This window comes from Hordeum vulgare, chromosome 1H, assembly GCF_904849725.1.
Source record: "Hordeum vulgare subsp. vulgare chromosome 1H, MorexV3_pseudomolecules_assembly, whole genome shotgun sequence".
Classification (NCBI taxonomy): domain Eukaryota; kingdom Viridiplantae; phylum Streptophyta; class Magnoliopsida; order Poales; family Poaceae; genus Hordeum; species Hordeum vulgare.
The window spans coordinates 352,026,873-352,171,051 of NC_058518.1; the positions used below are offsets into that span (position 1 = coordinate 352,026,873).

A 144,179-nucleotide genomic window follows, 5' to 3' on the forward strand; every position below is an offset into this window, starting at 1 on the left:
CCACACTGAAGAAGTCTGAGAACGGAGGGAGCAAACCTCCGAAGGTGTAGAGGAAGTAGAATGGGAACATCATCGTCGATAACTCCCTAGTCGGCATTGAGCAAGGCCACATCTTGGTGGCCCCATGCTCATTGTGAGCACTGGTCGTGAGAGGTGTGAGCTTGTGCAACCCTTCTCTATTCTTGATGGTGGAGGACAGTTGTGCCGGCTCCACCTGCGCCCCGATGGTGGCGGTGCCTCTCTTCAGTGCCATCGCGGTGGAGAAGCAGTGCGGAGGCGAAGTAGGAGGCGAAGAAGGAGAGCAGCGAGCGGCATGTTTGTAAGGAACGAGAAGCAGCGCACAAGGAGGCCTCTCTAGGAAGGCAAGCAATGATGGTCTTGCCTGAAACACACGACAGTATTAAGGCGGATGAGCAGTTAACGAGGCGACGTGGGAGAAGTGGGTACATCCCGTCCCATCGCGATTGAAACGCATCTCCTGGCCCAGCAGTTCGTCGGGACTCGCAGCACTTCGACCCGCACCATTTCGTTCTCCACTTATGGAACGTGCGTGCCACGGGCCCGGTTGCTACTGTCGGTCGAGTGGAGCCAAGGTAACATGGCTCATATACTGTCAGCCCAGCCACCCATGCGAAGAAGGCCTACTGGGGCATCTAGCCCACTCGAAGACTCTGGAGGCCATCACGCGAGCTTGCGTCTCTAGGTGGATGTTTCTCTTAGAGGGACCCACCATACGCTCATCCATCGGCAGCAACAGGCCTCGCGAGATCTTCCCCTGTGAGGCTGCTTCCCACAAGGCCCTCTTCTTGAAGGGGGTGTTCAACACTAACCACACAACAGTCCGCCTGCTATGTGGGTGATGTGTAGAGCCAGCAGAGAGGGCAAGGACGACGCCAGCGGGCGCCACAAAATAATCTTTCCCCTTTGTGATAAATGGAGAGCAGACAGTTGTCCTTCCGGAAGGCGTGTCCCAAGACTTCCCGGAATTGCGCAAAGATACCAAGGTGAAACCGATCGCCAAGATGGACGCCACTGACGATCCCACAAGCGTGTCATGTATGGCATCTTTGGCAGGACAAATACCACCTTTGCTAGGGGAGACTGCGCATTTGTCCCCCTTTGAATTGCCGCACTGTGGTCACCCTTTTCCCACCAGAGTTTTGGGAAGAGAGGCCCATGGCAAGGATAAGAGGGGCAAGCGACCATTGTAGAGGAAGAGAGACCAGATCCCCCATTCTCCTCGGGAGATCCTTTTTTCCTCCTTGTAGCTTGTAACACTTGTGCAACCCAAGATAGAAGAACACAAAGTAGGAGTAGGGTTCTACACTGCAAGGTGGCCCGAACCTAGGTAAAATCCGACATCACTCTCGTGTGCAGCATGTACGGCTCCGTCATAGTTGAAAGACGAGATTGTAGGTGCATCCAGCTCCCAAGTGTTCAAACCGGGTTCTTGAGAGATTTTCCCGTAGGCACAAAATCCATCTCCAACACTCGCAATAGGAGTGCTACACTAAGTCCACTAGGTTCTTTCGTGCCTTCCAAATTTGGAAGCCCCCATCTTGTATATGGAGTCTAGAAAATTGGGTCGTGTCTCCACTGGTCGGGTCCTTCCGGGCTGAATCTTGCTCATGCGAGCTCTTCCCAGACATGGTCCTTCCATGCCTTGTTCTTCCTGTGGCGGGGTTCCCTCTAGATTCACCAGCCCATCGGGACATAGCCCAGGTAGCTCCCAAGACAACCCGGTCTTGGGCCCTGTGGCCTTGGCAGGTTGTGTCTTGGGCACCCGGGCCTATTTCGTGGGTAACTCCCCCAACATTAGCCCCCGAGATTAGCTTGGATACATGTTTGGTGTGCTTTCTATTTTATCTTTAAAATTGCATATCATATTCACATGAAAACAACCAATCTGATCATCCATGCTAAGATCCTCAAAATAACAATAAACAAATATGTTAATGACCAAAGTCCGACTCCCCATGCCAAATCGATACATGTTTGGTCTTGATATTCTACTGGATTCTTCTCAAAGTCTCGCTTACATAGCAAGGTTGAGAGCATGTTTTCCCATACTTAGGATTTATTTTGTGTATCACACACGATTCTCCGCATGTGACACGTGTCAAGATCTCACATATCTCATCGCGCAATTTGACTAGGTCAACAAATTATCATGACATATTCTCATGGGCCATTTCACATAACTGTTGTGACGTTATGGTTTCTATCTCAGCCTATAAATAGTGCGATGTGGGAGCCTAGTGCTCATTTCTACACCGCACGCATGTGCTTCATCTTCTTCCTCTAGCGACGCTTTGATCCAAGCCAAGCTTCGTGTGCGCCGCCATCGCTCTTGGGGTCTATTAGACCCACATGTTCTCCTTCTTGTAGCGTCGCCCAAATTCAAGCTCTTTCACTTGCGTCACTGCCGCTAGGGTTCGTCCGCCACTCTTTCTTTTCCCTCTTTCCAATGCAGCTCAACTCCAAGCTTATTCGCTTGCGCCGCTGCCGCTAGGGTTCCTCCCCAGCAATTGTTCTTCCATCACATGTCTTACAGGACGATGGCCTCAAAACCAAAAGGCAGAGGGAAGAAGGTGGATTCAGCATTTGTTCCAGATCCGACTGTCACCAAGCCCCTAGTCAATGCGAATTGCGCTAAGTCTCAGATCTCTAAGCTCCAGTTGTGGAGGTCGAAGCTGACATGTTGCTCCCACCCAAGGAGGAGATAAATTGTCGCACACTCGGAGAGGAGACCCAGCCAAGACCTAAGCAAGGTGAAGTAATCATCTTCGATAACCACATATCAAGGGGATTTAGACTACTCGACTCTAGGTTTTTTGCAATGTCCTTGCATACTACAACCTGCGGCATCAAGATCTCGCGCCAACTCCATTCACAATATTAGTAACATCCAAGTGTTCTATGAAGATTATTTTCACATGGAGCCGGCTTTAGTTTGTTCTTTGAATTCGCCTATTGCAATAGACAAACTAAACCCAGTGGTGGCCCTTTCTTGGAGTGTGGTGGCATAACAATCCAAAATTAGTGTTCGAATTGCATCTATCCCCATATAAACCTGGCATGTCACCCAAAGGGTGCGAAAACTTTCTTCTACTGCAAAGATACCTCACCTGCCAATGAAAATCCTTGGTCACGTTATAGTGCCAACCAGCTCGTGTGGGATGAAAACATTAACTCGTTTGCACCCACCGAGGACGAATGAAGTTAGATCCCATCTTCATGAAGAACAAGGACATGCTGGCTCAAGGCCTCAAGGCTACAGATCTGACCCGTGTTGGGTTGGATGGCACATACAACCAAACAACGTGCGTGCTCATCTATTTTGTCAGTACGAATACCAAGGAAAATTGCATTTTATTTAGAAACTTCAGACTGCAATAGATGTTTCTGTTGGGGAACGTTGCGTGGGAAACAAAAAAATTCCTATGCACACGTGACCTATCATCGTGATGTCCATCTATGAGGGGAGATTTGGGTGTACGTACCCTTGTAGATCGCACAGTAGGAAGCATTAAGAAACATGGTTGATGTAGTGTAACATCTTCATGTCCCTCGATCCACCCCACGAACCGTCCCACGAATCGTCCCACGATCCGTTCCGATCTAGTGCCGAACGGACGGCACCTCCGCCTTCAGCACACGTACAGCTCGATGATGATCTCAGCCTTCTTGATCCAGCAAGCAAGACGGAGAAGTAGATGAGTTCTCCGAGAGCGTGCTACGGCAACAAAAGTCCTTCCTTGGCGCTTAGGAATTCTTCTTGTTACTTCTCTGGTTTGCGTCGGTTTTTCCCTTAAAGAGGAAATGGTGATGCAGCACAGGAGCAGTAAGTATTTCCCTTAGTTTGAGAACCAAGGTATCGATCCAGAAGGAGGGTCTCATCAAGTCCAGAGTACCTGCACAAACACAAACAAGCTTGCACCCAACGCTTCAAAGCGGTTGTCAATCCCTTCAAGATTGTTTGCAAAGTGAGATCTGAAGGCGGAAAGTGCAACGAAGTAAAAAGTGTAAGGCTGAAAATGTGTTGTGGAGTAGACGCTGGGGGCCATAGTGTTCGCTAGAGGCTTCTCTCAAAATAGCAAATACCACGGTGGGTGAACAAATTACTGTCGAGCAATTGATAGAACCGCGCAAAGTCATGACGATATCTAAGGCAATGATCATACATATAGGCATCACGTCCGAGACAAGTAGACCGATACTTTCTGCATCTACTACTATTACTCCACACATCGACCGCTATCCAACATGCATCTAGTGTATTGAGTTCATGACAAACAGAGTAACGCTTTAAGCAAGATGACATGCTGTAGAGGGATAATCTCAAACCAATGATGAAAACCCCACCTTTTACCCTTGATGGCAACAACATGATGCGTGCCTCGCTACCCCTTCTGTCACTGGGTGAGGTAACCGCACGGTATGAACCCAAAACCAAGCACTTCTCCCTTTGCAAGAATCATAGATCTAGTTGGCCAGACAAAACCCACAACTCGAAGATAATTACAAGGATATGAAATCATGCATAAGAGAGATCAGAAGAAACTCAAGTAAGATTCATAGAGAATCTGATCATAAATCCACAATTCATCGGATCTCGACAAACACACCGCAAAAGAAGATTGCATCGGATAGATGTCCATGAAGATCATGGAGAACTTTGTATTGAAGATCCAAGAGAGAGAAGAAGCCATCTAGTTACTAGCTATGGACCCATAGGTCTATGGTGAACTACTCACGCATCATCGGAGAGGTCATGGTGTTGATGAAGAAGCCCTACGTATCCGAATCCCCCCTCCGACAGGGCACCAGAACGTGCCCCAGATGGGATCTTGCGGAGAGAGAAGCTTGCGACGGCGAAAAAGTACTTTCGATGATCTCCTAATTTTTTGTGATTTTTAGGGAATATATAGGCGCAACCCCTAGGTCAGGGGGCCCACAAGCCTCGACGGCGCGGCCACCCCCCTGGACGCGAGGTGGGGGCTTGTGGGGCCCCTCAGGCTCCCCTGCCTTGGCTCCCAAGCTTCCCGATCTTCTTCGGCTCCAGAAAAAATCTTTTCGGGGATTTTCTTCCGTTTGGACTCCGTTTCAAAATCTCCTCTGAAAGGGTCAAAAACATGGAAAAAATAGGAACTGGCACTTGGCACTGAGTTAATAAGTTAGTCCCAAAAAATATACGAAAGGCATACAAAGCATCCAAAGTTTGACAAGATAATAGCATGAAACCATCAAAAATTATAGATACGTTGGAGACGTATCAAGCATCCCCAAGCTTAACTCCTGCTCGTCCTCGAGTAGGGAAGTGATAAAGAATGAATTTTTGATGTGGAATTCTATGTAGCATAGTTGTCCTTTGCAACTTCTTTCACGTGGCATGAATGTTCAGATCCGTAAGATTCGAAACAATAGTTTGCTATTGACATGAAAACAGTAATACTTCAAGCAAACTAGCAAAGTAATCATGAACTTTCAAAATTACAAGGCCAAAGAAAGTTATCCCTACAAAATCATATAGTCTGGCTATGCTCCATCATCCTCACACAACTAATGTAAATCATGCACAACCCCGGTATTGGCCAAGTAATTGTTTTCGCACTCTTACTTTCTCAAACTTTTTATAACTATCACGCAATACATGAGCGCGAGCCATGGATATAGCACTATAGGTGGAATAGAGTGTGGTGGTGGTTGTGAGACAAAAAGGAGAAGATGGTCACATTGACTCGACGTATCAAAAGGCTATGGAGATGCCTATTAATAGATATCAATGTGAATGAGTAGGGATTTCCATACAAGAGATGCACTAGATCTATAAGTATGTGAAAGCTCAAAAGTAGAACTAGTGGGTGTGCATCCAACTTGCTTGCTCACGAAGACCTAGGGCAATTTTGAGGAAGCCCATCATTGGAATGTACAAGCCAAGTTATACAATGAAGATTCCCACTAGCATGTGGTAGTGACAAAGCAAGAAGCTCTCAATCATGAAGAACATGGTGCTATCATGAAGCACAAGTGTGGAAAAGATAGTAGCATTGTCCCTTCTCTCTTTTTCTCTCTTTTTTTATTTGGGCTCTTAGACCTCTTTTTTTATTTTCTTTTCTTTTCTCTTTTTTGTTTGTTATTTGGGCTCTTTGGCCTCTTTTTTTTTATTTCCTCACATGGGACAATGCTCTAATAATGATGATCATCACACTTTTATTTACTCACAGCTCAAAATGATGATGACTCTTTGGGAAATGCCTCCGGCAGTGTACCGGGATGTGCAACGATCTAGCATGGCGTATGACATTGAAACATCTCGCTAGCTATCTTACGATCATGCAATGGCAATATGAGAGTGACGGCACAACTCATGAGATGGAACGATGGGAGTTGCATGGCAATATATCTCGGAATGGCTATGAAAATGCCATAGTAGGTAGGTATGGTGGATGTTTTGAGGAAGGCATATGGTGGGTTTGTGCACCGGCAAGAATTGTGAGGCACTAGAGAGGCTAGCAATGGTGGAAGGTGAAAGTGCATCTATACCATGGACTCACATTAGTCATGAAGAACTCACATACTTATTGCGAAAGTTTTTATTAGTAATCGAAACAAAGTGCTAAACGCATACTCCGAGGGGAAGGGTTGATAGGTGTTAACCATCGCGCGATCCCGACCTCACCACAAAGGATGACCATCAATAGATCAATTAAGCTCCGATTTCCTAACATAGCGGTTCACAATACGTGCATGCTACGGGAATCACTAACTTCAACACAAGTATTTCTAGATTCACAACACCCTACTAACATAGCTCTTAATATTACCAAATCCACGTCTCAAAACTAACTGAGAGGAATCAAAACTTCTATTTCTACTCAATGCACATGAAGATGGAGGTTTTTGCATCCTCTTTGGGTACCTATCACATTTGGGACTACTTTCATAGCATAAGCCAACTACCAAACCACGCACCGCCGTCCTCTAAAGATATAAGTGAAGCACTAGAGCAAAAGTATCTAGCTCAAAAGATATAAGTGAAGCACTATGAGCATTCTAGCAAAATCACGATGAGTGCATGTGTCTCTCTCTCAAAAAGGTGTGCAGCAAGGATGATTGTGACACAACAAAAAGAAAAGACTGCTAAGATACAAGACGCTCCAAGCAAAACACATATCATGCGGTGAATAAAAATATAGCTCCAAGTAATGTTACCGATGGATTGAAGACGAAAGAGGGGATGCCTTCCCGGGGCATCCCCAAGCTTAGGCTTTTTGGTGTCCTTGAATTTGGCTTGGGATGCCTTGTGCATCCCCAAGCTTGACCTCTTTCCACTCCTTATCTCATCGTCCATGAGAACATCACCCAAAACTTGAAAACTTCACAACACAAAACTTAAACAGAAACTCGTGATAACATTAGCACAAGAAAACAAACAACTACTTCTTTTGGTACTGTAGCAAACTTTAATTCTATCTATATTGATGATGGGCTACTGTATTATCATTTTTCCATGGCTAGTACCCCCCGATACTAACCATAGTTTCATCAAAACAAGCAACCAACTCAATGAAAATAGAATCTGTCAAAAGCAGACCAGTCTGTACCAATCTGTATACTTCGTATACTTATATTACCTCAAAAAATCTGAAACATTACGACGGCCTGGTAAAAAAGCATATAAATCAGCATCAAAAAGAATCAACTCAAAATATCTTTCTGAATAAAAATGAAAAATCATCTCGTGAGCGAAAAGTTTCTGTCTTTGTCCAGCAACATCAAACAACCATTACCAAGACTAGTCATAAAGGCTTTGCTTGGATCAAACACAAAAAGAAACAAAAAAACACAATCACAACAGAATTATGAAAGTGTGGAGGCAACAAAACAGAAAGAAAGAGATAAATTCATTGGGTTGCCTCCCAACAAGCGCTATTGTTTAACGCCCTTAGCTAGGCATTGATAATTCAATGATGCTCACACAAAAGACAAGAATTGAAGCACAAAGAGAGCATCATAAAGCATCTGAAAATCACATCTAAGTCTAACATACTTCCTATGCATAGGAATTTTATAGGAAAACAGATTGTCAAGACAACCAATAGTTACCAAATGCAAGGAAGAAGAAAGAGACAATAGCAATCTCAACATAACGAGAGGTAATTTGGTAACATGAAAGTTTCTACCAAAATATTTTGCTCTCTCATAGCAATTACATGTGGGATCATAATCAAATTCAACAATATAGCTATCACAAAGGATATTCTTTTCATGATCCACATGCATGCAAAGTTGACGCTCATAAAAAATAGTGGGATTATCATCAACTAAAGCACGACTTCTCCAAACCCACTTTCAATAATATTGCAAATATCATATTCACCATGAGGCTTAAACAATTTTTCAAGATCATAAGAAAAATCATCGCCCCATTCATGATCATTGCAACAAGTAGTGGACATAGCAAAACTAGCATCCCCAAGCTTAGGGTTTTGCATATTTTTAGCATGATTGTCACTAATAGAATTTATAGTGAAACCATTGCAATCATGCTTTTCATCCAAGGAGCCCTCGTGAATCACTTCATAAATTTCTTCCTCACAATTTTCAGATTCACGCATCTCAAGCAAAACTCCGTAAAGATAGTCAAGTGCACTCAACTCACTAGCAATTGGATCAACATAATTGGATCTCTTAAAGAGATTAGCAAGTGGATGAGGATCCATATCACTAGATTTTCAGCAAGCGAAGATGCAAGCATATTGAAGGCACATGGCACACAAGCGAAGAATAAGCAAGCGAGAGAAAAGGGCGAACGAAAAAGGCAAACGAAAAAAGGTAAACGAAAAAGGCAAATTGGTGAAGTGGGGGAGAGGAAAACGAGAGGCAACTGACAAACAAAGTAAATGCAAGAGATGAGTTTGCGACACCTACTTGGATGAGTTCTTGACTTGATCTTCCTTCCCTCGCAACGGTGCTAGAAATTCTTCTGCTATGGCAACAAAATTTCTTCCTTGGCGCTTAGGAATTCTTCTTGTTACTTCTCTGGTTTGCATCGGTTTTTCCCTTGAAGAGGAAAGGGTGATGCAGCACAGGAGCAGTAAGTATTTCCCTCAGTTTGAGAACCAAGGTATTGATCCACAAGGAGGGTCTCATCAAGTCCAGAGTACCTGCGCAAACACAAACAAGATTGCACCAACGCTTCAAAGGGGTTGTCAATCCCTTCAAGATTGTTTGCAAAGTGAGATCTGAAGGCGGAAAGTGCAACGAAGTAAAAAGTGTAAGGCTGAAAATATGGTGTGGAGTAGACCCTAGGGGCCATAGTGTTCACTAGAGGCTTCTCTCAAAATAGCAGATATCACGGTGGGTGAACAAATTACTGTCGAGCAATTGATAGAACCGCGCAAAGTCATGACGATATCTAAGGCAATGATCATACATATAGGCATCACGTCCGAGACAAGTAGACCGATATTTTCTGCATCTACTACTATTACTCCACACATCAACCGCTATCTAGCATGCATCTAGTGTATTGAATTCATGACGAACAGAGTAACGCTTTAAGCAAGATGACATGATGTAGAGGGATAATCTCAAACCAATGATGAAAACCCCATCTTTTTACCCTTGATGGCAACAACATGATGCGTGCCTCGCTACCCTTCTGTCACTGGGTGAGGTCACCACACGGTATAAACCCAAAACCAAGCACTTCTCCCATTGCAAGAATCATAGATCTAGTTGGCGAGACAAAACCCACAACTCGAAGAGAATTACAAGGATATGAAATCATGCATAAGGGAGATCAGAAGAAACTCAAATAAGATTCATAGATAATCTGATCATAAATCCACAATTCATCGGATCTCGACAAACACACCGCAAAACAAGATTACATCGGATAGATCTCCATGAAGATCATGTTGAACTTTGTATTGAAGATCCAAGAGAGAGAAGAAGCTATCTAGTTACTAGCTATCCGTAGGTATATGGTGAACTACTCACGCATCATCGGAGAGGTCATGGTGTTGATGAAGAAGCCCTCCGTATCCGAATCCCCCTCCGGCAGGGCACCAGAACGTGCCCCATATGGGATCTTGCGGAGACAGAAGCTTGCGGTGGCAGAAAAGTACTTTCGATGATCTCCTGATTTTTTCGGGATTTTTAGGGAATATATAGGTGCAACCCCTAGGTCAGGGGGCGCTCAGGGGGCCCGCAAGCCTGGATGGCGCGGCCTCCCTCCTGGTCGCGGGGTGGGGGCTTGTGGGGCCCCTGAGGCTCCCCTGCTTTGGCTCCCAAGCTTCCCGATCTTCTTCCGTTCCAGAAAAAATATTTTCAGGGTTTTTCGTTCGTTTGGACTCTGTTTCAAAATCTCCACTGAAAGGGGTCAAAAACATGGAAAAACAGAACTGGCACTTGGCACTCAGTTAATAAGTTAGTCCCAAAAAATATATAAATGGCATACAAAACATCCAAAGTTTGACAAGATAATAGCATGAAACCATCAAAAATTATAGATACGTTGGAGACGTATCAGAGCGTGACGGTGCTCCGGTGGTAGTGATGATCTACTCCTGCAGGGCTCCGCCCGAGCTCTGCAGAAATCCGATCTAGAGGTGGAACTATGTGGTTTAGGGTTGAGTTGCACGTGGCAAAAGTTGTCTCAAATCAGCCCTAAAAGACCACTATATATAGGAGCGAGGGGGAGGAGGCTTGCCTTGAGGGCCAAGCCCTCAAGGGGTGCGTCGGACAAGGGGGAGGTGGACTCCCACCCCAATTCGGTTTGGGGGAAGGAGTCTACTCCTTCCTTCCCACCTCCCCTTTTTCGTTTTTCCTTTCCTTTTCTTTGTTATTTTCTTATGTGGCGCCATGGGCCCCTTGGGCTGACTCCACCATCCCACTAGGGATTGTGGCGCCACCCTATGGCCCTGGGCTCAATCCCGGGTAGGTGGGCCCCTCCCGGCGAACTCCCGAAACCCATTCGTCACTCCCGGTACACTACCGGAATTGCCCGAAACTTTCCGGTAACCAAATGAAACCATCCTATATATCAATCTTCGTTTCCGAACCATTCCGGAAACCCTCGTGACGTATGTGATCTCATATGGGACTCCGAACAACATTCAGTAACCACATATATAACTCAACTATACTAAAACATCATCGAACCTTAAGTGTGCAGACCCTGCGGGTTCGAGAACTATGTAGACATGCCCCGAGGTACTCCTCGGTCAATATCCAATAGCAGGACCTGGATGCCCATATTGGATCCTACATATTCTCCAAAGATTTTAGCGATTGAACCTCAGTGTCAAGGATTCATATAATCCAATATGTCATTCCCTTTGTCCTTCGATATGTTACTTGCCCGAGATTTGATCGTCGGTATCCGCATACCTATTTCAATCTCATTACCGACAAGTCTCTTTAGTCGATCCATAATACAAGATCCTGTGACTTACACTTAGTCACATTGCTTGCAAGGCTTGTGTGTGATGTTGTATTACCGAGTGGACCCCGAGATACCTCTCCGTCACACGGAGTGACAAATCCCAGTCTTGATCCATACTAACTCAAAGGACACCATCGGAGATACCTGTAGAGCACCTTATAGTCACCCAGTTACGTTGTGATGTTTGATGCACAGAAGGTATTCCTCTGGTGCCAGTGAGTTATATGATCTCATGGTCATGGGAACAAATACTTGACACGCAGAAAACAATAGCAATAAAACGACACGATCAATATGCTACGTTCATAGTTTGGGTCTAGTCCATCACATGATTCTCCTAATGATGTGATCCAGTTATCCTAATGATGTGACAACACTTGCACATAGCCAGAAAACCTTGACTATCCTTGATCAACTGGCTAGCCAACTAGAGGCTTGCTGGGGACATTGTTTTGTCTATGTATCCACACATGTATCTATGTTTTCATTCAATACAATTATAGCATGGATAATAAACGATTATCTTTAAATAGGAAATATAATAATAACTATTTATCATTGCCTCTAGGGCATATTTCCAACAGTCTCCCACTTTCACTAGAGTCAATAATCTAGTCCTCACATCGCCATGCGATTTACATTGTAATAAATCGAACACCCATACAGTTCTCGTGTTGATCATGTTTTGCCCGTCCAAGAGGTTTAGTCAGCGGGTCTGGTACATTCAGATCCGTGTGCACTTTGCAAATATTCACGTCATTTCCTTCGACATAGTCGCGGATGAGGTTGAAGCGTCGTTTGATGTGTTTGGTCTTCTTGTGAAACCTTGGTTCCTTTGCTAAGGCAACGACACTAGTGTTGTCACATAACAGAGTTAATGGATCTAGTGCGCTCGGCACAACTCCAAGATCTGTCATGAACCGCTTCATCCAGACGCCCTCTTTTGTTGCCTCCGAGGCAGCCATGTACTCCGTTTCAAATGTAGAATATGCTACGACGCTCTGCTTGGAACTGCACCAGCTTACTGCACCCCCATTAAGAATAAATATGTATCCGGTTTGCGACTTAGAGTCAGCCGGATCGGTGTCAAAACTTGCGTCGACGTAATCTTTTACGACGAGCTTTTGGTCACCTCCGTAAACGAGAAACATTTCCTTAGTCCTTTTCAGGTACTTCAAAATATTCTTGACTGTCGTCCAGTGATCCATTCCTGGATTACTCTGAAACCTGCCTGCCATACTTATGGCCAAGCTGACGTCTGTTCTAGTGCACAACATGGCATACATAATAGAACCTACGGCTGAAGCTTAGGGGACGGAACTCATTTGTTCTCTATCTTCCGCAGTTGTTGGGCACTGAGTCTTACTCAATTTTATACCTTGTAATACTGACAAGAACCCTTTCTTGGACTGATCCATTTTGAACTTCTTCAAATCTTTATCCAGGCATGTGCTTTGTGAAAGTCCTATCAGGCGTCTCGATCTATCCCTATAGATCTTAATGCCTAGAATGTAAGCAGCTTCTCCTAGGTCCTTCATAGAGAAACTTTTATTCAAGTAATCCTTTATGCTCTCCAAAAGCTCCACATTGTCTCCAATCAGCAATATGTCATCCACATATAATATTAGAAATGCCACAGAGCTCCCACTAACTTTCTTGTAAATACAAGATTTCCAACCACTTGTATAAACCCAAATGCTTTGATCACCTCATCAAAGCGCTTATTCCAACTCCGAGATGCTTGCACCAGTCCATAAATGGATCGCAGGAGCTTGCATACTTTGTTAGCATTCTTCGAATCGACAAAACCTTCGGGTTGCATCACATACAACTCTTCCATAAGAAAACCGTTAAGGAACGCCGTTTTGACATCCATCTGCCAGATTTCATAATCGTAAAAGGCAGCTATTGCTAACATGATTCGGGCGGACTTAAGCATCTCTACCGGTGAGAATGTCTCATCGTAGTCAACTCCTTGAATTTGTGAAAAACCCTTTGCCACAAGTCGAGCTTTATAAACCGTCACATTACCGTCTGCGTATGTCTTCTTCTTAAAGATCCATTTGTTCTGAATAGCCTTGCGGCCTTCAGATCGTACTTCCAAAGTCCACACTTTGTTCTCGTACATGGATCCTATCTCGGACTTCATGGCCTCCAGCCATTTGTTGGAATCCGAGCCCACCATTGCTTCTTCATAATTTGCAGGTTCATTGTTGTCCAACAACATAATTGATAAGACATGATTACCGTACCACTCAGGAGCAGTACGTGATCTTGTCGACCTGCAAGGTCCGATAGGAACTTGATCCGAAGTTTCATGATCATCATCATTAACTTCATCCTCAACCGGCGTCGCAACGACAGGTGTTTCCCCTTGCCTTGCGCAACCATCTAGAGGGATTAGAGGTTCGACAACCTCATCAAGTTCTATCTTCCTCCCACTCAATTCTTTTGAGAGAAACTCCTTCTCAAGAAAAGCTCCGTTTTTAGCAACAAACACTTTGCCCTCGGATTTGAGATATAAGGTACACCCAACTGTCTCTTTTGGGTAACCTATGAAGATGCACTTTTCCGCTTTGGGTTACAGCTTTTCAGGCTGAAGATTTTTCACATAAGCATCATATCCCCAAACTTTAAGAAATGACAATTTTGGTCTTTTGCCATACCACAGTTCGTATGGTGTCGGCTCAACAGATTTTGATGGTGCCCTATTTAAAGTGAATGCACCTGCCTCTAATGCATAACCCCAAAACGATAACGACAAATCGGTAAGAGACATCATAGATCGCACCATCTCTAATAAAGTACGATTACGACGTTCGGACACACCATTACGCTGTGGTGTTCCAGGCGGTGTCAACTGAGAAACAATTCCACATTGCCTTAAGTGAGCACCAAACTCGAAACACAAACATTGACCCCCAAGATCAGACCGTAGGAATTTCATCTTCTTGTTACGATGATTTTCAACTTCACTCTGAAATTGCTTGACCTTCTCAAATGTTTCAGACTTGTGCTTCATCAAATAGACATAGCCATATCTACTCAAATCGTTAGTGAATGTGAGAAAATAACGATATCCGCCGCGTGCCTCCATACTCATCGGACCGCATACATCGGTATGTATGATTTCCAACAAGTCACTTGCACGCTCCATTGTTCCGGAGAACGGAATCTTAGTCATCTTGCCCATGAGGCATGGTTCGCACGTGTCAAGTTAATCAAAATCAAGTGACTCCAAAAGTCCATCGGAATGGAGTTTCTTCATGCGCTTTACACCAATATGACATAAGCAGCAGTGCCACAAAAACATGGCGCTATCATTGTTAATTCTAACTCTTTTGGTCTCAATGTTATGTATATGTGTATCATCGCTATCAAGATTCAATATGAACAACCCTCTCACATTGTGTGCATGACCATAAAAGATATTAATCATATAAATATAACAACCATTATTCTCCGACTTAAACGAGTAACCGTCTCGCAATAAACAAGATACAGATATAATGTTCATGCTTAACGCAGGCACTAAATAACAATTATTTAAGTTCTGAACTAATTCTGGTGATAACTGAAGTGAAACTGTGTCGACGGCGGTTGCATCAACCTTGGAACCATTTCCCACGCGCATCATCACTTCATCCTTCGCCAGCCTTCCCTTATTCCGTAGTTCTTGTTTCGAGTTGAAAATATGAGCAACAGAACCGGTACCGAATACCCAGGCACTACTAAAAGAGCTGGTTAAGTACACATCAATAACATGTATATCAAATATACCTGATTTTTCCTTGGCCACCTTCTTATCAGCCAAATACTTGGGGCAGTTGCGCTTCGAGTGACCCATACCCCTTGCAATAATAACACTCTGTTTCAGGCTTAGGTCTAGCTTTGGTTTTCTTCGTCGGATTGGCAACAGGCTTGCCGCTCTTCTTGGAATTACTCTTCTTTCCTTTGCCATTCTCTTGAAACTAGTGGTCTTATTCACCATCAACACTTGATGTTCTTTACGGAGTTCTGACTCTGCGACTTTCAGCATCGCGAATAACTCGCCGGGTGACTTGTTCAACCCTTGCATGTTATAGTTCAACACAAAGCTCTTTTAGCTTGGTGGCAGTGATTGAAGAATTCTGTCAGTGATAGCCTCTCGCGGGAGTTCAATCCCCAGCTCAGCTAGACGGTTTGAGTACCCACACATTTTGAGCACATGTTCACTGACAGACGAATTCTCCTCCATCTTGCAAGCATAGAATTTATCGGAGGTCTCATACCTCTCGATCCGGGCGTTCTTCTGAAAGATAAACTTCAACTCCTGGAACATCTTAAATGCTCCATGATGCTCAAAGTGACGTTGAAGTCCCGGCTCTAAGCCATACAAGACTGCACATTGAACTACTGAATAGTCCTCCTTACGTGTTAACCAAGCGTTCTTAACATCTTGGTCAGCCGTAGTGGGTGGTTCATCTCCTAGCGCAGCATTAAGGACATAATCCTTCTTCCGAGCTTGCAGGAGCAACTTAAGATTACGAGCCCAGTCTACAAAGTTGATTTCATCATCTTTCGACTTAGCTTTCTCTAGGAACGTATTAAAATTCAGGGTGACTGTTGCGTGAGCCATTGATCTACAACACAAATATTTCAAAGTGGACTTAGACTATGTTCAAGATAATTAGAGTTTAACTAATCAAATTACTTGCTAAACTCCCACTCAAAATGTACATCTCTCTAGTCATTTGAGTGGTACATGATCCAAATTCACTAACTCAAGTCCGATCATCACGTGAGTTGAGAATAGTTTCAGTGGTAAACATCTCTATGCTAATCATATCAACTATACGATTCATGCTCGACCTTTCGGTCTCATGTGTTCCGAGGCCATGTCTGCACATGCTAGGCTCGTCAAGCTTAACCCGAGTGTTCCGCGTGTGCAACTGTTTTGCACCCGTTGTATGTGAACGTTGAGTCTATCACACCCGATCATCACGTGGTGTCTCGAAACGCGAACTGTAGCAACGGTGCACAGTTGGGGAGAACACAATTTTATCTTGAAATTTTAGTGAGAGATCACCTCATAATGCTACCGTCGTTCTAAGCAAAATAAGGTGCACAAAAGGATTAACATTAGAGGCAATTCATAAGTGACATGATATGGCCATCATCATGTGATACTTGATCTCCATCACCAAAGCACTGGCACGATCTTCTTGTCACCGGTGCCACACCATGATCTCCATCATCATGATCTCCATCAACGTGTCGCCATCGAGGTTGTCGTGCTACTTATGCTATTACTACCAAAGCTACATCCTAGCAATATAGTAAACACATCTGCAAACACAAACGTTAGTTTAAAGACAACCCTATGGCTCCTACCGGTTGCCGTACCATCGACGTGCAAGTCGATATTAACTATTACAACATGATCATCTCATACATCCAATATATCACATCATGTCATTGGCCATATCATATCACAAGCATACCGTGCAAAAAACAAGTTAGACGTCCTCTAATTTGTTGTTGCATGTTTTACGTGGCTGCTATGGGTATCCAGTATGATCGCATCTTACTTACGCAAAAACCACAACGGAGATGTGCAAATTGCTATCTAACCTCTCCAAGGACCGCCTCGGTCAAAACCAATTCAACTAAAGTTGAAGAAACCGACACCCGCCAGTCATCTTTATGCAACGAGGTTGCAAGTCAATCGATGAAACTAGTCTTCCGTAAGTGTACGAATAATGTCAGTCCGAGCCGCTTCAATCCAAAAATACCGCCGAATCGATAAAAGACTAAGGAGGGCAGCAAATCGAACATCACCGTCCACAAAACCCTTTGTGTTCTACTCGAGATAACATCTACGCATGAACCTAGCTCATGATGCCACTGTTGGGGAATGTTGCATGGGAAACAAAAGTTTTCCTACGCACACGAAGACCTGTCATGGTGATGTCCATCTACGAGAGGACATTTCGATCTATGTACCCTGGTAGATCGCACATCAGGAAGCGTTAAGAAACGCGGTTGATGTAGTGGAACGTCTTCATGTCCCTCGATCTGCCCCACGAACCGCCCCGCGATCCGTTCCGATCTAGTGCCGAACGGACGACACCTCCGCGTTCAGCACACGTACAGCTCGACGATGATCTCGGCCTTCTTGATCCAGCAAGCAAGACGGAGAAGTAGGTGAGTTCTCCGGTTGCGTGACGGCCCTCCGGTGGTGGTGATGATCTACTCCTGCAGGGCTCCGCCCGAGCTTCGCAGAATACCGATCTAGAGGTGGAACTATGTGGTTTAGGGTTCCTATGACCATGAGATCATATAACTCACTCACACCGGAGGAATGCTTTGTGTGTATCAAACGTCGCAACGTAACTGGGTGACTATAAAGATGCTCTACAGGTATCTCCGAAGGTGTTAGTTGAGTTAGTATGGATCGAGACTGGGATTTGTCACTCCGTGTGACGGAGAGGTATCTCGGGGCCCACTCGGTAATACAACATCACACACAAGCCTTGCAAGCAATGTGACTTAGTGTAAGTTGCGGGATCTTGTATTACAGAACGAGTAAAGAGACTTGCCGGTAAACGAGATTGAAATAAGTATGCGGATACTGACGATCGAATCTCGGGCAAGTAACATACCGAAGGACAAAGGGAATGACATACGGGATTATATCAATCCTTGGCACTGAGGTTCAAACGATAAGATATTCGTAGAATATGTAGGATCCAATATGGGCATCCAGGTCCCGCTATTGGATATTGACCGAGGAGTCTCCCGGGTCATGTCTACATAGTTCTCGAACCCGCAGGGTCTGCACACTTAAGGTTCGACGTTGTTTTATGCGTATTTGAGTTATATGGTTGGTTACCGAATGTTGTTCGGAGTCCCGGATGAGATCACGGACGTCACGAGGGTTTTCGGAATGGTCCGGAAACGAAGATTGATATATAGGATGACCTCATTTGATTACGGGAAGGTTTTCGGAGTTACCGGGAATGACGAATGGGTTCCGGGAGTTCATCGGGGGGGCAACCCACCCCAGGGAAGCCCATAGGCCTTGGGGTGGTGCACCAGCCCAAGAAGGCCCTATGCGCCATAGGAAGAAAATCAAAGTGAAAGGAAAAAAAAGGAGGAGGTGGGAAAAGGAAGAAGGACTCCACCCACCAAACCAAGTTGGACTCAGTTTGAGGGGGAGACCTTCCCCCCTTGGCTCGGCCGACCGCCTTGGGGCTCCTTGAGCCCCAAGGCAAGGCTCCCCCTCTTCCCCCTATATATATGGAGGTTTTAGGGCTGATTTGACATAACTTTGCCACGGCAGCCCGACCACATACCTCCACGGTTTTACCTCTAGATCGCGTTTCTGCGGAGCTCGGGCGGAGCCCTGCTGAGACGAGATCATCACCAACCTCCGGAGCGCCATCACGCTTACGGAGAACTCTTCTACCTCTCCGTCTCTCTTGCTGGATCAAGAAGGCCGAGATCATCGTCGAGCTGTACGTGTGCTGAAAGCGGAGGTGCCGTCCGTTCGGCACTAGATCGTGGGACTGATCGCGGGACGGTTCGCGGGGCGGATCGAGGGACGTGAGGACGTTCCACTACATCAACCGCCTTCACTAACGCTTCTGCTGTGCGGTCTACAAGGGTACATAGATCGAACATCCCCTCTCGTAGATGGACATCACCATGATAGGTCTTCGTGCGCGTAGGAAAATTTTTGTTTCCCATGCGACGTTCCCCAACAGTGGTATCAGAGCTAGGTTCATGCGTAGATGTCTTCTCGAGTAGAACACAAAAGTTTTTGTGGGTGGTGATGTGCGTATTGCTGCCCTCCTTAGTCTTTTCTTGATTCCGCGGTATTGTTGGATTGAAGCGGCTTGGACCGACATTACTCGTACGCTTACGAGAGACTGGTTTCATCGCTACGAGTAACCCCGTTGCACAAAGATGACTGGCAAGTGTCAGTTTCAACAACTTTAGTTGAATCGGATTTGACCGAGGAGGTCCTTGGATGAGGTTAAATAGCAACTCATATATCTCCGTTGTGGTGTTTGCGTAAGTAAGATGCGATCCTACTAGATACCCATGGTCACCACGTAAAACATGCAACAACAAAATTAGAGGACGTTTAACTTGTTTTTGCAGGGTATGCTTGTGATGTGATATGGACAACGATGTGATGTGATATATTGGATGTATGAGATGATCATTTTGTAATAGATAATATCGACTTGCACATCGATGGTACGGCAACCGGCAGGAGCCATAGGGTTGTCTTTATACTAACGTTTGTGCTTGCAGATGCGTTTACTATTTTGCTAGGATGTAGCTTTAGTAGTAATAGCATGAGTAGCACCACAACCCCGATGGTGACACGTTGATGGAGATCATGGTGCGGCGCCGGTGACAAGAAGATCGTGCCGGTGCTTTGGTGATGGAGATCAAGGAGCACGTAATGATGGCCATATCATGTCACTTATGATTTGCATGTGATGTTAATCCTTTTATGCACCTTATTTTGCTTAGAACGACGGTAGCATTATGAGGTGATCTCTCACTAAAATTTCAAGACGAAATTGTGTTCTCCCCGACTATGCACCGTTGCTACAGTTCGTCGTTTCGAGACACCACGTGATGATCGGGTGTGATAGACTCAACGTTCACATACAACGGGTGCAAAACAGTTGCACGCGTGGAACACTCGGGTTATGCTTGACGAGCCTAGCATGTGCAGACATGGCCTCGGAACACATGAGACCGAAAGGTCGAGCATGAATCGTATAGTTGATATGATTAGCATAGAGATGCTTACCACTGAAACTATTCTCGACTCACGTGATGATCAGACTTGAGATAGTGGATTTGGATCATGTACCACTCAAATGACTAGAGAGATGTACTTTTTGAGTGGGAGTTCTTAAGTAATATGATTAATTGAACTAATTGTCATGAACATAGTCTAATGGTCTTTGCCAATTACGATGTAGCTTGCGCTATCGCTCTACTGTTTTTATATGTTCCTAGAGAAAATTTAGTTGAAAGTTGATAGTAGCAAACTTTGAAGAGGATTGTCCTCGTTGCTGCGCAGAAGGCTTATGTCCTTAATGCACCACTCGGTGTGCTGCACCTCGAGCGTCGTCTGTGGATGCTGTGAACATCCGACATACACGTTTCTGATGACTACACGATAGTTCAGTGCAAAATACTTAATGGCTTAGAAGCAAGGCACCGAAGACGTTTTGAAACGTCACGGAACATAAGTGATGTTCTAAAGAGATGAAATTGTGATTTCATGCTCGTGCCCTTGTTGAGAGTTACGAGACCTCTGACAAGATTCTTTGTCCACAAAGTAAATGAGAAAAGCTCAATCGTTGAGCGTATGCTCAGATTGTCTGAGTACGACAATCACTTGAATCAAATGGGAGTTAATCTTCCAGATGAGATAGTGATGGTTCTCCAAAATCACTGCCACCAAGCTGTGCGAGCTTCGTGATGAACTATAACATATCAAGGATAGATACAATGATCCTTGAGTGATTCGCGATGTTTGACACTACGAAAGTAGAAATCAAGAAGGAGCATCAATAGTTGATGGTTTGTAAAACCACTAAGTTTCAAGAAAGGCAAGGGCTAGAAGGGATACTTCGTGAAACAGCAAAACAGTTGCTGCACTAATGAAGAGACCCAAGATTAAACCCAAACCCGAGACTAAGTGCTTCTGTAATGAGGGGAACAGTCACTGAGGCGGAGCAACTCTAGATACTTGGTAGATAAGAAGGCTGGCAAAAGTCGAAAGAAGTATATTTGATATACATGATGTTGATGTGTACTTTACTAGTACTCCTAGTAGCATGAGGGTATTGGATACCGGTTCGGTTGCTAAGTGATTAGTAACACGAAATGAAAGCTACGGCATAAACGGAGACTAGCTAAAGGCGAGGTGACGATATGTGTTGGAAGTGTTTCCAAGGTTGATATGATCAAACGTCGCACGCTCCCTCTACCATTGGGATTGGTGTTAAACCTAAATAATTGTTATTTGGTGCTTGCGTTAAGCATGAACATGATTGGATCGTGTTTATTGCAATACGATTATTCATTTAAAGAGAATAATGGTTACTCTATTTTCTTGAATAATCACCTTCAATGGTTTATTGAATCTCGATCGTAGTGTTACACATGTTCATGATATTGGTGCCAAAAGATACGAGGTAATGATGGTAGTATCACTTACTTGTGGCACTGCCGCTTGAGTCATGTTGGTATAAATTGCATGAAGAGGCTCCATGCTGATGGATCTTTATACTCACTTGATTTTGAATCACTAGTGACATGCAAATCATACCACATGAGCAAGGCCTTGTTTTCATTGAGATGAAATAAGATAGTAACTTGTTGGAAGTGATACATTTTGATGTATGTAGTCCAATGGGTGCTGAGGCATGCAGTGGATATCATTATGTTCTTACTTCAATGACGATTTGAGTAGATACTAGAGTATTTGCTTAATGAATCACAAGTCTGAAATATTGAAAAGTTCAATTCTGTTTCGGAGTGAAGTTCGTCGTAACAAGAGGATAAACTGTCTACGATATGATCATAGAAATGAATATCCGAGTTACGAGTTTTGGTACGCAGTTAAGACACTGTGGAAATTGTTTCGCGGTTCATGCCACCTAGAACATCATAGTGTGATGATGTGTCTGAACGTCATAGCCACACACTATTTGGTATGGTGCATGCTATGATGTCTCTTATCGAATTACCACTATCATCTATGGGTTAAGCATTAGAGACAACCGCATTCACTTTAAATAGGGCACCACGTATTTCTGTTGAGATGACATAGTATAGACTGAGGTTTAGAGAAATCTAAACTGTCGTTTCTTGAAAGTTTGGGGTTTCGACACTTATGTGAAAAAGTTTCAGTCTGATAAGCTCGAACCCAAAGCGGATAAATGCATCTTCATAGGATATCCAAAACAGTTGGGTACATCTCCTATCTCAGATCCGAAAGCAAAGTGTTTGTTTCTAAAACGGATCCTTTCTCGAGGAAAGGTTTCTCTCGAAAGAATTGAGTGGGAGGATGGTAGAACTTGATGAGGTTATTGAACCATCACTTCAACCAGTGTGTAGCAGGGCGTACGAAGTTGTTCCTGTGGCGCCTACACCAATTGAAGTGAAAGCTGATGATGGTGATCATCGAGCATCGGATCAAGTTACTACAAGCCTCGTAGGTTGACAAGGTCGCGTACTACTACAGAGTGGTACGGTAACCCTGTCTTGGAGGTCATGTTGTTGAGCAACAGTGAACCTACGAGTTATGGAGAAAGCGATGGTGGGCCTACATTCCGACAAATGGCTGGAAGCCATGAAATCCGAGAGAGGATCCATGTATGAAAACAAAGTGTAGACTTTGAAAGAACTACTTGATGGTCATAAGACTATTGAGTAAAGATGGATCTTTAAAAGAAGACAGACGATGATGGTGATAAGTCACTATTAAGAAAAGCTCGACTTGTCGCAAAGATGTTTTCGACAAGATCAAACAGTTGACTATGATGAGACTTTCTCACTCGTAGCGATGCTAAAGGTCTGTTAGAATTATGATAGTTGTTGATGCATTATTTATGAAATATTGCACGTAGGATGTCAAAACATTGTTTTCTCGACGGTTTCCTTGAGCAAACATTGTATGTGATACAACCAGAAGGTTTTGTCGATCCTAAAGATACTAGCAAGTATGCAAGCTCCAGTGATCCTTCAATGGACTGGTGCAAGCATCTCGGAGTTGGAATATACACTTTGATGAGATGATCAAAGATTTTGGGTTTGTACAAGGTTTATGAGAAACTTGTATTTCCAAAGAAGTGAGTGGGAGCACTATAGAATTTCTAATAAGTATATGTGGTTGACATATTGTGGATCAGAAGTAATGTAGAATTTTTGTAAAGCATACAAGGTTGTTTGAAAGGAGTTTTCAAAGGAATACCTGGATTGAGCTACTTGAACGTTGAGCATCAAAGATCTATGGAGATAGATCAAAAGCGCTTAATGGAAGTTTCAACAAGATGCATGCCTTGACAAGTTTTGAAGGAGTTCAAAATAGATCAGCAAAGAAGGATTTTTGGTTGAGTTGTAAGGTGTGAATTTGAGTAAGACTCAAAACCCGACGACGGCAGAATAAAGAGAATAGACGAAGGTCGTCTTCTATTCCTTAGCCATAGACTCTAATGTATGCCATGATGAGTACTGCACCTGATGTGTGCCTTGCAGCAAGTCTGTTGAGAGGTACAGAGAGTGATCCATGATTGAATCACTAGCAGCGGTCAAAATTTATCCTTAGTAACTGATGGACTAAGGAATTTTGCTCGATTATGGAGGTGGTTAAAGAGTTCGTCGTAAAGGGTTACGTCGATGTAAGCTTTGACACTAATCCGAATAACTATGAGTAGTGAAACGGATTCATATAGTAGAGTATATATTTGGAGTATTTCCGAATAGGTCATAGTAGCAGCATCTATAAGATGACATAAAGATTTGTAAAGAACACACGGATCAGAAAATTTCAGAACCATTGACTAAAACCTCTCTCATGAGCAAGACGTGATCAGACCCCATAACTATATGGGTGTTGGATTCGTTGGAATCACATGGTGATGTGAACTAGATTATTGACTCTAGTGCAAGTGGGAGACTGTTGGAAATATGCCCTAGAGGCAATAATAAATTAGTTATTATTATATTTCCTTGTTCATGATAATCGTTTATTATCCATGCTATAATTGTATTGAATGAAGACTTATATACATGTGTGGATACATAGACAAAACACTGTCCCTAGCAAGCCTCTAGTTGGCTAGCCAGTTGATCAAAGATAGTCAGGGTCTTCTGATTATGAACAAGGTGTTGTTTCTTGATAACTGGATCATGTCATTAGGAGAATCACGTGATGTACTAGACCCAAACTAATAGACGTAGCATGTTGATCGTGTCATTTTGTTGCTACTGTTTTCTGCGTGTCAAGTATTTGTTCCTATGACCATGAGATCATATAACTCACTGACACCAGAGGAATGCTTTGTGTGTATCAAACGTCGCAACGTAACTGGGTGACTATAAAGATGCTCTACAGGTATCTCCGAAGGTGTTAGTTGAGTTAGTATGGATCGAGACTGGGATTTGTCACTCCGTGTGACGGAGAGGTATCTCGGGGCCCACTCGGTAATACAACATCACACACAAGCCTTGCAAGCAATGTGACTTAGTGTAAGTTGCGGGATCTTGTATTACGGAACGAGTAAAGAGACTTGCCGGTAAACGAGATTGAAATAGGTATGCGGATATTGACGATCGAATCTCGGGCAAGTAACATACCGAAGGACAAAGGGAATGACATACGGGATTATATCAATCCTTGGCACTGAGGTTCAAACGATAAGATCTTCGTAGAATATGTAGGATCCAATATGGGCATCCAGGTCCCGCTATTGGATATTGACCTAGGAGTCTCTCGGGTCATGTCTACATAGTTCTCGAACCCGCAGGGTCTGCACACTTAAGGTTCGACGTTGTTTTATGCGTATTTGAGTTATATGGTTGGTTACCGAATGTTGTTCGGAGTCCCGGATGAGATCACGGACGTCACGAGGGTTTCCGGAATGGTCCGGAAACGAAGATTGATATATAGGATGACCTCATTTGATTACCAGAAGGTTTTCGGAGTTACCGGGAATGTACCGGGAATGACGAATGGGTTCTGGGAGTTCACCGGGGGGGGCAACCCACCCCGGGGAAGCCCATAGGCCTTGGGGGTGGCGCACCAGCCCTTAGTGGGCTTGTGGGACAGCCCAAGAAGGCCCTATGCGCCATAGGAAGAAAATCAAAGAGAAAAGAAAAAAAGGAGGAGGTGGGAAAGGGAAGAAGGACTCCACCCACCAAACCAAGTTGGACTCGGTTTGGGGGGGTGAGACCTTCCCCCCTTGGCTCGGCCGACCCCCTTGGGGATCCTTGAGCCCCAAGGCAAGGCTCCCCCTCTTCCCCCTATATATACGGAGGTTTTAGGGCTGATTTGACATAACTTTGCCACGGCAGCCCGACAACATACCTCCACGGTTTTACCTCTAGATCGCGTTTGTGCGGATCTCGGGCGGAGCCCTGCTGAGACGAGATCATCACCAACCTCCGGAGCGCCGTCACTCTGCCGGAGAACTCTTCTACCTCTCCGTCTCTCTTGCTGGATCAAGAAGGCCGAGATCATCGTCGAGCTGTACGTGTGTTGAACGCGGAGGTGCCGTCCGTTCGGCACTAGATCGTGGGACTGATCGCGGCACGGTTCGCGGGGCGGATCGCGGCATGGATCGAGGGACGTGAGGACATTCCACTACATCAACCGCGTTCACTAACGCTTCTGCTGTGCGGTCTACAAGGGTACGTAGATCGAACATCCCCTCTCGTAGATGGACATCACCATGATAGGTCTTCGTGCGCGTAGGAAATTTTTTGTTTCCCATGCGACGTTCCCCAACAAAAAGTTGTCTCAAATCAGCCCTAAAAGACCACTATATATAGGAGGGAGGGGGAGGAGGCTTGCCTTGAGGGTCAAGCCCTCAAGGGGTGCGCCGACCAAGGGGGAGGTGGATTCCCACCCCAATTCGGTTTGGGGGATGTTGGGGAACGTCGCATGGGAAACAAAAAATTTCCTACGCGCACGAAGACCTATCATGGTGATGTCCATCTACGAGAGGGGATGAGTGATCTACGTACCCTTGTAGATCGTACAGCAGAAGCGTTAGTGAACGCGGTTGATGTAGTGGAACGTCCTCACGTCCCTCGATCCGCCCCGCGAACAATCCCGCGATCAGTCCCACGATCTAGTACCGAACGGACGGCACCTCCGCGTTCAGCACACGTACAGCTCGACGATGATCTCGGCCTTCTTGATCCAGCAAGAGAGACGGAGAGGTAGAAGAGTTATCCGGCAGCGTGACCGCGCTCCGGAGGTTGGTGATGACCTTGTCTCAGCAGGGCTCCGCCCGAGCTCCGCAGAAACGCGATCTAGAGGAAAAACCGTGGAGGTATGTGGTCGGGCTGCCGTGGAAAAGTCGTCTCAAATCAGCCCTAAAACCCCACTATATATAGGAGGAGGAGGGGGGAGACTTGCCTTGGGGTCCAAGGACTCCCAAGGGAGTCGGCCGAGCCAAGGGGGAAGGTCTCCCCCTCCCAAACCGAAATCCACTTGGTTTGGAAGGTGGAGTCCTTCTTCCCTTTCCCACCTCCTTCTTTTTTTTCCTTTCCTCTTTGATTTTCTTTCCTATGCGCATAGGCCTCTCTTGGGCTGTCTCACCAGCCCACTAAGGGCTGGTGTGGCACCCCAAACACCCATGGGCTTCCCCGGGGTGGGTGGGCCCCCCCGGTGAACTCCCGGAACCCATTCGTCATTCCCGGTACATTCCCAGTAACTCCGAAAACCTTCCGGTAATCAAATGAGGTCATCCTATATATCAATCTTCGTTTCCGGACCATTCCGGAAACCCTCGTGACGTCGGTGATCTCATCCGGGACTCCGAACAACATCCGGTAACCAACCATATAACTCAAATACGCATAAAATAACGTCGAACCTTAAGTGTGCAGACCCTGCGGGTTCGAGAACTATGTAGACATGACCCGAGAGACTCCTCGGTCAATATCCAATAGCGGGACCTGGATGCCCATATTGGATCCTACATATTCTACGAAGATCTTATCGTTTGAACCTCAGTGCCAAGGATTCATATAATCCCGTATGTCATTCCCTTTGTCCTTCGGTATGTTACTTGCCCGAGATTCGATCGTCAGTATCCGCATACCTATTTCAATCTCGTTTACCAGCAAGTCTCTTTACTTGTTCCGTAATACAAGATCCCGCAACTTACACTAAGTCACATTGCTTGCAAGGCTTGTGTGTGATGTTGTATTACCGAGTGGGCCCCGAGATACCTCTCCGTCACACGGAGTGACAAATCTCAGTCTCGATCCATACTAACTCAACGAACACCTTCGGAGATACCTGTAGAGCATCTTTATAGTCACCCAGTTACGTTGCGACATTTGATACAAACAAAGCATTCCTCCGGTGTCCGTGAGTTATATGATCTCATGGTCATAGGAACAAATACTTGACACGCAGAAAACAGTAGCAACAAAATGACACGATCAACATGCTACGTCTATTAGTTTGGGTCTAGTCCATCACATGATTCTACTAATGATGTGATCCCGTTATCAAGTGACAACACTTGCCTATGGCCAGGAAACCTTGACCATCTTTGATCAACGAGCTAGTCAAATAGAGGCTTACTAGGGACAGTGTTTTGTCTATGTATCCACACAAGTATTGTGTTTCCAATCAATACAATTATAGCATGGATAATAAACGATTATCATGAACTAAGAAATATAATAATAACTAATTTATTATTGCCTCTAGGGCATATTTCCAACAGTCTCCCACTTGCACTAGAGTCAATAATCTAGTTCACATCACCATGTGATTCCAACGAATCCAACACCCATATAGTTATGGGGTCTGATCACGTCTTGCTCGTGAGAGAGGTTTTAGTCAATGGTTCTGAAACTTTCAGATCCGTGCGTTCTTTACAAATATTTATGTCATCTTATAGATGCTGCTACTACGTGCTATTCGGAAATGCTCCAAATATCTACTCTACTATACGAATCCGTTTCACTACTCATAGTTATTCGGATTAGTGTCAAAGCTTGCATCGACGTAACCCTTTACGATGAACTCTTTAACCACCTCCATAATCGAGAAAAATTCCTTAGTCCATTAGTTACTAAGGATAAATTTTGACCGCTGCTAGTGATTCAATTATGGATCACTCTCTGTACCTCTCAACATACTTTGAGTCAAGGCACACATCAGGTGCGGTACACAGCATGGCATACTTTAGATTCTACGGCTAAGGCATAGAAGACGACCTTCGTCTATTCTCTTTATTCTGCCGGGGTCGGGTTTTGAGTCTTACTCAAATTCACACCTCACAACGCAACCAAGAACTCCTTCTTTGCTGATCTATTTTGAACTCCTTCAAAAACTTGTCAAGGCATGCATCTTGTTGAAACTTCCATTAAGCGTTTTTGATCTATCTCCATAGATCTTTGATGCTCAACGTTCAAGTAGCTCAATCTAGGTATTCCTTTGAAAAACTCCTTTCAAACAACCTTGTATGCTTTACAGAAATTCTACATTACTTCTGATCCACAATATGTCAACCACATATATTTATCAGAAATTCTATAGTGCTCCCACTCACTTCTTTGGAAATACAAGTTTCTCATAAACCTTGTACAAACCCAAAATCCTTGATCATCTCATCAAAGTGTATATTCCAACTCCGAGATGCTTGCACCAGTCCATTGAAGGATCACTGGATCTTGCATACTTGCTAGTATCTTTAGGATCGACAAAACCTTCTGGTTGTATCACATACAATGTTTGCTCAAGGAAACCGTCGAGAAAACAATGTTTTGACATCCTACGTGCAATATTTCATAAATAATGCATCAACAACTAACATAATTCTAACAGACCTTTAGCATCGCTACGAGTGAGAAAGTCTCATCATAGTCAACTGTTTGATCTTGTCGAAACCATCTTTGCGACAACTCGAGCTTTTCTTAATAGTGACTTATCACCATCATCGTCTGTCTTCTTTTAAAGATCCATCTTTACTCAATAGTCTTATGACCATCAAGTAGTTCTTTCAAAGTCTATACTTTGTTTTCATACATGGATCCTCTCTCGGATTTCATGGCTTCCAGCCATTTGTCGGAATCTGGGCCCACCATCGCTTTCTCCATAACTCGTAGGTTCACTGTTTCTCAACAACATGACCTCCAAGACAGGGTTACCGTACCACTCTGTAGTAGTATGCGACCTTGTCAACCTACGAGGCTTGTAGTAACTTGATCCGATGCTTGATGATCACCATCATCAGCTTCCACTTCAATTGGTGTAGGCGCCACAGGAACAACTTCTTGCGCCCTGCTACACATTGGTTGAAGTGATGGTTCAATAAACTCATCAAGTTCTACTACCCTCCCATTCAATTCTTTCGAGAGAAACCTTTCCTCGAGAAAGGATCCGTTTCTAGAAACAAACACTTTGCTTTCGGATCTGAGATAGGAGATGTACCCAACTGTTTTGGATATCCTATGAAGATGCATTTATCCGCTTTGGGTTCGAGCTTATCAGACTGAAACTTTTTCACATAAGTGTCGAAGCCCCAAACTTTCAAGAAACGACAATTTAGATTTCTCTAAACCTCAGTCTATACTGTGTCATCTCAACGGAAATACGCGGTGCCCTATTTAAAGTGAGTGCGGTTGTCTCTAATGCATAACCCATAAACGATAGTGGTAATTCGATAAGAGACATCATAGTATGCACCATACCAAATAGTGCGTGGCTATGACGTTCAGACACATTCATCACACTATGATGTTCCAGGTGGAATGAACTACGAAACAATTTCCACATTGTCTTAACTGCGTACCAAAACTCGTAACTCAGATATTCATTTCCATGATCATATCGTAGACAGTTTATCCTCTTGTTACGACGAACTTCACTCTGAAACGGAATTGAACTTTTCAACATTTCAGACTTGTGATTCATTAAGTAAATACTCCTGTATCTACTCAAATCGTCAGTGAAGTAAGAACATAATGATATCCACTGTGTGCCTCAGTGCCCATTGGACTGCATACATCAAAATGTATCACTTCCAACAAGTTACTATCTTATTTCATCTCAATGAAAACAAGGCCTTGCTCATGTGGTATGGTTTGCATGTCACTAGTGATTCGAAATCAGGTGAGTACAAAGATCCATCAGCATGGAGCCTCTTCATGCAATTTATACTAACATGACTCAAGCGGCAGTGCCACAAGTAAGTGGTACTATCATCATTAACTCGTATCTTTTTGGCACCAATATTATGAACATGTGTAACACTACGATCGAGATTCAATAAACCATTGAAGGTGATTATTCAAGAAAATAGAGTAACCATTATTCTCTTTAAATGAATAATCGTATTGCAATAAACACGATCCAATCATGTTCATGCTTAACGCAAGCACCAAATAACAATTATTTAGGTTTAACACCAATCCCGATGGTAGAGGGAGCGTGCGACGTTTGATCATATCAACCTTGGAAACACTTCCAACACGTATCGTCACCTCGCCTTTAGCTAGTCTCCGTTTATGCCGTAGCTTTCATTTCGTGTTACTAATCACTTAGCAACCGAACCGGTATCCAATACCCTCATGCTACTAGGAGTACTAGTAAAGTACACATCAACATCATGTATATCTAATATACTTCTCTTGACTTTTGCCAGCCTTCTCATCTACCAAGTATCTAGAGTTGCTCCGCCTCAGTGACTGTTGCCCTCATTACAGAAGCACTTAGTCTCGGGTTTGGGTTTAATCTTGGGTCTCTTCATTAGTGCAGCAACTGTTTTGCCGTTTCACGAAGTATCCCTTCTAGCCCTTGCCTTTCTTGAAACTTAGTGGTTTTACAAACCATCAACTATTGATGCTCCTTCTTGATTTCTACTTTCGTAGTGTCAAACATCGCGAATCGCTCAAGGATCATTGTATGTATCCTTGATATGTTATAGTTCATCACGAAGCTCTCACAGCTTGGTGGCAGTGACTTTGGAGAACTATCACTATCTCATCTGGAAGATTAACTCCCACTTGATTCAAGCGATTGTCGTACTCAGACAATCTGAGCACACGCTCAACGATTGAGCCTTTCTCCTTTACTTTGTGGACAAAGAATCTTGTCGGAGGTCTCGTACCTCTTAACAAGGGCACAAGCATGAAATCACAATTTCATCTCTTTAGAACATCACTTATGTTCCGTGACGTTTTACAACGTTTTCGGCGCCTTGCTTCTAAGCCATTAAGTATTTTGCACTGAACTATCGTGTAGTCATCAGAAACGTGTATGTCGGATGTTCATAGCATCCACAGACGACGCTCGAGGTGCAGCACACCGAGTGGTGCATTAAGGACATAATCCTTCTGCGCAGCAACGAGGACAATCCTCGGTTTTACAGACCCAGTCTGCAAAGTTTTGCTACTATCAATTTTCAACTACATTTTCTCTAGGAACATATAGAAACAGTAGAGCTATAGCGCAAGCTACATCGTAATTCGCAAAGACCATTAGACTATGTTCATGACAATTAGTTCAATTAATCATATTACTTAAGAACTCCCACTCAAAAAGTACATCTCTCTAGTCATTTGAGTGGTACATGATCCAAATCCACTATCTCAAGTCCGATCATCACGTGAGTCGAGAATAGTTTCAGTGGTAAGAATCTCTATGCTAATCATATCAACTATACGATTCATGCTTCACCTTTCGGTCTCATGTGTTCCAAGGCCATGTCTGCACATGCTAGGCTCGTCAAGCTTAACCCGAGTGTTCCGCGTGCGCAACTGTTTTGCACCCGTTGTATGTGAACGTTCAGTCTATCACACGTGGTGTCTCGAAACGACGAATTGTAGCAACGGTGCACAGTCGGGGAGAACACAATTTTGTCTTGAAATTTTAGTGAGAGATCACCTCATAATGCTACCGTCGTTCTAAGCAAAATAAGGTGCAAAAAAGGATTAACATCACATGCAATTCATAAGTGACATGATATGGCCATCATCACGTGCTTCTTGATCTCCATCACCAAAGCACCGGCACGATCTTCTTGTCACCGGCGTCACACCATGATCTCCATCATCATGATCTCCATCAACGTGTCGCCATCGGGGTTGTCGTGCTACTCATGCTATTACTACTAAAGCTACGTCCTAGCAAAATAGTAAACGCATCTGCAAGCACAAACGTTAGTTATAAAGACAACCCTATGGCTCCTGCCGGTTGCCGTACCATCGACGTGCAATTAGATATTAACTATTACAACATGATCATCTCATACATCCAATATATCACATCACATCGTTGGCCATATCACATCACAAGCATACCCTGCAAAAACAAGTTAGACGTCCTCTAATTTTGTTGTTTGCATGTTTTACGTGGTGACCATGGGTATCTAGTAGGATCGCATCTTACTTACGCAAACACCACAACGGAGATATATGAATTGCTATTTAACCTCATCCAAGGACCTCCTCGGTCAATTCCGATTCAACTAAAGTTGGAGAAACTGACACCCGCCAGTCATCTTTGAGCAACGGAGTTACTCGTAGCGATGAAACCAGTCTCTCGTAAGCGTACGAGTAATGTCGGTCCGAGCCGCTTCGATCCAACAATACCGCGGAATCAAGAAAAGACTAAGGAGGGCAGCAAAACGCACATCACCGCCCACAAAAACTTTTGTGTTCTACTCGAGAAGACATCTACGCATGAACCTAGCTCTGATACAACTGTTGGGGAACGTCGCATGGGAAACAAAAATTTTCCTACGCGCACGAAGACCTATCATGGTGATGTCCATCTACGAGAGGGGATGAGTGATCTACGTACCCTTGTAGATCGTACAGCAGAAGCGTTAGTGAACGCGGTTGATGTAGTGGAACGTCCTCACGTCCCTCGATCCGCCCCGCGAACAATCCCGCGATCAGTCCCACGATCTAGTACCGAACGGACGGCACCTCCGCGTTCAGCACACGTACAGCTCGACGATGATCTCGGCCTTCTTGATCCAGCAAGAGAGACGGAGAGGTAGAAGAGTTCTCCGGCAGCGTGACCGCGCTCCGGAGGTTGGTGATGACCTTGTCTCAGCAGGGCTCCGCCCGAGCTCCGCAGAAACGCGATCTAGAGGAAAAACCGTGGAGGTATGTGGTCGGGCTGCCGTGGAAAAGTCGTCTCAAATCAGCCCTAAAACCCCACTATATATAGGAGGAGGAGGGGGGAGACTTGCCTTGGGGTCCAAGGACTCCCAAGGGAGTCGGCCGAGCCAAGGGGGAAGGTCTCCCCCTCCCAAACCGAAATCCACTTGGTTTGGAAGGTGGAGTCCTTCTTCCCTTTCCCACCTCCTTCTTTTTTTTCCTTTCCTCTTTGATTTTCTTTCCTATGCGCATAGGCCTCTCTTGGGCTGTCTCACCAGCCCACTAAGGGCTGGTGTGGCACCCCAAACACCCATGGGCTTCCCCGGGGTGGGTGGGCCCCCCCCGGTGAACTCCCGGAACCCATTCGTCATTCCCGGTACATTCCCGGTAACTCCGAAAACCTTCCGGTAATCAAATGAGGTCATCCTATATATCAATCTTCGTTTCCGGACCATTCCGGAAACCCTCGTGACGTCCGTGATCTCATCCGGGACTCCGAACAACATTCGGTAACCAACCATATAACTCAAATACGCATAAAACAACGTCGAACCTTAAGTGTGCAGACCCTGCGGGTTCGAGAACTATGTAGACATGACCCGAGAGACTCCTCGGTCAATATCCAATAGCGGGACCTGGATGCCCATATTGGATCCTACATATTCTACGAAGATCTTATCGTTTGAACCTCAGTGCCAAGGATTCATATAATCCCGTATGTCATTCCCTTTGTCCTTCGGTATGTTACTTGCCCGAGATTCGACCGTCAGTATCCGCATACCTATTTCAATCTCGTTTACCGGCAAGTCTCTTTACTCGTTCCGTAATACAAGATCCCGCAACTTACACTAAGTCACATTGCTTGCAAGGCTTGTGTGTGATGTTGTATTACCGAGTGGGCCCCGAGATACCTCTCCGTCACACGGAGTGACAAATCCCAGTCTCGATCCATACTAACTCAACGAACACCTTCGGAGATACCTGTAGAGCATCATTATAGTCACCCAGTTACGTTGCGACGTTTGATACACACAAAGCATTCCTCCGGTGTCCGTGAGTTATATGATCTCATGGTCATAGGAACAAATACTTGACACGCAGAAAACAGTAGCAACAAAATGACACGATCAACATGCTATGTCTATTAGTTTGGGTCTAGTCCATCACATGATTCTCCTAATGATGTGATCCCGTTATCAAGTGACAACACTTGCCTATGGCCAGGAAACCTTGACCATCTTTGATCAACGAGCTAGTCAAATAGAGGCTTACTAGGACAGTGTTTTGTCTATGTATCCACACAAGTACTGTGTTTCCAATCAATACAATTATAGCATGGATTATAAACGATTATCATGAACTAAGAAATATAATAATAACTAATTTATTATTGCCTCTAGGGCATATTTCCAACAGGGGAAGGAGTCCACTCCTTCCTTCCCACCTCCCCTTTTTCCTTTTTCCTTTTCTTTTCTTTGGTATTTTCTTATGTGGCGCCATGGGCCCCTTGGGCTGACTCCACCAGCCCACTAGGGACTTGTGGCGCCATCCTATGGTCTTGGGATCACTCCCGGGGTGGGTGGGCCCCTCCCGGTGAACTCCAGGAACCCATTCTCACTCCCGGTACAATACCAGAATTGCCCGAAACTTTCCGGTAACCAAATGAAACCATCCTATATATCAATATTCGTTTCCGGACCATTCCGGAAACCCTCGTGACGTCTGTGATCGATCTCATGTGGGACTCCAAACAATATTCGGCAACCACACATATAACTCAACTATACTAAAACATCGCCGAACCTTAAGTGTGCAGACCCCGCGGGTTCGAGAACTATGTAGACATGCCCCGAGGTACTCCTCGGTCAATATCCAATAGCGGGACCTGGATGCCCATATTGGATCGTACATATTCTCCGAAGATTTTATCGGTTGAACCTCGGTGTCAAGGATTCATATAATCATGTATGTCATTCCCTTTGTCCTTCGGTATGTTACCTACTCGAGATTTGATCGTCGGTATCCGCATACCAATTTTAGTCTCGTTACCGGCAAGTCTCTTTACTCGTTCCGTAATACAAGATCCCGTGACTTACACTTAGTCACATTGCTTGCAAGGCTTGTGTGTGATGTTGTATTACCGAGTGGGTCTCGAGATACCTCTCCGTCACACGGAGTGTCAAATCCCAGTCTTGATCCATACTAATTCAACGGACACCTTCGAAGATACCTGTAGAGCACCTTTATAGTCACCTAGTTACGTTGTGCAAGTGAGTTATATGATCTCATGGTCATAGGAACAAATACTTGACACGCAGAAAACAATAGCAATAAAACGACACGATCAATATGCCACGTTCATAGTTTGGGTCTAGTCCATCACATGATTCTCCTAATGATGTGATCCAGTTATCAAGTGACAACACTTGCACATAGCCAGAAAACCTTGACTATCCTTGATCAACTGGCTAGCCAACTAGAGGCTTGCTAGGGACATTGTTTTGTCTATGTATCCACACATGTATCTATGTTTTCATTCAATACAATTATAGCATGGATAATAAACAATTATCTTTAAACAGAAAATATAATAATAACTATTTATCATTGCCTCTAGGGCATATTTCCAACAGTTTCCATGTAGCTCGTTTGCAGTACTATTGATTAAGTGTGATTGTTTTCTTTTTCAAATTGTTACTCCATTTGGGTGACAACACGTGGATTCTGCTGGATTCTTCCCAAAGTCTCGCTTAGATAGCAAGGTTGAGAGCATGTTTTCTCATACTTAGGATCTATTTTGTGTATCACACACGATTCTCCGCATGTGACACGTGTCAAGATCTCGCATATCTCAACGTGCAATTTGACTAGGTCAACAAATTATCACGACATATTCTCATGGGCCATTTCACATAATTGTTGTGACGTTATGGTTTCTATCCCCGCCTATAAATAGTGCGATGGGGGAGCCTAGTGCTCATTTCTACATCGCATGCCTCTGCTTTATCTTCTTCCTCCAGCGATGCTTAGATCCAAGCCAAGATTTGTGTGCGCCGCCATCGCTCTCGGGGTCTATTAGACCCACTTGTTCTCCTTCTTGTAGTGTCGCCCAACTTCAAGCTCTTTCACTTGCGTCACTGCCGCTAGGGTTCGTCTGCCACTCTTTCTTTTCCCTCTTTCCAATGCAGCTCAGCTCCAAGCTTATTCGCTCGTGCCGCTGCCGCTAGGGTTCACCCCCCGCAATTGTTCTTCCATCGCATGTGTTACAGGACGATGGCCTCAAAACCCAAAGGTAGAGGGAAGAAGGTGGATTCATCATCTGTTCCAGATCCGACTGTCACCAAGCCCCTAGTCAATGCGAATTGCGCTAAGTCTCATATCTTTGAGCTCCAGCTCCGAAGCTCGAAGCTGACAGGTTGCTCCCACCCAAGGAGGAGATAAATTGGCGCACACTCGGAGAGGAGAACCAGCCAAGACCTAAGCAAGGTGAAGTAATCATCTTCGATAAACACATATCTAGGGGATTTAGACTGCTCGACTCTAGGTTTTTTCGCAATGTCCTTGCATACTACAACCTGCGACGTCAAGATCTCGCGCCAACACCATTCTCAACATTAGTAACTTCCAAGTGTTCTATGAGGATTATCTCCACATGGAGCCGGCTTTAGTTTGTTCTTTGAATTCGCCTATTGCAATGGACAAACTAAAACCAGCGGTGGTCCTTTTCTTGGAGTGTGGTGGCATAACCATCCAAAAGCGTTCGAATTGCATCTATCCCCATATAAACCTGGCAAATCACCCAAAGGGTGGCAAAAAAACTTTCTTCTACTGCAAAGATACCTCGCCTGCCAATGAAAATCCTTGGTCACATTATCGTGCCAACCAACTCATGTGGGATGAAAACATTAACTCGTTTGCACGCACCGAGAACGAATGAAGTTAGATCCCATCTTCATGAAGAAGGCCTTGCTGGCTCATGGCCTCAAGGCTGTAGATCTGACCCCGTGTTGGGTTGGATGGCGCATACAACCAATCAACAGTGCATTCTCGTCTATTTTGTTAGTACGCATACCAAGGAAAATTGTATTTTATTTAGAATCTTCACACTCGAGTAGATGTTTTCATGTAGCTCTTTTGGAGTACTATTGATTAAGTGTCATTGTTTTCTTTTTAAATTTTTACTCCATTTGGGTGACAACCTTAGACTGTAGTACATGTTTCCATGCATTATTTCTAAAGTTTGGATTGTAGTAGTAATGCAATTGTTTATGCCTCCTGTAGGTGTAATAGATTGATAATTTGATATAGGGAATATGTGTCTATCATCAACATTGTTGGTTGATGATGTGTATAACATTAATAAATCATGGATAATAGTTTCTTAATATCATTTTTCTCATAGATATTGACAATATTTGGATTGTTAGTCTTTCTAACACAATACAACAAAAGTTAAGTTTTGTTCTTTCTTGCTGAAAATCATTTTGCTCAAATGCATAAATGCGGTAGCAACTTCCAACATTGCTTCGGCCAACCTTCTTCTCTCAACAATCTACGATGAAGTTTAATAACGATTAAAAACATTATTTATAGCAAATAGTATCACGGAAACACGTGGGACATCATCTAGTAAATACTTCCTCCGTCTTAAAATAAGTGACTTAAAAGTGAGTCAACTTTGCACTAACTTTAGTACAAAGTTAAGTCATTTTAAGTCACTTATTTTGCTTAAAAATGAGGAAGTATAAGAGAAAAACCCTAAAATCCCAAGACAATATGAATATACCACAAACACAAAAAAACATTTTTTTTATTCCCTAGGTGAAGGGGTCGTAGACCAAGAGGGAGGGAGAGAGAGTAGAGAGAGAAAGCCCTGGTCCCAATTCCCCATCTCGGTTCAGCGTCTACTGCTAGATAGAGGAGTATTAAATGTACTAGCAGGCAGCTCACTCCCGCAAGGCTCCCCTCCATCTCACCCTGCTCCAAGCCTCTCTCTCGCACGCATCCCATCCCATCCCACCCAACCCCACCCGACCGCCCCGAGTCGAGTCCAATCGATGGAGCAGCAGCCTGTGGCGGCGGCGCCGGCGGCCGAGCCGGAGGTACCGGCGGGGCTTGGGCTGACGGCCGCGGAGTACGCGCAGCTGCTGCCCACGGTGGAGGCGTACCACCGGTACGCCGTGGGGCCAGGCCAATGCTCCTCCCTCGTCGCGCAGCGTATCGAGGCGCCGCCAGCCGCGGTCTGGGCCATCGTCCGCCGCTTCGACTGCCCCCAGGTGTACAAGCACTTCATCCGCAGCTGCGCGCTCCGCCCGGACCCCGAGGCCGGCGACGACCTCCGCCCGGGTCGCCTCCGCGAGGTCAGCGTCATCTCCGGCCTCCCCGCCAGCACCAGCACCGAGCGCCTCGACCTCCTGGACGACGCGCGCAGGGCCTTCGGCTTCACCATCACCGGCGGCGAGCATCGCCTTCGCAACTACCGCTCCGTCACCACCGTCTCCGAGCTCTCCCCTGCCGCGCCCGCCGAGATCTGCACCGTCGTCCTCGAGTCCTACGTCGTCGACGTCCCCGACGGCAACAGCGAGGAGGACACCCGCCTCTTCGCGGACACCGTCGTCAGGCTCAACCTCCAGAAGCTCAAGTCCGTCGCCGAGGCCAACGCCGCCGCCGCCGCCGCCGCGCCGCCGGCAGAATAACGACGGACGGATGCTGCCTGTGATACTCTTTGCTTTTTCTCGGGAGGGGGTTGCTTCGAATTGACGCATGCAGGGGCTTCGAATAGGTGTGATTCCTGAGGTGCTGCCTGTAATAAAACTCTTTCTATGGACTCCTCCATCCCCTTTCTTTTCCTTTCCTTGGAATTCTTTCACCTTTCTGCCGTGGTTGCAATTGGAATTCAACTTTGCATGTCCCTGATTCATAGCTCTGCTCGCTGCTACTGTACTAGATGATCAAGCCAGCTTATTACTCACTCAATCAATGTTCATTAGCTTGATTCATACTCTAGCTAGGGCCTTGTTGATCAATGATGATGATGATGAATTGAGGATGAATTACCACTTGTTGATCAATGATGATGATGGTGAAGAATTAGTACCTGCCGATCGATGATGTATAATGTTAAATGGCTGCATGATTTAGTGGAAAGTGGAAACTAGGAGCACTCTACTGTAAACTGTAGAAGCAGAGACGATATTACTGTGATCGATTGTCATGAGATGCTTGTTTAGTTGGTGTAGTTTTGTCTCTTTCTTGTCATGTTTTTCTGTTGCGTGTGCTCCGGGATGCATGCATGATTGTTTTTGTTTGGAACCGGCATGAAAACACAGTGGCTATCGACACTTGTTGCCTCTCTAGTTCCCTGGAGTAGAAAACAACACTACTAACATTTTTCCCAAGCCAGTTTGTGTCCATCACTGCAAAATTTGGTGAATTTATGTCCAACTTGTGCGTATCTGAATATGTTAGTACTACCAGCGACTGTAGCAGTCATATCATGTGAACGATCCATTTGTGTTAGCCGAGCCTTCCAGAAGCCATCGTTATCATGTGATGTGATGAATGCTATTGACATTTGTGTTTTACTCACATTTTTTACGATCAATCCATTGCTATTGCTATGTTGGTGCTTAAAGATTCAGACATGGAAGGAGAAAGCCAGTACAGTACCGCACAGCACAGTAGCAGCAAGAATGTAAGATGCTCTCATGAGGCCCGGTGATGAGCATCTTCCTTTTTTCTTTTTTCCTTTTCAATTCAATCTGTCCACCACCTCCTTTCCGGAGACAAATCAGTTTGGAACTTACCACAAGTGAAAAAACGAAAGATGCAGGCCGCCAAAGGGCTCACTAATGCAAATTAGGTGCTCCACTTGCCATTAGTGGGGTTCCCCCTCCACCAATCCCCTCGCCCCATTGTCAATTTGGCATCATCATGAGAGAGAAAAGGAACAATGACTAGATCTCCTACGCATCACCCTAATTCAGATTCTCTCTATTTCATCACGTTGACAAGGTTCTGGACAGACGCAACGCAGCACCATCGGGGGGGTCTGCTGATCGGCACAGCACCATCAGCGGAGGTTTCATTGATGGTGGTGGGCGCCCGGCGCCGGCGTCGGAGACGAGACGATCGAGACGACGACGACGACGACAGAGGCATTGAAGGCGTAGCGATGGATGGCGTTTCACATGGCGCTGTCTTTCAGACGGACATGGACCTGACACTCGCTCATCCACTTGCGCAACTTGCTTGCCCCCAATAATCAAAGCCAGAAAAGGCTCCACCTTTTATTCTCGCTTTTTTCTCTCACGCCCAGGACAACGGACTCCGACCTTATTTTAATGAAAAAACAAACGCTTTATATTTCACCCCGCCCCGCCCCGCCCCTACACGCCGATCAATGGACAAGATGCAGTAATTGGTGGAAAAGATGGCTGTTTTTGCCATTATCCGGACGCAATATATATCTGATCGGTGACTCGTAACCAGATTGGGTCAGTGTCCGATGGACGAGTAGCAACCACTGTTGACTGCTTCTGCTGCTGATTTTTGTTCCCAGACTGGTGTTTTGCTTGAGTGGAACACTGCACAGAAAGAAAGAAAGAAAGAGCCAGTGCCAACAATGCAAAAATAAATAAATTACGCAGTGAAAAGAATGGTAAACTTGGGGTGCGAGAGGCTCGAACTCTCGACCTCAGGATCGCTCACTTTAGCTATGAGACCTACGCGCTAGCCAACTGCGCCACCACCCAGCTGCGAAAAGGGCTGGTCATTGCTATATATAATCGCGAGATCTGTAAACAAGTTCTTTAGTCTCATGATGAAAAGGGGCAGGTCTGAGTTGTGCCAAAAGAAAGAGACCCAGCACCATTTATTTTTTCTGCCAACTTGGACGGAGTTGAACTGCGAGCCGGGCTTGATGCCAGCAGCACCCATCACCATCCCATTCCTTTTGAACGGGGGAAGGAATCACTAGTTCCTACTCCTACAGCATACGTACGGGTGAAGATGAACCAACCTGTCCGATACTGCTACGTAGGAGTACCATGAACCTCAACCGTGTCACCACTCACCACCCAAGACACGAGACGAGAGTCGTCGAGGCGACGCATGGTTAGGATCATTCCACATCGTGTTTCTCTTCCTGTAGGTTACCCGATGAGCCACACAAGATAAGATAAGGGAGCTAGGTAGATGTTGGCGGCGTGGGGAAGAAGAGGAAACTTCACGTGGAAGGCAGGCTGGGAAGCCCCTTTGTCGACCCAAGGGCAACCGGACGGACCATACTGTGGCAATGAACAACGAACTGATGATATATATATATATATATATATGTCTTGGCCTCTTAGGGAAGCATATTTGCATCGTGTGGTGAAAACCAACTGACGACGTGTCTTGATGTGGTCAAGCTAAGTGAGCATCTTTGCATCAGAAAGAAAGAAACACAAATAACCGTTGTCATACACAACATTTTTTCCACTCACCAAGTACACAGGTGAGAAACCCCGGGTGTGGTGTGTAGTTTGCGTCATATTGGGGTGTCTCTAACCGAATCCTTAAGAACGCTTAGCTCCTCAACAAAATTAGTTTTAAGAAGTTTAGCCGTAGCTAACCTAACCCTCAAATGTTTTAACTCCTCAAAATTTGAGGAGAAGCGTGAGTCGCTACTTAAATTTGAGGAGCCAAAGACAACTCTTAGCAAAAGATTCCCTCCTACCCACGGCCACCTCTCTCTTTTGGTCGGCCACCTTCACACCGGCGCCGCCCCAGTCGTGTTCCCTACCTTCGGTGATCACCAAGCAACTCCACCAACCTCCGGTCGTCAAATTCTGGCAAGCTCAAGCGATTTTTTTCCTTCACTTTTTCGTCTTTGTCCCCGACCACGACGATACTACTCCTCGTCATCCCCATCTATTTTGGCGCTGCTCCTTCTCGTCGTACCCGACCAAGAACAAAACTGCACCATGCGCCGACGAGCACCTTGTGGAAAAAGTAGTCGTTCGACGTTGTTGTTGATTTCAATGAACCCTTGTGTTCCGGACCACGCCATGGCGCCACTAGGAGAAGGATGAGGGAAAGAAACCATTCAAATGAAGAAGCGCCAAAGTCATGGTCTGTGGATGATGAATTTCGCCTACTTTCTCACCTACTTTGTTGCAGGCTTATGTCATCCACAATGAGCTTCTATAATATTACTTTTTGCCGAGCATCTATTCTAGGCCCTAGATAGCTCATGGACATAATCTAGTGGCAAGAAGTCATCGTTGGGAGAGCGGAAGGAAGAAGAAGAGGGAGAGACTTTCATGTGAGGACTAATTTATTTCAGCAGTTAAGTTTAGGCATACCTGCCCAAATGGTCCGGCCCGGCACGGCCCGCCAGAATCGTGCCTAGCACGGCACGGCACGCGGGGGCTCGATTAGTAAACGGACCATGTCGTGCCGGTCCGCGTGCCCGAGGTCCAGGCCCAAGCACGACACGGGGCTATACGGGCCGACCCGTCGGCACGCCAGACCTGCTCGCCTGCTAGGATTTTAATATTTTAGGCCGTTATTTGGGCCGATTTCGGTCTGTTCGGCTATTATTTGGGCCGGTTTTGACATTTTGTTTGGTTAATATTAACATATTGGGCTTTATTTTTATCTCATATATATAAAAAATAAAAAATAAAAAATAAAAACGTTAAACGGGCCGTGCCGTGCCGGCCCGCGTGCCCAGGCATGGCCCGAGGCGTGCCGCGTGTCTGGCACGGTCCGTTTAAGTCGTGCCGGGCCCGGCCCGTGTCGTGCATGGCCTGCTGGCTGTTGAGCCGGCCCGACTAGCACGACCCATTTGGCCAGATCTGAGTTTAGGGGTTCCGCTAGTTCCGCACTTTTCTTAACTCCTGAGAGCATCTACACCCGGACCATGCAAATCCGGCCCGTCAAATGCCCGCGGATCCGCGGACACTCACGGGTCATGTTTTAAATTTTCTTCTCCACATCCAACTCTCTTATGTTTCATCCCCCATATCCATACAAAAGCATGCGGAATATATCCTACGTACTAACTAGTGCACTAAACTTCTTCCTCATCGTAGATGGCCTGCACCGGAGCCTGAGCCGCGTGCGCCGCCGCCTACGCCGCCTCCTCCACGGCGTGCACCTCCTCATGCACCGCCCGCGCTTCCTTCATCCGACGCCTAAACACCGCAGCCGACTCGGAGCGGATGGAGTTGAGGATGGCCTCCTCCTTCGGCTCCTGGGGCGGTTCCTCCTCCTCCGGCTCCTGTGGCGACGCCTCCTCCTTCAGCGCCTCCTCCCCGATCTCCTCCCCCTCCTCAAAGTCCACCTCCGGTTTCAGAGATAGCCCCTCTACCCTTCGGATTCAGGCCTGCTCAAGGAGGAAGAGACGATGCTGGAACGTGTAATGCCGGCGGCGTGGCGGCATGCCTGGCGGGCTCGAAGATGGAAGTGCTCGTGTTGTGGCGCACAGAGGAAGGAGGCGGATGCGCTAGGGCTAGGGCTAGGGGGGCACCGACCGACTTAAATAGCCGGCCCCAACCCCGGAGCGACACCACGCGACATTCACACCACGCTGACGGTCAGGCGCGTGTAGGATCGTCGGGTTTCCTGGTGAGTCCACATGGGGCCAAGCCATCAGTCCGAGGTGGCGGGCATGCTCGGGATCCCTCATATCCGCCCCATATTTTGGTTGAAAATGGGGGGGGGTCGGTTAGCCCGGGCGTTTGAGGCTGGTTTGAGAGGCCCGTCTGGGTCGAACTTTTGTGACCGGGCGGTCTGTCCGGGCATTTGAGGAGGATTTGAGGGGTCCGATTGTAGATGCTCTCACACTCCTCAGATTTAAAGAGTTAAGGCTTGAGAAGGTGTTTGAGGAGTTATAGGTTGTGGGATCATTTAGAGATGCCCATAACCTTGGCTAGGGTTTAGTTTATGTGTCTGTCTAACTGGCGGCCGCGAGGCGATGGCTTCGTCCCTATTAAAATATGTTATGGAGGCGATAATAATGTTTTTATTATCTATTTTCATGCTCATAGTTCAGTTTATATTTCTGTTCTATAATTGCAGTGACTTTTGAACGTGATATTCAGAGGAAAACTTATTTGCATGTATTGGGGCCTCTGAAATTGCTCATGTATTGTTGATGTTTTTTCCCTAACCATGGGCATTGTTATTACAACAAGGATGTCAGCAATAATGAGAACACATTGGTAGGGTAGCAATGGTGTTGGATCGAACCAAGATATGTAATAAGGTGGGATCACTCGTTACTACGTTGTCGGTATTTTCCTATAATGTTTTAACGTGTACTTGCGTGCTTAGAACATGAGAATGTCGAGTCCTCCTTGTTGCTTTCTTCTCATGGACAATGATGTGATCTTCATAGAAACTGGGTTCAATTGGTTCTGATTGGTGACTCCGTGCCCGCCGCGTCAACGACATTACTTTAGATTTGAGGGTGTTTCGAAGATCTATACGCGACACCCAACTTTGCTTATGTTGCATCACCGATGAATGTAGGAAGAATACAACAACAATATGTCTTAAGACACATGTGTTACTTTCTATTTTTTGTAAGGATGAGTGACATAAATGCTATCTAAGGAACATCCGACTTTTAGACATTCCGAGCGAACTAAGTGAAAGTACAAGTTATCGACTAGAGGAGGAGGAATGGGAGATTTTCAACAAACTCTTGGAAGGAAGCTAATTCTTCGAATAAATATAAGCAATGTAGTATGAAGAAATTCCAGGCATAAGTAAAACTATGCTATGCATGCAATCAATGAGAAGAAAAGTCATCAAGGCACATGATAGAATGCAAACACGATAAGAGTATAAGTAAACTTGATGAACTTACAAGCATACACACTTCAGAACTGCTAGGATGAAGACGAAATAGAACATAGTGGGTACAAAAAAACTGAAAGTCTTTAAGAAAGGTCTTCTCACAAAGGTGCAAGCAAAGTCTTCACGAGAGAGTATAGAAGTAAATGTGGTGAAGAGATGGGACCAATTAGTCGAACAAGATAGATGATTTTTTTATCACTTCAAGTTGTTGTGACAACTTTACGTCTGGTTGGAAAGGATGAGATTTAAATCCGAAGACCACCTTATTCTCCTTGAGATAAGGTCACTTAGACCACTCCCTATTACTTAGGTAAGTCTTCAAGGTATACTTTTGAAACCTTCAAATACTCATTCACTGGCACTCCACAATGGACTCATGGATGCTTATAATATGACGCCTAACTGTCTGAAAGATCACAATCTTCAAGTGCAATAAGTCTTCGGTTTGCTCACAACATATTCTTGGGTGATGCTCAATTAGTTTGACTCTTGGTATTTGGGTTTCCTCACTTGGAACTCTCTCAAATGCTTCGGAGGATGGCTTGCTCTAAAACGACACTTGTCATCATGCAATAAATGGGGCAAGCCAACCAACTTGTGGTGAAGGGTTGACTATTTGTAGACACGAGGCAACCCGAGTTGAACTGTCTGAAATGACTCTGGGTCATTGGCCAGCCAACACGTGTTTAAATATCTAGATTTCAAACACACGCGATAACTCGACTTGAGATCCAAGTAAAGCTAGCTCAACCACTAGAAAGAGATTTCAATGTCTTCACTCGAAGAAATAGGTTGGAGTTGAGCATGACGTCAAACACTGTCTTTGGACATTTTTCACCTTGACCCAACTTAACAGTATAGTGGTTCCTATGACTCAAATAAGAAGAAAATGAAACAACCAAAAATATTAGGTCTCGATGTTCCAAGTCTTCAAGCTAAGTCTTTGCGAGACAATAAAGTTTTCAATGTCTTTGGGAATTTTTAGGGGTTATCTATGATGGTTAACCACAGACTTTCTCCCGTGTACACTCCCAAACATATCAATCCTTTAACCAAGTTTGCCCTCAGTACTCCAAAACCACAAAGGGGGCACTAGATTCACTTATACTACCAGACGTCCATTAGACAGAAAACATGAATCTTGATGCACATCGAGTTGCCATGTGAGAAAACACCACCACCCAACGAATGCACTCCCGCCTAATTTCTACAAATACTAATGCCCTTGTGTTGTCCCCACTTACCCCCTTCATTGTGTTGGAAATATGCCCTAGAGGCAATAATAAGTTAGTTATTATTATATTTCGTTGTTCATGATAATCATTTATTATCCATGCTATAATTGTATTGATTGGAAACTCAAATACATGTGTGGATACATAGACAAAACACTGTCCCTAGTAACCCTCTCGTTGACTAGCTCGTTGATCAAAGATGGTCAAGGTTTCCTCACCATAGACAAGTGTTGTCGCTTGATAACGGGATCACATGATTAGGAGAATCATGTGATGGACTAGACCTAAACTATGAACTTAGCATGTGATCATGTCATTTTGTTGCTATTGTTTTCTGCATGTCAAGTATTCATTCCTATGACCATGATATCATGTAACTCACTGACACCGGAGGAATACCTTGTGAGTATCAAATGTCACAACGTTACTGGGTGACTATAAAGGTGCTCCACAGGTATCTCCGAAGGTGTCCGTTGAGTTAGCATGGATCAAGACTGAGATTTATCACTCCGTGTGACGGAAAGGTATCTCGGGGCGCACTCGGTAATACAACATCACAAACAAGCCTTGCAAGCAATGTGTATAATGTGTTAGTCATGGGATCTTCTATTACGGAACGAGTAAAGAGACTTGCCGGCAACGATATTAAAATAGGTATAGGGATACCGACGATCAAATCCCGGGGAAGTAACATACCAAAGGACAAAGGGAATGTCATACGAGATTATATGAATCCTTGGCACAGAGGTTCAACCGATAAGATCTTGGTAGAATATGTAGGATCCAATACGGGCTTCCAGGTCCCGCTATTGGATATTGACCGGGGAGTGTCTCAGGTCATGTCTACATAGTTCTCGGACCCGCAGGGTCTACACACTTAAGGTTCGGTAACGTTTTAGTATAGTTGAGTTAGATGTGTTGGTGACCGAAGGTTGTTCGGAGTCCCGGATGAGATCACGGACGTAACGATGGTTTCCGGAATGGTCCAGAAACGAAGATTGATATATAGGAAGTTGGTGTTTGGATTCCGGAGGGTTTTCGGGCATTGCCAATAGTGTACTGGGATTGACGAATGGGTTCCGGGGGCCCACTGGGTGGGCCCACCACGCCCCAAGGGGTCCACATGGGTTTATTGGATGCGCAATAAGGTATAATGGGCTGACAAAGTCATCCAAGGAAAGCCCATGACAAAAAAGTGGAAACTCCAAAAGAGGTGGGAAAATAAGGAAGGAGTCCTAATCCAAGTGGGATTGGAGAAGGACTCCTCCCTCCCACTTCAGCCGACGCAAGGAGGCCACCTTAGGCCGGCGCCCTAGGGCTTTGCCCCACCCCTTGGATCCTCCTATATATACTAGAGGTTTAGGGTTTTTTGAGACACAACTTTGCCACGTGCAACTCAAACCTACACCTCGTAGTTCTTCCTCTAGATTAGATTTCTGCGGAGCTCGGGCGGAGCCCTGCAGGAATAGATCATCACCAACACTGGCGCGCTGTCACACTGTCGGAGAACTCATCGAGCTGTACGTGTGCTGAACAAGGAGGTGCCGTCCGTTCGGCGCTAGATCGGAATGGATCGTGGGACGACGGTGATTTGAATCACGAAGCTGTACCACTACATCAACCGCGTTTCTGAATGCTTCCTGCTTAGCGATCTACAATGGTATGTAGATCTAATCTCCTCTCGTAGATGAACATCACCATGATAGGTCTTCGTGTGCGTAGGAAATTTTTTGTTTACCATGCAACATTCTCCAACAGTGGCATCATGAGCTAGGTTCATGCGTAGATGTTATCTCGAGTAGAACACAAAAGTTTTTGTGGGCGTTGATGTTCGATCTGCTGCCCTCCTTAGTCTTTTCTCGATTCAGCGGTATTGTTGGATTGAAGCGGCCATGACCGACATTACTCATATGCTTACGAGAGACTGGTTTCATCGACTAACATGCAACTCGTTGCATAAAAATGACTGGCGGGTGCTTGTTTCTTCAACTTTAGTTGAATTAGTTTTGACCGAGGCGGTCCTTGCAGAGATGTTAAATAGCAATTTGCACATCACCGTTGTGGTGTTTGCGTAAGTAAGATGCGATCATACTAGATACCCATAGCAGCCACGTAAAACATGCAACAACAAATTAGAGGAGGTCTAACTTGTTTTTGCAGGGTATGCTTGTGATGTGATATGGCCAAAGACACGATGTGATATATTGGATGTATGAGATGATCATGTTGTAATAGTTAATATCGACTTGCATGTCGATGCTACGGCAACCGGCAGGAGCCATAGGGTTGTCTTTAAACTAATGTTTGTGTTTGCAGATGCGTTTACTATATTGCTAGGTTGTAGCTTTAGTAGTAATAGAATAGATAGCACGAGAACCTCGATGGCGGAACGATGATGGAGATCATGGTGTGGCGCCGGTGACAATGAAGATCATGCCAGTGCTTTGGTGATGGAGATCAAGAAGCACAAGATCATGGCCATATCATGTCACTTATGAATTGCATGTGATGTTAATCCTTTTATGCACCTTATCTTGCTTAGAACGACGGTAGAATTATAAGGTGATCCCTCACTAAAATTTCAAGAAATTGTGTTCTCCTCGACTATGCACCGTTGCGACAGTTCATCATTTCGAGACACCACGTGATGATCGGGTGTGATAGACTCAACGTTCACATACAACGGGTGCAAAACAGTTGCACACGCGGAACACTCGGGTCAAACTGGACGAGCCTAGCATGTGCAAACATGGCCTCGGAACACAAGAGACCGAAAGGTCGAGCATGAATTGTATAGTTGATATGATTAGCATAGAGATGTTTACCACTAAAACTATACTCAACTAACGTGATGATCGGACTTGAGTTAGTGGATTTGGATCATGCACCACTCAAATGACTAGAGGGATGTATTTTTTGAGCGTGAGTTCTTAATTAATATGATTAATTGAACTAATTATCATGAACATAGTCAAAAGGTCTTTGCAAATTATGATGTAGCTTGCGCTATAGCTCTACTATTTTTTTATGTTCCTAGAGAAAATTTAGTTGAAAGATGGTAGTAGCAACTTTGCGGACTGAGTCCGTAAAACTGAGGATTGTCCTCATTGCTGCGTAGAAGGCTTATGTCCTTAATGCACCGCTCGGTGTGCTGCACCTCGAGCATCGTGTGTGGATGTTGCGAACATATGACATACACGTTTTTGATGACTACGTGATAGTTCAGTGTGTAATACTTAACAACTTAGAATTGAGGCACTGAAGACTTTTTTTTAATGTGGCGGAACATATAAGATGTTCTTAGAGATGAAATTGGGATTTCATGCTCATGCCCTTGTTGAGAGGTAAGTGACGTCCGACAAGATTCTTTGTCTACAAAGTAAAAGAAGAAAAGCTCAACCGTTGAGCATGTGCTCAGATTGTTTGAGAACAACTGTCGCTTGAATCAAGTGGGAGTTAATCTTCCAAATGAGATAGCGGTGGTTCTCCAAAGTCACTGCCACCAAGCTGCTACAACTTAGTGATGAACTATAACATGTCAAGGATAGATATGATGATCCTTGAGCAATTCGCAATGTTTGACACTTCGAAAGTAGAAATCAAGTAAGAGCATCAGTTGGTGATGGTTAGTAAAACCACTAGTTTCAAGAAGGGCAAGGGCTAGAAGGGATACTTCATGAAACGGCAAACCAGTTGCTGCTCTAGTGAAGAAACCCAGGGTTGAACCCAAACCAGAGACTAAGTGCTTCTGTTATGAGGAAAACGGTCACTGAGGCGGAGCTACCCTAGATACTTGGTAGATAAGAAGGCTGGCAAAGTCAACACAAGTATATTTGATATACATCATATTGATGTGTACTTTACTAGTACTCCTAGTAGCACGAGGGTATTAGATACCGGTTCAGTTGCTAAGTGATTAGTAACTCGAAATAAAAGCTACGGAATAAACGGAGACTAGCTAAAGGCGAGGTGACGATATGTGTTGGAAGTGTTCCCAAGGTTGATGTGATCAAGACATCGCACGCTCCCTCTGCCATCGTGATTGGTGTTAAACCTAAATAATTGTTATTTGGTGTCTGCATTGAGCATGAACATGATTGGATTGTGTTTATTGCAATACTATTATTCATTTAAAGAGAATAATAGTTATTATATTTGCTTGAATAATTACCCTCAAATGTTTATTGAATCTCGATCGTAGTGTTACACATGTTCATAATATTGCTGCCAAAAGATGCAAAATAATAATGATAGTACTGCTTACTTGTGGCACTTGCACTTGAGTCATGTTGGTGTAAAAAGCATGAAGAAGCTCCATGCTGATGGATCATTATACTCACTCATTTTTGAAACATTTGAGACATTCACACCATACCTGTTGGTACAAAACGCATGAAGAAACTCCATGCAGATGGATCGTTTGGACTCACTTGATTTCGAATCACTTGAGACATGCAAATCATACCACATGGAACAAGAAAGTAACTTGTTGGAAGTAATACATTTTTATGTGTGCAGTCCAATGAGTGCTGAGGCACGCAGTGGATATCGCATGTTCTTACTTCACTCATGATTTGAGTAGATACATGAGTATTTACTTAATGAATCACAAGTCTGAAATATTGAAAAGTTCAAAACTATTTCAGAGTGAAGATCATCGTGACAAGAGGATAAACTGTCTACGATATGATCATAGAGATGAATATCTCAGTTGTGAGTTTTGGTACACGGTTAAGACAATGTGGAAATTGTTTCGCAATTCACGCCACCTAGAACACCATAGTGTGATGGTGTGTCCAAACGTCATAGCGGAGCCCTATTGGATATAGCGTATACTGTGATGTCTCTTATCGAATTACCACTATCGTTTATGGTTTATGCATTAGAGACAACCGCATTCACTTTAAATAGGGCACCGCGTATTTCCGTTGAGATGACACAGTATGAACTATGGTTTGGAGAAACCCGAGCTGTCATTTCTTGAAAGTTTGGGGCTACGACGCTTATGTGAAAAAGTTTCAGTCTGATAAGCTCGAACCCAAAGCGGATAAATGCATCTTAATAGGATATCCAAAACAGTTGGGTACATCTCCTATCTCAGATCCGGAAGCAAAGTGTTTGTTTCTAGAAACGGGTCCTTTCTTGAGGAAAGGTTTCTCTCGAAAGAATTGAGTGGGAGGGTGGTCGAACTTGATGAGGTTAGTGAACCGTCACTTAAACCAGTGTGTAGCAGGGCGCAGGAAGTTGTTCGTGTGGCGCCTACACCAATTGAAATGGAAACTGATGATGGTGATCATTGAGCTTAGGATCAAGTTACTACAAACCTCGTAGGTCGACAAGGTCGCGTACTACTACAAAGTGGTGCGGTAACTCTGTCTTGGAGGTCATGTTGTTGAATAACAATGAACCTACGAGCTATGGAGAAGCGATGGTGGGCCCGGATTCCGACAAATGGCTGGAGGCCATGAAATCCGAGAGAGAATCCATGTATGAAAACAAAGTGTAGACTTTGGAAGAACTACTTGATGGTCGTAGGACTATTAAGTAAAGATGAATCTTTAAAAGGAAGACAGACAATGATGGTGAAAAGTCACCATTAAGAAAAGCTCGACTTATCGCAAAGATGTTTCCGACAAGTTCAAAGAGTTGACTATGATGAGGCTTTCTCAATCGTAGCGATGCTAAAAGTCTGTTGGAATTAGGTTAGTAGTTGCTGCATTATTTATGAAATATTGCACATAGGATGTCAAAACATTGTTTCCTCGACGGTTTCCTTGAGGAAAGGTTGTATGTGATACAACCAGAAGGTTTTGTCGATCCTAAGGATAGTAACAAGTATGCAAGCTCCAGCGATCCTTCTATGGACTGGTGCAAGCATTTCAGAGTTGGAATATCCACTTTGATGAGATTATCAAAGCTTTTGGGTTTATACAAGGTATATGAGAAACTTGTATTTCCAAAAAAGTGAGTGGGAGCACTATAGAATTTCTGATAAGTATATCTGGTTGACATATTGTTGATCGGAAGTAATGTAGAATTTCTGTCAAGCATAAAGGGTTGTTTGAAGGAGTTTTTCAAAGGAAGACCTGGATAGAGCTACTTGAGCATTGAGCATCAAGGTCTATAGAGATAGATCAAAGCGCTTAATAGAACTTTCGATGAAATGCATACCTTGACAAGTTTTTGAAGGAGTTCAAAATAGTCCAGTAAAGAAGGAGTTCTTGGTTGTGTTGTAAGGTGTGAATTTGAGTAAAGACTGAAAGCCCGACCATGGCAGAAGAAAGAGAAAGGACGAAGGTCGTCCCCCATGCCTTAGCCGTAGGCTCTACAGTATGCCATGCTGTGTACCGCACCTAATGTGTCCCTTTCCACAAGTGTGTTAAGAGGTACAAAGAGCGATCCAGGATTGCATCACTAAACAACGATCAAAGTTATCCTTAGTAACGAATGGACTAAGGAATTTTTCTCGATTATGGAGGTGGTTAAAGAGTTCGTCGTAAAGGGTTTCGTCGATGCAAGCTTTGACACTAATCCGAATAACTCTGAGTAGTAAAACGGATTCGTATAGTAGACTAGATATTTGGCATATTTCTGAATAGCACGTAGTAGCAGCATCTATGGGATGACATAAAGATTTGTAAAGCACACACATATCTGAAAGGTTCAGAACCGTTAACTAAACCTCTCACACAAGCAAGACGTGATCACATCGCAGAACTGTATGGGTGTTGGATTCGTTAAAATCACATAGTGATGTGAACTAGATTATTGACTCTAGTGCAAGTGGGAGGCTGTTGGAAATATGCCCTAGAGGCAATAATAAATTAGTTATTATTATATTTCGTTGTTCATGATAATCATTTATTATCCATGCTATAATTGTATTGATTGGAAACTCAAATAAATGTGTGGATACATAGACAAAACACTATCCCTAGTAAGCCTCTAGTTGACTAGTTGTTGATCAAAGATGGTCAAGGTTTCCTGACCATAGACAAGTGTTGTCGCTTGATAACGGGATCACATCATTACGAGAATCATGTGATGGACTAGACCCAAATTATGAACGTAGCATGTGATCGTGTCATTTTGTTGCTATTGTTTTCTGCGTGTCAAGTATTCATTCCTATGACCATGAGATCATGTAACTCACTAACACCGGAGGAATACCTTGTGTGTATCAAACGTCACAACGTTACTGAGTGACTATAAAGGTGCTCTACAGGTATCTCCGAAGGTGTCCATTGAGTTAGCATGGATCAAGACTGGGATTTGTCACTCCGTGTAACGGAAAGGTATCTCGGGGCCCACTCGGTAATACAACATCACAAACAAGCCTTGCAAGAAATGTGTCTAATGTGTTAGTCACGGGATCTTGTATTACGGAACGAGTAAAGAGACTTGCCGGTAATGATATTAAAATAGGTATACGGATACCGACGATCAAATCTCGGGCAAGTAACATATTGAAGGACAAAGGGAATGTTATACGGGATTATATGAATCCTTGACACAGAGGTTCAACCGATAAGATCTTCTTAGAATATGTAGGATCCAATACGGGCATCCAGGTCCCGCTATTGGATATTGATCGGGGAGTGTCTCAGGTCATGTCTACATAGTTCTCGAACCCACAGGGTCTGCACACTTAAGGTTCGGTAGAGTTTTAGTATAGTTGAGTTATATGTGTTGGTGACCGAAGTTTGTTTGGAGTCCCGGATGAGATCACGGAGTTCATGAGGGTTTCCGGAATGGTCCAGAAACGAAGATTGATATATAGGAAGTTGGTGTTTGGATTCCGAAAGGTTTTCAGGCATTGTTGGTAGTGTACCGGGAGTGACGAATGGGTTCCGGGGCCAACTGTGTGGGCCCACCACGCCGCAAGGGGTCCACATGGGTTTATTGGATGCACAATAAGGTATAATGGGCTGAAAAAGTCATCCAAGGGAAGCCCATGAGGAAAAAGTGGACAATCCAAAAGAGGTGGAAAAATAAGGAAGGAGTCCTAATCCAAGTGGGATTGGAGAAGGACTCCTCCCTCCCACTTCGGCCAACCCAAGGAGGCCACCTTTCCGGCGTCCTAGGGCTTTGCACCACCCCTTGGATCCAACTATATATACTAGAGGTTTAGGGTTTTTTGAGACACAACTTTGCCACGTGCTACTCAAACCTACACCTCGTAGTTCTTCCTCTAGATTAGATTTCTGCGGAGCTCGGACGGAGCCTTGCAGGAATAGATCATCACCAACACCGGCGCGCTGTCACGTTGTCGAAGAACTCATCTACTTCTCCATCTCTCTTGCTGGATCAAGAAGGCCAAGATCGTCATCGAGCTGTACGTGTGCTGAACGCGGAGGTGTCGTCCGTTCGGCGGTAGATCGGAATGGATCGTGGGACGACTGTGATTTGAATCACGAAGTTGTACCACTACATCAACCACGTTTCTTAACACTACCCGCTTAGCGATCTACAAGGGTATGTGGATCTAATCTCCTCTCATAGATGAACATCACCATGATAGGTCTTCGTGTGCATAGGAAATTTTTTGTTTCCCATGCAACGTTCTCCAACATGTTGATCGACACAGAAGCAAGTAAGAGAGTATAGAGATGGTTCCGACGATGGTGATCATACTGATAGTTCTGCTGCCGGGCACTGTTCGGGCCTTCCTGTTGGCTAGGCACTCCTCATTGCTGCTGTAACATCCCAAAATTATAAATTTTGGAATGTTAATATAATTATTAGATTGATTGTTTGTTTGTTTGCCTGAGTGATTGAAACTTGTGTGAAATGTGAAACTTTTCAAAACTTTTGAATGAGAGGGAATAAAATGACTTTCCCCTTCTCCGATGAATTCAAATTCAATCTTTTAAAAGCAAAGAGAGAAGATGACATGACTTCTTCAACTATAAAGAATTTGAACGGAGATATTTGCATTGAATTCTTTTGCATTTCCATTCGTTTTCTTCGTGCAAGAAATGCCAGGAAATACATTCTAGAGAGGAGGAACATGACCCTAGAACCCACGGGCATTTTGAAAGTTATTTGAACCCTCAAACTTAGAGGGTCATTTTAAAATTATTTGCAAAACAAAATAAAATTTTTAGGCAATTTTGTGAAAATGATTTTTTTTGAAGTTTTTATTTTTGCCGTGGAAAAATGCCCATCATCTATATTTTATTTTTCTGATAATTTTAGTATATAAAAACTCTTTATTTCGAATTGATTTGATTTCCTTTTTATCGTTTTAGTTTCCTAGTTTTAAAAATAGGAAAGGAAATCATTTTTATTAGGAAACTCCAGGTGGCCCATTAAGAGCTTTCCTTTTTCTCTGGCCCAGGAAGATCTTCTTCCTCCTCTCTTTCCTCTCACGTTACAGGAAGCTTTCCTTCCATGGAGAGGGAGATCTTCACCTCCGGGATTCGCGAAGCTCTTTCCCTCCTAGCGCCTCCCGTCGCCTCTATAAGAACCCCCATGAACTCCTCGTTCCATTCCTGTTGAAACCACCCCCCTCCTCGCCTCTAGCTCGCGCGCCACCCTCGCCAGAGTCGGTCTCCAGTGAGCTCACCGGAGCTTCTCCCATCGCCCCTGCACCTCCGCACCCCTCCCTGCCGAGTCCTCCACCACCCCACCTCGCTGCACCCTTCGCCACCTCCCTGCACCTCCTCCACCTCGCCCTCCCTGCAGCCCCCCCTCCCCTCGCCAGAACTACTCCCCATCGCCAGGAGCTTCTCACCCTTCGGCCCCTCCCCCTGCAGCCCTCCCTCCACCTCGCCTCCCTCCCCTCCCTGGAGCCCCACCGCCCCCTGCCACCCCACCCCTCGCCGGCGACCCCCACCGAAGCCCCACCCCATCGGCCACCATTGCCAACGAGGGAGCTCTCCCCAGCCATGGTAAGGCTCCCTCCTTTCTTTTTTTTCTTTTACTTGTTTTGCTTTTTTTGTATTACCGTTAGATCTAGATCCCATGGTGTAGATTAGAATAGGATAACCTTTCGGTTTTTAAACAAAAACCGCCGGTTTTTATTCACTTAACTTTTAGCCAGAGAACTTTTATTATTTAGCGGCCATTTACTGGTTAGCCTACGCAGTGCACAGCCCCGCAGCCAATTAGGGACTGCCACGTAGCTAGTTAGCTTTTATTCTTTTTTCTGTTTAATTCCAAAAACAGAAAAGTTCCAATCTTGTTTACCACATAACTTTTGATCCCAAATTCCAATGATAGTGATTCTTTTTCCAGTAGCTCAAAAATTTCCTGTAGTTTTTAAAAACATATAATGTGTCTGTGTTTGAAATTTTCAAATACAAGTTAGATCAGATTTAGTTTAAACCTTGTTTTGCCTATTCCAGGAGTTTAAAAATAGCTTTTAATTTGATTCCTTTTGGTACTGATCACTAGTGATCTTATTTATCAGTGGTAAAAATTTCAGATTTGTTTGAGTATCTTAGCTCACTGTTTCTTGTGAAACAATTTGTGTTTCACCTCTTTTAGGATTTCGGCTAATTCCTTTTCTACTTTGTTTTAAAATATTTTCTTTATTATTTCAGAAACATTATTGTTTTGTTTATGTTAGTTAACAGTAGTTTTGCAACAAGTGTTGATTTTATTTTTATTTGTTATCATGAAATCAATTCTAGTTCCTTAGTAACTTGCAATTGGTTTCCGCATTGTTTCAAATCCCGTTTGGAAATCCGTTCAAGTAGTTTTGTGAAAAATACTTTATTTTTACCTTAGTTAAACTTATATCTTAGTTCCTTGTTATTAGTTTCTGATGGAAAAAAATCATTTAGTGTTTGATGTAGTAGAAGACTCCCTAGTCTTATTTGAAGTTCTTTTCGGTTTTCTATTTTGCTCTCTCTTTTGTTTTGATTGTTAGAATGATTGCTAGTATGAGTGCTTATGTGAATGATATGTTTGCTATATAGATTTCATCGGAGAGTGACGAGTAGTCTATCAAGTTATTTTCTCGAGAAATTCTTCTTCGTCAACATCACCAGGCAAGTCACTTTGATCATACTATCACCTATGTTTTATGCATCGTAGTTCTACCATCCTATGCCCAATTGCTTGCTACTTAGGTACTTGGAAATTTTAGTATAGATTGTAGTATCATGTGGTAGGCACACAACAACCCCGATACTTGGCCCGGGACGACAAATTTCATATGGCTATGCTTGAGTAGACGGGATTTCGGTTGAGTGCATAACACGAGTAATGCGAGGTTGATTAAATAATCAAGACCGGTTAAGACAAGATTTTCAAGACCTCGGACGCAATGCAACTCTGGGTGAAGGACGGTTGATCGGCTCCCTGGAGAACCCAGTGGATGCCCGGGATGCTGGGGACGGCCATGACATCCTGCGGAAAGCTTCACCCAGGCTCAAAGAGACGGACGGATATTTTCAAGACCCAAGGCTTACCTGCACAGCCACAAGTCATTATGGGCTCTGGCTTGGTTGGACAACGCGGCGACTCTAGACAGGCGGTGCTAGCAGATGTAGACGAACGGTAGGAATGGATGGGCACCGACAGGGATTCAGAGGGACCCGTTGAAAGACCATGTTTGGATCATCCGGTCTTCAAACACCCTGAAGTGCGAGGACATACACGGAGGCGATCAAATCTTGTGGGGAACGTGTGCTAAACTCTACAGAGTACTCAAACCTAATCGATTAGCCGTGTCCATGGTCATGGACAACTTGAGCCAAAGGAACTGAAGTTATCTAAAATTCTCAACACAAATAACAATATTGATGTGGGTATTATTGACAACATGGGTACGAGAATTGGTTGGCGGAACCATCTCGTTAACAACCAACAATGTAGTAACACTTTGCTTTTAGCCCTCTCTTGATGTAGGAGAAAACTTGCTTTTCGCTAAAAACTTATAGCCCCACCTGCCATATATGCATATAGTATAGATGATTACATTTTACCCCTCTCTCTTGTGACTTGCCGGCATATTCAATATGCTGACCTACACGGCTGCAACATCTTATGTTGCAGATATTTTTCTTCGACGAGTAAGAGTACGATTCAGGGTTACGGTCTACACTCAACTTGCCGTTGGTGTTTATTGGGACTCCACTCCCTTGACTGCTTCCGGTGAGATATTTAAGGTATATATCAGTTTTACGCTATTTACATGTGATTGCACTTTGATATATACATTGATGTACTGTGTGTGCCAGCATACTGATCCAGGGATGACACAGAAACACAGAGGCTTGACTCGTTTTGAGTCGGATCGCTATAGAAATGGTATCAGAGCACATGTTGACTGTAGGACGTGACCCTAGAAATTTTAAATCTCTTAGGAAAGGATCTCTCAAAAAACTTTATTTTCAAGAACACCTTTTACTTCTCATCTCTTCTGACTTCATCAAATGTTCTCCCTCACCTCCAATAGTTAGACAATACCCTTACCCCTTTGACCTCATGAAGAATCAACAGAGTTCTACTTCAAAGTAAAGAGGATTTCATCATGCATTTGAAGAATTCAAGCTGCACCAATTGAAGACTCTCAAGACCCGAAGAACTCGAAGACCTTGAAGCGTTCGAATATTTATATGACCATTAGAAGTCCAAACCCCAATTATATACCCACGTTAGTTACGATGATTTGTGAACTGTCATTGGTGTGTGTTTTCCAACGGCCACAACTAAAACCTATTCTCAAAAATATTGTTTGTATTGTGTGTATCTCCCTCCCTCTCTTACCCGTCTCATCCCCAAAACCTCAACCCTACCAGATGGAGTATGAAGCTGGACTTGTAGTCTCTGGACCAATGACCCAGTCGGAGGCTGAAATATGGATTCGGAACATGGAGAACCACTTCGGGAGCAAATTGATCTCAAGGAGGTATGAAGTGGAACATGCTCTCCAGTACTTTACCCAAAGTGCTGCTATCTGGTGGAAAATGCACCATGCCATACAAGGCTTTAGTGGAGCAGAAACATGGGGTAAATTCAAGAACACTCTGTTAAGATCCCGACTTATTCAGAAGTGCTATGACAATCCGAAGGAGAAGACTTGTGCATGCAAGATCTGTGGAGAAATAGGACACACCCAGGAAGAACACAATGATGGATGCACTCATTGTGAAGAAAATCACCTAGCTGAGGAGTGCCCAAGTAGTCAGGTGACTTGTTTCCTTTGTGAAGGAACCACCCACTACCCAGCTCAGTGTCACATTTACCCCAAGGTGCAACAAGTTGTCAAGTAGCAGAAAGATGCAGTGAAGGAAACCCTCAAGAAGAAGATTCTAGAAGAACCGGTGATGAACGAATATATTGAAGACCCTGATGGACAAGGTCTGACCAGATTTTTCTCCAATGCATGCTACTCATGTGGAGAAGAAGGACATTATTCACAGGACTGCACGAAGAGAAGCCAAGAGTATCTGGGAAACTTCCCGACGGAAGAAGTGGAGTTTGATCCACTCGAAATAGAAGATCTGGCCAAAATAAAGGAGTCTGGAAAGAAGAAAAAGTACCCTCGGAAGAACCAAATCTCTGTAGACATAGACCTGAGTCATGTCAGATGTTACAAGTGTATGAAATTTGGCTACCACAAATACATGTGCTCAGGAAGGAAGCCGGGAACCCAAGGAGAAAAGGCAAACACTAAGACGCCTCGAGACTTGTCAGAACTCATTTGCTTTTGTTGCAAGGAAGCAGGACATTTTGCTAGCGATTGTCCACAAAGGAAGAAAGCTAGAATGGAGTAGTTAAGTTTTGACCAGGGCAATAAGTGTGGTCTGAAGCACTCTTGTTTTTCATTGAGATCATGGAGTGAATTTCTTTTGTAACCGAAGTCCCTGAGATTGTAATAACATCATGAATAAATGGAATTTATTGTCTCATGATTGCCTATGTTGAAACTGTATGCGTTGTTCTCTCTACGAATAAAGATCTCTGAACATTTATGAGGATATGAGAAAATAGGGTGTATGCAGGCATGAGTAAAACTCATTTTAAGTGTGGTAGTAACCGGCAACCCCACAGGATCCATTGAGTAGGAGTGTACCATGATTACCAAGGAGACACATACATTCCTCTGAGTACCTATTTACTGACACCTGCAGATGACAACTCTCTACGAGTCATTCCTGAAGGGCCCAGAAACGATCATGACCCTGACCAGTGATCATGATTACCCGAAAATCCTGAAGGACATGATGAAGCACATTCACCTTGAAGGAGATGCAATCTACAAAGGCTACCCATTCATGGAAAATGGAGTGGAACTTTGGTACGTGGAAGTACACCTCCACCCTGTGAAAGGAGTTTGTCCAAAGACTATGGGACACTACTTTTTCATTTCACGTGTACCACGAGCAACCTTCTTTGATGCTGTTCGTGAAGCTGCCGTGGAAGCCATACGTCATATTGGAGAGATACATGAAGCGAGACTCCGTCATACCCAGGAATACCTGAGTGAGGTACGTGCAGAAATGATGGAGATGAAGCTCATGACCACCATGATGAAGCAAAAGATGGATGATTTCAAGGAGCACATTGGAAAGTTCCAGAGGAACTAAAGTACCTCCAAGAGAGGCAGATGAATAATGTTGGCAGAAATGCACGACCATACCGAATAATGTGGATGGCAGCATTTGTAATAGAGTACTTTTGAATTGGAGTTTTTGAGGAAAAATTAAGGATGTAATAAAGGATTGATTATGAAATGAATATGATTTATGGAAGAAGCTATGACGGATCAGCAAACGTTTTCTTAGGAGCAGACGAAAACCTGAGAGTTGTGAAGATACGATAGATGTTTCGTCCAGCTTGTAGAACTAATGGATTATCCGAACTTCGTTCGTGGACAAGAGGAATTCTGCAACGCTTGTGAGGATGCCCAAGTGTTAGAATGCGAGATTCGCTAAACCTTATACAGAGAAATGATTTGGGTGCGGAATGGATTGATCACCATGACAACTTACTCTTATCATTTATCTTGCTATTCAGAATGGTAAATCTGAGAGACTTACCCATAGAGAGAGACGACGTTCTTTGAAGCTTTTGTTTAAGCCTTAGAATGGTACAAGGAAAACCCCAAGTACATGGCATTTGTTGTCACACGTAGGAATTTTACGGTGAGGATGAAGCCAAGACCCCTCTCTCTGCAGGATAACCGCAAATGGTAGACCACCACGAGAACCATCGATATGTTATTTAGAATTGACCACGAGACTGTCAGTTAAGAAGACCCAGTGATGGAAGAAGCTTATATCAACGGGAGTGCATCACCAAAGGATTTAATATGAAGACTGTGCGATGTCAGTTGCCAAAACCCCAGAGGATCGTTAAAGCATTTTGAGGGACCAGTATCTCTCATTTTAAGTGTGGTAGCACCCCACCTTGCCAGAGATTGGATTTGTTAGAAGACCCCCAAACCCTAACCTTTCTTTCTAGCCTCTTCGAATCTCGAGGACGAGATTCATTTTAAGTGTGGTAGTTTGTAATATCCCAAAATTATAAATTTTGGAATGTTAATATAATTATTAGATTGATTGTTTGTTTGTTTGCCTGAGTGATTGAAACTTGTGTGAAATGTGAAACTTTTCAAAACTTTTGAATGAGAGAGAATAAAATGACTTTCCCCTTCTCCGGTGAATTCAAATTCAATCTTTTAAAAGCAAAGAGAGAAGATGACATGACTTCTTCAACTATAAAGAATTTGAACGGAGATATTTGCATTGAATTCTTTTGCATTTCCATTCGTTTTCTTCGAGCAAGAAATGCCGGGAAATACATTCTAGAGAGGAGGAACATGACCCTCGAACCCACGGGCATTTTGAAAGTTATTTGAACCCTCAAACTTAGAGGGTCATTTGAAAATTATTTGCAAAAGAACATAAACCTTTTAGGCAATTTTGTGAAAATAATTTTTTCTGAAGTTTTTGTTTTTGCCGTGGAAAAATGCCCATCATCTATATTTTATTTTTCTGATAATTTTAGTATATAAAAACTCTTTATTCCGAATTGATTTGATTTCCTTTTTATCGTTTTAGTTTCCTAGTTTCAAAAATAGGAAAGGAAATCATTTTTATTAGGAAACTCCAGGTGGCCCATTAAGAGCTTTCCTTTTTCTCTGGCCCAGGAAGATCTTCTTCCTCCTCTCTTTCCTCTCACGTTACATGAAGCTTTCCTTCCATGGAGAGGGAGATCTTCACCTCCGGGATTCGCGAAGCTCTTTCCCTCCCAGCGCCTCCCGTCGCCTCCATAAGAACCCCCATGAACTCCTCGTTCCATTCCCGTTGAAACCACCCCCTCCTCGCCTCTAGCTCGCGCGCCACCCTCGCCGGAGTCGGTCACCAGTGAGCTCACCGGAGCTTCTCCCATCGCCCCTGCACCTCCGCACCCCTCCCTGCTGAGTCCTCCACCACCCCACCTCGCTGCACCCTTCACCACCTCCCTGCACCTCCTCCACCTCGCCCTCCCTGCAGCCCCCCTCCCCTCGCCAGAACTACTCCCCATCGCCAGGAGCTTCTCACCCTTCGGCCCCTCCCCCTGCAGCCCTCCCTCCACCTCGCCTCCCTCCCCTCCGTGGAGCCCCACCGCCCCCCTGCCACCCCACCCCTCTCCGGCGACCCCCACCGAAGCCCCACCCCATCGGCCACCATTGCCAGCGAGGGAGCTCTCCCCAGCCACGGTAAGGCTCCCTCCTTTTTTTTTCTTTTACTTGTTTTGCTTTTTTTTTGTATTACCGTTAGATCTAGATCCCACCGTGTAGATTAGAATAGGATAACCTTTCGGTTTTTAAACAAAAACCGCCGGTTTTTATTCACTTAACTTTTAGCCAGAGAACTTTTCTTATTTAGCGGCCATTCGCTGGTTAGCCTACGCAGTGCACAGCCCCGCAACCAATCAGGGACTGCCACGTAGCTAGTTAACTTTTATTCCTTTTTCTGTTTAATTCCAAAAACAGAAAAGTTCCAATCTTGTTTAGCGCATAACTTTTGATCCCGTAGTCCAATGATAGTGATTCTTTTTCGAGTAGCTCATAAATTGCGTGTAGTTTTTAAAAACATATAATTTGTGTGTGTTTGAAATTTCGAATACAAGTTAGATCGGATTTAGTTTAAACCTTGTTTTGCCTATTGCAGGAGTTTAAAAATAGCTTTTAATTTGATTCCTTTTGGTACTGATCACTAGTGATCTTATTTATCAGTGGTAAAAATTTCAGATTTGTTTGAGTATTTTAGCTCACTGTTTCTTGTGAAACAATTTCTGTTTCACCTCTTTTAGGATTTCGGCTAATTCCTTTTCTACTTTTGTTTCAAAATATTTTCTTTATTATTTCAGAAACATTATTGTTTTGTTTATGTTAGTTAACAGTAGTTTTGCAACAAGTGTTGATTTTATTTTTATTTGTTATCATGAAATCAATTCTAGTTCCTTAGTAACTTGCAATTGGTTTCCGCATTGTTTCAAATCCCGTTTGGAAATCCGTTCAAGTAGTTTTGTGAAAAATACTTTATTTTTATCTTAGTTAAACCTATATCTTAGTTCCTTGTTATTATTTTCTGATGGAAAAAAATCATTTAGTGTTTGATGTAGTAGAAGACTCCCTAGTCTTATTTGAAGTTCCTTTCGGTTTTCTATTTTGCTCTCTCTTTTGTTTTGATTGTTAGAATGATTGCTAGTATGAGTGCTTATGTGAATGATATGTTTGCTATATAGATTTCATCGGAGAGTGACGAGTAGTATATCAAGTTATTTTCTCGAGAAATTCTTCTTCGTCAACATCACCAGGCAAGTCACTTTGATCATACTATCACCTATGTTTTATGCATCGTAGTTCTACCATCCTATGCCCAATTGCATGCTGCTTAGGTACTTGGAAATTTTAGTATAGATTGTAGTATCATGTGGTAGGCACACAACAACCCCGATACTTGGCCCGGGACGACAAATTTCATATGGCTATGCTTGAGTAGACGGGATTTCGGTTGAGTGCATAACACGAGTGATGCGAGGTTGATTAAATAATCAAGACCGGTTAAGACAAGATTTTCAAGACCTCGGACGCAATGCAACTCTGGGTGAAGGACGGTTGATCGGCTCCCTGGAGAACCCAGTGGATGCCCGGGATGCTGGGGACGGCCATGACATCCTGCGGAAAGCTTCACCCAGGCTCAAAGAGACGGACGGATATTTTCAAGACCCAAGGCTTACCTGCACAGCCACAAGTAATTATGGGCTCTAGCTTGGTTGGACAACGCGGCGACTCTGGACAGGCGGTGCTAGCAGATGTAGACGAACGGTAGGAATGAATGGGCACCGACAGGGATTCAGAGGGACCCGTTGAAAGACCATGTTTTGATCATCCGGTCTTCAAACACCCTGAAGTGCGAGGACATACACGGAGGCGATCAAATCTTGTGGGGAACGTGTGCAAAATTTTGCAGAGTACTCAAACCTAATCGATTAGCCGTGTCCACGGTCATGGACAACTTGAGCCAAAGGAACTGAAGTTATCTGAAATTCTCAACACAAATAAAAATTTTGATGTGGGCATTATTGACAACATGGGTACGAGAATTGGTTGGCGGAACCATCTCGTTAACAACCAACAATGTAGTAACATTTTGCTTTTAGCCCTCTCTTGATGTAGGAGAAAACTTGCTTTTCGCTAAAAACTTATAGCCCCACCTGCCATATATGCATATAGTATAGATGATTACATTTTACCCCTCTCTCTTGTGACTTGCCGGCATATTCAATGTGCTGACCTACACGGCTGCAACGTCTTATGTTGCAGATATTTTTCTTCGACGAGTAAGAGTACGATTCAGGGTTACGGTCTACACTCAACTTGCCGTTGGTGTTTATTGGGACTCCACTCCCTTGACTGCTTCCGCTGAGATATTTAAGGTATATATCAGTTTTACGCTATTTACATGTGATTGCACTTTGATATATACATTGATGTACTGTGTGTGCCAGCATACTGATCCGGGGATGGCACAGAAACACAGAGGCTAGACTCGTTTTGAGTCGGGTCGCTACAGCTGCATTTCGATAATGTCGACGAGAGATTGTGAAGGTGGCGCCCGACGATGGTGTCGGCTATGAACGTCGACAAGCCCCCAAGTCTGGGCCAAGATTGATTCTCCGCCACGGAGGAAGGCCATCACCCGATGATGTGCTCCTTGACAGAAAAAAATACCATCAGATCACTCGATAGGGTTCATGACGAGATCGGAAGTTCAAAAACAGAGTCTACACACATAATTTACTCATGTTCGGGCCTCCGAAGAGTAATACCCGACATCATGCTTCTTCTTGTTATTCACTGTGAGGGGAACCTCGTGTAGAGGATTACAATGGTGTATGGGATTTCTATCGAGAGTTCTATATCAGATTGGATCCTCAATGAAGCCCTAGACCTCCCTAGATATGAGAGGTCTAGGGTTTACATGAGGGGTAAGTGAGTTTATTATACCGCCGGTGTCGTGTCTTTGAGATCACGGAGATCACTTCTAGTTCCTTAGGATTTCTCTTGTGCCTTAGGCAACACACACCTCGCGAGGCTGGTCCTCCTTACCACTGGAAATATGCCCTAGAGGAAAGAATAAATTGGCTATTATTATATTTCCTTGTTCATGATAATCGTTTATTATCCATGCTAGAATTGTATTGATTAGAAACTCAAATACATGTGTGGATACATAGACAACACACCGTCCCTAGTGAGCCTCTGAAGGACTAGATCGTTGATCAGAGATGGTAAAGGTTTCCTGGCCATAGACATGAGATGTTGTTTGATAACTGGATCACATCATTAGGAGACTGATGTGATGGACATGATCCAAACTATAAACATAGCATATGACCGTGTTAGTTTATTACTACTGTTTTCTGCATGTCAATGTATTTGTTCCTATGACCATGAGATCATGCAACTCCCGGACTCCAGAGGAATACCTTGTGTGTATCAAACGTCACAACGTAACTGGGTGACTATAAAGGTGCTCTATAGGTATCTCTGAAGGTGTGTGTTGGGTTGGCATGGATCAAGACTGGGATTTTTCACTCCGTGTGACGGAGAGGTATCTCTGGGCCCACTCGGTAAAACAACATCATAATGACCTTGTAAGCAATGTGACTACGTAGTTAGTCAAGAGATCTTGTATTATGGAACGAGCAAAGAGACTTGTCGGTAATGAGATTGAACTACGTATGGGCATACCAACGATCGAATCTTGAGCAAGTAACATACCGATGGACAAAGGGAACAATATACGGGATTGGTTGAATCCTTGACATCGTGGTTCGAAGGATAAAGATCTTCGTAGAATATGTAGGAACAAATATGGGCATCCAGGTCCCGCTATTGGTTATTGACCGTAGAGGTGTCTCGGTCATGTTTGTATAGTTCTCGAACCCGTAGGGTCTACACACTTAATGTTCGATGACGCTAGATTAGTATTGGGGTTTGTACATTGGTGACGAATGTTGTTCGGAGTCCTGGATGAGATCCTGGACATCACGAGGAGCTCCGGAATGGTCCGGAGCTAAAGATTTATATATGGGAAGTCCTATTTTGGCTACCGGAAAAGTTTCGGGTGTTATCGGTATTGTACCGTAAAGCTTCTAGAAGGTTACACGGGGTTCCATAGGAGTCCGAAAGGGTCCCTCCAGCCCTTAGGACGTGCGTGGGCTGTAAGGTGGCGTCCAAGCCTTTTTTGGGCCAGCCCCCAAGGGCCCATGCGGTTTGGAGGAAAAAGTCCGTAAAGGCGAAGGCACCTCCTAGGTGTCTTGGGGAGGGAGGAAACCTCCCTAGGCCCATGCCCCTTCCTTGGAGGAGGGGCTAGGACTACTATCCAGCCCTCCCTCTTTCCTCCTATATACAGTGGGGGAGAGGGAGGGGCTGAACACTCCAATTCCTACACCCCGGGGGCATCCCTACCTCTCCCATAATTCTGTTTTCTCCTTAGATCGGTTCCGGAGCGCTTGGCGAAGCCCTGGTAGCACTGATCCACCATCATATCCAGCATGTCGTCGTGTTGGTTGAGATCCCGTCTACTTCTCCTTCCTCTCTTGCTGGATCAAGAAGGAGTATACGTCATCGAGCCGTACATGTGCTAAACGTGGAGGTGCCGTCTGTTCGGTGCTAGACCAGGACGGATCGTGATGAGATCGCAGGACGAATCGTGAAGAAGCTCGACCACATCAACCGTATTATATACGCTTCTGCTTAGCAATTTACAAGGGTATGTAGATGCACTCCCCCCTCTCATAGATGTTCATCACCATGGATGGATCTTATGTGTGCGTAGGAATTTTTTTTGTTTTCCATGCGATGTTCCCCAACACTTACGTCAAGTACCCCGGGTACAAGACCTCGTTAGTAGCCCGCGAGCGTGGGGGAGGTTTGTAAGTGCATCTAGTGCCCCTTAGTGATTTTGGTGGTTTGAAGACTTATAGGTTAAGTATCTAATGTGTTTGTGAGTGTACACATGATCTATAAGTCATTGAGGAGTTTGAGATATTTGAAGAATATCGACCCCTAAAAATACATGTCTTCAGTTGAAGAAATTGGTCTGAAGCTGAAGAAATGAATCGCGAGGAATCTGCGATGAAATTGATATTCCTCATTAAGATACTCATATTGAGAAGTCCGGTTGTTCCTGAAGAAAATCATTCTGAAGAATTTGAAGCATGACGATTTATACTTTCTGCTTTACTTTCTTCGCATTTGAGTAATAGGAACACCGTAGTGTTAAAGGGGGTCGAAGTTACACTATGGAATGAATTTCCTCATGATGCTCAACCCAAGCCTAATACTACCAAAAGCCTCAAGTTTGGAATATGAGTGACATGAGGACTCTCACAGTTGAGGGTTCCGACCGTTTTGATAACCACGCCAAGTCATTGGTCTTATCCACTCCAACGGTCATATTATTTAAGGGCATCAGTGTCAAATCATGTCGGGATGCTCCCAGGCTATAAATAGCCACCCCCACAACCACTAGCTGGTTGGCTGCTCCGTTAGAAACTGACACTTGTCATAAGAGCAACCCAAATTCCTCAGAGCCTTCGAGAGTAATTCATCAGTCAGGAAATACACCACCCACCGAAACCACAAACCAAACCTAGTGATTGAGCATCACTGAAGAAGTTGTTCCTGTGTGGGACTGAAGCCTTTTACCTTTGAGGACTGTGCATCCTCCAGACGGTTAGGCGTCATGGTCTAGAGCAATCCAGCAGTCAATTGTGGATCGCCGGGTGACCAAGTTTGTGAGGGTTTGGAAGTCTGCCCTGAAGACTTACCACGAGTGTTGGGCGAGGACTGTGTGTCCTTAGCTCAAGGAGAATACGGTAGGGACTGTGTGTCCCGGGACTGGGTGTCCTTTGGTTTCAATACCAAGCCGCTCCAAACCAGATGTACAACTGTCACAGCAGTTGGAACTGGGTCATCAACAACTGTCTTCACTAAGAAACGGGTTCTAATTCCTCAACTCTTCACTTTCCTTGTATTGTGTGTTGATGACTTCCACTGTGACTGTTTGAAGAATTTGCTTAAGACTATCTCTGAATTTCCTCAACCCCAAATTCTTCACGATAGTTAATCATCATCTGTATTCTGCGTGCGTGCTTACTGTGCAATCTGTTTTCACATTCTTCACTCTAAAATACTGCTATTGTGATCGTTTGCACGTCTAATCCTTTACTGTTTCCGCTGTAAGTTAGTCATCAGTGAGGAATTTCCTCAACAGGAATTTCCTCAGTGATGAAATTCTAAAAATCTCCTATTCACCCCCCTCTAGTCGATATAACGCACTTTCAATTGGTATCAGAGCAAGGTACTCCCTTGTAGTGTGATTTTGGTTTAACCACCTGGAGTTTTAGTTATGTCGACTGCAGGCATGTTTAAGGTGACTGTAGCATGTTCTACCTACGAAGGAAAGAACTTTCCCTTCTGGAAGAACAAAATGCAAATGCATTTACAAGCTATTGATAATGATCTCTGGTATATTGTGGAAAATGGTGTCCCCATTATCTCTGCCAGTGTCACTGCAGCTGATGTGAAGAAATTCAAGCAACTCGATTCTCAAGCGAAGAACATCATCTGTGGCCATCTGAGCCCAGGCCAGTTTGGAAGAGTAAGTGCTTTCGGCTCTGCAACACTGATCTGGGAGAGACTGTGCAAGGTAAATGAAGGAGTATCAACCCAGCGTGACTCTCGTGTTGATATTCTTCGCAATCTCTTCAATCGCTTCAAGAGACATGACAATGAAAGCTGCCAAGACACCTTTGATCGCCTCACTGACATATCAAATGAACTGCAAGAACTGGGAGCTCGAGACATCACTGATCACGAAGTTGTGAAGAAACTGCTGAGATCTTTGGATTCTTCATTTGACACTTTAGTTCTGATGATTCAAGAAAGACAAGACTACAAGATGCTGGATCCAGCTGATATACTTGAAAGGCTAAATACTCATGAGTTCCAGCTAGAAGAAAAGAGAGATCTATATGGACGAAGCTATTCTAGACCACGTGCACTGAAGGCTAGAGCAATTTCCTCATCTGAAGAAGAAGACACAGATGACAACATTTGTGGCCCTGAAGAATTCGGACAGGAGATTGCAACGCTCGTGAGGAAATTCCAGAGATTTACACGACGTGGTCAGTTCGGTAAATCTTTAAGAAGAGACATGAGGAAATCAGAATCTTCATCTGAGGACTACAAGAAACGAACCTGTCACAAGTGCAAGAAATCAGGTCATTACATTGCTGATTGTCCCCGTTGGGGAAAGGAATCAAAGAAGAAGAAATACAAGGATGACAGTTCTGATGACTCGAAGAAGAAGAAGAAATCTTCAAAATCCTCATCTTCAAAGCCCTCATCACACAAGAAGACTAGTTTCAGAAAGGCTCGGACACTTATTGGCAAGGAAATGGACTCCGAGGCAGAATCAGAGGAATGTGATGAAGAAGAGGGTTCTGGAGAAGACTCAGAATCTGGACAGGCTAGTCTTGCACTAGCAACCACTTTCGTCAGCAAGTCAATCTTCAATCTTGAAGAAAATGATTGCACCATCCATACTGATGACTATGCTGATGATTCGCTCCAACCTATTGCTTCATGACAAAAGGTTCAAAGGTATCAAATAATGCCTCCTCCTCTGATTCAAGTGATTGTGAACCTAATGATTATAAGAAACCCAGTTATAGTAAACTTGCTATCATTGCCACTAAACAACAAACTTCTCTGGAAAAGCTTCAGAAACTGCTAGACAAAAGTGATGATCTGTTGAATGATGAAATGAACCTTACCCAAATCCTCACTGATGACATGAAAAGTCTTCAGTCTAGATTTGATAATCTTCAGGATCGTTATGATACACTCCTCACTGATCATGAGAAGCTTTCCTATGAATTTCTTCAAAGGAAGCTTGATCTTGAGAAGCTGAGGATGTCTCATGATGATCTTCGTATGGAAAATGATTCATTACTAGCTCAACAGATCAGCGCTAGTCAAGTTGAATTTATTCCTCCATGTATTAAATGCATTGAACGCGAAACTGCTAATTCCTCACCAGAATCATCAAATGCTACCATTGCTACAAATTCTTCAACTGCACCTGTTGTGTCTATTTCCTCACTTGAGGAAAAACACAAATGTTACTGATGAAAATGCAGGGTTGAAGGAATTGTACGTGACATGCATGTACAAAAGCCTCAAAGGACATCAAACCCTTTGTGATGTGCTCAAAAAGCAGATCTTGAACAGGAACCCGAGGAAAGAAGGAATTGCCTTTGAGAGGAAATTAAATGCTGATGGATCTTATTGGAAACCTGAGCAGTATCCTAAAACATCATGGGTTGGTGCTACTGGGCCTCCTTTTGATCCATCTAATCTAACTGGCTTTTCATGTGAATTATCCTATTCCTCGTATGAGTCATTTGATTCCAACTATAAACTGTTCAAAAATCAATCTGGTGAAGTATTTGCTCGATATGTTGGAACTAACTGCATGAATGGCCCTCCTTTGAGGAAAATCTAGATTCCCAAAAGTTGTCTTGAAAATCTTCAGGTGAATGTCCTCATGACACCACCAGTGAAGAATCTGAACCCGAGATCAAATTCCTCAGGAGGACCAAAATCTTCAAGAGGATCAAAATCCTCAACTGGACAAAACCATGCTCGTACCCGTGCTTATGCTTCTAACATGCAGGGAAACTACAAGGAATATGAATATGAGCGTTACCCCTCAAATCATTATGTTCATAAATCCTCAAACAAGTTCTCTGCATATTCATATGAGTACTTTAATCCCCCTACTGTTAAGAGAAGTGCATTGGCTTCAATGACACCTTCTCATATGGTGCTAGCAGGATGATGAACGCTTTGCCACCCCTTCAGATGTGGGTGGTGAAGAAATCAAACTAATCACTTCTGCAGGTCAGGTCTCTAGATGAAAATCATCATCTGCAGAATTTGCTGGAGACCCGAGGAATTGCTTGATAGGACGCAAGCTAATGATTGATGAAATAGAAATATTTCACACGTCCTTACATTTCTGTTATGATGAAATTACTGATCTGATGAAATTAGTATCATATTCTTCAAATCTGAAGCATATGAGATGGTAAGCTGTACTAATTCATCTGCAGGATGACAAACCCAAGAATACTGAGTGGGTTCTTGATAGTGGCTGCACACATCACATGACTGGTGATAAAAGCTTACTGATGAATATGCCACTAACTCCATCACCTCTGAAGCAAATCACATATGCTGACAAAGGTAAAAGCAAGGTATTGGGACTTGGCAAAGTGGCTATTTCCAAGGATAGGCATATGGACAAAGTGATGCTTGTTGAATCCCTTGGTTTTAACCTTATGTCAGTCTCGATGCTTTGTGATCTTGATATGATTGTTATCTTTGGTAGATATAGATGTGTAGTCATCATGGAATCTGACAGATCCAAAGTCTTCGAAGGTGTAAGAAGAGGGGATTTGTACATTGTTGATTTCTCTACAGGTCCTCAACCAGCCACTTGCTTACTAGCAAAAACCTCAGAAGGATGGCTGTGGCACCGAAGACTAGGTCATGCAGGCATGAGGAATTTGCACACGCTCGCGAAGAAGAAGCATGTCATCGGCATCGAATCAGTCAAATTCCTCAAGGATCATCTCTGCGGTGCTTGTGAATCTGGGAAAATGACCAGATCCAAGCATCCCTCTAAAACCATCATGACCACTACACGTCCATTCGAATTGCTTCATATGGATTTATTTGGACCTACTCACTATGCCACACTAACCAATGCAGCATCTTTATATGGCTTCGTCATAGTTAATGATTATTCCAGATACACTTGGGTGCATATCATAGTGTATAAAACTGAAGTGCAGGAATTCTTCAAACGATTTTCTTGAAGGGCCTCGACAAACTTTGGCATCAAGATCAAACATATCAGGAGTGATAATGGAACCGAGTTCAAAAACACTGATCTTGATGATTATCTTGATGAACTTGGTATTACTCACGAATTGTCTGCTCCTTATACTCCTCAGCAGAATGGTGTCGTCGAAAAGAAGAACAGGACTCTGGTTGAAATGGCTAGAACTATGCTTGAAGAATATCAGACTCCTCGTCGCTTTTGGCCTGAAGCAATCAACACTGCATGTCATATCATCAACAGGGTATATCTTCACAAATTCCTCAAGAAAACCTCATATGAACTCCTCACTGACAAGAAACCCAATGTAAGTTATTTCAAAGTCTTCGGTGCAAAATGCTGGATTAGAGATCCTCACCATAGCACAAAATTTGCACCTAAGGCACATGAAGGTTTTATGCTCGGTTATGGAAAGGACGCGCACACTTACAGAGTCTTCAACAACTATCACAACAAAGTTGTTGAGACTGTAGATGTGCGCTTCGATGAAACTAATGGCTTGCAAAGAGAGCAATTGCCTTCTGATCCAGATAAGCTGTCTCCTTAGGAAGCAATAAAGCTTAAGCCTACTGAAGACATTGTTCCCACTGAGGAAATTGGTGAAGAAACGATCCCCATCGCTGATAAAAACCAAGAAGATGCTCTTGAGGAAATTGCACCAGCACCACTTCCTCAGCCCAGACAAAATCCTCAACCAGCTCATCCGAGGATTGCAAATGAAGTAGAACTTCACAAAATCCTCAACGACATCAACGCGCCAGGTCCTCTCACTCGCTCAAAAGCTTCACACTTAGTTAACTTTTGTGGGCACTTTTCCTTTGTATCCATCACACAAACCTCAAAAGTTGCTGAGGCTTTTCTGGAACCGGAGTGGATCCAAGCTATGCAAGACGAACTTCTTCAATTCAAGCTGAATGACATATGGGAGCTCGTCAAACGACCAGATCCTCGCAAGCACAACATCATCGGCACCAAGTGGATTTTCCGAAACAAGCAAGATGAGGACGGTCAAGTGGTGAGGAACACGGCACGACTTGTAGCCCAAGGCTACACCCAGGTTGAAGGAATAGATTTCGATGAAACTTTTGCACCTGTTGCTAGACTTGAATCTATTCGAATATTACTTGCTTATGCTAATCATCATAACATCACCTTATATCAAATGGATGTGAAAAGTGCATTCCTCAATGGTAAGCTTGAGGAAGAAGTATATGTTGCTCAACCTCCAGGTTTTGAGGATCCAAAGAATCGAGACAAAGTCTTCAGACTCAAAAAGCCTCTGTATGGCCTCAAGGAAGCCCCTCGGGCATGGTATGATACATTGAAGGAATTCCTCATGAAGAAAGGCTTCAAACCTGGTTCACTCGATCCAACTCTTTTCACTAAATCCTATGATAATGAGCTATTTGTGTGTCAAATATATGTCGATGATATCATATTTGGCTATACTGACAAACGATACAGTGATGAATTTGCTTACATGATGAGTGAAGAATATCAGATGTCCATGATGGGGGAGCTGAAATTTTTCTTAGGTCTTCAAATTCGTCAACAAAGCAATGGAATCTTCATATCACGGGAGAAATACCTCAAGGATGTTCTCAGGAAATTCGACATGCACGAATGCAAAGGTGCCAAGACTCCGATGCCTACCAACGGCCACCTCGGCACTGATGAAAATGGTAAAGATTTTGATCAGCAGGTATATCGTTCTATGATTGGTTCTTTATTGTATCTATGTGCATCTAGGCCAGATATAATGCTTAGTGTTTGCATGTGTGCACGTTTTCAAGCAAAACCGAAGCAATCACACCATAAGGCTGTGAAACATATTCTTCGATACTTAGCTCACACACCAACACTAGGATTATGGTATCCCAAGGGCTCCAATCTTCATCTGGTAGGGTATTCTGATTCTGGCTATGCTGGTGACCGTGTGGATCGCAAGTCAACTTCTGGCACATGCCATTTCCTCGAAAGATCACTAGTTTGCCGATCCTCAAAGAAGCAGAACTGAGTATCACTCTCCACTGCTGAAGCTGAGTACATTGCTGCTGGTTCTTGCTGTGCTCAATTGCTATGGATGAAGCAAACCCTCAAGGACTACGACATCAACATGAAGAATGTACCTCTCTACTGTGACAATGAGAGTGCTATCAAGATTGCATACAACCCAGTACAATACTCGAAGACCAAGCACATCCAGATTCGTCATCATTTTCTTCGGGACCATGTCCTCAAGGGCAATATCCTCATCGACCATGTGAAGACTGATGATCAACTGGCTGATATCTTCACTAAGCCCTTGGATGAGAAAAGGTTTTGCAAGTTGCGGTGTGAGTTAAATATCTTAGAATCTTCAAATGTTTTGTAAAAACATGCACAAATCCTAACACTTATGCAAAGTTGATGACTTAGATGTGCAACACAAGATGAATCGATTTTCTTCAACTGATGAAGAATATCACTCTGAATGTGAAGAAATTAACGAAGAAATTGATTCTCACGGCCCTACGACAATTGTACGCGGCGTCTGTAATCAACATTCTTATATGGTGGGTAACGCCACCGCCCAATGTGAAATTCCTCAAGTTGATTTTCTTCAAATGATCAATTTTCTCACAATGCGTTTTTCTTCAAAATAGCCGTTCTTCATTGTGATGATTTATTACAAAAATCTTCAAAGACACTTGATGACTTTCATTTGACTAGATAGACTGTGATTTCTAGTCCTCAACAGCATTCACTTATTGCTATTTCTTCAAGTTGATGTTTCTACTAAGTGAATGTGATCGGACCGTACTTTCCCTCTATGTTATACTTATCCAGTCTATTCAATTCTTCATATGCGTTCTATTTGAAACTTTGTTCAAAATCCTCACTGCATCCTTGTCAGCTGATGATTTTGTAACAAAAATCCTCAAATATTCAAAAATTGTTTTCTTTAAAGGCACAGTAACTGAACCCCCACTTCCCACGATCGGATAACCACGATCTCCACTATCTCCACCGCATCGTACGGGAGCTACACGTGTCCCGCGGAGACGTAGAGGCAGGGGCTATTTGGTCCGACATTTTCTCGTCAACAGTAACTTTTGGCTATAAATATGTCCTTATCCCCCTCGGCATCCTCTTCTTCGCCTCATCGCTCTCCTGCCATAGCACACTCCACCGAACCCTAGCGCCACCGCTGGTAGTCTCGTCGCCGGTGAGGAAGAGCTTCACTGCCTCGACTTCTTCGTCGCCAGAACCACGCCGGAGTCGGACCATCTTCGTCCGCCACCGCCGTAGACGTCCTCTGTCGCCGAGTTAGGGTGCATTGGACACTCGAACGAAGAGCCTCTCCACACACAACTTTCTGTGTTCTTCGTGCGCACCTTCCAGAGTAAATATATCCCATTTTTACAACAGATTAGATCTGAAATTTTACATCTTCTATGTGAAATCTGTTTTTCCTCAAGATACGATGCGCACTTGATTCCTCAAACACTACCTATCACCACAATAATTGATGAACTATGCTAAGCATCTAAGATTTTCACGAGATTCCTCAATTGTGCGAATTTTCGGATCTGTACAACTCTGGAACCCAAGAACAGTATGCTTAGGCAAATTTCTCAATCACTGGTTATATTCCTCAAACTGTCAAACTTTTCCATTTTCTTCAAATCTGAGAACGCATATGACCTCTCCAAATTCCTCGCAACCATACTCTGTTCACAGGTACACACATGTCAGCTGATGAATCTCTCGGTTCTCATCACATTAACTCATTTGCAGCGTTTTTGGAAGAAACTCTTCAAGGCTCATCAGAATCCTCAAGAGCTCAAAATCATCAACAAAATCCTCAACTGAGGAAAATGGAGGAAGACAGAAAACAGAAGGGAGGAAAGAAACTTGAGCAAAACACAGATGCTGATATCCGTGAGGAAATTTACTTGGACTATTGTACGCGTGATGAAAATGAGACAATGGCCAAGAGAAAGATACGGCTGCAGAAGATTGAACGCCGATGGGCGAAGGAATGGAAGGAGTACAGGTTTGTGACTCCCAAATATGCGAAGAAATTCGCTTTGAAGCCTCCTGGTAGAAGGGCCCCACTTGAGGATCATCAAGTAGCACATCCCTCAAGCCTCAAAACCATTGATGACTATCCAAATGAAAATGAAAAGCATCTAGCCAAGCTCAAGAGGCAGGCAGAAGCTGCAGTGAGGAAATTTAATGAATCCTCAGCTGCTGCCTCCGGCGCTGCTAATTCCTCAGCTGCAGAAACCTCAGGCTCAGAAATTCCTCAAATGCAGTCTGCGCCATCAAAGCCAAGGGCTCCAAAGCCTCAAGAGAAGTCTGCTCAGGCTTCTGTCACAAAACCCTCAGCACCAAAACCCTCATTACCAAAACCTTCAACACCAAAACTATCAGCGCCAAAGTCCTCAGCACCAATCTCCTCAGTATCAAAACCCTCAGCTCCAACCCCAAAGCCTCAAGAGAAACCAGTACAGAAGCAAGTCGTGAAGCCTACGACCGCCAGCTCCAGCTCCTCACTCCCAGCTGCAACTAGCTCGGAGACAAAGTCTTCAACACCTCATGTGAAGACTTTGGCAACTGCTGAACATGCACCTCTGCCCAGCCCCAGCAAAATCATCGCAGTCCCGTTTGCATTAGAGGGGAGTGATGAATATGATGATGAAACCCTGCAAGCCGTCATCAGAAACAAGCAAGAAAGAGTAGCTCAAGCATGAGGCAGTGCTATTCCTCTCGCCATGGACCCCAAGGTCCTCCTTGACTACATAAATATCTGGTATGAGGACCCAAACACTCTTATTGATGATTTGAAGCTTCCCCCTGGCATCAGCCACATGGTGGCCACTTTCATAAATGAAGCCAAGTGGAAAGAGCAGCAGGCCAGGCAGGCAAAGTTCGCAAAGATCAAAAAGGAGAAATTCCTCAGGCAGAATGTCCTCAAACTGACTTCTGATGCACTGGTGACAACACAGGCAGAGCTGCAGAAATTGATTGACAAGTATGCCAAGCTGTCAGATCGCAAAAACCTCAAGAGCAATTTCATCAAGCTGGCCACTAGTGATGTTGATGACTACAACAAGAGAACCACACCCCCAACACCAACTCCTCAGCCCTTGATCGAGGAGCCAGCAGATGCATCTCCTCATGAGGAGGAAACTCCTCAAGCTGAGGAAGTACACCAAGAGCGCCGTGTTGATGAACTGGCCATTGAAGAAATCATCACGGAAACTCCAACTGATGAAATTGCTGCCACTGATGAGACTGCTCCTGATCCAGCTGCTTCATCAAAGTAGGCTGATGACTCTGTTCCAGCTGGTTCTTCAATACCAGCTGAAGAAACTGTAGAGAGAACACCTTCACCAAAATCTTCACAGGTGAAGAAGATAATTCCGTCTGCATCATACGTGAAGAAAACAAGGGCTGCTAAAAAGGAAGCCAAGAAGAGAAAAGCATCCTCAGCAGTAGAAGAAACAGAGGCAAAGCGCCTCAAAGAAATTGAAGAAACTGCTCCTCTGGACCCGGTACCTCTCAATGTCGCCCTTCCTATGAGATGGTCGTCATTGATGACCCAGCTACAAAGGAAGATGAGGACATGAAGGATGTCGCTCCTGAGGAACACACTGATGAGGAAATTCAGATTGACGACAGTCCTCAACCTCTTATTCCTCAGACAGAAACTGCTCAAGCATCAGCTGCACCAACTGATGAAACTGCTTCTGCCGCAGAACCAACTGAGGAAAAACAAGCTGAAAATCCTCAAGCTGATGAAATTCAACACTTTGAGCAGACTCCTCAAGATGAGGAACAGGCTGATCCAACTCCTCCAACTGAGAAAGAAGCAGAAATTCCTCAGCCTGAAGCTCAGCCAGAGAAAGCACCATCTCCTCAGCATGAAGTACCAGCTGATGAAATTCCTCACCCTGAGGAAAATGCTGAAGAAAATGTACCCGCCCAAGACAATGCATTCATTGTGCACAACCTAGAGACTGCTATTGTTGTCTCCCCCCTATTCCTCAGCAAAATCTTTAGCCAGTTCAGCGTCAGCCATTCTCCAAGCGTCCAAAGTTTCAGAAAGGAAATTTCTTTGAAGAACGCATGTACTTCATCGGAGAGAACCCTTATGACAAGCCTCAAATGAGGCATCTGAAGTTTTGGACAAGGACTCAGATGAAGTACTATGCCTCTGTGCTCAGTGGACGCAACAAGATATTCCAGTATAGGCATATTCCTCATGTTGAGCTTGAAGCAATACCTTGCATGGAGCCAGTCCTCAGTGTACTCCACGATGCAGGTTTGCTCCCAATGTCCTCAGACATATCAGACTGGAACAGCGAGCTTATTCTTCAGTTCTATGCCACTCTTCACATATCTAGCAACCCTCAAGACATCAACACTTGGGTGTTTGACTGGATGTCACAAAACACTCACTACAAGGCTCCTGCTTCTGAACTCCTCAGAGAACTGCCCGTACCAATTCCCTCAGATGGGGCAGTGAAGCTTTATGGTGAGCGTGAGCTGCCAAATGGAATGATGGAAGTCCTCATGAAGCCTTTGGCTGCAGGCAAATCTTCAAGAACAACCTTCCTCGTCCACGAGCTAAAGTACACACCCCACCTGTCTACAGAATCCTCTGCAGTGTGCTCGCACTGATCAAAGGCCATGACGATGAAGAAGATGTTGTAGGCCTCATGAAGAATATCCTCTTCAACATCATTCACGGTATTCCTATCAATATCCATGATTTCTTCTTGAGGACTTTGGCTGACTATGCCATGTGCCCCTTTGATCACAAGATATATGCCCCGCGGATCATGAGATTCATCAGGACAAGGACAGGCATCAACTTTCACGCTGATTGTCAAAACCATGTTGGTTATATGCCTCCTATCCGGGTCAACAAGAAGACTTTCGAGCCCATTGAAGGAAAAGGAAAATCAGTGATTGAAGAAGGCAGTAGGCCCCTTGATGGCCAGTTCAGAGAGCCAGAAGCTTATTCTTCATGGGACGATACTGAGACTCGTCCAGCAAGCCCAGTTCCTCCTCGCGTGCTGAATACCAGAGAGCTCCTCCTCAGTCTTCACCAGAAGGTGGATCGCAGCCACAAATGGGTCAAACGCTAGTTTGGTGCCATTGTGAAAACCCTCACTGAAACACAAAACTATGTGAAGATTAACCATCACTATCTGCATGAGGTTTTTGATCGCACCTGGGCTACACTTGCACATCTGAAGACTCAGACTGAGCTTGAAGAAATGAACTTTGAGCGAGACTTTGACTGGTCGTGGCCTCCCAAGAAGAAGTTCAGGCCCATTCCAGTGCCAGACCTTGAAGACAACTCCTTTTCTTCATTCCGCACTGCTGAATCTGATGAAGAACAACTCGACACTCCAACCGGCCCAAGGAAGAAGACTACTCCCAAGAAGCATCACGGCTCTTCCTCAACCGCCAAGAAATGAAGTCTTCACGGGCGTTAGTCCTCAGTTTGTCCCTTTTTGTCACTTGATGACAAAGGGGGAGAAACTCGAGAGTTAGTCTTCAAGCGGGATATTTTTGGGGCTTATGAACTATATTTAAGTTACAAAGTATTGGCTCTTCTGAAGTTTTTATGTAGTGAGTTGTAACTTAAGCCCGATGGTACTCTGACGCTTTTGAACGTTTTTCTTCGTATGCTTATTCCTCAAGTTTTAATGCACGCATGCTGAAATTCGTCAGATACCATTTGTCATCATGCATCTTCATTTTCTTCATATGATATGTTATATGTATGCATGATTTACAAGACTCAGGGGGAGATCTCCATGATATAAATCATCAATGTGCATTTGCTGTGAAAAGCAAAATCCTCAAGGTATGCACATCTTCAGGGGGAGTCTCTCTGAATCTTGTTTTCAAATTCCTCAAATGAGTATTTACACTTCATATTTTTAATCCCTCTTGAAGACTTAACCTAATTGTCATCAACCACCAAAAAGGGGGAGATTGTAAGTGCATCTAGTGCCCTTTAGTGATTTTGGTGGTTTGAAGACTTATAGGTTAAGTATCTAATGTGTGTGTGAGTGTACACAGGATCTATAAGTCATTGAGGAGTTTGAGATATTTGAAGAATATCGACCCCTAAAAATATATGTCTTCAGTTGAAGAAATTGGTCTGAAGCTGAAGAAATGAATCGCGAGGAATCTGCGATGAAATTGATATTCCTCATGAAGATACTGATATTGAGAAGTCCGATTGTTCCTGAAGAAAATCATTCTGAAGAATTTGAAGCATGAAGATTTATACTTTCTGCTTTACTTTCTTCGCATTTGAGTAATAGGAACACCGTACTGTTAAAGGGGGTCGAAGTTACACTATGAAATGAATTTCCTCATGATGCTCAACCCAAGCCTAATACTACCAAAAGCCTCAAGTGAGGAATATGAGTGACATGAGGACTCTCACAGTTGAGGGTTCCGACCGTTTTGATAACCACGCCAAGTCATTGGTCTTATCCACTCCAACGGTCATATTATTTGAGGGCATTAGTGTCAAATCATGTCGAGATGCTCCCAGGCTATAAATAGCCACCCCCACAACCACTAGCTGGTTGGCTGCTCCATTAGAAACTGACACTTGTCATAAGAGCAACCCAAATTCCTCAGAGCCTTCGAGAGTAATTCATCAGTGAGGAAATACACCACCCACCAAAACCACAAACCAAACCTAGTGATTGAGCATCACTGAAGAAGTTGTTCCTGTGTGCGACTGACGCCTTTAACCTTTGAGGACTGTGCATCCTCCAGACGGTTAGGCGTCATGGTCTAGAGCAATCCAGCAGTTAATTGTGGATCGCCGGGTGACCAAGTTTGTGAGGGTTTGGAAGTCTGCCCTGAAGACTTACCACGAGTGTTGGGCGAGGACTGTGTGTCCTTAGGTCAAGGAGAATACGGTAGGGACTGTGTGTCCCGGGACTGGGTGTCCTTTGGTTTCAATACCAAGCCGCTCCAAACCAGATGTAAAACTGTCACAGCAGTTGGAACTGGGTCATCAACAACTGTCTTCACTAAGAAACGGGTTCTAATTCCTCCTCAATTCTTTACTTTCCTTGTATTGTGTGTTGATGACTTTCACTGTGACTGTTTGAAGAATTTGCTGAAGACTATCTTTGAATTTCCTCAACCCAAAATTATTCACGATAGTTAATCATCATCTGTATTCTGCGTGCCTGCTTACTGTGCAATCTGTTTTCACATTCTTCACTCTGAAATACTGCTGTTGTGAACGTTTGCACGTCTGATCCTTTACTGTTTCCGCTGTAAGTTAGCCATCAGTGAGGAATTTCCTCAACAGGAATTTCCTCAGTGATGGAATTCTAAAAATCTCCTATTCACCCCCCTCTAGTCGATATAACGCAGTTTCAAGGTTGGAGCTGCTCTGGTGCTGAGGCCTCCATTGGGATCCTTGATAACCCAGAAGTGTAGGGGATCACAACATTCTTCGCGGGTAGTATTTCACCCTGATTTATTGATTCGACACAAGGGGAGCAAAAGAATATTTATCGGACTTAGCAATTGAGTTGTCAATTCAACCACACGTGGGGTATCTATCTATACTGAAGATTTTCGTAGCACAACAAGTAATAGTAGTAACAATAATAGTGATAGCAACAGTTTTGTAGCAGTAGTAACAATAGTAATTTTGTAGGAGTTGTGGCGGTAGCAACAACAATATTAACTCAGCAATATTCATTATATGTAAAACATAGGCACATGGATAAGCTAGAACTAGATATGGATGACATTCATCATGTAACAATTACACACTAGAGCGACACAGAACTAGCTCCAATTCATCAATATAATGTAGGCATGTATTTCGTATATAGTCATACGTGCTTGCGATAAGAACTTGCATGTCATCTTTTGTCCTACCCTCTTGTGGCAGCGGGGTCCTAATGGAAACTAAGGGATATTAAGGCCTCCTTTTAATAGATAACTGGAACAAAGCATTAACACATAGTGAATACATTAACTCCTCATACTACGACAATCACCGGAAAGAATCCCAATTATTGTCACCTTGGGGGATGCAGATTATAACACGTAGTAGGTGCATACAACTTGGAAGATATGATCTAAACACTTTCATATTCAGAGAGAATATAATAAGTTTAGGTCTGAAATCATGCCACTCGGGCCCTAGTGACAAGCATTAAGCATAGCAAAGTCATAGCAATATCAATCTCAGAACATAATGGATACTAGGGATCAAGCCCTATCAACTTAACTTGATTACATGAGCAATCTCATCCAAACCCCATCATAATCCAACTAGCCTACAAAGAAATTACTCACTCCAGTGGTGAGCATCATGGAATTGTTTATGGAGACGGGTTGGTGATGACAACGGCGATGAATCCCCCTCTCCGGAGCCCAAAAGAGACTCCAGATCTGCCTCACGAGGAAGAACGAGAGGTGATGGCAGCTTCGTCTAGTTAAACGCGATGAAATCTTCTCTTCAATTTTTCTCTGAAGATGTGAATTTATAGGACTCGAATTAGGGTTAGGGAGCCACTGTTGGGGAACGTTGCATTGGAAACAAAAAATTTCCTACGCACACGAAGACCTATCATGGGGATGTCCATCTACGAGAGGAGATTTGGATCTATGTACCCTTGTAGATCGCACAGCAGGAAGCGTTAAGAAACGCGGTTGATTTAGTGGAACATCTTCACGTCCCTCGACCAGCCCCACAAACCGTTCCACGAACCGTCCCGCGATCCGTCCCACGATCCGTTCCGATCTAGTGCCGAACGGAGGGCACCTCCGTGTTGACCACACGTACATCTCGACGATGATCTCGGCCTTCTTGATCCAGCAAGCAAGATGGAGAAGTAGATGAGTTTTCCGGCAGCGTGACCACGCTGCGGTGGTGGTGAGGATCCACTCGTGCAGGGCTCCGTTCGAGCTCCGCAGAAATACGACCTAGAGGTAAAACTATGGTGTCTAGATCTGAGTTGCACGTGGCAAAAGTTGTCTCAAATCAGCCATAAATCACCACTATATATAGGAGGGAGGGGAGGAGGCTTGCCTTGAGGGCCAAGCCCTCAAGGGTGCGCCAGCCAAGGGAGAGGAGGAGTCCTACTCCAATCCTACTCCTATTAGGATTGGAAAGTGGAGTCCTTCTCTTCCTTCCCACCTCTCCTTTTATTTTCTTTGGTTTTCTTTCCTTGGCGCCAATGCCCTCTTGGGCTGTCCCACAAGCCCACTAAGGGCTGGTGTGCCACCCCTAGGGCCATTGGGCTTCCCCCGGGTGGGTTTCCCCCCTCCCGGTGAACTTCTGGAACCGATTCGTCACTCCCGGTAGATTCCCGGTAATGCCCGAAAACTTTCTGGTAACCAAATGAAGCCATCATATATATCAATCTTTGTTTTCGGACCATTCTGGAAACCCTCGTGATGTCCGTGATCTCGTCCGGGACTCCGAACAACATTCGGTAACCACACATATAACTCAACTATACTAAAACATCATCGAACCTTAAGTGTGCAGACCCTGCGGGTTCGAGAACTATGTAGACATGCCCCGAGGTACTCCTCGGGCAATATCCAATAGCGGGACCTGGATGCCCATATTCGATCCTACATATTCTCCGAAGATCTTATCGGTTGAACCTCAGTGTCAAGGATTCATATAATCCCGTATGTCATTCCCTTTGTCCTTCGGTATGTTACTTGCCCGAGATTCGATCGTCGGTATCCGCATACCTATTTCAATCTCGTTACCGAAAAGTCTCTTTACTCGTTCCGTAATACAAGATCCCGTGACTTACACTTAGTCACATTGCTTGCAAGGCTTGTGTGTGATGTTGTATTACCGAGTGGGCTCCGAGATACCTCTTCGTCACATGGAGTGACAAATCCTAGTCTTGATCCATACTAACTCAACGGACACCTTCGGAGATACCTGTAGAGCACCTTTATAGTCACCCCGTTACGTTGCTACGTTTGATTCACACAAGGTGTTCCTCCAGTGCCAGTGAGTTATATGATCTCATGGTCATAGGAACAAATACTTGACACGCAGAAAACAATAGCAACAAACGACACGATCAATATGCTACGTTCATAGTTTGGGTCTTGTCCATCACATGATTCTCCTAATGATGTGATCCCGTTATCAAGTGACAACACTTGTGTATGGTTAGGAAACCTTGACCATCATTGATCAATGAGCTAGTGAACTAGAGGCTTACTAGGGATAGTATTTTGTCTATGTACCCACACATGTATTTGAGTTTCCAATCAATACAATTATAGCATGGATAATAAACGATTATCACGAACAAAGAAATATAATAATAACTAATTTATTATTGCCTCTAGGGCATATTTCCAACAGTCTCGCACATGCACTATAGTCAATAATCTTGTTCACATCACCATGTGATTTTAACGAATCCAACACCCATACAGTTCTGTGGTTTGATCACGTCTTGCTCGTGAGAGAGGTTTTAGTCAACAGTTCTGAATCTTTCAGATCCAATGTGTACTTTACAAATCTTTATGTCATCTTACAGATGCTGCTACTACGTGCTATTCGGAAATACTCCAAACATCTTCTCTACTATACAAATCCGTTTTACTACTCATAGTTATTCGGATTAGTATCAAAGCTTGCATATACGTAATCCTTTACGACAAACTCTTTAACCACCTCCATAATCAAGAAAAATTCCTTAGTCCATTAGTTACTAAGGATAACTTTGACCGCTCTTCAGTGATTCAATCCTGGATCACTCTCTGTACCTCTTAACAGACTTGTGGCAAGGCACACAATAGGTGCCGCACACAGCATGGCATACTGTAGAGTCTATGGCTAAGGCATAGGGGACGACCTTCGCTCTTTCTCTTTCTTCTGCCGTGGTCGGGCTTTTGAGTCTTACTCATATTCACACCTTACAACACAGCCAAGAACTCCTTCTTTGCTGATCTATTTTGAACTCCTTCAAAAACTTGTCAAGGCATGCATTTCATTTGAAAGTTCCGTTTAACATTTTTGATCTATCTCCATAGATCCTGATGCTCAATGTTTAAGTAGCTCTATCCAGGTTTTCCTTTGAAAAACCCCTTTCAAACAACCTTTATGCTTTACAGAAATTCTTCATTACTTCCGATCAACAATATGTCAACCACATCTAATTATCATAAATTCTATAGTGCTCCCTGCTACTGCAACAAAAGACCTTCGAGCGGCGCCAGAAATAGGCGTGTTGACGGGAGACTATTCTTGTCTTGATTCTCCTCAGCAACGGCGAGAGGAATCCTTCTGCTACGGCTATGCCTTTAGGGACGTCCTTGGAAAATATGCAAAGGATTCCCCCGTGGCCTTTGAGCCTTGCGTTGGTGTTCCCTCGAAGAGAAAAGGGTGATGTAGCACAGCAACGGTAAGTATTTCCCTCAGTTTTGAGAACCAAGGTATCGATCCAGTGGAAGGATTGCGTCAAGTCACAAGTACCTGCACAAACACAAAGAGCTTGCATCCAACACTATGAAGGGGTTGTCAATTCCTTATAGATTGTTTGCAAAGTGAGAACTGAAAGCAAAAAGGAAACAAAGCAAAGTAAAAGTGAAAGTGGAGACGATAGTTGTGAATAGACCCGGGGGCCGTAGTGTTCACTAGTGGCTTCTCTCATGAAAGCAAGTAGATGGTGGGTGAATGAATTACTGTCGAGCAATTGATAGAACCACGCAAAGTCGTGACGTTATCTATGGCAATGATTATATCTATAGGCATCACGTCCAAAACAAGTAGACCGATACTTTCTGCATCTACTACTATTACTCCACACGTCGACCGCTATCCAACATGCATCTAGTGTATTAAGTTCATGAGAACAGAGTAACGCCTTAAGAAATATGACATTATCTAGATGGACAATCTCATATCTACGATAAAAGCCCATCTTGTTACCCTTGATGGCAACAACATGATGCGTGCCTTGCTGCCCCTTCTGTCACTCGGAAAGGTCAACACACGGTATGAACCCAAAACCAAGCACTTCTCCCATTGCAAGAATCATAGATCTAGTTGACCAAGCAAAACCCAAGACTCGGAGAGACTTACAAGGATATCAAATCATGCATATAAGAAATCAGCAAAGACTCAAATATAAATCATAGATAATCTGATCACAAATACACAATTCATCGGATCTCGAGAAACACACCGCCAAAGAGGATTACATCGGATAGATCTCCATGAAGATCATGGAGAACTTTGTATTGAAGATCCAAGAGAGAGAAGAAGTCATCTAGCTACTAACTACGGACCCGTAGGTCTGAAGTGGACTACTCATGAGTCATTGGAGAGGTGATGATGTTGATGTAGAAGCCCTCCAACTCCAAAGTCCCCTCCGGCAGGGCACCTGGAAGTGTCTCCAGATGAGATCTTGCGGAAACAGAAGCTTGCGGCGGAGGAAAAGTGTTTTCATGGATGCCCTGATTTTTTCTAGGATTTTAGGGCATTTATAGGCCAAAGAGCTAGGGCAGGGGAGCGCCAGGGAGGCCACAAGCCTCGTAGCCGCCGGCCCCCTGGTGGCGGCTACAGGGCTTGTGGCCCCCCCTGTGGCTCTCCTGCCTTGGCCCTCAAGTCCCCCGAGCTTCTTCTGTTCTGGAAAAATTTAATTCTGGGATTTTATTCCGTTTGGACTCCATTCCAAAATTAGATCTGAAAAGAGTCAAAAACACAGAATAAACAGGAACTGGTACTTGGCACTGAATTAATAAGTTAGTCCCAAAAAAGATATAAACGGTATATAAAATATCCAAAGTTGACAAGATAACAACATGAAACCATCAAAAATTATAGATACGCTTGAGACGTATCAAGCATCCCCAAGCTTAACTCCTGCTCGTCCTTGAGTTGGGAAGTGATAAAGAATGAATTTTTGATGCTTTCATGCTACCTAGGATAGATGTCCTTTGTAACTCCTCTTATGTGACATGAATGTTCAGATCCATTAGATTCAAAACAATAGTTTGCTTTTGATGTGGAGACAATAATACTTCAATCAAACTAGCAAGGTAATCATGAACTTTCAAAATAACTAGGCCAAAAGAAAGTTATCCCTACAAAATCATATAGTCTGGCTATGCTCTATCATCCTTGCACAACGAATTTAAATCATGCACAACCCCGGTATTGGCCAAGTAATTGTTTTCACACTTTTACTTTCTCAAACTTTTTCAACTCTCACGCAATACATGAGCGTGAGCCATGGTTTTAGCACTATGAGTGGAATGGAGTGTGGTGGAGGTTGCAAGACAAACAAGGAGAAGATGGTCTCATTAACTAGGCATATCACTGAGCTGTGGAGATGCTCATCAAAAGATATCAATGTGAATGAGTAGGGATTTCTATACAAATGATGCACTAGAGCTAAGAGTATGTGAAAGCTCTTAAAGAAAACTACTGGGTGTGCATCCAACTTGCTTGCTCACGAAGACCTAAGGCAATTTTGAGGAAGCATATCATTGGTATATACAAGCCAAGTTATATAATGAAAATTTCCCACTAGCTATATGGTGGTGACAAAACGAGAGACTCTCAATCATGAAGATCATGGTGCTTAATAAGCACAAGTGTGGAAGTATAGTAACACTGTCCCTTCTGTCTTTTTCTCTCATTTTTTGGTGGGCTCTTTGGCCTCTTTTTTAATTTTTTTATTTTGGTGGGCATCTTTGGCCTCTTTTTGTATATGGGCTTCGCTGGACTCTTTTATTTCCTCACATGGGACAATGCTCCATCAATGATGATCATCACACTTACAACTCAAAACTTAGAGCAATGATGACTCTATATGGAATGCCTTCGGTAGTGTTCCGTGACAATGATCTAGCATGGCATAGACATTAATGGAAACATCATGCTAGCTATCTTATGATCATGCAATGGCAATGTAGAAGTGGTGGCACATGTCATGGTGGTAGTTGCATGGCAATATATCTTGGAATAGCTTTGAAAAAGCCATAGTAGGTAGGTATGGTGGCTGTTTTGAGGGAGGCTATTGGTGGGTTTTGTGCACCGGCGAAAGTTGCACGACACTAAAGAAGATAATGATGGTGGAAGGTGAAAGTGCATCTAAACCATGGACTCAACATTATTCATGAAGAACTCATATATTTGGTGCAGAAGTTTTAGTAGTAACCGAAACAAAGCATTCAACGCACACTCCTAGGGGAAGGGTTGGTAGGTATAAACCATCGCGCGATCCCGACCGCTACACAAATGATGACAATCAATAAACTAATCATGCTCAAACTACATCACATAGCGGTTCACCATACGTGCATGCTATGGGAATCACTAACTTTAACACAAGTATTTCTAGATCCACGATACCATACTAACATAACTTAAATATTACCACAACCATATCTCAAAACTAATTGAGAGGAATCAAACTTCTCTAACTTTTCAATGCACATGAAGATGGAAGTTTTCATATCCCTTTGGATAACTACCCCTTTTGAGACTACTTTCATAGCATAGATCAACTACCAAGCCATGCGCTTCCGTGCTCTAAAAGATATAAGTGAAGCATATAGAGAAAAATCAACTAGCTCAAAAGATATAAGTGAAGCACATGTGAGGTGAATTGTCTAACCAAAAGATATAAGTGAAGCTCGCCAAAATCACGGTGAGTGCATGTCTCTCTCTCTAGGTGTGCAGCAAGGAAGATTGTGACACAACAAAAATAAAAGACTCCTATGATACAAGACGCTCCAAGCAAAACACATAACATGTGGTGAATAAAAATATAGCCCCAAGTAACGTTACCGATGGATTGAAGACGAAAGAGGGGATGCCTTTCTGGGGCATCCCCAAGCTTAGGCTTTTACAGCATCCTTGAATCAACTTGGGGTGCCTTGGGCATCCCCAAGCTTGAGCTCTTGCCACTCTTTATCTCATTGTCCATAAGAACTTCACCCAAGACTTGAAAACTTCACAACACGAAACTTAAACAGAGTCTCGTGATAACATTAGTATAAGAAAGCAAACCACCACTTCCTTAGGTACTGTAGCAAACTTAAATTCTACTTATGTTGATGTTGGGTTACTGTATTTTCAATCTTCCATGGCTAATACCCCCCGATTCTATCCATAGTTTCATCAAAATAAGCAACCAACTCAACAAAAACAGAATCTGTTAACAGCAGACAAGACTGTAGCAATCTGTATACTTCGTATACTTATGGTACTTCAAAAATTCTGAACAATTACAACAGTTTGAAGAATTTGCGTAGAAATCAGCAGCAAAAAGAATCAACTCAAAAGCTCCTACATAAAAAAATGAAAATTCTTTTCGTGAGCAGAAAGTTTCTGTCTTTTCTAGCATGACCAAACGATCATCCCCAAGACTAATCATAACGGTTTTACTTGGCACAAACGCAAAATAAACACAAAAAACACAATAATACCAGAATTATGAAAGTGTGGAAAACACAAAACAGAAAGAAAAAGGATAGATTCGTTGGGTTGCCTCCCAACAAGCGCTATTGTTTAATGCCCTTAGCTAGGCATAAGGTGATGTAATCACGTATAGTCATCTTTGGTGCTCAAACCATAAGTAGCCCTCGTCATAGATTCATAAGGCAATCTTATTTTCTTTCTAGGAAAATGCTCCATGCCCTTCTTTAGAGGAAATTGAAATCTAATATTCCCTTCCTTCATATCGATGATAGCACCAATAGTCCTTAGGAAAGGTCTACCAAGAATAATGGGACATGAAAGATTGCAATCTATGTCAAGTAGAATGAAATCCACGGGTACATAGTTCTTATTTGCAACAATAAGAACATCATCGATCCTTCCCATGGGTTTCTTGACAGTAGAATCCGCAAGATGAAAATTAAGAGAACACTCTTCAATCTCATGAAAACCAAGAATATCACATAAAGACTTTGGAATCGCGGAAACCCTAGCACCCAAATCACACAAAGCATTGCATTCATAGTTTTTGATTTTGATTTTGATAGTAGATTCCCACTCATCATGAAGTTTTCTAGGTATAGAGACTTCTAGTTCGAGCTTTTCTTCAAGAGATTTCATCATAGCATCTATGGTATGTGCGATAAAGGCTTTGCTTTGGCTATAAGCACGTGGAGAGTTTGCAATGGATTGCATCAAAGATATACATTCAAACAAGGAGCAACTATCATAATTGAATTCCTTGAAATCCAAAGCGGGAGTTTCATTACTACCCAATATTTTGTTTTCTTCTACTCCACTCTCCACACCCTTATCATCAAGATAGGTGGACTCCGAATCATTGGGGCATTTTTCAACCAAAGTGGATTCATATCGAGCCCCTTCATCAATAGGTTTGACACGCGAAAACAAAGATTCAAGAGGAGTCACACCAAGCACTTTAAGATCTTCGTGATTTGCATCACTAGAACGCACCCTTTTAAACCATTCATGCCTAGCGCGAATTTGGGCGGTTCTTTCTTTGCTCTCATTCATGGAGACACGCATAGCTTTTAAAGTTTCATCCAAGTTGACCTTGGGAGGAGCACATCTAAATTTCAAAGCATCAATATCACAAGATATTCTATCAACGCTCTTAGCCAAATCGTCTATTTTGAATAGTTTTTCTCTATGGACGCATTGAAAATCTTTTGAGAGTTGATGAACTCTTTGATATTACTCTCTAAATCAGAGGGTAATTTGTTGTGATTTCCATAAGTGTTGTTGTAGGAATTGCCATAATTGTTAGAGGAGTTACTAGGAAAAGGCCTGGGAACGTAGTTTCCTCTAAAAGCATTGTTGTTGCCAAAATTGTTCCTACCAACAAAATTAACGTCCAAACTAGCGTTGCTACTCTCAATCGAGGAAGATAGTGGCATGTCATTAGGATCTAAAGGATCATTTCTACTAGAAACCAAATTCATCAACTCGTCCATCTTAGCACTAAGCGAGTTAATTTTTTCTATAGCGTGTACCTTTTTGCTAGCAGGTGACCTTTCAGTGTGCCAGTGAGAGTAGTTGGTCATGATATTGTCTAGGAGTTTTGTAGCGTCTCCTAACGTGATTTCCATGAACGATCCACCTGAGGCGGAGTCCAAGATATTGCGAGAAGCAAAATTCAAACCATCATAAAAGATTTGTATAATCATCCACAAACTCAAGCCATGAGCGGGACAATTTCCAATCATTAACTTCATCCTCTCCCAAGATTGTGCAACGTGTTCATGATCAAGTTGCTTGAAATTCATGATATCATTACATACATAGATAATCTTAGCCGGCGGAAAATACTTGGATATGTAAGCATATTTGCACTTATCCCAAGAATCGATACTATTTTTAGGCAAAGAAGAAAACCAAGTTTTTGCGATCTCGCAACGAGAAAGGAAAAAGCTTCAACTTAATCATGTCATTATCCACATCTCTTTTCTTTTGCATATCGCAAAGTTCAATGAAGGTATTGAGATGGGATGCGGCATCTTCACTAGGAAGGCCAGAGAATTGCTCTTTCATAACAAGATTCAACAAGGAAGCGTTGATTTCATAACATTCCGCACTAGTGGTCGGGAGCAATCGGAGTACTAATAAAATCATTATTATTGGTACTCGAGAAGTCGCAAATTTTGGTGTTTTCAGCCATGATGACTTCAACAAACCAACAAGAACACAAGCAATCAAGAAAACTGGCAAAGGAAAACGGCAAAAGGCAAAAGAAAACGGAAAAGGAAAAAGGCAAAGGAGAAAGGCAAAAGAAAACGGCAAAGGAGAAAGGCAAATGAAAACGGCAAATGTGAAGTGGGGGAGAGGAAAACGAGAGGAAACTGGCAAAAAAGGTAAATGCGAGAGATGAGTTTGTGACACCTACTTGGATAGATCTTGACTTGATCTCTCCCTCCCCGGCAACGGCGCCAGAAATACTTCTGCTACTGCAACAAAAGACCTTCTAGCGGCGCCAGGAATAGGCGTGTTGACGGGAGACTATTCTTGCCTTGATACTCCTCTGCAACGGCGCCAGGAATCCTTCTACTATGGCTACACATTTAGGGACGTCCTTGGAATATATGCAAAGGATTCCCCCGTGGTCTTGTAGCCTTCCGTCGGTGTTCCCTCGAAGCGGAAAGGGTGATGTAGCACATCGGCGGTAAGTATTTCCCTCAGTTTTGAGAACCAAGGTATCGATCCAGTGGAAGGATTGCATCAAGTCACAAGTACCTGCACAAAACACAAAGAGCTTGCACCCAACGCTATGAAGGGGTTGTCAATCCCTTATAGATTGTTTGCAAAGTGAGAACTGAAAGCAAAAAGGAAACAAAGCAAAGTAAAAGTGAAAGTGGAGACGATAGTTGTGAATAGACCCGGGGGCCGTAGTGTTCACTAGTGGCTTCTCTCATGAAAGCAAGTAGACGGTGGGTGAACGAATTACTGTCGAGCAATTGATAGAACCGCGCAAAGTTGTGACGTTATCTATGGCAATGATTATATCTATAGGCATCACGTCCAAAACAAGTAGACCAATACTTTCTGCATCTACTACTATTACTCCACACGTCGACCGCTATCCAGCATGCATCTAGTGTAATGAGAACAGAGTAACGCCTTAATCAAGATGACATGATGTAGATGGACAATCTCATATATACAATAAAAGCCCATCTTGTTACCGTTGATGGCAACAACATGATGCGTGCCTTGCTGCCCCTTCTGTCACTGGGAAAGGTCACCACACGGTATGAACCCAAAACCAAGCACTTCTCCCATTGCAAGAATCATAGATCTAGTTGGCCAAACAAAACCAAAGACTCGGAGAGACTTACAAGGATATCAAATCATGCATATAAGAAATCAGCAAAGACTCAAATTTAAATCATAGATAATTTTATCACAAATCCACAATTCATCGGATCTCGACAAACACACCGCTAAAGAGGATTACATTGGATAGATCTCCATGAAGATCATGGAGAACTTTGTATTGAAGATCCAAGAGAGAGAAGAAGGCATCTAGCTACAAACTACGGACCCATAGGTTTGAAGTGGACTACTCACGAGTCATTGGAGAGGCGATGATGTTGATGTAGAAGCCCTCCAACTCCAAAGTCCCCTCCGGCAGGGCACCGGGAAGGGTCTCCAGATGAGATCTCGCGGAAACGGAAGCTTGCGGCGGCGGTAAAGTGCTTTCGTGTATGCCGTGATTTTTTCTGGGATTTTAGGGAATTTATAGGCCAAAGAGCTAGGCAGGGGAGCGCCAGGGAGGCCACAAGCCTGGTAGCCGTCGCCCCCCTGGTGGCGGCTACAAGGCTTGTGGGACCCTTGTGGCTCTCCTGCCTTGGCCCTCAAGTCCCCCGATCTTCTTCTGTTTTGGAAAAATTTAATTCGGGGATTTTATTCCGTTTGGACTCCATTCCAAAATCAGATCTTAAAAGAGTCAAAAACAAAGAAAAAACAGGAGCTGGCACTTGGCACTGAATTAATAAGTTAGTCCCAAAAAAGATACAAAAGGTATATAAAACATCCAAAGTTGACAAGATAATAACATGAAACCATCAAAAATTATAGATACGTTTGAGACGTATCACTCCCACGCACTTCTTTGGAAATACAAGCTTCTCATAAACCTTGCACAATCCCAAAAGCTTTGATCTTCTCATCAAAGCGTATATTCGAATTCCGAGATGCTTGCATGAGTCCATAAAAGGATCGCTGGAGTTTGCATACTTGTTAGTATCCTTAGGATCGACAAAACTTTCTGGTTGTATCACATACAACCTTTCCTCAAGGAAACTGTCGAGGAAACAATGTTTTGACATCCTATGAGCAATATTTCATAAATAATGCAGCAACTACTAACATAATTCCAACAGACTTTTAGCATCGCAACGAGTGAGAAAGTCTCATCATAGTCAACTCTTTGATCTTGTCGAAAACATCTTTGCGAGAAGTCGAGCCTTTTTTAATGGTGACTTTTCACCATCATCGTATTTCTTCCTTTTAAAGATCCATCTTTACTGAATAGTCCTACGACCATCAAGTAGTTCTCCCAAAGTCTACACTTTGTTTTCATACATGGATCCTCTCTCGGATTTGATGGCCTCCAGCCATTTGTCGGAATCCGGGCCCACCATCGCTTCTCCATAGCTCGTAGGTTCATTGTTGTTCAACAACATGACCTCCAAGAGATGTTTATCGTACCACTCTGCAGTAGTATGCGACCTTGTCGACCTACGAGGTTTGTAGTAACTTGATCCGAAGCTCAATGATCACCATCATTAGTTTCTTCTTCAATTGGTGTAGGCGCCACATGAACATCTTCCTCCACCGTGCTACACACTGGTTGAAGTGATGGTTCACTAACGTCATCAAGTTCCACTACCCTCCCACTCAATTCTTTCGAGAGAAACCTTTCCTCGAGAAAGGACCCGTTTCTTGAAACAAACACTTCGCTTCCAGATCTGAGATAGGAGATGCACCCAACTCTTTTTTTGGATATCCTATGAAGATGCATTTATCCGCTTTGGGTTCGAGCTTATCAGACTGAAACTTTTTAACATAAGCATCGAAGCCGCAAACTTTTAAGAAACGACACCTTAGGTTTCTCCAAACCATAGTCTATACCGTGTCATCTCAGCGGAAATACTGTAGCGACCCGACTCAAAACGAGTCAAGCCTCTGTGTTTCTGTGCCATCCCTGGATCAGTATGCTGGCACACACAGTACATCAATGTATATATCAAAGTGCAATCACATGTAAATAGCGTAAAACTGATATATACCTTAAATATCTCAGCGGAAGCAGTCAAGGGAGTGGAGTCCCAATAAACACCAAAGGCAAGTTGAGTGTAGACCGTAACCCTGAATCGTACTCTTACTCGTCGAAGAAAAATATCTGCAACATGAGACGTTGCACCCGTGTAGGTCAACATATTGAATATGCCGGCAAGTCACATAAGAGAGGGGTGAAAAGTAATCATCTATACTATATGCATATATGGCAGGTGGGGCTATAAGTTTTTAGCGAAAAGCAAGTTTTCTCCTACATCAAGAGAGGGCTAAAAGCAAAATGTTACTACATTGTTGGTTGTTAACGAGATGGTTCCGCCAACCAGTTCTCGTACCCGAGTTGTCAATAATTACCCTCATGAAATATGTTTAATGGTGTTGAGAAATCCAGATAACTTCAGTTCCTTTGGCTCAAGTTGTCCATGACCGTGGACACGGCTAATCGATTAGGTTTGAGTACTCTGTAGAGTTTTGCACACGTTCCCCACAAGATTTGATCGCCTCCGTGTATGTCCTCGCACTTCAGGGTGTTTGAAGACCGGATGATCAAAACATGGTCTTTCAACGGGTCCCTCTGAATCCCTGTCGGTTCCCATCCATTCCTACCGTTCTTCTACATCTGCTAGCACCGCCTGTCCAGAGTCGCCGCGTTGTCCAACCAAGCCAGAGCCCATAATGACTTGTGGCTGTGCAGGTAAGCCTTGAGTCTTGAAGTCTCCGTCCGTCTCTTCGAGCCTGGGTGAAGCTTTCCGCAGGATGTCATGGCCGTCCCCAGCATCCCGGGCATCCACTGGGTTTTCCAGGGAGCCGATCAACCGTCCTTCACCCATAGTTGCATTGCGTCCGAGGTCTTGAAAATCTTGTCTTAGCCGGTCTTGATTATTATATCAACCTCGCATAACTCGTGGTATACACTCAACCGATAACCCGTCTACTCAAGCATAGCAATATGAAATTTGTCGTCCCGGGCCTAGTAACAGGGTTGTTGGGTGCCTACCACATGATAATACAATATGTAACCATAATTTCCAAGTACCTAGTCAGCATGCAATTGGGCATAGGATGGTAGAACTACGATGCATAAAACATAGGTGATACATGATCAAATGACTTGCCTGGTGATGTTGACGAAGAAGAACTTCTCAAGAAATAACTTGATAGACTACTCGTCACTCTCCGATGAAATCTATATAGCAAACATATCATTCACATAAGCACTCATACTAGCAATCATTCTAGCAATCAAAACAAAAGAGAGAGAGAGCGAATAAGAAACCGAAAGAAACTTCAAATAAGACTAGGGAGTCTTCTACTACGTCAAACACTAAATAGTTTTTGTCTAACAGAAAATAATAACAAGGAACTAAGATATAAGTTTAACTAAGATAAAATAAAGTATTTTTCACAAAACCTTTTGAAAGTATTCCCAAACGGGATTTGAAATAATGCGGAAACCAATTGCAAGTTACTAAGGAACTTGAATTGATTTCATGAAAACAAATAAATATAAAATAAAAACTTGTTGCAAAACTACTGTTTTATCTAACAGAAACAAAACAATATTTTTTCTGGAATAATAAAGAAAATAGTTTAAAACAAAAATAGAAAAGGAATTAGCCGAAATCCTAAAAGAGGTGAAATAGAAATTGTTTCACAAGAAACAGTGAGCTAAAATACTCAAACAAATCTGAAATTGTTACCACTGATATATAAGATCACTAGTGATCAGTACCAAAAGGAATCAAATTAAAAGCTATTTTTAAACTCCTGGAATAGGCAAAACAAGGTTTAAACTAAATCTGATCTAACTTGTATTTGCAAATTTCAAACATAGACAAATTATATGTTTTTACAAACTACAGGAAACTTGTGAGCTATTGGAAAAAGAATCACTATCATTGGACTTCGGGATCAAACGTTGTGGCCAAAACAAAATTGAAACTTTCTGTTTTTTGTAATATAGACAGAAAAACTGAAGCTAATATAGCTAACTAAGGGGGTACACGTGGCAGGTTGCTATTGGCTGCGGGTGCTGTTTGTTGCATTGCTTGGAGCAAACGGCCTAGGCTTAACAAAACTACTGGCTAAAAGAATAAGTGAACAAAAAACCGCTGGTTTTCTAAACTAAACCGAAAGGTTATTCCTAGATCTAATCTAAACCATATAAATAGGATCTAAGGGCTAAAACTAAAACAAAACAAAACAAGGAAAAAAAAGAAAAGGGAGGAGAGTTACCTCGGCTGGGAGATGATCCCGTGGCTGATGGTGGCGAGGTGGGAAGGGGGTGCCGGTGGGGTGGGGGAGGGGCCGGCGAGGGGGGGGGGGTGGGGTGGCAGGGGGGCCGAAGGGGGTGGGGAGGCGAGGTGGAGGGGGGGCTGCAGGGGGGCGAGGTGGAGAGGGGCGAGGTGTGCAGGGGGCCGACGGGAAGCTGCTGGCTTGCTGGTTCCAGGAGGGAGGGAGGCTGTAGGGGGCGAGGTGGAGGAGGGGCGGCGGTGGAGGAGGGGGCTGTAGGGAGCGGTGGTGCGGCAGGGAGGAGAGGGTGTAGGGGGGCCGAAGTGGAGGGGCTCCTGTGATGTTCTCCGGTGAGTTTCCGGTGACGACTCCGGCGAGGTGGGGCACGAGTTAGAGGCGAGGAGAGGTGAACTTTTCGACAGGAATGGAACGAGGAGAGGTAGGGGCTTCTTATAGAGGTGGCGGGAGGCGCCGGGAAGGAATGAGCTTCGCGAATCCCGGAGGTGGGGATCTCCTCTCCATGGAAGGAAACTTCCTGCTGTGACGTGAGGGAGAGAGAGGTAGGAGATGATCTGGTTAGGCCAAGTTTGGAAAGTGCTTAATGGGCCACCTAGAGTTTCCTAATAAAAACGATTCTATTCCTATTTTCAAAACTAGGAAACTAAAACGTTAAAAAGGAATTCAAATCAATTCGGAATAAAGAGTTTTTATATACTAAAATTATCAGAAAAATAAAATATAGATGATGGGCATTTTTCCACGGCAAAATAAAAGCTTCAGAAAAAATTATTTTTCCAAAAATCCCTAAAAGCATTATTTCTTTTTGCAAATAATTTTCAAATGATCCTCTCAGTTTGAGGGTTCAAATAACTTTCAAAATGCCCGGGTATTTGAGGGTCATGTTCCTCCGCTCTTTAGAATGTATTTCCCGGCATTTCTTGCACGAAGAAAACGAATGGAAATGCAAAAGAATTCAAATGCAAATATCTCCGTTCAAATCCTTTATAGTTGAAGAAGTCGTGTCATCTTCTCTCTTTGCTTTTAAAAGATTGAATTTGAATTCACCGGAGAAGGGGAAAGTCATTTTATTCCCTCTCATTCAAAAGTTTCGAGAAGTTTCAAATTTCACACAAGTTTCAGTCACTCAGCAAACAAACAAACAATCAATCTCATAATTATATTAACATTCCGAAATTAATAATTTTGGGATGTTACAGCAATGCCCTATTTAAAGTGAGTGCGGTTGTCTCTAATGCATAACCCATAGACGAGAGTGGTAATTCGATAAGAGACATCATAGTATGCGTTATATCCAATAGGGCGCGGCTATGACGTTTGGACACACCATTACACTATGGTGTTCTAGGTGGAAGGAATTGCGAAACAATTTCCACATTGTCTTAACTGTGTACCAAAACTCGCAACTTAGATATTCATCTCTATGATCATATCGTAGACAATTTATCCTCTTGTCACGACGATCTTCACTCTGAAATAGCTTTGAACTTTTCAATATTTTAGACTTGTGATTCATCAAGTAAATACTCCTGTATCTAATCAAATCATCAGTGAAGTAAGAACATAACGATATCCACTGCGTGCCTCAACAATCATTGGACGGTACACATCAAAAATGTATTACTTCCAACAAGTTACTTTCTTGTTCCATCTCAATGAAAACAAGGCATTCAGTCATCTTGCCCATGCGGTATGATTTGCATGCCTCAAGTGATTCAAAATCTAGTGAGTCCAAATGATCCATCTGCATGGAGTTTTTTCATGCGTTCTACACCAATATGACTCAAGCGGCAGTGCCACAAGTAAGTGGTACTATCATTATTACTTTTTATCTTTTGGCACCAATATTATGAACATGTGTAGCACTACGATAGAGACTCAATAAACCATTGAGGGCAATTATTCAAGCAAATAGAATAACTAGTATTCTCTTTAAATGAATAATCATATTGCAATAAACATGATCCAATCATGTTCATGCTCAACGCAAACACCAAATAACAATTATTTAGGTTTTACCACCAATCCCGATGATAGAGGGAGCGTGCATTGTTTGATCACATCAACCTTGGAAACACTTCCAACACGTATCGTCACCTCGCCTTTAGCTAGTCTCCGTTTATACCATAGCTTTCATTTAGAGTTACTAATCACTTAGCAACCGAACCGGTATCCAATACCCTCGTGCTACTAGGAGTACGAGTAAAGTACACATCAATATCATGTATATCAAATATACTTCTGTCGACTTTGCCAGCCTTCTTATCTACCAAGTATCGAGGGTAGCTCCGCCTCAGTGACCATTGCCCTCATAACATAAGCACTTAGTCTCGGGCTTGGGTTCAATCTTGGGTTTCTTCATTGGAGCAGCAACTGGTTTGCCGTTTCATGAAGTATCCCTTCTAGTCCTTGCCCTTCTTGAAACTAGTGGTTTTACTAACCATCAACAATTGATGCTCCTTCTTGATTTCTACTTTCGCAGTGTCAAACATTGCGAATCGCTCAAGGATCATCATATCTATCCTTGATATGTTTATAGTTCATCACGAAGCTCTAGCAGTTTGGTGGCAGTGACTTTGGAGAACCATCACTATCTCATATGGAAGATTAAATCCCACTTGATTCAAGCAATTGTTGCACTTAGACGATCTGAGCACACACTCAACGATTGAGCTTTTCTCTTTTACTTTGTAGACAAAGAATCTTGTCAGAGGTCTCATACCTCTCAACAAGGGCACGAGCATGAAATCTCAATTTCATATTTTAGAACATCTCTTATGTTCCGCGACGTTTCAAAACGTCTTTGGCGCCTTGCTTCTAAGCCATTAAGTAATACGCACTGAACTATCACGTAGTCATAAAAAACGTGTATGTCAGATGTTCGCAACATCCACAGACGACGCTCGAGGTGCAGCACACTGAGTGGTGCATTAAGGACACAAGCCTTCTGCACAACAATGAGGACAATCCTCAGTTTTACGGACTCAGTCCGCAAAGTTGCTACTATCAACTTTCAACTAATTTTTTCTCTAGGAACATATAAAAACAGTAGAGCTATAGTGCAAGCAACATCATAATTAGCAAAGACCATTAGACTATGTTCATGATAATTAGTTCAATTTAATCATATTACTTAAGAACTCCCACTCAAAAAGTACATCTCTCTAGTCATTTGAGTGGTACATGATCCAAATCCGCTAACTCAAGTCCGATCATCACGTGAGTTGAGAATAGTTTAAGTGGTAAGCATCTCTTTGCTAATCATATCAACTATATGATTCATGCTCGACCTTTCGGTCTCATGTGTTCCGAGGCCATGTCTGCACATGCCAGGCTCGTCAAGCATACCCGAGTGTTCCGCGCGTGCAACTGTTTTGCACCCGTTGTATGTGAACGTTGAGTCTATCACACCCGATCATCACATGGTGTCTCGAAACAACGAACTATAACAACGGTGCACAGTCGGGGAGAACACAATTTCATCTTGAAATTTTAGTGATAGATCACCTCATAATGCTACAGTCGTTCTAAGCAAAATAAGGTGCATAAAAGGATTAACATCACATGCAATTCATAAGTGACATGATATGGCCATCATCTTGTGCTTCTTGATCTCCATCACCAAAGCACCGGCATGATCTTCTTGTCACCGATGCCACACCATGATCTCCATCATCATGATCTCCATCAACATGTCGCCATTGAGGTTGTCGTGCTACTTATGCTATTACTACTAAAGCTACGTCCTAGCAATATAGTAAACGCATCTGCAAACACAAACGTTAGTTTAAGGACAACCCTATGGCTCCTGCCGGTTGCCGTAGCATCGACGTGCAAGTCGATATTAACTATTACAACATCATCATCTCATACATCCAATATATCACATCACATCATTGGCCATATCATATCACAAGCATACCCTGCAAAAACAAGTTAGACATCCTCTAATTTGTTGTTGCATGTTTTACGTGGCTGCTATGGGTATCTAGTATGATCACATCTTACTTACGCAAAACCACAAAGGAGATGTGCAAATAGCTATCTAACCTCTCCAAGGACCAGCTCGGCCAAAACCAATTCAACTAAAGTTGAAGAAGCCGACACCCGCCAGTCATCTTTATGCAACGAGGTTGTGTGTCAATCGATGAAACAACTCTTTCGTAAGCGTACGAATAATGTCGGTCCAGGCCGCTTCAATCCAACAATACCGCCGAATCGAGAAAAGACTAAGGAGGGCAGCAAATCGAACATCACCGTGCACAAAACCCTTTGTGTTCTACTCGAGATAACATCTACGCATGAACCTAGCTCATGATGCCACCGTTTGGGAACGTTGCATGGGAAACAAAAAATTTGCTACGCACACAAAGACCTATCATGGAGATGTCCATATACGAGAGGAGATTTGGATCTCCGTACCCTTGTAGATCGCACAACAGGAAGTGTTAAGAAATGTGGTTGATGTAGTGGAACGTCTTCACGTCCCTCGATCAGCCCCACGAACCGTTCCACGAACCGTCCCTCGTTCCGTCCCACGATCCGTTCCGATCTAGTGCCGAACGGACGGCACCTCCGTGTTCACCACATGTACAGCTCGACGATTATCTCGCCCTTCTTGATCCAGCAAGCAAGACGGAGAAGTAGATGAGTTTTCCGGCAGCATGACGGTACTCTGATGGTGGTGAGGATCCACTCCTGCAGGGCTTCGCCTGAGCTCCGCAGAAATACGATCTAGCGGTAAAACTATGGTGTCTAGGTCTGAGTTGCACGTGCCAAAAGTTATCTCAAATCAGCCATAAATCACCACTATATATAGGAGGGAGGGGAGGAGGCTTGCCTTGAGGGCCAAGCCCTCAAGGGTGCGCCGGCCAAGGGAGAGGAGGAGTCCTACTCCAATCCTACTCCAATTAGGATTGGAAAATGGAGTCCTTCTATTCATTCCCACCTCTTTTTTTTCTTTGGTTTTCTTCCCTTGGCGCCAAGGCCCTCTTGGGCTGTCCCACCAGCCCACTAAAGGCTGGTGCGCCACCCTAGGGCCAGTGGGCTTTGCTACTTCTCAAACAACAATGCCAGAAATTGACACGTTGACGGAGACTTGCTTGCGTTGGTTTTTCCCTTGAAGAGGAAAGGGTGATGCAACACAGGAGCAGTAAGTATTTCCCTCTGTTTGAGAACCAAGGTATCAATCCAGTAGGAGAATCTCGTCAAGTGGAGATTACCAACACAAACACAAAAGAGCTTGCACCCAACGCTATAAAGGGGTTCTCAATCCCTTCAAGATTGATTGCAAAGTGAGATCTGAAGGCGGAAAGTGCAACGAAGAAAAAGAGTAAGGCTGAAAATATGGTGTGCAGTAGACCTGGGGGCCATGGTATTCACTAGAGGCTTCTCCCAAAATAACAAATATTACGCTGGGTGAACAAATTACCGTCGAGCAATTGATAGAACCGTGCAAAGTCATGACGATATCTAAGGCAATGATCATACATATAGGCATCACGTCCGAGACAAGTAGACCAATACTTTCTGCATCTACTACTATTACTCCACACATCGACCACTATCCAGCATGCATCTAGTGTATTGAGTTCATGACGAACAAAGTAACGCCTTAAGCAAGATGACATGATGTAGAGGGATAAACTCAAACCAATGATGAAAACCCCATCTTTTAACCCTTGATGGCAACAACACGATGCGTGCCTTGCTACCGCTTCTGTCACTTGGTGAGGTCACCGCACGGTATGAACCCAAAACCAAGCACTTCTCCCATTGCAAGAATCATAGATCAAGCTGGCCAAACAAAACCCACAACTCAAAGAGAATTACAAGGATATGAAATCATGCATAAGAGAGATCAGAAGAAACTCAAATAAGATTCATAGATAATCTGATCATAAATCCACAATTCATCGGATGTCGACAAACACACAGCAAAAGAAGATTACATCGGATAGATCTCCATGAAGATCATGGAGAACTTTGTATTGAAGATCCAAGAGAGAGAAGAAGCCATCTAGCTAATAGCTATGGACCCGTAGGTCTATGGTGAACTACTCACTCATCATCGGAGAGGTCATGGTGTTGATGAAGAAGCCCTCCGTATCCAAATCCCCCCTCCGGTAGGGCACCAGAACGTGCCCCAGATGGGATCTTGCGGAGACAGAAGCTTGCGGCGGCGGAAAATTACTTTCGATGATCTCCTGATTTTTTGTGGAATTTATGGGAATTTATAGGCGAAAGACCTAGGGCAGAGGTGGCCCAGGGAGCCCACAAGCCTGGGAGGCGCGGCCCCCCTGGCCGCGGCTAGGGGGCTTGTGGGGTCCCTGGTTGCCCCCTGCCTTGGTTCTCAAGCTTCCCGATCTTCTTCTATTTTCGAAAAAATCTTTTCGGAAGTTTTATTCCGTTTGGACTCCGTTTAAAATCCTCCTCTGAAAAGGGTCAAAAACATGGAAAAAACAGGAACTGGTACTTGGCACTGAGTTAATAGGTTAATCCCAAAAAAGATGTAAAAGGCATACAAAACATCCAAAGTTTGACAAGATAATAGCATGAAACCATCAAAAATTATAGATACGTTGGAGACGTATCAAGCATCCCCAAGCTTAACTCCTTCCCGTCCTCGAGTAGGGAAGTGATAAGGACTGAATTTTTGATGTGGAATGCTACCTAGCATAATTGTCCTTTGCAACTTGTTTCGTGTGACATGAATGTTCAGATCCGTTAAGATTCAAAACAATAGTTTGCTATTGACATGAAAACAATAATGCTTCAAGCAAACTAGCAAGGTAATCATGAACTTTCAAAATAACAAGGCCAAGGAAAGTTAACCCTACAAAATCATATAGTCTGGCTATGCTCCATCATCCTCACACAACTAATTTAAATCATGGACAACCCCGGTATTGGCCATGTAATTGTTTTCACACTCTCACTTTCTCAAACTTTTTGTAACTATCACGCAATACATGAGCGTGAGCCATGGATATAGCACTATAGGTGGAATCGAGTGTGGTGGTTGTGAGACAAAAAAGGAGGAGATGGTCAAATTGATTCGGCATATCAAAGGGCTATGGAGATGCCCATTGATAGATATCAATGTGAATGAGTAGGGATTGCCATACAAAGGATGCACTAGAGCTATAAGTATGTGAAAGCTCAAAAGGAGAACTAATGGGTGTGCATCCAACTTGCTTGCTCACGAAGACCTAGGGCAATTTGAGGAAGCCCATCATTGGAATATACAAGCCAAGTTATATAATAGATTCCCACTAGCATATGGTGGTGACGAAACGAGAGGCTCTCAATCATGAAGAACATGGTGCTATTATGAAGCACAAGTGTGGAAAAAGATAGTAGCATTGTCCCTTCTCTCTTTTTCTCTCTTTTTTATTTTTATTTTTTTATTTGGGCTCTTGGGTCTCTTTTTTTTGGGCTCTTTGGCCTATTTTTTTTATTTCCTCACATGGGAAAATGCTCTAATAATGATGATCATCACACTTTTATTTACTCACAGCTCAACACCCAAAACGATGATGACTCTATAGGAAATGCCTCCGGCAGTGTACCGGGATGTGCAACGATCTAGCTTGGTGTATGACGTTGAAACATCTCGCTAGCTATCTTACGATCATGCAATGACAATATGAGAGTGATGGCATAAGTCATGAGACGAACGGTGTGAGTTGCATGCCAATGTATCTCGGAATGGCTATGAAATTGCCATAGTAGGTAGGTATGGTGGCTGTTTTGAGGAAGCCATATGGTGGGTTTATGCACCGGCGAGAATTGCGCGGCACTAGAGAGGCTAGCAATGGTGGAAGGTGAAAGTGCATATATACCAAGGACTCACATTAGTCATGAAGAACTCACATACTTGTTGCGAAAGTTTTTATTAGTAATCGAAACAAAGTGCTAAACGCATACTCCTAGAGGAAGGGTTGGTAGGTGTTAACCATCGTGCGATCCCGACCGCAACACAAAGGATGACAATCAATAGATCAATTATGCCCCGACTTCCTAAAATAGAGGTTCACCATATGTGCATGCTACGGGAATCACTAACTTCAACACAAGTATTTCTAGATTCACAACATCCTACTAACATAACTCTTAATATTACCAAATCCACGTCTCAAAACTAATTGAGAGGAATCAAAACTTCTCTTTCTACTCAATGCACATGAATATGGAGGTTTTTGTATCCTATTTGGGTACCTATCACCTTTGAGACTACTTTCATAGCACAAGCGAACTACCAAGTTACGCACCATCGTGCTCTAAAAGATCTAAGTGAAGCACACAGAGCAAAATTATCTAGCTCAAAATATATAAGTGAAGCACGATGAGCATTCTAGCAAAATCACGATGAGTGCATGTCTCTCTCAAAAGGTGTGCAGCAAGGATGATTGGGACAAAATAAAAAGAAAAGACTCCTACGATACAAGACGCTCCAAGCAAAACACATATCATGTGGTGAATAAAAATATAGCTCCAAGTAATGTTACCGATGGATTGAAGACGGAAGAGGGGATGCCTTCCCGGGGCATCCCCAAGCTTAGGCTTTTTGATGTCCTTGAATTTGGCTTTGGATGCCTTGGGCATCCCCAATCTTGAGCTCTTTCCATTCCTTATCTCTTTGTCCACGAGAACATCACCCAAAACTTGAAAACTTCACAACACAAAACTTAAACAGAAACTCGTGATAACATTAGCACAAGAAAACAAACTACCACCTCTTTAGGTACCGTAGCAAACTTGATTTCTATTTATATTGGTGTTTTATTACTGTATTCTCACTTTTCAATGGCTAGTAACCCCCGATACTATCCATAGTTTCATCAAAACAAGCAACCAACTCAAAAAAAAACAGAATCTGTCAAAAACAGACCAGTCTGTAGCAATCTATATACTTTGTATACTTATGGTACCTCCAAAATTCTGAAAACTTACGACTGCCTGGGAAAAAGGCATATCAACCATAAGAAAAAAGAATCAACTCAAAATCTATTTCTTAATAAAAATTAAAAATAATCTCGTGAGAGAAAAGTTTCTGTCTTTTTCCAGCAGGATCAAACAACCATCACCAAGACTAGTCATAAAGGTTTTGCTTGGCTCTAATACAAACAGAAACAAAAAATACATAATCAAAACAGAATTATGATATTGTGGATGCAACAAAACAGAAAATAAAAAGATAAATTCATTGCGTTGCCTCCCAACAAGCGCTATTGTTGAACGCCCTTTGCTAGGCATAAAGCGATAGAATCACGTATCGTTGTCTTTGGTGCTCAAACCATAAGTAGCCCTCATCATGGATTCATAAGGGAATCTTATTTTATTTCTAGGAAAATGTTCCATGCCCTTCTTTAAAGTAAATTTAAATCTAATATTCCCTTCCTTCATATCGATGATAGCACTGATAGTCCTTAGGAAAGGTCTACCAAGAATGATAGCGCATGTAGGATTGCAATCAATGTCAAGCACAATGAAATCCATGGATACATAGTTCCTATTTGCAATAATAAGAACATCGTTGATCCTTCCCATGGGTTACTTGACAGTAGAATCCGCAAGTTGCAAATTAAGAGAACACTCCTCAATCTCATTAAATCCCAGAATATCACATAAAGACTTTGGAATCGCGGAAACACTAGCACTGTAACATCCCAATTTTTCTAATTGGGAATGTTTTACATTGTAGCTAAGCATCTATGCATATTGATCATTTGAATTCTTTCGACTTTTGATTTTGCATTTCTATTTTTCCTCACACGAGAAAATGCCGGGAAAATACTCTCTTGCGCGCAAGAGAGAGAGCGGAGGAAAATGACCCTCCAAAGTGCGGGCATTTCTGAAATATTTGGAGCCAAGAAATCCAAAGTTTTATCATGGGAATATTTGCAAAAAGAAAATAAAGCATTTAGGGAATTTCTGAAAAAAAACATTTTTTTAAAGTTTTTATTTTTGCTTTGGAAAAATGTTATTCGAATAGAGGATATTTTTCTGATTTTTTTGGTATATAATACCCCATATTAAATATTTGATTTGTTTCCTTTTTATTTTGTTTTATTTTCTGTTTCCAAAAAGATTTAAATAGGAAAGCGTTTATTTTGGGAAACCGCCGCCTGGGCACTTACTAGTCGTGGGCCGATATTCCCCAAGACCCGGGATCCGAATCCTTTACGGATCGGCCGCCCGCACCCCTCAGCGCCCCCCCTCTCACAGCCGCATGGGCCCCCCTGGCCGACCTCTCCCCACCCTCGGTCACCCCCACCTCTCCCCTTTCCTAAACTATGCCCTCCCCGAGCCCGTGTCCCCATGTCCGGCGGGATCCCCTCCGCAACCCCTGCCCCCTTCCTTCCCCAGCCCCCCTCCCCGCCTATAAGAGCCGCTGCCCCGCCCGCACCCCGTTCCTCCCACCGCCATGCCGAGCGCCACCCCCCCGAGCCCCTGCTGCAGATCTCGCCGGCGAGCCCCAAGCTCCACGTTCGGCCGCACCCGAGGCAGTCACCCCGGCGCCTCCCTCGCCTCGCCGTCGCCACCACTCACCAGAGGGAACTCGCCGCCGCCTCCCCGTCCCGTCGCCACCAACGGAGGACCACCGGAGCCCCTCCCCATTGCCGGCTCTCCCTCGCCTCGCCGACAACCACGCCGGAGCACCACCACCCTTGTGAGATTTCCCCCCCTTAATTTCATCCGTTAGATCTTAGTCAACGGTGTAGATTAGAGTAAGGATACCCTTTCGGTTTTTAAACAAAAAACCGCGCCGGTTTTATTTCACTTAACTTTTAGCCAGTAAGTTTTTGTTAGGCTTCGGCCGTTTGCTCTTAACGTTAGCAACATACACCCCCGCAGCCACTCACAGCGCGCCACATGTACCCCCCCTGTCTGTTAGCAAATTAGTTTCTTTTTTCTGTTTAGTTCCAAAAACAGCAAAGTTTCAGTTTTGTTTTGGCCATAGCTTTTGATCCCGAAGTCCAATGATGTTGATTCTTGTTCCAGTAGATCCCAATTTTTCTGTATTTTTAAAAACATATAATTTGTCTATGTTTGAAATTTTCAAATATGAATTAGATCAGATTTAGTTTAAACCTTGTTATGCTTATTCCAGGAGTTTAAAAAATGATTTTGAGTTGATTCTTTTTCTACTGCTTCCTAGTGATTATATCTTACTGTGGTAGAAGTTTCAAATTTTTTAAGTGTTTTTACTGGGGTTTTTAACAGAAACAAGTTTCTGCCTTAGTGACGCGTATTGAATTCTTTTACTTAGGCCTTAGCAAATTCTTACTTGTGATGTTATTTTTACTTGTTCCTTGATTGTAGTGCTTATGGTGTGTATTGTGTTTGTATCGGTAGATCACCCGGAGTGCGAAGCGTGTTACTTAGAAGCGCTCGATCAAGACAACTATCATCAAGGCAAGTCATTTTGATCATGTTATTTTCCTATGTTTTCGATGCATGGTAGTTTCACCTTTATTTGCCCAATTGCAAGCTTCCTAGGTACATGGAAATTTTAGTATAGGTTGTAGTATCATGTGGTAGACACACAACAACCCCGATACTTGTCCCCGGGACGACAATTTCTTAATGGTATGATTGAGTAGACGGGTTTTCGGTTGAGTGCATAACACGAGTGATGCGAGGTTGATTATATAATCAAGACCGGTTAAGACAAGATTTTCAAGACCTCGGACGCAATGCAACTCTGGGTGAAGGACGGTTGATCGGCTCGCTGGAGAAACCAGTGGATGGCCCGGGATGCTGGAGACGACCATGACATCCTGCGGAAAGCTTCACCGAGGCTCAAAGAGACGGACGGAGACTTCAAGACCCAAGGCTTACCTGCACAGCCACAAGTCATTATGGGATCTGGCTTGGTTGGACAACGCGGCGACTCTAGACAGGCGGTGCTAGCAGATGTAGAAGAACGGTAGGAATGCATGGGCACCGACAGGGATTCAGAGGGACCCGTTGAAAGACCATATTTTGATCATCCGGTCTTCAAACACCCTGAAGTGCGAGGACAAACACGGAGGCGATCAAATGTTGTGGGGAACATGTGCAAAACTCTGCAGAGTGCCCAACCTAATCGATTAGCCGTGTCCACGGTCATGGACAACTTGAGCCGAAGGCATTGAAATTCCCCTGAACTCTCGACACAACTTAATAATGATGTGGGTGTTAACAACTATTCGGGTATGAGAATTGGTTGGCGGAACCATCTCGTTAACAACAAACAATGTAGTAATATTTTGTTTCCAGCCCCTCTTTGTTGTAGGATAAAATTGGCTTTATGCAAAAACTCATAGCCCCACCGGCCAAATATGCATGTAGAGATTGTTGATTATTATTTTACTCCTCCCTTTGATGACTTGCCGGCATATTCCATATGCTGACCTACAGGCTGCAACGTATCATGTTGCAGAGTACATTTCCGACCAGGAGTGAGGCTACGATCTACGCTCAGCGACATGCCCTGGAGTCGGATGGACTCGTCTACCTGATGCTTCCGCTAGTCTTCGTTAGATATATCATGAGATGGCCTTCAGCCACTTTATTGTAATCCTTTATTGTAATAAAGTACTCTTTATGAGATTTCAATTAATAAAGCTGTGTGATTGAACTCTTGAATATATACATTATGTACTGAGTGTGTACCAGCATGACCTTGGGATGGTACGGAAACACCAGAGGCTTGACTCGTCTTGAGTCGGGTCGCTACAAGCACCCAAATCACACAAAGCATTGCATTCATAGTTTTTGATTTTGATTTTGATAGTAGGTTCCCACTCATCATGAAGCTTTCTAGGGATAGAGACTTCCAATTCAAGTTTTTTAAAACAAGATTTTAAAAACAAGATTTTAACGATGCCGCGGGCGCGTGCGTGTGTGGTCGGTCTCGAAATGGACAATGAAAAAACGGGGAGAACTGGCAACCAATAACGGATGCACGTTTTGAAAATAGACGATAACGGAGTGCCGATGCAATGCAGATGATGCACATGGTGCGATGATGAATGCAACAAACAAAATAGTCACATGGCGACAACGGAATAAAAGGGGAATCTTCTAGAGCGTCGGTATCGGGCTCTTATAGGAATGGTGTGGGTTTTTGGACCCGTGGCTCCCTTTTCTTACCATATTTTCTAGCAACAAAGTCTTTCTTCTCGTACCGTTTATTTTTTGGATGTGGGTTATCAAGATCTTCAATAGGTTCTATTTCCACATCATTATCATTTTGTTTGTTAGTATATGGTTGAACATCTACATGAACATCATCATTATAATTTTTTATTTCGTTATCACCAGGTGAATGTATACTACGAGATTGTGTCTCGGCATCAAAAATAGAAACATCAGTATGATTCTCAACATGTTTTTCTATAACAGGTTCACTAGAAGCATGTAAAGTCCTATCATTTTTATTTTTATTTTTGTTCATAGATGGACTACGTGCACTATCATTAATTCTCTAGGAATCCTACTCAATTCTTTTAGGATGACCTTCGGTATAAAGGGGTTCTTGAGTCATTATTCCCCCTCTAGTCATTACCCTAACAACATGATCATTCATTTTCCCATTAGTTTGAGCAAGAATATCATTTTGTGACTTAGCAACTTGATCTAGTTGAGTACGAACCATGGAAGCATGTTTACCAAGACCCCTTACATCTTTAGCAATTCTAAACACCAAATCACTCAAGCGGTCTATCATCATAGCATTACGTCCTAATTGATCTTTAACATAGTTATTGAAATGTTCTTGTTTAATGATGTAATTATCAAATTCATCCATGCAATGACTAGGAGTATTACTATATGGTATATGACTTCCATTAAAGGTATGGAGAGAATTTACCTCTACTACCTATGTCGGGATGTCAAGTCCATGTATTTCTTTGATAGGTGGTAATTTTTTAACAGATTCAACTTTAGTACTTTTTTCTTTAATATTTCCTTTAGCTTCTTGCATATCTTCAGGACCCATGAATATAATACATCTCTTGTTTTGAATAGGTTCCGACAGTGGCAAAGGAAGTGTCCAATTATCAGCATTTTGTAAAGTATTGTTCAATTATTCTCCAACTTGTTCAACCCTTTTTCCCCGAAAACACAACTAGCACAACTATCTAGGTAATCCCTAGAAGCATCGGTTAGTCCATTATAAAAGATATCAAGTATTACATTTTTCTTAAGAGGATGATCAGGCAAAGCTCTTAGTAGTTGGATAAGCCTCTCCCAAGCTTGAGGGAGATTATGTTCTTCAATTTGCACAAAGTTAAATATTTCCTGTAAGGCATCTTGTTTCTTATGAGCACGGAAATATTTTTTAGAGAACTGATAAATAATATCCTAGGGACTACGTATACAACTTGGAGCAAGAGAAAGGAACCATTCTTTAGCCTCACCTTTTAGCGAGAAAGGAAAAGGCTTAAGGATATAATAGTAATGCAGCTTTTCCTCATGAGTAAACAAAGCAACTATATCATTCAATTTAGTAAGATGTCCAACAATAGTTTCATCTTCATAACCATGGAAAGGATCGGAATCTACTATAGGGATTAACTTAGGGTCTACAGAGAATTCATAATCCTTATGAGTAACAAATATAGGAGAGGTAGCAAATTTGGGATCATATTTCATTTTCTCGATCATAGATTTTTCTTTCAGTTTGCGTAGTAGTTTCTTCAAGTCATCTATATTTTCACAAGAAATAAAATCCCTAGCTACTTCCCCATCCATAACATAGCCCTCCGGTACATAAGACAATTCATATCTATTAGGAGAGCAAGGTGTAACAGGTGATTCCAAATATTCATCAAATTCAGAATTTTCAAGTTCTTAGCTTTAGAGATATGAGCATTCACTTAGTGGTACAATTTTAATTTCATCAAATATAGCAGTATTATCATCATTAATTTTAGAAGTAGCATCGTCAAGTTTATGCGATATATCGGAACAAGCAATAGGAGGTGGTGTAAGAAGCTGATTCAAAATAGTAGGTGAGTCAAAAGCAGAGCTAGATGGCAGGTCCTTACCTCCTATCGTGCGAGAGGGGATGATCTTGGTTCTAGTATATTTCATATTCTTCATAATAGCAATTGGATATCCTCAAGTTAACACAATAAATATAGATATGCTCCCTTGCAACGGCGCTAGAAAAAGGTCTTGGTAACCCCCATGTGTAGGGGATCGCAACAGTTTTTAGGGGGTTGTATTTCACCCTGATTTATTGATTTGACTCAAGGGGAGCCAAAGAATATTTATCGACCTTAGCAGTTGACTTGTCAATTCAACCACACTTGGGATATCTCTGTGCAGCGAAGATTTTAGCAGCACAACAAGTAATAGTAGTAGCAGTAAAAATGAAAGCAACAATTTTGTAGCAGCAATAACAATAGTAATTTTATAGCCGTTGTGACAGTAGTAGCAGTAGTAATAACTTAGCAAGATTCAGTATATGTAAAGTGTAGGCACATGGATCAGCGATAAATAGATATGGATGACATTCATCATGTAACAGTTACACACTAGAGTGACACAGAACTAGCTCCAATTCATCTATAGAATGTAGGATTTGAGCTAGTTCTGTGTTGCTCTAGTGTGTAATAGTTACATGATGAATGTCATCTAAATCATTATCCATCAGTAGTCCACGTGCCTATGCTTTTCATATACTGTATCTTGCAAAAGTTACTATTGTTGCTGATACTATTACAATTACTACAAAACTGCTACTATTACTATTACCGTTCCATTGCTATTTTGTTGTGCTCATAAGACTTTTGTTAGAGAGACATATACCCATGTGTGTTTGAATTGAAAACTTAATTGCTAAGACAAATAAATATTCTTTGGCTCGCATAGTGTCGAATCAATAAATTTGGGTGTAATACTACCCGCGAAGACTATTGCGATCCCCTATACTTGTGGGTTATCAAGACTATTTTTTGCTGTCGATGCCGGGGAGCATATCTCTATTTATTGTGTTCACTTGAGGATATCCAATTTCCACTATCAAGAATCTGAAAGATACTAGAACCAATATCATACCCTCTAAGACGAGGGAAGGTAAGGAGCTGCCATCTAGCTTTGCTTTGATTCACCTACTATTTTGAATCAGCTTATGATACCACCGTTTCCTACACTTTCTGATAGGTCGCAAGTACTTGATGATGCTACTTCTGACATTCATGAAACTTATGATGATGCTACTGCTATACTTGACAAAAATAAATCTGTGCCTCTTGGTGAATTGCTTGATGCTCATATTGCTAGATCCTTAGAAACTAAAAATACGAAAACCAAAGAAAATTACGACCCACCCATTATTCCTAGCTCCCCGAATAAATATGAATTGTCTGATGTACCTGAAGCTTATGTTATGGATGGGGATGTAGCTAGAGACTTTCTTTCTTGTAATGATAGAGATGATTTGAAGAAACTACTATGCAAACTAAAATAAAAATCTATGATGGTGAAAATGAAATGTGATCCTAAATTTGGTACTTCTCCTATATGTGTTACTGATAAGGATAATGAATATATGTTGATGATGAGTTAATCACTATAGTAGAATCTGATCCTTTCCATGGTTATGAAACTAAAAGTGGTGTGGACACCTCACTAAATTGAATGTTATGGTCACTTTGCTTGCTCATGAGGAAAAGATGTGCTATTACTATGGCCTTAACCTTTTTTCTTTTATCTCTAAAAGGTGATGCTAAGGAATAGTTCCTCACTCTTTCCCCCGGTTGTGTGTGTAGCCCCGAGAATATGATTTATTACTTTATTGGAAAAAAATCATGCTCATGAGAAACAAGCTGCTTTACACGAAATATTTAACTTTGTGCAAATTGAAGAGGAGAATCTCCCTCAAACTTGGGGGGAGGCTTCTCGAGCTACTTAGAGCTTTGCGTGATCACCCTCTCAAGAAAAATGAAATACTTGATATCTTTTTTAATGGACTAACCGATGCTTCTAGGGACTAGATACATAGTTGTGTTGGTTGTGTTTTCAAGGAACGAACTATTGGACAAGCTAAAGAACTATTCAATAATATACAAGAAAATCGATGATCAGACACTTCTTGAATCACCGTAGGAACGTATTCCAAAGAAGAGAGTTATTCTATTCCTCGGTCCAGAAGATATGCAAGAAGCTAGAATGACTATGAAAGAAAAATCAATTAAGTACGAAGATGTCAAGAATTTACCACCTGTTGAACAAATACATGGAGTTAATATCCCTACATAGGTATTAGAGGTAAATTCTCTCTATAGATTTGATGAAAGTGATATACCTTAGACTAAAACACCTTGTCAATGCATGGATGAATTTGATAACTATAATGCCAAGCACGAACGTTCTAATAGCCATGTTAAAGATCAAGTACAACAAAATGCTATGATGATTGATCGCTTGAGTGACTTAATGTTTAGAATTTCTAATGATGTTACCTCTAGGTAAACATGATTCCATTTTTATACTCAAATATATCAAGTTGCTAAGTCAAAAAATGTTTTTCTTGCTGAAATGAATAATAACATGAATGATTATACGGGTAGAGTAATGTCTAGAGGAGGTAGAATGACCGAGGACCCTATTTATCCTAATGGTCATTCTAAAAGAACTCAACTAGATTCTCAGACAATCAAAGTTGACACACCTAGTCCATCTAAAAATAAAAAGAAAAAGAAAAATGATAGGACTATGCTTGCTTCTAGTGAACCTCTAATAGAAAACACTTTTGACAATCAAAATGATGTTTCTATTTCTCATGTTGATAAACAATATGAAAGTGAACATTTAACTAGTGATAATGAAAAAGAAAATGATAAAAATTCTATTCATGTTGATACTCATCCAGATAGTAATAAATAACTTGAAAATGATATGGAAATAGAATCTACTCATGGTCTTGATAACCCACATCCTGAAAATAAATTTTATGAGAAGAAATATTTTGTTGCTAGGAAACATGGTAAAGAAAGAGAACCATGGTTTCAGAAACCGATGCCACTCCCTCGTAAGCCTTCCAAGAGTAACGATGAGGAGGAGTTTGAGTGCTTTGCGAAAATGATTATACGTGTCTTGTTGCGTACTCGTCTGAGCGATATTCTCAAGGTTCCTCCATATGCTAAATATACGAAGGACATTATTACCAACAAAAGAAAGATACCTCAAACTAAAATTGGCACTATGATTTCTATTTATTCTTTTGATGGTGTAGTACCTAAGAAGTTGAGAGATCCGGGCATACCCATAATACCTTGCTCCATTAAACGAAGTTATATTAAAACTACATTATGTGATCTAGGAGATGGTGTTAGTGTTATGCATTTATCTTTATGTAAAAGACTTGATTTGCATAAGCTTACACCTACTGAAATATCATTGCAAATGGCTAATATATCTACTACTATACCTATTGGAATTTGTGAGGATTTCCCTGTTTTGGTTGCAAACATTACTATCTTAATAGACTTTGTTATTCTTGAGATGCACAAGGATGACAACATGTCGATTATCCTTTGTACACCCTTTCTAAATATTGCATGGGCTATTATTGATTGCAAAACAAGCAAGGTAACTTTTCATGTCAGTGGTAAACAACATATAATGCACTTTCAAAGAAACAAGCCTCGGTGCATTGTATTAATATAATTGCACAAGTGTCGACAATTACTATTGGAGGGTTTAAATTTCCTCTTCGTACTGCCAAGAAGAAGTATGCCATTCTTATTGTTGGGGATATGCAAATGCCCATTGAGGTAACTTAGTGTTATACAAAAATTCCTTGGTTTCATCTCAACTAGAAATGGTTATTAATAAGACTTGATCGACCTTATTAATGGATGCTTTTGAAAAGAAACATGTGATCGATGAATTTAGTACGCACAACTTTCTGTATAATTAGTTTGCTCTATGTTACTTTTAGTTGAATAAAATAAAGTGCATGATTATCCGGTTTTCTGAATTGTCCGTGCAATGAAAAATGAACCAAAAATAGAAGCGCTCAGAATGTCACCAAAATTTTACTTGAAGTTTTTTAGAATATTTAAAAATTATTGGTGTTGAAAACACCCCTCGGGGTGAATGTGTTGGTGCCAAGAAAATAGGGCACACCCACCCCCGTGGGCGCACCCTCATGGATTGGGGGGCCCACACGTACTTTCTTAGTTATTGATTCAGCCTAATTCTTCTCCTACCTCTAGAAAAAAAATCATTGTTGCTCTTTCTCTTGTGTTCTTGCTACCAAACTTTATATTCTCGATATCTTTGCTGAGAACTCCATTTTGAAACTGTTTTGAGGGATTGCTCCTTCGTATGTGATTCTTCCATTGCTCCAATTAGTTTTTTGCTTTAGTAGATTATATTTTTGCATAATTAGTTACTCTTGGTGCTACTGAAATTGAGCTTGCATGTTGAATTATTTGAGTTCCAAGTAATATGAATGCTTGGTATGGCCTCTAGGAATCTATATGAGTAGTTGCTATACATCTTACAAAGTTTAGTTGACATAATTTTGTGGTCCAAAAAATTTGGAAATTTGTTCCTATGAAAATGAAATTTAAGGAGTCCTTTGAGCCGGAGTTCCAAGGGAGTTGTTGGGAGTGCCCAAGACCAAGACATCAACATTCTCCGCAATGTAGAGGTCAGGCTGTGTGAATGGCCACATAAACCTTTCATGACCGAAGCGGGTTTCTACAAAGAGTTAATGCAATTTATTGCAAATGCTGGTTAACCAATTTCCTCACAGATGAGTGTGATGAATACTATCTCCTCACAAATTCCTTTATGCAAAATTTCTATTTTCTGCATTGGCTCGATATTCCCATGGTATGCTTTGATGTATATGTTGAACAATTTGAAACACCATTCACCTAGTTCTGCCAAATATGCTTGATTCCCTGTGAGCCTAAACTGGAGGAGTTCGAGGACTACATTCTTACTTTAAGTGTAGGAGAAACTAGGGGCATATCAAACACCAGAGCCACCAGTTTGCATTTTCCTACCGTGCAATACTTTGCTTTATTTACAGGAAAACAATTAATTGCTATGGTGCAGTGTGGCGATCTTAGTGCCCCTACCCTTGCTATCTTGCATCATGCACTATTTGGTGATAATACATTCAAGATAGGAGCTATTGTTTCACGCTGCCTACATGGTAACCGGACAAGCGGAAAGATCCACAATGGTATTTATGCCACCCATTTAGCAAAACACTTTGAAATCAATATACACCCCACTGATTACTTGCTACATAAGATTTACATAGATCACTAGTCTATGTTAGAATATCACTTTATTACTGAACGCAAGCTCCAAGCCACATTGGCTACAATGTAGTATATTGCTAGAAGACTCGTGATGTTATTGTGTTGCCCCCCTCTTCTTTGTTTAACTATCATGATAGGAATGGATATGTTCTCATGCCACTAGATATAATTTCTTACCAAAACGAGTTGGCTGAGGCGAAGGTCATAACTCAGGCTTGGGACGCTCAAGTACCTCAACCAACTATTTTCCTCCTCGACAAGATGGCTAATACGGATGGTGATCACAAGGCTAGTCCAAAAAGCCTTAGGTTGGGGGAGTACGTATTTCTAACCAACGTTACAGTCAAATTCACACACTTCATTTTAATTGTCGGCGTTCATCCTCTTTCATTGTATATTCATGCTTAGCTTTATTTTTTCTTTCTTATTGTGCGTTTGAAAAACTTTAAAAGTAGAAAAAAATTCTATCTTCTTTTCAGTTTTTCTTTCTTGATTAGTTAATTTGTATTATTAAAATAAAACCGAAAAAGATTTCCCTTGCTTGTTGGAGCTTTCCCGTGTAAATATTTTTTCTCTTTCTTGTTTCTTCTTTTCGTGTATCTACTTTCGCCAGAAAAATGTAAAACCCCAAAAGTATTTTACTGTGTTACTCTGAATTTCTTTTCTCCGTGTTGAGTCATTAAAAGGAGAATAACATGATGAAAATGTTGAGTGGCTCTCGCATGCATTATTCACTATAGCAGGATGGTCCAAACGCGATACAACAATGAGAGACCCTTCAACAAACTATGTGTGGTCCACCAATCACAAGCGGTATAGTTCAAGCTCTGAAATGACACGAACTATGTGCGATAGCGGATCCATCAAATATGATTCAGAAAAGAGTTGCGTGTGCGATGCCTGGCATAGAGTTGGTTCTTAGGAGTTGTTTGTGATTAGCCAAGATAGCACAAACGGTTAACAAAATACATATGTGTGCGAAGTACGCCATACAATTCACTCTGATACAATGTTTGCACTGATCCAGCAGAACACAAACGAGTTAGCATAATAAGATGTGTGTGATACCGGTGAAACAGTTCATTCATAAGATTTGTGTGGGAAGAGCAATAATAACACAAACGGGTCATCCCGACAAGCTGTCTATGTTGTGGGTAGACGGATGCTGGCAAACAATTGTCAACGATTGGTGAAATCATTACCAACGCTACATTGGGAAGTGTCATTTGCTAATAATCTGTGTGTGTTGTGGGAAATGCTTGCTGATATACAGTTGTTAGTGATTGACGAAATCATCGCCGACGGGTTTTGTAGTTTAGTCCGTCTGGGAAAACGAATAATAACCCAAACGATTCATCCGGACAAGCTATGTGTGTTGTGGGCACACGGTTTCTGCCAAACAATTGTATGAGATGTGATTTTCTCTGTTTGCACAACATCTATGCTCTATCTACAGAAGACCAACATTATTATTGCATAACCAACTTTAACATCCAATTACATAAGTGACTACACAACACATGCACATTCCTTAATATAAATTTACAAGAAGTAGATAATCACGAAATCATATTGTTCTTCTGATGACGGTTGTCGATACTGCTCTGCTTGTGGCTATCGTTCCTCGCCGTTTGCAGGAAGGAGGCACTTCATCATGTAAACGATCCTCCTGTACATCTCATAGCTTGTGTACGCGTCCTTGGCCGCGTACTTGATGTGTTCTTCATCCAGTTCGTTCACCCAGGCCTTGTTCCACACAAACTTGTCTTTCTCGCACTCAGACTTCATGTCTCTATTGTAGGGGTCGATGATGGCCTCAGCGAGGTTAACCAGGGAGTCCTTCTGCTTCTTCTTCTCGCTGCCCCAAACCCTGTAGTACCCTTTGATATTGACAAGCTTCTGGTAGGACTATCCCGAAGTTTTGAGCACCTTGAGATCGTTGGTTGTGTCCACCATTGCGAACATGTAGTCAGGGCTGTTGAGAAACCTGGCGAAACACTTGCAAGGCCTTGTGGCCAGGCAGTAGTGGTTGATGAGCATGTGATGGCACACACACAACTAGGCGATGGCGACCATCTGATCATGCCTCGCATGATAGCCGGTGTACTCGAGGTCAAAGCCGACCACTTTGTACTTCTCATCCTCAGCAACCAGTTGCTCCAACGTCTTGATGGAGTTCTCCACAATGTCCGGTTCATTAGTTTACACTACTTTGAGGCCCGTCTTCCTAATGTGGGTGTCCACTTTGACAATAATGGTGAACTGTCGCTCGGCGCCAGCAACCGCAATTGGAAGGTGTGTATGTGCTTCTTGTGTTATGCGCAAGATCGAAAGGTCGAAGAGATGAAGGTAAATGTTTGCAAATAAATATGTGGGTACCGGACGATCTAGAATTTCTAAACGTGTGCGTGGCAATTTTTGCAGCACTTAACTCCATGATGGCGCACATATAACTGCATGGTGTCGCCGGGTGTCGCTCAACCGCATGGATATGGCGCCCCAAACATGGAGGGCCGCTGGCAAAGCACACGCACGAACGCGAGTAGAATGCACCACGGCTCCTCAACCGGCCGCCTCATGCATAGACCAGTTCACGATGGTGCATACAGAATGGTCGTTTGCTATGTAATAAAATGCAAACACTTTTTATTATTATTAACCATCTGTTTACTTGTCATTTCTCCCTCTTCTGTACCGTCTTGTCACCGTGTTGCCGACCCAAGGATTCCAGTGCACGCTTCTGGAGCGTGCATGTGTTTCTTTTGGCCTTCCCATTCTCGCGCAACCGCGCGGGTTCCCGTGCAAGCTTCCCACCTGGCTCGCCGAAATCCCAAAAACTCCTAATGCCTTGACGCCTGCTTTATAAACCCTCACGGCTGGCGTCTATATAAAAATTCATCCCCTCTATCCCTGGAGCTTCACTAATTTGCTTCTCCCCAAATCGCCAATGGCAACCATTCGTCGTTGTCGCTCTGCCACTCCACCAGAGGACAACTCTAACTTGGAGGCTGCACCACGTCTACAGCGGAATGTCCAAAAGCGTGTAGTGCGTGTGGCATCCTTGTCGGGTGTATGCAGACCACCCAACACACACTCCACCACCGTTGCCCCAAGGCAGTTGCTACCACCGACTGTTGTGGCCGCCATCCCACTGACGGCCGACATTGTCGCCACCCCACCAACGGATGCCTTGGCTGCCACCACACCATTATAGGCCTTGGCCGCCACCCTGCCGTCAGCCATCGGGGCTATCACACACTCCGCCACCACGGCCCAAAGTAGGGAGGAGGAAGCCGTCGGCAGTGCCTAGTCGCTCGGATTTTGCGTGAGCGGCCTTGCGCGCTACATCAACTTCCTACACGAGGAGGAGGAGTGCCAGGTCGAGCATGAGAAGTGGCTCACCACTAACATGGCTGCAGCATACGCCGCAGCGGTGGCACGGAATGAGGAGATCTACACCGAGTCCTGCCGCCTCGAGGAAGCACGTCATGATCGGTGGAGGGTAGGAACGACATGCAACATATTTGATTCCTCCAGCTCGTTGATAGGCTCCTCCTCCCCTGCCTCTTACTGAATGCGCTCTGCAGAGGAGAGGCTACTATAAGTAGTATAAAGCCCCTCCATAGTACCCATAGTATTTAGGGGTTATTTTGTTCAATTCGTCGAACTATAGAAATGGATGAACTAAACCACGTACTTTAAATTAGCTAGTATATATAGTTGAACTAGCTATTTCAGTACGTGGTTGGCAACAACTGGGGAACAGTTCATTCTGTTCAGCTCCCGAGTTGAACTATTTTTTAAAAAGGCCACTACTTAATATATGCATGAAACCTATGTGTAGTGAATTTCAGTTGCACAATTGCATCATAATGGTGATTTTGTTCGTGCGTATGTTGACAAATGTCAGTGTTACAATGATGTTAAATGTCAATTTTACTAGATCGAATGCAGATGTTTCCAATTTGAGAAATAGCAATTTAGCCAATAGTACAGATGCAAATCTAAACTCATTGTATGTACTAAGCTCACGGGTCATTATACACAACTGTTTGTGATGACGCAATGAAAAAAATCCTTCACGCCAAATTTTGGCTTGTCTTAGTAGCGAAGGAACTTTTACCCTCGGTCTGCATACAGGTATTCACTTTGAAACATTTGAAGTGACGGTGAAAGGAAACGCCTCCTCAATGAGCATGCATAGGACTGCTTGCACGCCTCCCGTGTACTCAGACACCTTCCCACATACTACCTCATAGCCAATACAGAGTGTGATGCATGGAAGCACGTAAATTGTCAGTAGAACATCCATGATTTATAAATAATACGCCTGTTTGCGATGCTAACCAGACAACTTTTTGTTCCAAAATGCCTTTGTTGGCTATTAATAATGTTTACGCCTTCTCTCAAAGTGGACACGAAAAATACCACAACATACTTGTAATATATGACAAGGCCCTGTTGTGAGATCGATAGAAGAGGTGTCTAGAGAGGGGAAGTGAATAGACTACTTGCATAAATTAAAATCGTAGCCTTTTTCCAATTTAATGGTTGGCAGATTTTAGCGACCCTAACAAGTCTAGTGCACCCTACACATGCTAGTCAACAAATATGACACCGGAAAGTAAAGACTTTGCACATGTAGTAAGGAGTAGAATTTAAGAGGATCAAACATGAAGAAGTTGACACATCCATTTTTGGCATCGTTCTGATAGTTGGCGCTATCGTACGTCCATGTTAGTGTAGACATCAAACCACGAAGGGTAATGGGCGCGAGAGTCCATGGAGGGCTCCACCCACAAGGGGTCCACGAAGAAGTGGCCTTGTGTATTCCACCACGGATTCCGTCCACATATGAATAGCCTCACTCACGGTAGATCTTCACGAAGTAGGTGATCTCCTTTCCCTTACAAATATCTTGGTTCAACTCCACAACACGAAGTAGGAGGATCCCAAGCAACACCTAAGCAATATAGGAGGCACCACCCTCCAAAAGGTAATAGATGTGGTACAACGATGAACTCCTTGCTCTTGTGCTTTAAAAGATAGTATCCTCAACACTCAATCACTCTCTCTCAGATTGGGCAGGGGTAGGACAGATTGATCTTGTGGGAAGCAACTTGCGGAGGCTATAAATCAAGGTTCAAATGGTTGGAGTGGAATCTCTTGATCTCAACACATGAGTATGTGGCTCTCTCTAAAAAAAATGGATCTTGCAAGTGTAAATGTGTTCTCAGTGCTTCCTCTACGAATGAGAGGTAGGTGACGGGGTATATATAGGCATCTCCCAAAATCCAACCGTTACAACATTATTGCCCAACTCAGTGACACCGAAATGAATCTCGATGGTATCGATTTGCACTAAATGTGGAACTTTTGAATTCTCGGTTGGATCGGTACGATGACCTAGACTGGTTTCCAAATCTCGGTGAGACCGATTTGAAACTCGGAAATTGCGATTTGTGAAATCCTCTCAACAGAAAGTTGGTCACAGAATCTAGGTGGCACCAAGATGGTAGGGTTTGGCATAGGTTCTATCGAGTGTAAAATTATTAGGGCCAAATGGAAATTGGTGGTGGCACTGATTTCGCTAGTTTGGGTTTGGACGGGGATATTTTGTGGGAGAATGGTTGAGTATTTTTGGTGGCTACGTGTGGGCCACAAGCCAATAGGGCGTGCCCACCCACTGGGCATGCCCTGATGGCTTGTGGAGCCCACGTGGCTCTGTTTGGCGGGATTCCAACGCTCAAAATCCTATATATACCAAAACCCTCAGAAATAAATAAATACTCTCCGCTACACCGAGGCAACTGTGTGTATTGATGAGAAACCCATATGGAGCCTTTACAGTACCCTTCTAGAGGGAGAAATCATCTGCGTGGCCACCTTCATCATCCAAGTGGAGGCCATGATGAGGGGGAGTAGTTGATCCTCGGGGTTGAGGGTATGTACTAGTAGCTACGTGTTCAATATCTCTCTCTCGTGTTCTTGAGATGTCACGATCTTGATGTATCACGGGCTTAGTTAATATAGTTGGATCATATGGTGTTTGTCCCTTGTTATCTTGTAGTCATGAATTGAATCTTTCCCTATGAGATCTTGTCATATTGGATTGAATACTGGATTTGAGAACACTTGATGTAGGTCTTGCATGTGGATACCCATGGTGATAATGGGGTAGTCTATTGATTCACTTGATATATGTTATGGCAACAACTTTCGGATTCTGGTGACCTTGGGGATCTATGCATAGGGGTTGATTGCATGTTTTCATACTATGTTGGGTACTTTTTGAAGTCCTTTGTGTTGGATTGGGTATGATGAATCTGAAATTGTTTGATGCATGTAATATAATTAACCCATGGATACTTGAGGTGACATTCGAGTATCTAGGTTACATTAGGGTTGATTGATATGTATCATAGGTGTTATGCTAGTACGAACTCTAGGGCTGTTTGTGACACTTATTGGAATAGCCCAAAGGATTGATCAGAAAGAATAACTTTGAGGGGATTCTACTACCTACAACAATTTAATCTTATGTTCTCCGCTAGCTATGAACTTTGGAGTGATTCTTTGTTGCACGTTGAGGGATGATCATATGATCCTACTATGTTAGCATTGTTGAGAGATTGTAGAAGTGAAAGTATGATCCCTAGGCCTTATTTTGCAAGCATTTATACATCATTTTGCTCGTTGTTTTCTACTTGCCAACTTGCTGCTTTTATATTTTCATATTGTAAAAACCTATATCTACTATCCATACTACACTTGTATCACAATCTCTTCGTCGAACTAGTGCACCTATACAATTTTCCATTTTATTGGGTGTGTTGGGGACAAAAGAGATTTCTTGTATTTGATTGGAGGGCTGTTTTAGAGAGACCTTCTTCATCCTACACCTCCCATGGATTGATAAACCTTAGGTCATCCACTTGATGGAAATTTGATGTTGTCCTGCAAAATTCTACACTTGGAGGCCCAACAATGTCTAAAAGAATAAATTTGCGTAGTATACATCACCCTTCACAGTTTTTAAAACATCTAGAGAACCTTAACTTTGATTGGGTTGAAGTTTTGAGGGCATCTTTATCAGGAAATGATCTTTCTTATGGCGAAAGAAGGGCCCCAAATAACTTACGGGGTGGCCCCAAGATATCAAGCCACAACAACCCCCTTGGTCGTGCCATGTTGGCTTGGAAGCACCTCGGGCACCGTATTGCATTGATTCTTCTTCCCAAAACTCACATATATTCCAAAAAAATATCCATAAATTTTTGTCGTGTTTGGTCTCCGTTGGATTTTCTGCAAACGTATTCGGTATTTCAAACTTGTCGTGCGCCGCACCAATTCCCTCTCATGTCCGCCCAAGGCCATGTACGCAGCCCACCTATCCCACCTAGCCTAATGCCGCGACCGAAGTCGTCCCGTCAAGATCAAGCGGCTCAAAAACAGCCTCAAATCCCTTACCCTAACTAACCTACTATAAATAGACACCCTAACCATGCCTATAGTGGAAAGCCTAGCCGCCACCCTCATTTTCCATGCCTCACCAGCAGCTCGCTGCCACATGGCACTCCTGCCCCCTCCAGTAGCTGTGGCAGCCCGCCCGAGCCTATCCGAGGCACGCTCGGGCATGAAGGGTGCCACCGCTTGGGCTCTCACATGAGCTCCTCCCATGTACGCCCCAACCTTGTGCCTCCCACGGCGCTGAGCCATGCTCATCCCTCAACTTCCTGCACCTCTAGCATGCCTTCACCGATCGAGGACCTCCCTGGAGCGGACCGGATCCTACACCGCTTCCACCCTCTCTCTTCCTCCTCCCTATGTTTCTCTTTCTATCTCCCATGACTCACCATCTCTCTCTCGCTTGGAGCACGTCCCGCCATGCCGCCGCTAGGCCTCTTGATCTATCGTCCACCTCCTTTGACGGATTGAGTTGCCGTCGCCTCGATCTTCCCCGAGGCTCCGTCCCTGCCATCCCCACCACCGGAACGCCGCCCCGTATCCCTATGATGTTGTCGCTCACCCTGGAGCCGTCGCCGCCTTCTTGTGCGCTTGCTCGAGCAAAAGCGCTCGAGGAGGAGAGAGGTGATGACCCACAAGTATAGGGGTTCAATCGTAGTCCTTTCGATAAGTAAGAGTGTCAAACCCAACGAGGAGCAGAAGGCTCTGATAAACGGTTTTCAGCAAGGTAATAACTACAAGCACTGAAATTAGCGGTAACAAGTGATGGTGTAGCAAGGTGAGACGTAGCAAGCGAAAAGTAACAAGTAACAAGTAGTAGAAATGGTGCAGCAACTGGCCCAATCCCTTTTGTAGCAAGGGACAAGCCTCAACAAAGTGTTATAGGAGGAAAAACGCTCCCGAGGACACACGGGAATTTCTGTCATGCTAGTTTCATCATGTTCATATGATTCACGTTCGTTTCTTTGATAGTTTGATATGTGGGTGGACCGGCGCTTGGGTATTGCCCTTACTTGGACAAGCATCCCCCAGTCGCAAGCATCCGCAACTACGAAAGAAGAATTAAGACAACGTCTAACCATAGCATTAAACTAGTGGATCCAAATCAGCCCCTTATGAAGCAACGCATAGACTGGGGTTTAAGCTTCTGTCACTCCAGCAACCCATCATCTACTTACTACTCCCCAATGCCGTCCTCTAGGCCCAAATATGGTGAAGTGTTATGTAGTCGATGTTCACATAATACCACTAGAGGAAAAACAACATACAACATATCAAAATACCGAACGAATATCAAATTGACATGACTATTATCAACATGACTCATCCCATGTCCTCAGGAACAAAAGTAACTACTCACAAAGCATAATCATAATCATGATCGGAGGTGTAATGAATAGCATCAAGGATCTGAACATAAGCTCTTCCACCAAGTAATCCACCTAGCATCAACTACAAGGATTAATCAACTCTACTAGCAACCTTACAAGTACCAATCGGAGTTGCGAGACGGAGATTGGTTATAAGAGATGAACTAGGGATTGGAGAGGAGATGGTGCTGATGAAGATGTTGATGAAGATGCCTCCCCTCCTACGAGAGGAGTGTTGGTGATGACGATGGCGATGATTTCCCCCTCCGGGAGGGAAATTTCCCCGCAGGATCGTCCTGCCGGAGCTCTAGATTGGATCTGCTCAAGTTCCGCCTCATGGCGGCGGCGAAACCACGAAAAAGCTCCCGATTGATTTTTTCTGGAACGAAACCCTTCATATAGCAAAAGAGGGGGGCCAGTGGGCCGTCAGGGAGCCCACAAGCTTGTTAGCCTCCACCAAGGGGGTGGCGGCTACCAGGCTTGTGGTGCCCTGGTAGCTCCCCTCTGGTACTTCTTTCGCCCAGTATTTTTTATATTATCCCAAAAAATTCCACGCAAATTTTCATGGCATTTGGAGATGTGCAGAATAGTGGACTACGATTTGCTCCTTTTCGAGTCCAGAATTCCAGCTGCCTGAATTCTCCCTCTTCAAATAATCCTTGCAAAATAAGAGAGAAAAGGCATAAATATGGTACCACAAAGTAATATAACAGCCCATAAACAATAAATATCAACATGAAAGCATGATGCAAAATGGACGTATCAACTCCCCCAAGCTTAGACCTCGCTTGTCCTCAAGCGAAAACCAAGTTCCATAAACTTGTCCACATGTTTAGGGGCGAAGGTGTCGATAAAACATAATACAGACATGAGGGCATCATGATCACACGTCGAACAACAATACATCATAAAGATTCCTCTGGGAAAGTAACAATTCGTTCACAAAGCAGAGTATGAAGCAAAAACCTTACCGAGAAGTAACCAACAACAGTCCAAAGTCATTGAAGCAATTGCAATTTATCATAACATCAGAAAGAGTCAAATAAGAGCTTGTAAGGCAAACCCACATACTCAATCATCTCTTTTGTTTTCCACAATTGTTACAACTCACGTGGTACTCATGGTGTCAAAGTTTCAGCTGGACACAGAGGAAGATAGGGGTTTATAGTTTTGCCTCCTAACTATTTACCTGAAGGGTAAAGTCAACAATAATAAAGCATAAGTACTCAACTCCAAGTTGATATATGAATATAGATGTTTCCCAAGCATCTGATGGTAGCCAAGACAAAGGCAAAAATAGGGAATTGGTGAAGATCACCATGACTCTTACAAGGGAAAAAAGTAAAGGTACAAGATCACCATGACTCTTACAAGGGCAAAAGGAAAGCAGAGGTTGTCATGCGCTTTTGAGGTTTGAATGCGTGTTCTCTTAGTGCAGAGGAATGTCACTTTATATTGCCTCCTGTGATAAAGAACTTTATTATGCAGTCTGTCGCTTTTATGTCTTCCTCATCACAGGTTCGTACAAAGCTTATTTTCCACACACTAATAGATCATACATATTAGAGAGCAATTTTTATTGCTTGCACCGATGACAACTTACTTGAAGGATCTTATTCAGTCCATAGGTAGGTATGGTGGACTCTCATGGCAAAACTGGGTTGAAGGTTTATGGATGCACAAGTAGTATCTCTACTTGGTGCGGGAGTTTTGGCTAAAATGAGGTGGAAGCAATCGTCACATGCTAAGGGATCTCTAATCGTATAACATTGTTTGGAACCAAGCAGACACAATTCATTATGTTGTCTTCCTTGTCCAACATCTACTCCTAAGCATGTAATAGTTTGGTGAGTGCTCACAATTGTAAAAAGTGTCTAAGAAGATATAATTATATGTGAACCTCTCTTTCCTTATTACTTCTTATTAATTGCAACAATGACTGAGGTCTATGTTGATTTATTCTCAACAAGTTTCAATCATCATACGTGTCATATGTGAAGTTATCTCTTCCCATAAGATCATCTCATGATCTTTCATGCTATCGTTCTTTTCATCTTTTGATCACGACAAAAAGCAAAGCCCTTGACTAAGATACTCTTTATTATATAGCTTGTAAGCTCGAATACATCGGGGGAGAGACAAAATAAAAAGACTCAAACTAAACACTAAAGACTTATTCCTCTAAGGGAAGAAATAAAAACTGAAAAGGAAAGAACTAAAACAAAGGTAAAAGCAAAAGATATAAAGGTGATACGATACCAGGGAAACTCCCCCAAGCTTGGCAGAAGCCAAGGGGATTGCCCATACCAATTCTTAGTTGTCTTCCTGTGGCGGTGATGGTGGTGGTGTCCTTGCCTTTGATTCCAAGAGAGCTATCAATCTTTGATTTATATCTTTGAGATCTGTGACATGGTTTTCCAGCAAAACAACTTCACGAGAAAGGGAAATATTGGGAGCATGAGTTGTTTCGCAAAACCTCAAGAGTTCAATCAAGGATGGAGACAACACGTGGAGGAAGGATTGGAGAAAATCTACTCCTTCAACGTCTTCAATGTTGAACATAGGTTGAACTTCCTCCCTAGCTTGGGTTTTCTCCTTTGCTTTGTCCCTGGCTTCCGTGACTTCTACTCTTTTCAGATCAGCATCTACTTCTTCATGAACTTGGGGAAGATCATTCTCCCCAACTGATTCCTGAGCATCTTTGCTCTAAATCTGCGGCAGACAACAGGCTTGAAACGAAAACAGAAGAAAACTGCGCGATACAGAGATCAAATCCTTCGGGCGAATATATATTGAAATTTTCTGGACCAGAAGGAGTGGTGTGCAAGAAAACGGAGTCCGGGAGGCACACGAGGTGCCCACAAGCCCCCTAGCCACCACCAGGGGGGTAGGTGGCGACTTCCAAGATTGTGGCCGCCTCGTGCTCTCTTCGGACTGCTTTTTTTTTCTAATTTTCCAAAAATTCCAAAACGGAGGAAATTTCCTATTGGAAAAGCATCGGAGTCCAATTTCTTACCGAAACAGATACCTCTTCATTTTCAGGGTCTGAAAAAGGCTGATAAACATCCCTTATGTACTCCTCTGGAGTTATGACATCGATGATATTGGTCTCAACATTTATGGGAGTATCGGAGATATAATGCTTGATTCTTTGCCCATTTACCACTCCAGGAAAATTTCCTTCCGTGTTATTGATTTTGATGGCACTGGAACAATAAACTTCCTCGATAACGTAAGGACCTTCCCATTTATAGAGAAGCTTGCCTGCGAAGAATCTCAAACGAGAATTACATAGCAGGACATAATCACCTATATTGAACTCTCGTTTCTGTATTCGTTTGTCGTGGCATCTCTTAACCTTTTCATTGAACAACTTGGCATTCTCATATGCCTGGGCCCTCCATTCATCTAACGAGCTGATATCAAACAACCGCTTCTCACCGGCAAGTTTGAAATCAAAGTTGAGCTCTTTGATTGCCCAATAAGCTTTGTGTTACAGCTCAAGAGGTAAGTGACAGGCCTTACCGTAAACCATTTTACACGACGACATGCCCATGGGATTCTTATAAGCAGTCCTATAAGCCCATAGTGCATCGTCAAGTTTGCTAGACCAATTCTATCAAGATCTATTGACAGTCTTTTGTAGGATCAATTTGATCCCCCTATTACTCAACTCCACTTGACCACTAGACTGAGGATGATAAGGAGATGCAACTCTATGGTTGACATCATACTTAGCGAGCGTCTAGCGGAAAACACCATGAATGAAGTGTAAACCGCCATCAGTCATCAAATATCTAGGGACTCCAAATCTTGGGAAAATGACTTCTTTAAGCATCTTAATAGAGGTGTGGTGATCAGCATTTTTAGTGGGGATAGCTTCTACCCACTTAGTGACGTAATCCACAGCAACTAAGATGTGAGTGTACCCATTGGAACTCGGGAAGGGTCCCATATAATCAAAGCCCCAGACATCGAACGGTTCAATGACAAGTGAATAGTTCATAGGCATTTCCTGACGCTTACTGATGTTCCCTATTCTTAGGCATTCATCACAAGACAAGACAAACTTATGGGCATCCTTGAAGAGAGTGGGCCAATAGAAACCTCATTGCAATACCTTATGAGAAGTTCTATCTGCAGCATGGTGTCCTCCGTAGGCTTCAGAATGACACTTCTACATGATTTGTCCCTGTTCATGTTCAGGCACACAACGTCTAATAACACCATCTACTCCTTCCTTATAAAGGTGAGGATCATCACAAAAGTAATGTCTCAAATCGAAGAAGAATTTCTTCTTTTGCTGATAGGTGAAACTGGGTGGTATGTATTTGGCTACGATATAGTTTGCATAATCAGCATAGCACGGTGCACTTTGTGAAGTGCGGATGACATTCAATTGCTCATCCGGAAAGCTTTCATCAATAGGTCGTGGGTCATCAAGGACATTCTCCAGCCTAGACAAGTTATCTGCTACAGGGTTATCAGCACCCTTTTGGTCAACGACGTGCAAATCAAATTCCTGTAGCAGGAGAACCCATCTGATTAGCCTAGGCTTGGCGTCCTTCTTCTCCATAAGGTACTTAATAGCAGCATGATCAGAGTGAATAGTGACTTTGGAGTCAACTATATAAGATCTAAACTTTTCACATGCAAACACGACTGCTAAAAACTCCTTTTCCGTAGTGGCATAGTTTCTTTGGGCACTGTCTAGAGTTTTACTAGCGTAGTGAATAACATTCAACTTCTTGTCAACTCTTTGTTCTAGAACAGCACCAACAGCATAATCACTAGCGTCGCACATGATTTCAAAGGGCAAGTTCCAGTCAGGTCGTTGAACAATAGGTGTGGTTATCAAAGCCTTCTTAAGTATTTCGAAGGCTTCCTCACAATCCTCATCAAAAACAAAAGGAACATCCTTCTGCAAGAGGTTGGTAAGAGGCCTAGAAATCTTAGGGAAGTCTTTAATGAACCTTCTATAGAAACCAACATGACCTAGGAAACTTCGTATACCTCTAATATCTGTGTGGAAAGGCATTTTCTCAATTGCATCAACCTTAGACTTGTCAACTTCAATGCCTCTCTCAGAGATTTTGTGTCCTAAGACGATGCCTTCATTAACGATAAAGTGGCACTTCTACCAATTCAAGACGAGGTTGGTATCTTCGCATCTTTGTAAGACTCGATCAAGGTTGCTGAGGCAATCATCAAAGGAAGACCCGTAAACTGAGAAGTCATCCATGAATACCTCGACATTCTTTTCACAAAATTCAGAGAATATAGCCATCATACATATTTGAAAGCTGGCACGTGCATTGCATAAGCCAAAAGGCATACGTCTATAAGCAAAGGTAACAAAGGGGCAGGTGAAAGTGGTTTTCCCCTGATCAGATTGTGCAACAGGTATTTGCGAGAAACCTGAATAACCGTCTAGAAAGCAAAAGTGTATGTGTTTGGATAGCCTTTCTAGCATTTGGTCGATGAACGACAAAGGATAATGGTCTTTCCTGGTTGCCTTGTTCAGTTTCCGGAAGTCTATCACCATCCTATAGCCAGTAATAATCCTTTGTGGGATTAGTTCATCCTTGTCATTAGGAACGACGGTGATACCTCCCTTCTTAGGTACGCAATGTACTGGACTTACCCAATCACTATGAGCAACATGATAAATGATTCCTACTTCCAAAAGCTTTAATATTTCTTTTCTAACGACCTCTTTCATCTTAGGATTCAATCTCCTTTGATGATCATCAACTCGTTTGAAGTCAGGATCAGTTTTAATCTTGTGATGGCATAGAGTAGGACTAATGCCCTTAAGATCATCAAGAGTATATAAAATAGCAACACGGTGCTTCCTCAGAGTTTTTAGTAACTTCTTCTCATCGTGCTCTGAGAGGAGAGCACTAATAATAACAGGATATATCTCCTTCTCATCAAGATAGGCATACTTAAGAGTATCAGGCAACTGTTTAAGCTCGAACACAGGATCACCCTTTGGTGGGGGAGGATCCCCAAGCAGTTCAACACGCAGATTATTATTGAGAATAGGATATTGTTCTAAGACAATTTTGTCTATCTCATCTCTTTCCTCCATATGCATATCATTTTCATGCTCAAGCAGATATTGCTCTAAAGGATCCGTAGGAGGTACGACAATAGAGGCAAGAGCAATGATTTCATGCCTACCAGACGACTCTTTTTCATGGGGTTGTCTTCCAAACTTGGAGAAGTTAAATTCATGAGACACACCCTCGAAACTAATAGTGATAGTCTGCTTAATGCAATCCATGTGAGCATTGACAGTGTTGAGAAAGGGTCTACCGAATATGATGGGACAAAAGCTATCTTGTGCAGTACCAAAGACGAGGAAATCAGTAGGATACTTCGTCTTACCACACATGACTTCTACGTCTCTCACAATTCCCAGAGGGTAGATAGTGTCTCTATTAGCTAGCGTAATAGTGACATCAATGGGTTCTAACTCAGCAGGTGCAATCTCATCTTTGATTTCATCATATAGGGATCGGGGTATTGCACTAACACTAGCACCCATATCACATAAACCATGGTAACAGTGATCTCCTATCTTGACAGAAACAACGGGTAGGCCAACTACAGGTCCGTATTTGTCTTTCGCGTGAGGTTTAGTAATTCTAGCAGAGTCCTCACAGTTTTGATAACATGCCCGGCTATGTCGCCACACTAGGTTCAACTCTAATCTCCTCAGGGGGTGCAAGTGGTCTAATGTAACCCCTACGTATCATAGTTGGAGCTTTAGAATAATCCTTTATCCTAGCAGGGTATGGTGGTTTCTCAGTGTAAGCACAAGGAACAACAGGATCACTAAAAGCAATGAATTTCTTCTCAACTAGATTGGTTTTGGCTATGTTGCTTTCTACAGGAGGATGATACTTAAAGCACTTCTCTTTGGGAAGTTCAACATGAGCAGCAAAAGATTCACATAGAGAAGCTACTATCTTAGAGTCAAGTCCATACTTAGCGCTAAAATCTCTAGAAGTGTCTGTCTCAACAAATGATTTAACGCAATCAAACTGGAAATTCATACCTGACTCCTTACCTTCCTCCAGCTCCCAATCTTCAGAGTTACGTTTGATTCTTTCCAATAAATTCCACTTGTGGTCAATATCCTTCTTCATAAAAGAACCGGTACAAGAAGTGTCAAGCATGGTACGATCTTCATCAGAAAGCCGAGCATAAAAGTTTTGAGTGATAATTTCTCTCGAGAGTTCATGATTGGGGCATGAATATAGCATTGATTTAAGCCTCCCCCAAGCTAGAGCTATGCTTTCCCTGTCACGAGGCCAAAAGTTATAAATAAAGTTCCAATCACGATGTACTAAATGCATAGGATAAAACTTTTGATGAAATTCCAATTTCAACCTATTGTAGTCCCATGATCCAGTATCATCACATAGCCTATACCATTTCAATGCCTTATCCTTAAAAGATAAAGGAAAGACTTTCTTCTTTACCTCATCGTCGGGCAAACCTGCAAGCTTAAATAAACCACAAACTTCATCTACATAGATCAGATGCAAGTCTGGATGTGAAGATCCATCTCCTGTAAAAGGATTAGCCAACAGTTTCTCGAGCATACCCGAAGGAATTTCATAAAAGATATTTTTAGTAGGTACGTCAGGTTGAGGAACAACTCCTCATTCTTCCGTTCGCGGTGAAGTTACCCCGAAAAACTTCTCAAAGGAACAATTTCCATAGTGACAAGTGACAATAAATTTCAGCACAATATATAAATGTTTCCTTACCAATTTGCACTTACCAAAGGCACTTCACTCCCCGGCAACGGAGCCAGAAAAGAGTCTTGATGACCCACAAGTATAGGGGATCAATCGTAGTCCTTTCGATAAGTAAGAGTGTCGAACCCAACGAGGAGCAGAAGGCTCTGATAAATGGTTTTCAGCAAGGTAATAACTGCAAGCACTGAAATTAGCGGTAGCAAGTGATGGTGTAGAAAGAGAAAAGTAACAAGTAACAAGTAGTAGCAATGGTGCAGAAAGTGGCCCAATCCCTTTTGTAGCAACGGACAAGCCTGAACAAAGTCTTATAGGAGGAAAAACGCTCCCGAGGACACACGGGAATTTCTGTCATGCTAGATTCACGATGTTCATATGATTCGCGTTCGTTACTTTGATAGTTTGATATGTGGGTGGACTGGCGCTTGGGTACTGCCCTTACTTGGACAACCATCCCACTTATGATTAACCCCTCTCGCAAGCATCTGCAACTACGAAAGAAGAATTAAGACAACGTCTAACCATAGCATTAAACTAGTGGATCCAAATCAGCCCCTTACGAAGCAACGCATAGACTAGGGTTTAAGCTTCTGTCACTCCAGCAACCCATCATCTACTTAATACTCCCCAATGCCTTCCTCTAGGCCCAAATATGGTGAAGTGCTATGTAGTCGACGTTCACATAACACCACTAGAGGAAAAACAACATACAACATATCAAAATACCGAACGAATATCAAATTCACATGACTATTATCAGCATGACTCATCCCATGTCCTCGGGAACAAAAGTAACTACTCACAAAGCATAATCATAATCATGATCAGAGGTGTAATGAATAGCATCAAGGATCTGAACATAAACTCTTCCACTAAGTAATCCAACTAGCATCAACTACAAAGAGTAATCAACACTACTAGCAACCTTACAAGTACCAATCGGAGTTGCGAGACGGAGATTGGTTACAAGAGATGAACTAGGGATTGGAGATGAGATGGTGCTGATGAAGATGTTGATGAAGATGCCTCCCTTCTGACGAGAGGAGTGTTGGTGATGACGATGGCGACGATTTCCCCCTCCGGGAGGGAAATTTTCCTGGCAGGATCGTCCTGCCGGAGCTCTAGATTGGATCTGCTCAAGTTTCGCCTCGTCGCGGCGGCAAAACCACGAAAAAACTCCCGATAGATTTTTTCTGGAACGAAACCCTTCATATAGCAAAAGAGGGGGGCCAGTGGGCCATCAGGGAGCCCACAAGCTTGCTAGCCGCCACCAGGGGGTGGCGGCTACCAGGCTTGTGGCGCCCTGGTAGCTCCCCTCTGGTACTTCTTTCGCCCAGTATTTTTTATATAATCCCAAAAAATTCCACGTAAATTTTCAGGGCATTTGGAGATGTGCAGAATAGTGGACTTAGATTTGCTCCTTTTCCCGTCCAGAATTCCAGCTGCCTGAATTCTCCCTCTTCAAATAATGCTTGCAAAATAAGAGAGAAAAGGCATAAATATGGTACCACAAAGTAATATAACAGCCCATAAATCAATAAATATCAACATGAAAGCATGATGGAAAATGGACGTATCAAGAGGCTGCGCCTGTGTGGGCCTGCTCCACCGTGCCAAGGCCCACTGAGAGAGTCACAGATTAGGGGTCCTTGGGCCATCTACCTATTCTCGTGGGCCGGAGCCTCTGCAATGTTTGACCATCAGCAGAAGCATCGAACTCAAGATGGACTCTTTAGAAGACTTGGCGTACAATCCAAGGCGATATAGTAATCAACATATTCCTTCCGTATTGTAACCGACCTTGTGTGAACCCTAGCACCCCTGGCATCTATATAAGCTTGGGGGTCTTAGCTCGTAGGACGGATTAAGCTCATTACGATTAGGGTCAGACCACAGCATCCGATCTCGCAGTAGATCATATCTATACTATGTAATATTCCATCAATAACAACATGAGCAGGAAGTAGGGTTTGACCTCCATCAAGAGGGCCCAAACCTGGGTAAAATACCATCTTCATCATCTCTTGTTACCCATCGACCCTAGATCCATAGTCAAAACCCCTGCTCGAGGTTAGCCGATTTTGACATCGACATCGGCGCTTTCATTGAGAGCTCCGCTACAAGATTGCGAGAAGGATCGATAGCTTGCCTCATCATTAGCAACTAAATCTGCAACAGGGATATCTTTGTCACCGGATAGATTTTCGGGTTCGGCAGCGTTGTGTTGCATGTCATTCCCAATGGTCACTTAGACCAGGTCGGAAATCTCGCCCCCAATAAAGAGATTTGGTTCGGAAACTTCGAGTTCGTCGCCGATCACCGGGGAGACCTTATTCTTACAACGTCCCTCCCTCATTATACTTCAACATCAGAGGGGGTGAATTTCGTATTTGAGATGACTCGTTCTTAGGCTCGAAGTGGACGCGCCATGAGAAGCACCAGGAAGTGACCGCATCTCACGCACAACTCATAATACTCCAAAATAGCAGTGCCCCCGACCGATCCCGTAGGTATGGGACTTACGGACACCGTGAGTATTGAGGAATTAGATGAGGTGCTTGGTCGAATCCAGGACATGGGAGTATCCCATGACCAACCATCGGTCTATGACGAGATCGGGATCACACCCGATGACATGGAAATATATGTCCCACCTATTACTCACCTAATCGCCACTATTGAAGAACCAACGTGGGGCTCGCCCTCCCAACCACCGGAACTCCGGACCACCTACGTCCCATTATCCGGTAACCGAGATTCTTTGGCGATCGAGTTATACCCCAAACTCAATTCCGACCCCGAGTTGTCATGTCCGGCCAGCCGTACGGGCTCCAACCTTGACGCTCTGAACTTCCCAATATTATGAGATACAATCGGTGATAGCAGAGGAATGTGTGTTGTCAAAGAACCAAAAAATTTCCCACCCATCCCCAGTCTATGAATCATCTGAGTACCACAGAAAGGCCTATCATACGAGATCTCCACCATGTCTGGCAGGCGCCAGGAGAATCAGTCCAACACTTCTAGGCTTGATTCCTGCTAAACATGAACCGGATACTGTATTACAAATGCCAATACATTATAAACACATTCCAGCATAACTACCACGAGGAGGGAATCTTGAATGCCCTCGTTCGCCCCCGCATCCAAAGCCTCAGTGAGCTTTCGACATTGATACATAAATATCGTGCTATGGAAAGTACCTAGCAGTCTCAGCAAGTGCAAGCGGAACCAACCCACACTTAGCAACACAGAGAAGGTCGGAGGAAGTGCATACTCCAACAACAACTAATTAAAAGCGGGCCTTTGAAAAAGAACAAGCCCCTCAACGGATAAGCTATTGGATAGCCCTTGTCGCATCCTCTCCACATTGCCTCATGCTGTCTGGACCCACATGCTTCGAGCTTGTTCGGTCCTCAGACAGGTGACTAAAAGTTGAGAAGCTATTCTCGAGGACCAACCACCACAAAGGCATTCACTCAAAATCCCCCATAATAGTATCGATGTGCTCACAATTTATGAGACTTTCTCCTCAAATAATCAAACGAAAAGAGCCCTCCGAGGAACCGACTAAGTATTCATGGTGGCAGTGGCACAACCATGAACAAACACACCCATCACATTTACGGAGGATGACCAACCTGGAATACGTTCCAACCTAACACCCGCCACATTAGTCATTAATCCTATTATAGATGGTTTCAAACTATCCTAAGTGCTAATGGACGGTGGTAGTGGCTTATACCTCATTTATGAGGATACCTTGGAGAAAATGCAGTTCGATAGATCCTGCATTGTACGCAGCAGCACAACCTTCCGAGGAATCATCCCTATAGATGCTAGATGCACAAGTTGGGTCTCCCACATTGTAGTATTCAGCACCCATGAGAATTACAGGTCCGAAGAGCTTACCTTCCATATTGTACGGTTCATAAGTGGTTATCACGCGTTTTTGGGATAGGAGGCCTTCACCAGATTACAGGTCGTACCTCATTATGGGTATATGAAACTCAAAATGTCTGGACCCAATGGTGTCATTACCCTCATAAGTGATCCAAATAGAGCCCTGCGGGTTGAAAATAAAATTGCATCATTGTGATACGTCCATTTTGCATCATGTTTTGTTACTCTTATGTTTAGTGTTTTTGTGCACTATATCACTTTGGGGAGTGATTCTAATGCCTTTCTCTAATAATATGCAAGGTTTACATCAAGAGGGAGAATGCCGGCAGATGGAATTCTAAACCTGAAAAAGCTATGTCAAAGATACCTATTATGTACATCTCCAAATGGGCTGAAAATTTATGGATATTTATTTTGGAATAAATGAAAAATACAGGAGCAAACAAATACCAGAGGGGGCTACCAGGTGCACACTAGGCACCAAGGCGCGCGGGCCCCCCTTGTGCGGCCTGGTGGTTAGTGGGCCCCCTGGCCCACATCTTGCTACCATCTTCTTGTATAAATTCTCTTTTAACCTAAAAAATCAGGAGAGGAATTTAGGGATGAAGCATCACCGTCTTGATGCAGAATCCTGGCATAATCACTTATGCCGTCCGGCGGAGCGACTCCGACGAAGGAACTTCCCTTCGAGAGGGGGAAATCGAAGCCATCATCATCACCAACCGCGACGCCCTCGATTTGATCGTACGCTAATCATAAATGCAAATGTGCATGACCAAGCTCAAGGACTTACGAAAAGATATCACAACACAACTCTAGAGACAAATAAAAAAATATAAGCTTCATGAAAATCGAGGGCGTCGGGGTCAAAGGGAAAATTGTTCCACCTATACTACACATTTAAGTGCAGTATAGTAAAGTAGCAGTTCATCAAAATCAGGCTATGCATCAGAATAGGATCTATCTACAACAGTAGCAAAATCCAATGTAAGCATGAGGGAGAAAGAATGGGCGATATAGGAATGATCAAGGAGGGTTTCCTTGCCTTGTTGTTCTGTGGCAAAGGGCTGGTCATCAAGAGGGTAGTCGTACCAGGTAACAGCGTCAATGTCTACCGGAGAGAAGAGGGGGAGAAACAATAAATATAAAGCAGACAAATGCATCACAACGCATGACATGGCAATATGTAGTGCTAGGCATGAGCTATCGTAGTACTGCTCTTCACAAATGGAGCGGGACAATTTTTGACGATATTTCCTGGGTCTCGGGATACTACTAGACAAATGAATTCGATGCAAAAGTTCCAGGTTCTTTATGATAGGAGCACGTTGATGTTTGCTGTGTACCCCTGGCAATTGTGCCATAAATACTCCTACTACGGCACGTTGGTATTCCCTCGAAGCGGAAAGGGTGATGTAGCACAGCGACGGTAAGTATTTCCCTCATTTTGAGAACCAAGGTATCAATCCGGCGGAAGAGTATCTCACCAACCTGCACAAACACAAAAGCTTGCACCCAACGCTATGAAGGGGTTGTCAATCCCTTATAGATTGTTTGCCGAGTGAGAACTGAAAGTAACAAAGTAACAAAGCAAAGTAAAAGCGGGGTTGTAAACGATGGATGTGAATAGACCCGGGGGCCGTAGTGTTTACTAGTGGCTTCTCTCATGAAAGCAAGTAGATAGTGGGTGAACAAATTACTGCCGAGCAATTGATAGAACTGTGCAGAGTCGTGACGATATCTATGCAATGATTATTTCTATAGGAATCACGTCAGAAACAAGTAGACCGATACTTTCTGCATCTACTACTATTACTCCACACAACGACCGCTATCCAGCATGCATCTAGTGTATTAAGTCCATAAGAACAGAGTAACGCCTTAAGCAAGATGACATGATGTAGAGGGATAATCTCAAACTAATGATAAAACCCCATCTTTTTACCCTTGATGGAAAACGCTTGATGTGTGCCTTGCTGCCCCTACTGTCACTTGGAAAGGTCACCACATGGCAGAACCCAAAACCAAGCACTTCTCCCATTGCAATAATCATAGATCTAGTTGGCCAAACAAAACCCAAGACTTGGAGAGACTTACAAGGATATCAAATCATGCATATAAGAAATCAGCAAAGACTGAAATATATATCATAGATAATCTGATCATAAGTCCACAATTCATCGAATCTCGACAAACACACCGCCAAAGAAGATTACATCGGATAGATCTCCATGAAGATCATGGAGAACTTTGTATTGAAGATCCAAGAGAGAGAAGAAGCCATCTAGCTACTAACTACGGACCCGTAGGTCGGAAGTGAACTACTCACGAGTCATTGGAGGGGCGATGATGATGACGAAGAAGCCCTCCACCTCCAAAGTCCCCTCCGGCAGGGCGCCGGGAAGGGTCTCGAGATGAGATCTCGCGGAAACGGAAGCTTGGAGCGGCGGAAAAGTATTTTCGAGGCTCCCCTAATTTTTTGCGGAATATTTGGGAATATATAGGCGCAAAACCTAGGTCAAGAGGCGGCCAGGGAAGCCACAAGCTTGCCCACCGCCGCCTCCCCCTGGTGGCAGAGTGGGCCCTCGTGGGCTCCCTGGGGCCCACCTGGACTGGCCCAAAGTCTCTCTGGACATCTTCCGTTCGGGGAAAAATCATTTCGGGGTTTTTCTTCCGTTTGGACTCCGTTCCAAAATCAGATCTGAAAAGAGTCAAAAGCACGGAAAAACAGGAACAGGCACTTGGCACTGAATCAATAAGTTAGTCCCCAAAAATATATAATAAGGTACATAAAACATACAAAGAAGATAAGATAATAGCATGAAACCATACAAAATTATAGATACATTTGAGACGTATCAAGCATCCCCAAGCTTAACTCCTTCTCGTCCTCGAGTAGGGAAGTGATAAGAATGAATTTTTGATGCTTTCATGCTACCTAGCATGGTGTCCTTTGTAATTCCTCTTATGTGACGTGAATGTTCAGATCCATTAGATTCAAAACAATAGTTTACTATTGACGTGGAAACAATAATAATTCAAGCAAACTAGCAAAGTAATCATGAACTTTCAAAATAGCAAGGCCAAAATAAAGTTAGCCCTACAAAAGCATATAGTCTGGCTATGCTCTATCCTCATTGCACAACGAATTTAAATCATGCACAACCCCGGTATTGGCTAAGTAATTGTTTCACACCTTTACTTTCTCAAACATTTTCAACTCTCACGCAATACATGAGCGCGAGCCATGGTTATAGCACTATAGATGGTGTGGAATGTGGTGGAGTTTGCAAGAGAGAAAGGAGAAGATAGTCACATTAACTAGGCATATCAATGAGCTGTGGAGATACTCATCAATAGATATCAATGTGAATGAGTAGGGATTGCCATACAAATGATGCACTAGAGCTATAAGTACGTGAAAGCTCTTAAAGAAAACTAGTGGGTGTGCATCCAAATTGCTTGCTCACGAAGACCTAAGGCAATTTTGAGGAAGCCTATCACTGGAATATACAAGCCAAGTTATATAATAAGAATTTCTCACTAGCTATATGGTGGTGACAAAACAAGAGACTCTCAATTATGAAGATCATGGTGCTCAAAATGCACAAGTGTGGAAAAACTCGTAGCATTGTCCCTTCTCTCTTTTTCTCTCATTTTTTAAATTTTGGTGGGTCTTTGGCCTCTTTTTTTATGGGCTTCTTTGGCCTCTTTTATTTCCTCACATGGGACAATGCTCCAATAATGATGATCATCACACTTTCAACTCAAAACTTAGAGCAATTATGACTATATGGAATGCCTTCGGTAGTGTACCATGGCAACGATCTAGCATGGCATAGACATCAATGGAAACATCATCCTAGCTATCTTACGATCGTGCAAAGGCAAGTAGACGTGGTGGCACATGTCTTGGTGGTAGTTGCATGGCAATATATCTCGGAATGACTTTGAAAAAGCCATAGTAGGTGGGTATGGTAGCTGTTTTGAGGGAGGCTAATGGTGGGTTTTGTGCACCGGCGAAAGTTGCACGGCACTAAGAAGATAGTGATGGTGGAAGGTGAAAGTGCATATAAACCATGGACTCAACATTAGTCATGAAGAACTCATATACTTGTTGCAAAAGTTTTATTAGTAATCGAAACAAAGCATTCAACGCATACTCCTAGGGGAAGGGTTGGTAGGTATAAACCATCGCGCGATCCCGACCGCCACGCAAAGGATGACAATCAATATACTAATCATGCTCAGATTTCATCACATAGCGATTCACCATACGTGCATGCTACGGGAATCACTAACTTCAACACAAGTATTTCTAGATCCACAACACCTTACTAGCATGACTTCAATATTACCATAACCACAACTCAAAACTAATTGAGATGAATCAAACTTCTCCAACTATTCAATGCACATGAAGGAGGAAGTTTTCGTATCCCTTTGGGTAACTACCCCTTTTGAGACTACTTTCAAAGCAAAGATCAACTACCAAGCCACGCACCACTGCGCTCTAAAAGATATAAGTGAAGCACACAGAGCAAAAGTATCTAGCTCAAAAGATATAAGTGAACACATGTGAGCTGAATTGTCTACCAAAAGATATAAGTGAAGCTCGACAAAATCACGGCGTGTGCATGTATCTCTCTCTAGGTGTGCAGCAAGGATGATTGTGACACAACAAAAATAAAAGACTCCTACGATACAATACGCTCCAAGCAAAAACACATAACATGTGGTGAATAAAAATATAGCCCCAAGTAACGTTACCGAATGATAGAAGACGAGAGTGGGGATGCCTTCCCGGGGCATCCCCAAGCTTAGGCTTTTACGACATCCTTGAATATATTGGGGTGACTTGGGCATCCCCAAGATTGAGCTCTTGCCACTCTTTATCTTTTTGTCCATAAGAACTTCACTCAAAACTTGAAAACTTCACAACACGAAACTTAAACAGAAACTCGTGATAACATTAGTACAAGAAAGCAAACCACCACTTCCTTAGGTACTGTAGCAAACTTAAATTCTACTTGTGCTGATGTTGGGTTACTGTACTTTCAATCTTCCATGGCTAATACCCCCCGATACTATCCGTAGTTTCATCAAAATAAGCAACCAACACAACAAAAAACAGAATCTGTTAACAGCACCTGTCTGTAGCAATCTGTATGTTTCGTATACCTCTGGTACTTCCAAAATTGTGACAAATTACGACAGTCTGAAGATTTGCGTAGCAATCAGAAGCAACAAGAATCAACTCAAATGCTCTTACAGAAAAAAAGAAAATTCTTTTCGTGAGCAGAAAGTTTCTGTCTTTCCCAGCATGACCAAACGATCATCCTCAAGACTAATCATAACGGTTTTGCTTGGCACAAACGCAAAAAGAAACACAAAAAACACAATCATAACAGAATTATGAAAGTGTGGAAAACACTAAACAGAAAGAAAAAGGATAGATTCGTTGGGTTGCCTCC

At 43.2% G+C, this 144,179-nt stretch overlaps 1 protein-coding gene across 1 annotated transcript; it reads left to right on the top strand.

The window, feature by feature from the left end:
* The first annotated feature begins 38,263 nt into the window (after positions 1–38,263).
* On the top strand, positions 38,264–39,387 carry LOC123435949 (abscisic acid receptor PYL10-like). The gene has a single exon (XM_045115601.1). The coding sequence runs from the start codon at positions 38,392–38,394 to the stop codon at positions 39,028–39,030; it is 639 nt and encodes a 212-aa protein (XP_044971536.1). The 5' UTR covers positions 38,264–38,391; the 3' UTR covers positions 39,031–39,387.
* Positions 39,388–144,179: the final 104,792 nt, after the last annotated feature.

What these genes read in the sequence shown, in the direction of transcription:
- LOC123435949 (XM_045115601.1), top strand. Translation starts at nt 38,392, where the DNA reads ATGGAGCAGCAGCCTGTGGCGGCGGCGCCGGCGGCCGAGCCGGAGGTA.